This window comes from Lithobates pipiens, unplaced genomic scaffold (genome assembly GCF_037356315.1).
Source record: "Lithobates pipiens isolate NorthernLeopardFrog02 unplaced genomic scaffold, aLitPip1_a1.2 Scaffold_13, whole genome shotgun sequence".
NCBI lineage: Eukaryota > Metazoa > Chordata > Amphibia > Anura > Ranidae > Lithobates > Lithobates pipiens.
Genome location: NW_027507718.1, coordinates 94,061,452 through 94,205,630, shown reverse-complemented (window position 1 = coordinate 94,205,630; position 144,179 = coordinate 94,061,452). Strand labels below are relative to the sequence as shown.

The 144,179-nt window shown below is 42.9% G+C and overlaps 2 protein-coding genes across 3 annotated transcripts; one reads left to right on the top strand and one right to left on the bottom strand.

Annotated features, from left to right (window-relative positions):
• The first annotated feature begins 44,232 nt into the window (after positions 1–44,232).
• Positions 44,233–55,944, top strand: ALDH1B1 (aldehyde dehydrogenase 1 family member B1). Its single transcript, XM_077475277.1, has 2 exons — positions 44,233–44,332; positions 51,170–55,944. The coding sequence occupies exon 2, from the start codon at positions 51,177–51,179 to the stop codon at positions 52,722–52,724; it is 1,548 nt and encodes a 515-aa protein (XP_077331403.1). The 5' UTR covers positions 44,233–44,332; positions 51,170–51,176; the 3' UTR covers positions 52,725–55,944.
• A 182-nt stretch (positions 55,945–56,126) lies between these two features.
• IGFBPL1 (insulin like growth factor binding protein like 1) lies at positions 56,127–132,840 on the bottom strand. Of its 2 annotated transcripts, none has more exons than XM_077475278.1 (5): positions 132,132–132,840; positions 64,224–64,333; positions 61,269–61,385; positions 59,101–59,258; positions 56,127–56,283 (listed from the first exon to the last, which is right to left on the bottom strand). In XM_077475278.1, the coding sequence occupies exons 1-4, from the start codon at positions 132,574–132,576 to the stop codon at positions 59,118–59,120; spliced, it is 813 nt and encodes a 270-aa protein (XP_077331404.1). In that variant the 5' UTR covers positions 132,577–132,840; the 3' UTR covers positions 56,127–56,283; positions 59,101–59,117. The 2 variants fall into 2 exon arrangements, with proteins under 2 accessions (XP_077331404.1, XP_077331405.1); XM_077475279.1 differs by having other exon boundaries at positions 56,127–56,280; positions 132,132–132,839.
• Positions 132,841–144,179: the final 11,339 nt, after the last annotated feature.

Here is a 144,179-nt window from a genome sequence, read left to right as displayed (position 1 = left end):
AGAAAGCTGGATGCTCACGAAACAAACTAATCCCACATAAGCATGCAGGAGGAGCGGGTTTAGTTGATGTATATAACTATATGTGGGCGACCAGACTAGATCAACTCAAAAATCAGTTTGCTAAATCGCATATATCGCACTGGGTAGAAATTGAACAACATCTAGCCCCGACACCCAACCTCATGGCACTCCTTATAGGAGACGCTTGGGTTCCATGAGACGTAAGCAACTTTCCTCCCAATATACATGTCTCACTAAAAGCTTGGAGATTCCTTCTCAACACCACGAGGATAGTTGAGCAATAAATTACCCCTTCCCTCTGAACATACTAGAAGCTAAAAACCCACTACTATCCCTGAAACACCTTCTAAGTCACAGGATCAAAACTGCCCAGGATCTAACAATACAAAACTCGCCCAAGTCAGTGGAGAGTATAATTACAGAATATGATCTACCAAGCCATACGCTTTTCACCTGTATTAGAATTACTCAATCCCAACATTCACATGCCGCTTAAGGTATGGATTCACCTCACCTATCAAAATAACCGCTGTAAAGGTGTTTCACTATACTATAACATTCTGCAAGACAAACTAAGGTTTAGAAAAATGGAGGCACATCTTGATACCACATTTACAGATGATCAATGGAAATGAGCAATCCAGACTATCCACAAATCGACACATTGTGTAGGGCATTGGGAAATGATGATCAAAATATTCAATAGATGCTAATACACCCAATGCAGACTAGCAAAAATGTTCCCGAACACTTCTCCTCTCTGTTGGCGAAATTGTGGACACAAAGGCCACCTCATGCATATCTTTTGTGAATGCCCAAGCATAACTAGCTTCTGGAACCAAGTATTCAGATTAATATCCTCAATTACAGGCATACATACCCATTCTAACCCGACGTTGGCGTTACTGCATGTGGGAATAGACAATTTCCCTCACACAATGAGACTGGTTATAACCCCCATTCTCCTTATAGCCAGATCATTGGTATTCCGATCCTGGAAAAATGCACCTACTGAAAATATCTCTGATGTAATTAGTATAGTTCAACGACACTACACGTTTGAACGTATGCTAGCAATAAACTCTCTCAAATGCGCAACCTTTGACAACAATTGGATAATTTGGACACCTAAATATAAACGCTTATGATATCTGATAACAATATTTATTACTGTGTAGCTTCTATCATATAAACAACTTTCGCCGTGCTAAGAGTATACTCATCATCTGACAACATGTGTGCATGTTCATATTCATATGATTTTGTATTTTGCTTTTGTTTGTTTGTTTTTTTCTTCTCTACTTTCCTACTACTTGTCAATTTTCTATATTTCATCGCTATGTACTATTATTTGTCTTGATGAAAACGCAATAAACATTTAATGGAAAGAAAAAAAAAGAAAAACAATAACCCTGAGACTGATTTTTAAGATGACTTCTGAGCACATTGTTGTATTAACTTGCTGTATCGATTACTTTAACTAACTCCATAGTAAGTTATAGGATGATTAGGATTGAAATGGCAGGAAATGCTAATTAGCCAAATAAAGTAACATTTTGTACCAGGCACACTTTGTGTTTCCTCAGCCAATAGAAGCATTATAGCTATATTATTGTAGATATTAGGAGGGGGATGTACATCTCTTTGTATGATTCTTACTGTATATTTTGACTTATAAGCATCATGCTTTTGTGTGACACATCTGAAACAAATTGTCTGCTTTGCAATACATTTGGAGTTTGACTGATCACAGGAGAAGAATACATTTTTGGTCCTTTGGACAAGAACCAACTAGTGCATTTCGGGTCGGATGGTCCAAACAAAAACTTTGGTGAGTATTGGACTTCACAGAGTCCCCCACTCATCGTTAGTGGTGAAATAGAGGTGGGGTCCTGAGACCCAGATCAACCATCTGGTTTTGAACCTACATGATCTAGTCCTCCTGGTGTTTGAGAGGTAAGATCATTTAAATGATTCTTAATTCTTTCTAAGAGTCTCTTCTTCTCTTTCTGTTTGATTCTGGTTTAATGTGTTGTAATTGCCGACATTAGAAATGAAAATCCCCTAAAGATGGGACTTTAATGGCACTACCACAACATGTATATAACAAAAATAACTTGAATTTATTATACAAAGTAGTAAATACATATATAATACAAATTTACGGATGCACGATATGCAGACAGAGAGAAGTGAACAAGACAAGATACAGCTGCCTGAACCCAATGACGTTTCGGAGATAAGTTGTATTCTTCTTCATCAGTGGTTGTTCACAGGAAGTGGACTATCTATAAAATTCAAATGCACAGTAACCAACCAATAATTCTTACATATATTGTTGCATAGTCATTTAGATAGAACATACACAGCTGTACTTACATCACAGTCACTTAACCACTTCCCACCTGGCCAATGCACATATACGGCCGGGTGGGAGCCGTCTACTTCTGATAGGACGTTCAGGAACGTCCATCAGAAGGAGCGGGATCACGCGCACGCGTGCCCGCGCAGCGGTGCGATCCCGTTGCGCCCGTGTCACCCGGACACGGCGCATCTCAGATCGGCAGGAGGGCTCTCTGATTGGCCCTCCTGATCACATGACGGCCGTGTCCAATCACGGCCGTCATGTGATGTAAACAAACAGCCGGTTGCTAGGCAATCGGCTCCTCCTCTCCTCACACAGAAGTCATCGCTGAGGAGAGGAGAGCAGATCGCTGCAGCCGGCTGATGATCAGTGAGTATGAGCTGTTTTTTTACAGCTTTTTACTCACTGATCACCAGTCTAGTGTAATACAAAACACACCACACAGTGTAAACACAGTCCCCACATATGTCCCCATAACACACATGTCCCCAAAACATACATGTCCCCAAATAATAAAAACACATGTCCCTAATAATAAAAACATGTCCCCCACATATGTCCCACTAAAATCACATGTTCCAATGATTATCTGCACACATATGTACGTGATCACCTGCACACATATGTACATGATCATTTGCGTACATATGTCCGTGATCACACAAACCAATTATTATACACTTAACGGAATTTTTTTTACCAAAAACATGTAGCAGAATACATTTTGGCTTAAATTTATGACAAAATTTGATTTTATTGGATTTCTTTTAAAATAGAAAAAAGAAAATATTATTTTTTTTCCAAATTTCCGCTTTTTTGCGCTTATATCGCAAAAAAATTAAAAACGGAGTCATGAATAAATACCACCAAAATAAAGCTCTATGTGCGAACAAAATTATAAAAATTTCATTTGGGCACAGTGTAGCATGACCGCGCAATTGTCACTGAAAGCGCTAGAGCGATGAAAGCTGAAAATTGGGCTGGGAAGGAAGGGGGCGAAAGTGCCCTGTATTGAAGTGGTTAACAGAGTGCATCTAAGCATCCAGAAAATATTAAAAACATGAAAATGGGATCCACGCAGCATAGAGTCGTCCACAGGTCACATCAACCAAATACAAGTACATCAACTGGTTTGGGAAAAATTCAAAAACCAGCAAAAATAGACGAAAGAGAGGAGCAAAAAAGTCTCCTCAAAACATATCCCCTAAGGAGACTTTTTTGCTCATCTCTTTTGTGGCTTGATGAATGTGAGAAAAGAAAAGGCTGAGAATGTTTTGATTACGTTAAATGTGTCCAGTCCAGAGACAGTATGTGACTGAGTGCTAACTTTACTGCCATAAGGAAATGAGGATTTGAATGGGCTTTGCTAAGAGAAGTGTGCAGTAGTATTGAAGCCCAGAGAGGAGAGAAAAGAGAATACAACAGACTTGATGCTTTTATAGCCCATAAATGATGGTCAAGAAGCTGTTTCTCATTTGCCGCGTACACACAGTCGAACTGTATGACGTACTTAGTCCGTCATACAATCCGGCGTACTTTCCACTGAACGGACTTGACCACACACGGATACACAAACAGTCCGACGAAAGCTTGCGCGATGACATACAGCACGTACGACGGGACTAGAAATAGGAAGTCCAAGACACAGCAAAGCCCTGTAAATCCTTTCTGGGCATGCGCCATTCTTAGTCCGTCGGACTAGCATACTGACGACCGTATTGTCCGCTGAACCCAAAGTACGACGGAAAGATTTTTGGAAAAAACAAAATTCTTAGTACTCCGGACTGCACGCTGAAAAAGTCCGCTGAAGCCCACACACGAGCGGATTGTCCGCTGAAATGTGTTTTGAACGGACTAAGTACGTCATACAGTTCGACCGTGTGTACGCAGCCTTAGAATTCCCAGACTTTCAACTGTAAAGTGTCAATGACTCAATGCTGTTTATATTTGGGTACATTTATCAAGTTAAAAGGCTAAGTTCTGAATCAGAATATGTGTTTGGGTAAAAAAAAATTAAAATAAAATTCTGTTTTGGGACCCTGTGAATTTCACTTGGGACCAAAGAATAAAGGGAACAATGCAAAAGGGGTTCAAATTTTCTTAAATTCTGCTAAAATATTGGAGAAAAAAGTACCAGTTACTTACCGGTAACTGTCTTTCTGGGAAATCTTCCAGGACGGCACACCTGAGAGATGAGAGGCTCCTCCCTACAGGAAACACAATCAATCGACAGCTGTTTTAAGTCCCCACCCTTCCCCTTGATCCTCAGTTTGTAGAGAAGTAACTCCTGAACCAGGTTCACAAGGGAAATCATTCCTCATAGGTACTCACCTTCTAGTGTTCTAGAATTTTCCCTCCTCCAACGGGCGGGAAGTAGGCCTGCCGTCCTGGAAGATTTCCCAGAAAGACAGTTACCGGTAAGTAACTGGTACTTTTCTCAAGTCATCTTCCAGGACGGCACACCTGAGAGGATAAACAAGTACCTCAGGCCTACCTTAGGGTGGGGCCACTGCAAAACCTTCTTGGCGAACCTTGGCTCTGCAGTGAGCTTTACCTCCACTCCATACGCTCATATGCTTGATGAAGGCATGTTAGCTGGATCATGCGGCTGATCTGCAGGTCTGCTCCACAGATGTTCCTGCCTTTTCCGCTTCAGATGCAGTATCTAGGTGAAATGGGCTCTTAAAAATGGAATCAGAAAACATGTTAAACTTGTAGGTTAGCAATGTTGCCTATCTCACACATCTAACAACCATGGCCTATTATGCCTGTAGGTGCTACTTAGAACCACTAAAAAGATAAATAAGAGACCTGTGTAAGACAAGGACACTACATTAATCAATAAGAGGGCCTGTCTTAACACTATCCTGTTGAGGGAAATAAAACTGCTTCCTTTTTATCTTTATGTTAGCAAAAGACTAAAGGGAAGCCTACTTAAGGGAAATAGATTAACAGAAGCTTGAACCCTGGGTTTAAGGCACGCCCAATCTATGTCCTTACTTACGCCTGAGAGCCTTCTTCAGGAGATTAAAGTCCCTAGCAGGAGTAGACTACCCATATTGCTATGTCTAGTTTTGCTAAAAGGGCAAAATGAAGGCCATGCACCGAGCCGAAACCTATTCGATCGGGTATACATCTTTATACTTCATCCTCAGGCCCTAATACTCCTCTGAACAGAACTCTCCAAGTTCTTACTAAACAGGGCGATTCATTATCCCCTTCCTCCAGTGTCCCATAACCCTACAGGGCTTCAACCCTAGGAAATGGTTCTGGCATCCCTGAATGCAAGTGGTCAAGGTTTTCTGACATGTGGCAGCTGCAGCCCGAACTCCTGGCCCCTCCATGGAAAAGAAGGCTGAAATACAAAAAGGTGATACATGCATTAATAATATCACAAATAAAATGATCATAGATTGTGGGCACGGCACAATAGATTTAGACAGAAAGGACACAAGCATAGACAACAATGTTGTGTGCCTGAGTGTGACTAGCTAAACCAATATATCAAATATGGGAAGAGACCCAAATCTGAACCTCAACGTAGACAAACAGTCCTCATAGTCTGGTTTTCTGATGTGCTGCCAAGACGTAAAAACATTAAGACTCAAGCAAACCCTAAATGCTGCGCATTTCTTTAGTGCAGCTAGCTAGGTCATAACTGATATATAAATACGGAAAGGACAGGAACCCCCTTTACTGTTGTGCTTTACCTATGTACAGCAAAATAAGGCTATAAAGACAGAAAGACCCAAACTTCTATGTTGTGTATTTCTGACAAACCACCACAGTTATAAGATTAATATGAACACCAACTCCCGTGTTGTGCATTTCTGCTATGCCACAGGGAAAAATATGGAACACAAGACAATCCTTTCTGTCATGCACTTCTGTAGTGTAGTTCAGATAGAACCAACACTGAGAAAGGACACAAGCAACCTGCAGCATTGTGTTTTTCTGAAACAGAAAGCACCAACAAGCTTCAATCTTGAGTATTTCTGCTGTGCAACAACATAAAAGCAGACACTGAGGAAAAAGACAGACAGCCTTTACAGCTGCAATCTTTCTGGTCTGCTGCAAAATAAAACAATAACGCCATGATGAGTATTCCTGCTGTGTAGCAAAACCTCAATCAGAAGGGACAGATAAGTTTAGGGTTCCCACACCCGTGCGACCCAACCTGCGACTTGGGACTGCAAGACGCATGAGAAGTCATATACTATGGCTTCCAATGGGTACCATTTGTGTCTGTGCAACACCAGCAGTCCCTGATTCCTGGATCCACAGACCTCAAGATTACACAGGTCGCAGGGAAAAAAACAAATAGCAATTTTCAGGTCGAACAAGTAAGGGGTCCCCAATGCTGTGACTCCCTGGAGGATTGCAGCCAACAAACCCCTGCTGTGTATCCCTAAGATGCAGAAAGGTAGATCCATGAGAAACACTGCTTAGCCTGATAAACAAACGATAAGGCAGTAAATATAGGACATACAGGACACAAACATTCAATCTTTGTGTATGTCTGATGTGTAGCAATATACCAATACTGAGCAGAGAGACCAGCATCCTCAATGTGTCTCTCAGCTGAGCAGCAAAAACAAAATCAGAAAAAGACAAGCAACCTTCACTGCTGTGTCCTTTCTGATATGCAGCCAATAAGGCAGTATATGCAAGACAAAGGACAGACAACCTTCAATCTTGTATATGTCTGATGTGCAACAATATAACAATTCTGAATAGAGATAGCACATCCATATTGAAGCGATTTGGCCTTGCGACTCAACATGTCAAATCGCATGGCTAAAATCAGCACAACACCACTTTGTGGTGCTACATGGATTACCAAAGGCAGTATATGTACTACACCTGGCAGGGGTTCAATTTGTATTTCTACTATGTAGCCCAACAAATTCGAACCATCAATTTTCACTGCTGCCTTTCTGATAAGGCAGTAATACAGGACACAAAACCTCACAGACCTTAATGCTGTATAAATCTGATGTGCAACAATAAAACACTATGAATAGAGATAGCACACCAATATTGAAATGATTTGTCATGCAACTCAACATGTCAAATCGCATGTTTAAACTCGGCAGCCATTGCTGTTAATAGCACTGTCTGAATCAGCACAGCGCCACGCAAATCAGGATCATCAGACTTCACTGCTGCCTTTCTGATAAGTAACCAACAAGGCAGTAAAACAGGACACAAAGCCCCACAGACAGACCTCAATCTTGTGTATGTCTGATGTGCAGCAATATAACCATTATGAGCAGAGATGTCACCTGACTCAACGATGTGCATTTCTGCTGTGCAACACAAAACCAGAAAGTACAGACCACCTTCACTGTTGTATTTTTCTGATCTGTAGCCAAACAAAGCAGTACCTTTAGTATATAAAGGACAGCAAACAAGCTTCAGTGCAGTGCATTTCTGATGTACAGCAATATAGCCCTTATAAGCAGAGATGTCACAAATCTCAATGTGTATTTCTGCTGTGCCACAAAAACATCCCAGCAAGGACAAACTTTCACTACTGAGGTCTACTGGTGTGCAGCCAATGAGTCGTCATGGTCTATCCCTTTATGAAATAACCAACAGGCAATTTATTTCATAGGCATAGCCTGGGCTGTAGATACTAAACCTTCACCACCAGAGAAGGAACAGATCCTAAAATGGTTGGACACCCTACTATTAGTAGTAGTTGTTGTCCTACCTTACCTCCATAGACTGAGCAAACGCTAGCCAGCACATATCCAGGTGGTGCTGATTAGCAACTAAAGTCTCAATGAGCCCAGCCCTAGAGACCAATTTAAGACCTCTCTAGAAGAGGTGGTTACCAGTTTAGCCTGGGAGGTAAATAGCTATTTGCAGGCTTCAAACAATTAATTATGTAGCTCTTGCATAGGTTTGCACAGAAAATCCTCAATTAAAAGGATGTAGGGAGCGATCTATGGTGAATCGCCTTTAGATCTGCCACTGAGTGGATTGTAGCCCAAACCAATAAAAAAAGTTTCTTCTTACCTCCTACACTATAATATAAACACAGTGTAAAGGTGGAGTGGGAGGTTGGAGCTTATGAAAGTTAACTATAGCAGGCAACCCCCAAAAGGAGGATCTGTGACAAGGGAACCCCTACTGTGCCACACAATAGCTTGGTCTCTGCCCATCCTTGAATGTTAGGTCAGCTTTTAAACATTGTGAAGCAACTTCAGATTCCTAGCAGCTGGGCTAATAGGGCCGGTAACCTAGTGCACCTGCTGACCAGGGGAGCTTCTGAATCCACCAACCACTGCCCAATTAATAACCTGTTCAGTGGTATACCTGGCCTGTAAGTAACTTTGTATCTACCAGGTCCCCTCTGTACGCTATATTCATCCCTACTAATGTACCACAACTGGGCATGTAGGGAGAGGCTGGCAACCTACTGCTGCGATAACCACAGTGTCTCTGCTGTAAGAGGGAGCTGTGGCTGGTGGTTTTAGCAGTGGCGTCTGCGCTATTTGTATCCCGACCCCAGGTTCTGCACTGCACCAGTCAGTATATACACGGGGAAGGGGGAGCAATGGCCTACCTACCTCTTTCTCATCTGAGGTGGTTTAGGCACACTCGTTCCTCTGCACCACCTGTCCACCATACAGCTTCTCTGATGTAAGAGGGAGCTGCGGCTGGTGTTTTTAGCAGAAGCTTAAGGGCTATTTGAATCCAGACCCCAGGTGAGATCTCAAATGCCCAGGAACCCTCTGGCTGGAATTGGGGATTTTGCAGCTAAATTCCCAAGGCAAAAGGAAAGTAAAGTACTCACCGTTGTCGTCTTCCTCTTTTTGCCACAGCCAGCGGGCTTGCTTTTCCATCCTTATGGTCCACACGCAAGGAGGATAGCCGCCAAAGTGCTCCCCCCCCCCCCAACTGCTGTCCCCATAGGGAGGTGCCAGGTTAGGCTGTGTCCTGCACTGTACCAGTCAGTCTATATACATGGGGGGGGGGCAATGCCTTCCATTCCTCATTCCTATCTTCATATCTGAGGTGGTTAAGGCAGACATCCACCGTAGTAAACTGGTGCCTCCTCGCTCTAGAGAAAGGAGGATGTGGGCGCCTGCTCCTACTGACTCTCAGCCTTCCCTCCTGGGTAAGAACGCCGCTGCCATTTTCCCGAAGTTTGAAAATGACGCGGGTGCTTGTTGCCACGCCCTCTCCGGCAGCCCACGCGAGCTACCGGGGACCCAGGAGTCGGGGACAAGCCCCCTGGAAAGAACCGATGGCCAGCACCCCCGTCTGAACAGCCACCTGTACAGGTAAGGAGGGGGAGACAGGATAATGGCCCCTGAAGTTCTGGGTACACCACTGTACCCAGGGTCCTTCAGCTCTCAGGGGGGCTCTTCCAATTTCTGCTGCCCGCCCTGAGGAAAAGATAGGGGAACCCCCCAGGAAGGACAAGAATATCCTACCAGACCCAGAGGCTTCCCAGGCTTGTGGTCCGGCTCCCAGGGGGAGACCACCAGCCCCAGGCTTCGGGTCATTTGGAAAAAAACAAACAGTTTCGCTGTGTAGGGAGAAACACAATCAAAAACTGAGGATCAAGGGGAAGGGTGGGGACTTAAAACAGCTGTCGATTGATTGTGTTTCCTGTAGGGAGGAGCCTCTCATCTCTCAGGTGTGCCGTCCTGGAAGATGACTTGAGAAAAATAAATGTTTCCTAGCATCATTTTCATTATTTGACATAGAGTATAGATTCAATATATATATATATATATATATATATATATATATATATATATTTATGGTTGGAGTCCTCCGCTCTAAGAGATATGAAAGAACACATAAACACGTCACAAGACTAACAACATAAAATAGACCTGAATTGTGCCCTTGGTCTGCTGTAAGGTAAGCCCTGGTGAGCTGGGCGGTGAGCCCTGCTCTGCTGGGCGATATGCCAAGAGAAGGCCGCATACCTTAAGAAAGTAAATGGATGTTTCTGTAGAGAAACGTGTTTTAAGTGAAGTACTCTGAGAAGGGAAATGGGTGGGTGGGTACCTTGCACTGGAACCGACACAGGCCATTGTGGGTGGTCTGATTATATACCCTCCGGCCTCCTCCCATAATTACGGGCCACCATACTGGCCCTCTTATTTATGGTTGGAGCCCTCCGCTCTAAGAGATATGAAAGAACACATAAACACGTCACAAGACTAACAACATAAAATAGACCTGAATTGTGCCCTTGGTCTGCTATAAGGTAAGCCCTGGTGAGCTGGGCAGTGAGCCCTGCTCTACTGGGCGATATGCCAAGAGAAGGCCGCAAAAGATTTGGTGTAGGGAGGTAATTAATTTATGTACAACAAGACACTACGGGGCAAAGTTGCTGAAGGCTCAGGACATTTCCACTTGTGGATTGGAGATGTATCGAGTAAAGCAGGTGGATTCCCGCCTGCCCATCTTTGATCGCGTGGACTGGGACCCCGTTTCGTGAGGCTGCTGATGCTGCTCCAATGCGAAAGAATGTCCAAGAAAATGACCAGGGTCCTGGCCTAATTTGCTCAAAAGGAACCTGACGTGACTAATGAACTGGTTGCTGCCTGGGGTACTAATCGAGAACGGTAGTAATGGGCTGTCCTGCGAGGGATCAAACATATGGGCCAAAAATTGATCTAGGATGGACACGGGGCACCAGGCTTTGAGAGTTTGGAAAGGTTTTATGTCAACCCTTGGACCGGACTATTGTGTTTTGGACACGCTGAGGAGCAAGATGAAGTAAGTCTGATGGCGTGTGAGGTGGCGTCTACGTAACACTTTACAACTGGGATGGTGACAGTATTCACTGGGGCGTAAGAAGCTGTAGAAAGCCAGGTAGATGGCTGCTTGAAGGACCAGGCTGAATTTAGCCAAAAGGGGAATGTGACAGGATGAAAGACACGTCTCCGAATATGGCGCTGGTGACGGGTAGCCGTTTGATACTGATTTGGGGTCATTGCCTGTGAATACCACACAACATGGTCTTGACCGTATGGGCGGCGAACAAGACGGTTTGTTAGGATCTCATAAGGGGATGAAATACTGGATGTCAGCTGAGTGGGGTCTAAGGTATTGTGTGACAATGCCAACTGTGTGCGGTGGCATAATATGAAGACCAGGATGTGATGGAGAACTCTTGGTTTTGCTCTGGGGTTTGAGGCTAGTAACCTGACATAGAACCTCTAGGCTGCACGGTAGGCCTTCAGGGTGTTGTGAGATAGTGAAAGATTAATAAGGCAGGTAGCGTCGTGAAAGTGTTGTTTGAATCCGAGGTTAGCTACGACCAGTGTGGGATAAGAGACATGGTCGGGTCGGTTCCAGGTTCCTGCAAAAAATAACGAAGCAAAGTTAACGGGTAGTGTGACGGCCAGATTATTGCGTTTGTCTGGGATGTGGACGCATAGGACGTTAGATTGGTGCTGTGGGGATAGTGGCACCAGCCTGCGCAGGAAGGCCACGATGGCCGGCTACTAGGACCTCCTTTATTTATAATACTGGCTGTAGCTTGGTTGTCTGTGGCGAACGTCACTGTTTGTCCTGCCCAGTTGTTGCACCAGACTTGAGCTGCTGCGACAATGGGGTAGAGGTCGAACAAAAAGGAGGACTAACTGAACCCAGGAATCAAGAGGATTTCTGACGGCCATGGCCCTATAAACCCAATTTGGCCAAAATTGAGGCGAGGACCTGTGGAGGCTGCGGTGACCATGACTACCTGAGATGAAGAGAGAGATGCTGAGGGAATACACATTGGCATGCCATTCCAATTTGTGAGAAATTCGACTCTCATGGGCAGATCTGCTATAGCTGGCACATCTTAGTTTAAGGATTTAGTCAGGGTCTTTGCCTGGAAGAGAAACACTAAAAGATGGGAGGTAAAAGATCCCCTTGAGTCTGGCTGCTGCCTTGGCTGAAAATGAGCAGTGACAGTCAAAGGATGGGCACCCTGTGTACTTGTGACCTGCTGCGTGCAGATACGGGTCCAATTCTACCCTCCTGTTGGGGTTGCTCTGCCTAGCATGTCTCTGACTGTCCCCAAGGCCCGCACAAACTCTGTGACAGTGAGCTTGCGATTAAGTAAAGGGTCTCTGGCCTTCAGGATGACGGAGACATCTCCCCGCGAATATGATTTGTTCTAGGCCAAGTTGTGTACTGCTATGAGGAGGGATGCTAAGTTAACGTCGTTGTCATCCAAGATGTCCTCCTAGATGCCCTGCTAGGACAAGATGTGCAGGGAAGACGATGGTGCAGAAGTTGGGTGTATCTGTAAGTGAAGGTACAGAAATGACGGTGGTGACTGGAGCTGGTAGGGGCACGGCTGGGCATACCTCCAGGGCTGTCACTCTGCTTGGACTTCGGTGACTGCTGTTTACAGTGTGGTTACCCAGGAGTGCCGCTGAGTAGTCGCAAAGAAGATAGACTGAAGTGGTGCCTGGAAGGGCTGCCACTGGCGGTGGAAACAGTAGCCTAAAGGCTTGGTTTCCTGGCTGCAGCAGGGTAGGATTTACTCCTGCGACACCGTTCTGCTATGAGTTTATTTTATTTTATTTATTTATTTTTTTTATTATTCTTTATTTATTTTTTTTGTTTTTTGTTTTTTTTGTTTTTTTATTGGTCCAAGCTCTTGTGAGACTGTAAACCGCTTGCTGAGCCCGTAAAGGGTGATGGCAGGGCTGAGGCAAAGTCCTCACTGTCTGCCTGTGACATGGCGTCAACTAAAAGCAAGGGGGGGTGCGTATGTTTGAGGTAAGTTGCAAAGGTAGGAGGGGATAGTTGCGTTGGGTAGATAAGATGAAAGGCGGAAGGAAACAAGAATAGGACAAGGAACGACAGCCATAGTGACAGTTGGTTTGCGCTCGAGCGCTGTTGAGTGCGACTTTAGAAAACTCAAAAGAATGCGTAACAACCGAGGTGAGCCAGGAGGTGACTGGCTAGGTAACCGATAGCTCGGGTGTCAGTCTGTGCTCGGCACAGACTAATGAACCAGAGCGCCCCAGGGCGGACTGGGGTGGGTAGCTGAAGTCTGGTATACTAAGTAGGAATGTTGCGATCTGTAGTTAATTGACGTGGGTTCGGTCTACTAATGCTTGCACTGCCAGCAAGTATGGAGATTAGGCGACCTTGTCTGCGTATTGAAGGCTTGTGCTTCGAAAACAGAGTGAAGTGCACAGAAGTATGTGACAGTTGCTAACGCCTCAGGAGCAGCTCAAATTCTGTATGTGAAGTAAAAATATGTAGTGAAAGAGTGTTTAAGAGAAAGGGGGGATCCCATTGAACTACACACCTGACTTTATGCCCTAGTTGTGAAGTCGACTGGTTGGTGATCGAGAACTGAGTTGACCGGGAGCCTGTAGTAAGGTGACATGAGAATTTCGTTTTGACAATGGGGATTGCAAAGAGCTGTTTGGAGCAAAGCTGGCCCCCTGGTGAAGATGCAAGCCCTCGACAATGGGGTTTTTTTTTTTTTTTTTTTTTTTTTTTGGGAGATACTGTCCAAACCTGGTGCAGGGTGGACTAACTGGTGTTCTAACTGGCCTAAAAGGGGAAAGCGACAGAGAAAACGATGAGCAGCCGTGTTGCTACTGGAGACGATGAGTGGCAGTTTGAGCCATTTGCTGAAATGCTTGCAGCGATTGCAAGGAAGCGGCCTTATTTGAATTATAAATTGAATTATGAGGTGAGAATGAATGAATGAATGAATGAGGTGAACAGCTGTGTTGCTACTGGAGACGATGAGTGGCCGTATTAAGCCATTGCAGAGATGCTTGCAGCGATTGCAAGAAAGCAGCTTTATTTGAATCTATAAATTTAATTATAAGTGTGTAGGAATGAGGAAAGCAGCCGTTTTGCTACTGGAGATGAGTGGCCGTATTGAGCCATTGCATCGATGCTCGCAGCGATTGCAAGGAAGCAGCTTTATTTGAAAGGTGAAAGCAATGTTTTGCGGATTTATAAGTGTGTAGGTATGAGGTGAACAGCAGTGTTGCTACTGGAGACGATTGACAGTTTTGAGCCAAATGCAGAAAGACTTGCAGCGATTGCAAGAACGCAGCTTTGTTGAAAGGCGAAAGAAAGGTTATAGAGGAAATGTGATTATGTAGGAATGACCGTGCGCAATACTGAGCAAATTGGTGGAGAGAATTGTGTACAATCATGTATGGATAGACTGAGAAGGTCAAATGTAAGTACTGCTGAATTCGTACAGTCGATGTGACTAGCTTGAACTGGGCTATAGCTATGGAATAGTCTGCGAAAGATTTGACTCATTTGAGTCGGTGATGCAACAGGATTCGGCTTGGTTGTTAGAGTTGCGTTTGGCAAGGACTGGAATCGTTGCGCCGACGCTGCGACTAGACTCGAATCCTCCGTAGATGCGACTGAGAGGCTCGTATATGGGATGCGACCGTATCGCTGAGGATATGGCTGGGTTCGGATTAATTGAATTGTGATGGTGGTTGAAGGGGCTGGTGATTGTCAATGATCCGAAACATAGAAGCGAAGTTGCGACTAGATTCGAAATGGCCGTAGATGCGAGGTGACTACAGGGCTCATATGACAGATCTGACCGTATTGCCGATGATATGGCTGGGTTCGAATCAACTAAATGGTGATGACGGTTGAAGGGGCTTGTGATTGCCGAGGATCTGAAACATAGAAGCGAAGTTGCGACTAGATTTCGAATCGGCCGTAGATGCTAGGTGAGTAAGGGGCTTGAATGTCGGATTTGACCGCATCGACCGTGAAGTGATCGGCTCGAGTAAACCCGCGTTGGGTAGAAAGGATGAAATACATGAAAGATGACATAGACTTACGGTGGCGTAAGTGCGACTTTGCAAAACGAACATGATAAACGAACATGATAAGGTAACTATTGGAGTTTAGAAGAGCGGTAACAACAAAGTCCTACCTGCGACAGCGAGTGTGTAGCGGTCCGAGCGTGGGACAATCGATGAAGATATACGACCGATCTCAAAGGTACAACTACGTGGACATGCAGTGAGTTGGCAGAGTCAGCCTCTGCAATGCATTTGACACGAATCAGCTCAAAAATGTATGAGATGAATCTGATATAAATTGGCAGTAAGGAGTATCTGATACGAATTGGTTGTAGAGTGTATGCCATTCCTTACTGTGAAACCAAACACCTATCAACCACCCATCCCCCCAGGCTAGTCAAGTGCAGGAAAGACATCAGGTGGGTTTAATTACACCTCAATCAGCCACAGAAACCCATACAAACAATACCTGTTTATCTCAAAAAAGGATGAGAACAGTGAATTTTATAACCAGTGAAGCCTATGGCGAGTGATATTGGAGAACAACCGACAGCGACTCGGAGGCTTGGATCTCTGAATGAATCGTATGTTTGGTAGAAAGAATTTACGAATGTACTATGCCTGTGCCGAACAATGTCGGGACATGAGTGTCAACAACTCAGAGGTAGGTTTTGCGAAAGGGGTGCAGGATAGTAAGCATGATAAGCCGCAAGTTTTGCACATGATATGAAAAGATTCGGATACTACTTATCTGCGACCATGAGCGGGAACCGCCAACGAAGACCATGAATGAAGAAGCCGAAGTGCACCTACGATTGGACACACAGATAGACGACCGTGAGGGAGCTGAGAAGAGTCAGCCCCTTGATGTGCAGTACCTTGCACTGGAACCGACACAGGCCGTTGTGGGTGGTCTGATTATATACCCTCCGGGCTCCTCCCATAATTACGGGCCACCATACTGGCCCTCTTATATATATATGTATATATATATATATATATATATATATATATATATATATATATATATATATATATATATATATATATATATATATATATATATATATTGAATCTATACTCTATGTCAAATAATGAAAATGATGCTAGGAAACATTTTATGTCTGCATACTTGGTGGACTTATGGACTTATATTTGAATAAATTAAAGAATAATGATTTTAACAACTCCAAGGTAAGGAAGGCTTTCTTTGGTAGTTTGACCTGTGATCCTGTGCTCATTCATGTTAGATAAAAAGTATCAATTTTCCCCAGCCCCAATTCAAGTGCAGATATGACACCCCACCCCCTTCTACACAACTGAAGAATGAGGCGAGTTCCCTTTTATGGGGTGGGTGTCTACTGATTACAGTACAAAATGTAACCTTTAGAGGTATTTTAGAGTTTAGAACATTAAATTAAGGCATGAAATAATGTAGACTACACAGTCCTTAGGGACAAAGAAACAAATGATGTCCTTCCTGGGTATGACAAATTTTTGTAGAGCCTGAATTCCTGGGTATTCCATGCTGGCACACCTGTTGGTTCAGGCAATACATGGGAGCCCTATGGCCCCCCAGGATGCTATAAAATGGAGTGAGGAAACAGACAGCCTTTACTGACCTAAAACAAGTCCTTTCTAGTTCATCAGTGCTAGCCTTACCAAACTATGAAAAACCTTTCGAACAAACCGTACACTCAAAGGGAAGGTCACATGACATCAGCACTTACATAGTCACATGGCAGGCGCCAGAGGCTGATTGCTTACTATTCTACAAAATTAGACAGTGTAACAGGAGCACTTCCACTATGTGCTCATACAGTGGCAGCTGAAGCTGAAGCAGTTAAGGCCTCATTAGTGCTATATCACTCACTGACACTCAAAGTACCACATGCAGTATCTGTTATCCTTTTACAACAAAAGATATCACATTTGAGCTCAGCACAACACCATTCCTGTATGACAATACTCTTGACACAACCACACGTAACAATACAGAGGTGTACTACATTACACCCATCCGCACTAATACAACAGTACATGTTTTTGCACAACAATGGAAAAACAGGGGGGTGGTAACCTCCAGTGGTAAACCAATTTCACACGCAGACTTCATTCTAGAACTCCTAGATGCAATACAGTTGCCAAAAGAGCTTGCAATCTGCAAATGTCAAGCACACACAAAATATACAGACCCCATCTCAAAGAGAAATAAAAGGGCAGATGAAGTGGCCAAAATAGCAGCACAAGAAATACATCAAATAATGACAGAACAGGAAATCCATATAGATAGATCATACACACCTTACCTTTATACAGCAGAATGCACCCCCCAGGAGAAAGAAATTATGGAAAACAAAAGGTCGCACAATAATAGATAACATCTACATGTCACCTGACTGAAAATTGGTATTGCCAAAATCCCTATTTAGGTATGCAGCAGTATTGACGCACGGAGTAACTCGTGTCAAACAGGGGGATGACTGAAATGTTAAATAAGATATGTACGGCCTATGGCTTCAGTAACTACTAAAAAAAACGTTTTTTCTCTCAATGTATTATATGTGCAATATACAGTGCTCAGGGAGGCATAAGACCACGGAAAGGGAAGTTCCCCACACCGCAATATCCATTACAACACATTTGCATGGATTTTATTGAATTAGACAAATTTGAAAGGAAGAAATATTGTTTGGTAATCATAGACGCCCTATGTAATTGATACCTCACGCCACAAAAATTGATTCTAATAAATTAATTCATATATATGCAAACAGCTGCTAATCCCCTACCTAGGTATAATATATCTAGTGCAATATGAAAATAAATGTGATGGGGAGCGCTAAATTACTGTCAATAGTTATCAGTGAATAACCATATGAACAAGTTACTAATAAATCTATCTATAAATATAGTATATATATTTATTGATTGCGTCTATTAGTGAAAAATCTCTATTAATAAAGCCAGTGATAAATCAATATACTGTGTACATATGGTAAACATGCTAAATATTGGTATATATATCATCCAACAATGTATTCACAACATATGCTGAAAAATTGTTAAACCAACAGTGAATTCACACCATAGCTAGAAAAAACAAAAATTACAAAAAATGCAAAAAATAAATAAAATGAAACAAAACAAAAAACTGCCCAATGTAGAAAACTACAAAAGATTTTTTCTTCCACTTTTAAGATGACCACCTTCACCGACTAGATTGTTCACCCAAAGTGCTCTGTGAATGGATGTCTGCTTACCAGATGTTGTTGACCTCTTTAATTAAAAGAAGGTCAAATATAGCCTTAGCAGGATTTTGCTTGCTGCAATATGGACAAAAATATGATGGGATATCTGTACAGGAAAACCATGTCTCTCCCCTAGATGGTATGCCAGGAAATATATGAGAGGATACAAAAAGCTAAACATTAAAATGTGCCTAGTCCCAGCACTGAGGTTGTTCAGCGTGTCTGTGGTTATGTAGGAAGTTCCTTCTCAGAATTTAGTCTGACGTGCGTTCCACCGCCGGCTACAAACAACCAGAGGGACCGGATGTGTGGAGGAAAGGATAGCGTAACCAGGCATGCCTCGACATACGTTTCGTAATTTACTAGTCTTTCTATTATCTACCAAAAAATTTTATCCCTGCTTTGTTAAAATACTTATACCAGCCTTCAAGGTCAACCTCCCCCTTTTGGGGACACATTTTTTTTTTTGTGTTGTGCAGTGCTGTCAGTATGGTGTGACGCCTCTGATGGTCGGTGATCTCTCCAGTTTGCAAGCTAATAAATCAAATAATTCAGTTATTTATTATTTTAGACGTCATTTGGGTTATCAAGTTAGCCTGTTAGAAATGACCTCTCCATCATACGTTTTTCATACAAGTTTGGTGGTCTAGTTTTATGTTTCTTTTTCGCAATGGGTTGGCAGTTTTTGTGCTTCCTGTTGTGGTTTTCCCCTAACCAAGATGATGCTTATTGGCTCAATTTCCGGAAATCAGTCCGAGGCTTGGTTAGCTAACTGATGTATAAGCGGTGCGTCAGGACGCAGCCCGTGCCCCGTGACGACATCCTGTTTGGGACGAAACGCATAGGGTATAGGAGCAATGCACTGACGTCACCACTGTATGCTGTAGTCCCGGAAGTAAGAGGCTGTTTCTAGGCCGGCCGGCTCGACTTTTTATACTGTTTTTTTTCATCTTTAATGTAACTGCGCATTTTGTTTTTTGTTAAAGTAATTAAATACTAGGTTTTTTACACGATTGCGAGTTCTCATTGTTTTATGGTGATGCTGTTGCCACTGCTGCGCTTGGCTTAACTTACGAGGGGACCTTCTCTGTGAAGTTTGGGGGAGTCCAGTACGTTCCAGTGCATCCCTTTGAGACCCCCGGCTGGGGTGATAGCCACCTGCATATTCCCTGTTATAAGGGACCACTACCATTTGGTAAGCGGCAGTGTTTGCTGTGGTGGAGGCCCTTTCACGTTTGATACACACCTATGGGATATTTCCATTCTTCATCACTTTGGAAGGTAAACACCCTCTTTTTTAGACTTTTCTGCAATTGATACCTCACACCACAAAAAATTATTCTAATAAATTAATTAATATATATGCAAAGAGCTGCTAATCCCCTACCTAGGTATAATATATCTAGTGCAATATGAAAATAAATGTGATGGGGCGCACTAAATTACTGTCAATAGTTATCAGTGAATAACCATATGAACAAATTACTAATAAATCTATCTATAAATATAGTATATATATTTATTTATTGATTGCGTCTATTAGTGAAAAACCTCTATTAATAAAGCCAGTGATAAATCAATATACTGTGTACATATGGTAACATGCTAAATAATGGTATATATATCATCCAACAATGTATTCACAACATATGCTGAAAAATTGTTATCCAACAGTGAATTCACACCATAGCTGGAAAAAACAAAAATTACAAAAAATGAAAAAAAAAATAAAAAAAAAAAAACAAAACAAAAAACTGTCCAATGTAGAAAACTACAAAAGATTTTTTCTTCCACTTTTAAGATGACCACCTTCACCGACTAGATTGTTCATGTCGTTGACCTTTTTAATTAAAAGAAGGTCAAATATAGCCTTGGCAGGATTTTGCTTGCTGCAATATGGACGAAAATAGGTTGGGATATCTGTACAGGAAAACCATGTCTGTCCCCCAGATGGTATGCCAGGAAATATATGAGAGGATACAAAAAGCTAAAATAATGTAATTCTGTTTATTTAAAATACATAAAAAAACAAAAGCCAAGTGGCTCCTTACATTAAAATGTGCCTAGTCCCAGCACTGAGGCTGTTCAATGTGTCTGCGGATATGTAGGAAGCTCCGTCTCAGCATTGAGTCTGACGTGCGTTCCACCGCCGGCTACAACCAGATGGACTGGATTTGTGGAGCAAAGGATAGCATAACCAGGCATGCCTCGACACACGCATCGTATCACGCCTTCAGGAGGCGTCTTACAGACCACTTTTACCTACAGGTAAGCCTAGATTAAGGCTTACGTTTAGGTGCAAGAAATATCTCCTAAACCTACCTACCATCAGGGTTTACTTCCTCTTTAAGGCCTCTTTCACACAAACTGTCCGTTCAGGTCAGACCTCTATGGATCGACGGATGTCAGTGGTGACATGTCTGCAGACATCCGACCCGCTCCAATCTGAAAAAGTGTGATGGAGGAAAAAACAACTTTTCCATATGTCTGCAGATTGGATCGGGTGACGACGGACTCTACAGCCCGTCCTCATACGATCCCCCATAGGGGAGAGCAGCGATCTGACAGGTGAAACTAACAACCTGCAAACAACACAGATTGACAACATCAAAAATATTTCAGTGAAAATTCCCCTCCCCTAAAATAAAATAACAATAAAAAATTAATAAAATACTTGCTCTAAAACACAACAAACAAAATACAAAGAGAAAATACAAACTCTATAAGGAAACCTGGATGTACTCTTTTGACACACACACACACACACACACTCTCTCTGAGCATGCCCAGAAAAATACAAGTACTGTTCACACATAAAAAGCAACAAAAAAAAAAATAAAGTCTCTGAGCATGCCCAGACCAAAATAAATGAATTTCAAACACCAAAATCGACAGCAAAGAACCAAAGCCCCTGAGCATGCCCAGAACAACTCAAATGCAGCTAGCACAAAATAAGCCACCTCCCTGTCCAACATTAAGCACATCATCCAGCATGCTACAAAATTACAGATGGGACGAGTACCCCCCCCCCCCCCCGGTCCAGGGAGGCAAACAAAGAGCCTAACATCGGCAAAAGTTATACAACAAATACCACTGCAATCTATGGGAACTTACTTGTTAATTGTGTGAGTCCCTACTTGGCTGTCTAATATTCTAGTTATTGGCCTTAAAATGGGTATGGGGGCCCAGGTCCCACCCTGAGGGACATATATCAAAGTCACCAATTTGGACAACCCCAAATACAAAACAAAGAGAAGTGCCATTAAAAATGCTACATTTCTTAAAAGCTAGTAGCTTTGGGGGCTTACTCTGCCTGTAAAGTGGTGCATCTGTAGCATGTATCCAAAATGCTGTTTAAAAGATGTACAACTTTTTTTTGCAAATCTGTTTATTGAGTATTAAAACACTTAACAGAAAAACAACATACATTGGTCATGACGAGTGTTAACTTTGGTACATACAGAATTATGATATAAGGCAAACAGTTACATGAAACGCAGCAGTGAATTTAAGGCATCACGGTGGTCACAGCAGGCTTACTCTATGGGTAGGAGGATAGCATGGAGCTAAAGCGTGCATCTCAGAAATATAAGTTACATTCACAATTGCAGATTCCTATTCAATGGCAGAAGATAGTGGGTTAATTAGGGTGAGAGTCTGAGGCTGTGGAGGTATCCGCTAGCCACTTGGACAAGACCTTGTCATATTTTTGCAGGCAACCCCTATTAGCATAATCATCTTTGTAAAGAGGCAGGCTGTTGTTGACCAATTGTTTCCACAGGTAGAGAGGAGGAGGAGTAGGCTTACGCCAGCTGAGGGCTATGGCTTTGCGAGCGTAAAAGAGTAGTAGCCCGACCAGGGTGTGGTGTGCCACAGTGGGAATTATTTGCTCTATCAGGCCCACTATACAAATTGCTGTGGAAGGTTGGAGCGATATGGTGGTTACCTGTGTTATGACCTTAAATATCTCCTTCCAATAGTCGACAATGGCTAGGCAGGTCCAAAAAATATGAGTAAAGTCTCCAGGTATTGTTCCACAGCGCCAGAAGCCTGGGGGGGAGGCAGGATTTATTTTGTGTAGTCTGTGTGGGGTAAAATAGTCAAATATGCACGATGGACCATCTTGAACTGCATTAGTCGGTCTCTCAGCTAGACCAGGGATCTAAAAGGGAAGTCCCATATGTCATACCAATCGTCACTGTCAAAGTTGGGAATGTCGTGTAGCCATTTGTTTCTGAGTTTTTCCAAAGTAGGGAGGGAGGTCATTATCAAATGAGAGTAAAGTCTCGAGGTGGCCTTATTTGCACATCCGGACTTGAGGAGGTCCTCTAATGGGGACTGGACGATCTGGGGGGGAGAATTGGAGAATTGGCGACCAAAGGCATGGGAGAGTTGTAGATATCTGAAAAAATAGCTTTGCGGGATGTTGAAATCAGAGATCAATTTGGGGAGTGGAACCAGAGATTGATTGGAGATTCCCTGGTCCACTGTTTTAATGTTGAATTTAGTCCAAGCGTGGGGTTCGGGTAGTTTGTAAATATGCTCCAGGGTGGGGTTCAACCACAAGGGGGCAGCTGGAGAATATGCATTTTTAGGGTATCTTTCAATTTTAAGTCCCGCCCCCCATGCACGCAGCGTGGTGCACATGGTGGGGGTCAGCGGGTATGGGGCCTCTGGGTCACGGAAAAGTAAAAATTTCAGTGCTTCCAACGATTTTACCACCTCAACCAAGGTGGCGGGGTTTGTCCTATCTGGAGTGAGCCACCAAGCTGCTGTAAACAGCTGGGTGGGCAGGAAATATTTATATAGGTCAGGGCACGCTAGTACTCCTTGGGAGGATGAGTGGATAAGTGTTGACCATCCGTACTTGGGGGACTGGTTTCCCCAGATAAAGGAGGCGAAGTGGCTATGTAATCGGAAGAAAAAGGATTTGGGAATCCATTATTATGAAGATTGCCAGAGTAGATAGGTAAATTTGGGTAGGATTTTCATTTTTATCACATTTATCTGACCTATCAATGATAAGGGTAATGACTCCCATGCCTTCAGTCTCTGTCATGTCTCCTGAACCACTGGGGATAGATTCAAGAGCAAGAAACCAGAAGCTCACCTCGAGATGACCACCCCAAGGTACTTGAAGCTCTCGACCCATTGTAAGAGTATATTGGAGGGGCGTGGTAAGAGCTGCAGGGTCTATAGGGAACAAAAGAGACTTTGACCAATTAACCTTGAGGCCTGTGACTGTGGAGAATGAGTTCAGAATCTGCAGTGTGCCCCTTTGAGCGAGGGGTCTGCATCGTTGAGGAAGAGAAGGAGGTCATCCACATACAGGGCGACCCTCTCCTCCAACCAGCCAACGCGCAGGCCCTTGATGTGCAGGGAGGTGTGCAGGGCGCAGGATTCCATTGCGATGGCAAAAAGGGCCAGAGAGAGAGGGCAGCCCTGTCACGTACCTCTGGACAGAGGGAAGGGCTGTGACAGACCCCCCCCCCAACTTGATGGCTGACGTGGGGTGCTTGTAAAGTGTCTGTAACCACGTGATAAATAACAAGGGGAACCCCATTCTATGGAGGACCTCCCACAGGAAAGGCCATTCCACAGTGTCAAAGGCCTTCTCTATGTCTAAGGAGGCCACCACCCGGGAACCCTCATTGAGATGTTGTGCATGTATGTTGGTAAATAAGCGTCGTAGGTTGACATCAGTGGCTCTGGCCATAAAACCAGTTTGGTCAGTCTCTATCATAGGCGGCAGTAGGGGCTGTAGTCTCATAGTGAGCAATTTGGTAAGAATTTTAAAATCGTGCTAAGTAGGGCGATAAGCCTATATGAGGCGCAGGATGTGGGATCCTTAGGGGCTTTGTGGATTAGCATTATATGTGCATGACTCATGGAAGTGGGGAGGGTGCCCTCCTTCAGACATTGAGAATAAAGCTGGGCCAGTTTGGGGGCAAGCAGGTCCTCGTGGGTTTTGTAGAACTCTATAGGGAGACCATCTAGGCCTGATGATTTTACGTCAGCAAAGGAGCCGATGGCCTTCAAAACCTCCTCAGGGGTAATTTTTGTCTCTCGACGTCCGAGAGCCAGCCGAGTGCCAGGGATCAAGCCAAGGCGCCAGGTTCTGTAGCCTGAGATCCAAGGGCAACACGGAGGTGTAAATGGAGCTATAATATAGTATTGCCGAAATACGTCTAATATGTCTGGGAGAGAGGAGACTGATTCCCCCGAAGGAGAGACTATGCTGCGTTAAGGACATCAAAGCCAGAGTCGTGGGGTCGGCCGCGTAGGTCTCGGTCTGGGTATCTACCTTGTTCTGTAGATCAGTTGTGGTAGCGGCTTGTTCTTTATGGATCCCAGCTATTGAGGAGATGTATTGACCCCTAATGAAGGCCTTGAAGGCTTCCCAAGCCCCCTTCTGGGGAGGAGGACCCTGTATTAAGTTCCCAGTATTCGGTAAGGTGAGGTGGGATAGTGTTGGTCAAGTCATTGGTGGGAGAGCCAATGGGTTCTCAGGCGCCAAAGGGTGGAGGTTTGGGAAGCGGGGGAGCGGATGTTAAGAAGGAGGGGGCAGTGGTCCGATAGCCCGCTAGGTCGGTATGTGGCCTCTAGCAGGTCTGACATCATGGCAGGATTGGCAAAAGCTACGTCAATGCGTGAGGATGTTTTATAGGTGGCAGAAAAGCAGGAGTAGGCCCTAGTTGAGGGGTGTTTCCAGCTCCAGACCTCGGCCACCCCCATTGCTTGGGCCCAATTGGGTAGGTCTGTGGAGCATTGTTTGGGGGGGACTGGTCTGTCTAAGTCCGGAGCTAGGATGGCGTTAAAATCATCCATAAGTAACAGCCTAGCGGGGCAGTATGGGGTAACCCTTTCCAGGATTAGTGATGGACGAACTTCCGACGGGACGTTTCGCGAACGCGAAACGCGAACGGGCACAAACGTTCGCGAAAACGACCGTTCGCCGCGGGCTCCATTGACTTCAATGGGAGGCGAATTTCGCAAACCTTTAGGTCGAATTTGCGGCCACGGGGTAATTATTAGGGGGTAGCACGTAGTCCCACCACCTGGACAATAGCATAATACATGTATGAGGTGAATTTGGGATCGATAACTACAAGCATTTTTTTTTTATTTGGGAAATTGTTCTGACAATTCAGGACTATGGAGCTAATGAAGGCAATGGAGGAGAGGGAAGGTCAGGGACCAGGGTAGGCAAACAAGAGGGTGCAGGAGATACAGAGCACTGACAGCAGCACCGTAATACAGAGCACTGACATCAGCACCGTGACATACAGCGCTGACAGCAGCTCCGTGACATACAGCGCTGACAGCAGCTCCGTGACATACAGCGCTGACAGCAGCTCCGTGACATACAGCGCTGACAGCAGCTCCGTGACATACAGCGCTGACAGCAGCTCCGTGACATACAGCGCTGACAGCAGCACCGTGACATACAGCGCTGACAGCAGCTCCGTGACATACAGCGCTGACAGCAGCTCCGTGACATACAGCGCTGACAGCAGCTCCGTGACATACAGCACTGACAGCAGCTCCGTGACATACAGCGCTGACAGCAGCTCCGTGACATACAGCGCTGACAGCAGCACCGTGACATACAGCGCTGACAGCAGCTCCGTGACATACAGCGCTGACAGCAGCTCCGTGACATACAGCGCTGACAGCAGCTCCGTGACATACAGCGCTGACAGCAGCTCCGTGACATACAGCGCTGACAGCAGCTCCGTGACATACAGCGCTGACAGCAGCTCCGTGACATACAGCGCTGACAGCAGCTCCGTGACATACAGCGCTGACAGCAGCTCCGTGACATACAGCGCTGACAGCAGCACCGTAAGCAGCCCCAGGAGGAAGTCAGCACAGCACAGGGATGGTGTGATCCCCTCATAATAAGAACCCCCAGGAGGAAGTCAGCACAGCACAGGGATGGTGGGAGCCCCTCATAATAAGAACCCCCAGGAGGAAGTCAGCACAGCACAGGGATGGTGGGAGCCCCTCATAATAAGAACACCCAGGAGGAAGTCAGCACAGCACAGGGATGGTGGGAACCCCTCATAATAAGCAGCCCCAGTAGAAATATGACACCGCTCAACCTCTTCAAAGAGGAGGGTAGGGGCATATAGTACGGTGTGCTTTTTTGGGTCAGGGAAGTGAGCCAAATGAATTAAGAAGGTCTGTGTGCTTGATTCCAAAAATTGTTTATAGACATATACATGGTCTACTGATCACATGTGTTGAATTCCTCCGAGATCCATGCCTCATTCATTTTTAGAAATGTGAGGTAGTTAACACTGTGGTGAGCTAGGCGAGTACGCTTATCGGTCACAATCCCCCCTGCTGCGCTGAACGTCCTTTCGGACAGGACACTGGATGAGGGGCAAGCCAACAGTTCGATTGCAAATTGGGCAAGCTCTGGCCAGAGGTCAAGCCTGCCCACCCAGTAGTCTAGGGGTTCATCACTCCTCAGAGCGTCCACATCGGCCGTTAACCCAATGTAGTCGGACACCTGACGGTCTAGGCGTTCCCTGATGCTGGATCCGGATGACACCTGTCGATGGGTCGGCTGAAAGAATGACCTCATATCCGAAGTCACCAACACATCTTCAAACCGGCCTCTTCTTGCAGGCGCTGTTGGATTGGTACCCGCAAATCCTTCTCTGGGAGTGGGAATTGCTCCTCTGCCAGCGCACGCAAAAGCAGAATGCAGCATTTCTCGAAGCAAGGCCTGGAAGTGCTGCATTCTGACAGCCCTCTGCGACGGCGGTAACATTTCCGCCATTTTGTGTTTGTACCGGGGGTCTAAGTACGTTGCCACCCAGTACTGGTCCTTGACCCTCATGCTTTTTATACGGGGGTCCCTATTAAAACACTGGAGCATGAAGGCCCCCATTTGCACTAAAGTGGAAGCGGTGTGGTGGCCTGGCTCCTGCTCATCATCCAGGATAATGTCGTCCTCTTCATTCTCCTCTCCCCATCCTCGCACAACAGGGATCCCAGAAAGGTTTAAAGCATGCTCTTCTTGCTCCTGCTCATCCGCCCCGGCACCATCCTCCTCTGACTCCTCATCAGACTCCTGTTGTTGACTTGTCTCAGATAGAGTAGCCCCCCCTGGGAATTCATCCAGCATTGCGACTTCCTCATCTTCCCGCTCCTGCTCCTCCACAGCCTGATCAATGACACGACGCAATGCACGCTCCAGAAAGAAGGCATAAGGTACCATGTCACTGATGGCGCCATGGCTGCGACTGACCAGTTTGGTGATCTCCTCAAATGGCCGCAGAAGTCTGCATGTGTCGCGCATGAGCAGCCACTGGCGCGGTGAAAAAAAACCCAGCTCCCCAGAACCGTTTCTTTCGCAGAGTTCATACAGGTAGACGTTAACTGCACGTTTCTGCTGGAGCAGCCTATCAAGCATATAGAAGGTTGAGTTCCATCGCGTCGGGCAATCGCAAATAAGACGTCTGACCGGCAGATGGTGTCGCCGCTGAATGTCAGCAAGGCGAGCCATGGCCGTGTAAGATCTTCTGAAATGGGCCGAGATTTTCCTTGCCTGCCGCAAGATGTCCTGGACCCCAGGGTATTTGACAAGGAATCGCTGCACGACCAAGTTTAAGACGTGTGCCATGCACGGCACGTGCGTGATTTTGCCCTGTTTCAATGCGCTAAGCAGATTGGCACCGTTGTCACACACCACTTTACCAACTGTCAAATTGAGCGGTGTTAGCCACTCATCTGCCTGTGAACGCAAAGCTGAAAGGAGTGCCGGGCCAGTGTGGCTCTTTGCTTCCAGGCACAACAGACGCAGCACGGCATGGCAACGTCTCACCTGGCATGTGGAATAGGTTCTGGGGAGCTTGGGCGGTGCAGTGGAAGAGACGCTAGCAGCGGAAAAGGAGGAGGCAGCTGAGGAGGAGAGGGAGGAGGATGGAGTAGGAGGAGGAGAAGAAGAGTCAGGCCTGCATGCAATCCGTGGCGGTAAAACCAAATCTACACGGGTGCCACGGGTTACATGCTTGACGGCCGTCAGAAGGTTCACCCAGTGGGCAGTAAAACTGATATACCTTCCCTGCCCGTGTTTGCTAGACCACGTGTCTGTGGTCAGATGTATCTTGGCACCGACACTGTGTGCCAGAGATACATTCACTTGCCGCTGAACATGGCCATATAGCTCTGGGATGCCCTTCTCTGAGAAATACTTCCTTCCTGGGACCTTCCATTGTGGTGTTCCAATGGCCACAAATTTGCGAAAGGCCTCCGAGTCCACCAGTTTATATGGCAGTAGTTGGCGGGCTATGAGTTCTGACAAGCCAGCCGCCAACCGTTGGGCAAGAGGGTTATCCGGCGTCATCATTTTTTTACGCTCAAACATTAGGCCCACGGAAGCCTGCCTTTTTGCAGAAAAATGTGAGCTTGGCGTGATGGAAGGTGGAGTGGAGGACAATTGTGAGGAGAGAGGAGAAGGAGAAGTAGAAGACGAGGCTGGACGGTGAGAGCCTGCAGTGTGGCTTTGTGTGTTCCGTTGCTCCCACTGGGCTCGGTGATGGCTGCTCATGTGCCTTCTTAAGGCGGTCGTCCCTAGGTGAGTATTGGGCTTACCGCGACTAACGCGTTGACTGCAAAGATTGCAGATGGCAACGCTATTGTCAGCAGCGGACACGTTAAAAAAAGCCCACACTGCGGAGCCATGTGCCGGTGTCCTGGGAGCGCCAGATGTGACCGTACATGGTCGATGACTCGCTCCTGATACATTTGCAGTCTGCTTTGTCCCTGCTGTGCAATGTAAGTCATTGCTGCTTCTCCTCCCTATCTGCTGGTCCATATCTCCCTCTGAACTCCCCTCCTCTTCCTCTCTTGTGGGCACCCACGTGACATCACTAGACACGTCATCATCAACGTCACCTTCCCCACCGCTATAAGTAGAGATCTCGGAGTAGGCAGCAACACCGGGGACCAACCTCCTCCTTGGGCTGATCTGGGTACTGGCGTCAGACTGCTGAGTAGCGCTTGTTGCTACCTCCTCTTCCTGATCCAATACCAAGAGTGGCTGCGCATCAGAAATGTCCTCTTGATATGGATCGGAAAATAATTCCAGTGACTCAAGCGGAAGGTATGTGGTGGTGGTGGTGGTGGTCGTGTTGTTGGTGGTAGTGTCTTTGGGGGTGCACATAGCAGAGAGTGAAGAAGAGGGTGCAGATCGAGAGGATGAGGAGGGTGCAGAAGAGTAAGGCTGAGCGAGCCACTCAACCAAGTCTGGTGCATCCTTTAAAGTAATTGAACGCACCTTCTGCAACTTCCCACTTTGGCTCAAGCCTGTTGCTCCTGCCCTACCCCTACCACCCCTGCGGAAGGGCCTGCCTCTTCCTCTGCATGTCATTTTTTAAATGACCCTGTGACAAAACTCTTAGTCCCTATACCGCTGAAGGACTGCTGCAGTATAGGTGAGCGGTCAGCAGTGGTGCACGTCAACCCTATCTATTGTGGACCTATAGCGGTCCTTACAGAACAGCAGACTGTACCGCACTCAAGCCTATGTACCGTAGCACCCTATACCAAGTTACCAGTCCTTATAAGAACTTTTGTGGACCAAGCAGGTTGTGTATTAGTGTTTAGCAGACTGTACGTCAGTCCCTATACCGCTGAAGGACTGCTGCAGTATAGGGCAGCGGTCAGCAGTGGTGCACGTCAACCCTATCTATTGTGGACCGATAGCGGTCCTTACAGAACAGCAGACTGTACCGCACTCAAGCCTATGTACCGTAGCACCCTATACCAAGTTACCAGTCCTTATAAGAACTTTTGTGGAACAAGCAGGTTGTGTGTTAGTGATTAGCAGACTGTACGTCAGTCCCTATACCAATGAAGGACTGCTGCAGTATAGGGCAGCGGTCAGCAGTAGTGCACGGCAACCCTATGTATTGTGGACCGATAGCGGTCCTTACAGAACAGCAGACTGTAACGCACTCAGGCCTATGTACCGTAGCACCCTATACCAAGTTACCAGTCCTTATAAGAACTTTTGTGGACCAAGCAGGTTGTGTGTTAGTGATTAGCAGACTGTACGTCAGTCCCTATACCAATGAAGGACTGCTGCAGTATAGGGCAGCGGTCAGCAGTAGTGCACGGCAACCCTATGTATTGTGGACCGATAGCGGTCCTTACAGAACAGCAGACTGTACTGCACTCAGGCCTATGTACCGTAGCACCCTATACCAAGTTACCAGTCCTTATAAAAACTTTTGTGGACCAAGCAGGTTGTGTGTTAGTGATTAGCAGACTGTACGTCAGTCCCTATACCAATGAAGGACTGCTGCAGTATAGGGCAGCGGTCAGCAGTAGTGCACGGCAACCCTATGTATTGTGGACCGATAGCGGTCCTTACAGAACAGCAGACTGTAACGCACTCAGGCCTATGTACCGTAGCACCCTATACCAAGTTACCAGTCCTTATAAGAACTTTTGTGGACCAAGCAGGTTGTGTGTTAGTGATTAGCAGACTGTACGTCAGTCCCTATACCAATGAAGGACTGCTGCAGTATAGGGCAGCGGTCAGCAGTAGTGCACGGCAACCCTATGTATTGTGGACCGATAGCGGTCCTTACAGAACAGCAGACTGTAACGCACTCAGGCCTATGTACCGTAGCACCCTATACCAAGTTACCAGTCCTTATAAGAACTTTTGTGGACCAAGCAGGTTGTGTGTTAGTGTTTAGCAGACTGTGCGTCAGTCCCTATACCGCTGAAGGACTGCTGCAGTATAGGGCAGCGGTCAGCAGTAGTGCACGGCAACCCTATGTATTGTGGACCGATAGCGGTCCTTACAGAACAGCAGACTGTAACGCACTCAGGCCTATGTACCGTAGCACCCTATACCAAGTTACCAGTCCTTATAAGAACTTTTGTGGACCAAGCAGGTTGTGTGTTAGTGATTAGCAGACTGTACGTCAGTCCCTATACCAATGAAGGACTGCTGCAGTATAGGGCAGCGGTCAGCAGTAGTGCACGGCAACCCTATGTATTGTGGACCGATAGCGGTCCTTACAGAACAGCAGACTGTAACGCACTCAGGCCTATGTACCGTAGCACCCTATACCAAGTTACCAGTCCTTATAAGAACTTTTGTGGACCAAGCAGGTTGTGTGTTAGTGATTAGCAGACTGTACGTCAGTCCCTATACCAATGAAGGACTGCTGCAGTATAGGGCAGCGGTCAGCAGTAGTGCACGGCAACCCTATGTATTGTGGACCGATAGCGGTCCTTACAGAACAGCAGACTGTAACGCACTCAGGCCTATGTACCGTAGCACCCTATACCAAGTTACCAGTCCTTATAAGAACTTTTGTGGACCAAGCAGGTTGTGTGTTAGTGATTAGCAGACTGTACGTCAGTCCCTATACCAATGAAGGACTGCTGCAGTATAGGGCAGCGGTCAGCAGTAGTGCACGGCAACCCTATGTATTGTGGACCGATAGCGGTCCTTACAGAACAGCAGACTGTAACGCACTCAGGCCTATGTACCGTAGCACCCTATACCAAGTTACCAGTCCTTATAAGAACTTTTGTGGACCAAGCAGGTTGTGTGTTAGTGTTTAGCAGACTGTGCGTCAGTCCCTATACCGCTGAAGGACTGCTGCAGTATAGGGCAGCGGTCAGCAGTAGTGCACGGCAACCCTATGTATTGTGGACCGATAGCGGTCCTTACAGAACAGCAGACTGTAACGCACTCAGGCCTATGTACCGTAGCACCCTATACCAAGTTACCAGTCCTTATAAGAACTTTTGTGGACCAAGCAGGTTGTGTGTTAGTGATTAGCAGACTGTACGTCAGTCCCTATACCAATGAAGGACTGCTGCAGTATAGGGCAGCGGTCAGCAGTAGTGCACGGCAACCCTATGTATTGTGGACCGATAGCGGTCCTTACAGAACAGCAGACTGTAACGCACTCAGGCCTATGTACCGTAGCACCCTATACCAAGTTACCAGTCCTTATAAGAACTTTTGTGGACCAAGCAGGTTGTGTGTTAGTGATTAGCAGACTGTACGTCAGTCCCTATACCAATGAAGGACTGCTGCAGTATAGGGCAGCGGTCAGCAGTAGTGCACGGCAACCCTATGTATTGTGGACCGATAGCGGTCCTTACAGAACAGCAGACTGTAACGCACTCAGGCCTATGTACCGTAGCACCCTATACCAAGTTACCAGTCCTTATAAGAACTTTTGTGGACCAAGCAGGTTGTGTATTAGTGTTTAGCAGACTGTGCGTCAGTCCCTATACCGCTGAAGGACTGCTGCAGTATAGGGCAGCGGTCAGCAGTAGTGCACGGCAACCCTATCTATTGTGGACCGATAGCGGTCCTTACAGAACAGCAGACTGTACCGCACCCAAGCCTATGTACCGTAGCACCCTAGACAGACCAAGTTACCAGTCCTTATAAGAACTTTTGTGGAACAAGTGAGTTGTGAATGATTAGCAGACTGCAGCAGAAGGGCAGCAGTCAAGTATAATATTCTTTCTATATTTGGAAGAAAGAATATTATACGTGTACAAGCCTATTACCGTACCACTGATACCAGTCCTGAAAAGAACCTTTGTGGAACTAATAGTAACAGCAAGTCTTTAAAATTATCCTCACTGCCTGACACACTGCTTCCTGCCTGTCCCTATACAAATTGGCAAAAAAGAGTAGGCTGGAACGATTAGCTGGAACAGCTCTTTTGTGGACCTGATAGTAACAGCTAATGATGATGATGATGATGATGATGAAGAAAGACTAATCTGGCTGAGCTGTCCCTAAAATAGCAGCATACAGCGCTCTGTCCCTTTATCTAAACTGACAAAAGAAACTCAGGCTGCTGACCTAACACCTATACCAGTCCTGAAAAGAACTTTTGTGTACCAAATAGCTAGCGTTTTCTCTGTCCCTACTCCACACAGGATCCTTTCCCTACAGTGACAGAAGAAAGAATGTAAAATGGCCACCGGATCGGGTGTATTTATAGGTTAGGGGGAATGTCCAAGTGTCCATGAGCTGTCATGTCTCAATTGGTTGTCCTGTAACACATGATAAACGTGTCACGAAAGGTTAAAGTTCTTGTATACATTAAACACGTAAGTCCGCCGGGGCGAACGACGGAAAAAGGCGTTCGAACCCGCGGACGGCGAAAGTCGGAAATTCGCCGCGAAACGACCGCCGGGCGAACCGTTCGGCCATCACTATCCAGGATAGTGTATAAGCTGGATGTTGAGAAGGGAGGAGGGATGTATATATTTACCACAATGTATCTCGTGCCCCACACTGTCAAAACTAGTATCACATATTTGCCCTGAGGGTCGGTGTGAATCTGTTCCACTACAAATGGAAAGGATTTGCTGATCAGCACCAAGACCCCCCTGGCATAGGTGGAATAGGAGGCATGGAAGGCTCTCTGGATCCACGGGTTCTTTAGTGCCAATAGTTTGTCGCCCATAAGGTGCTTCTCCTGAAGTAGTATCATGTGGGGGGGAGTGTAATTTAAGATACTTAAATAGTAAAGATGTACGACTTTAGAGAAAACTTACAAATCTACATTGTAGCTACAAGATTTTAACCCAAAACAAAAAAATTGCCTGCCCCCCAAATACATACAAGGCCATTTGGGTCTGTTAAGGCTTAAAATGAGAACCCCCACGTGAGAAATACCACCCCAAACTCAAAAATATTGTTCCTCTCCCACACACTAACAAAAGCCCTAACAAAACACACAGAAAGCCATTCCATGAAAGGGGAGCAAGAGGGGCTTAAGCATCCCAAAAGTCAACCACCTTGTTCCCATATTCAGGGGGGCAAGGGCCTCTTCCACACAACCCTAGGCTAGGGGCTCCAGACAGGGGGCTTTACGGAATATGGAAAAACCCTTTAAACTAGTGAGTACAAGGTGCTTTGTGGTTGGTATTGGGCTGAGCCAAACATGCCCCAAAGGCAGCCAGCTATGTTGAGTGCATGTGGCCTTGTATGGTTCAGGAGGGGTTTGGGCGCAATCGCTCTTCTCGCCCCTTTCCTAGCTGGCACTGTTGTATGCTCTGAAAAAGAATGTGGTTTGAATTGGTGAAGGCAGCTCACAGCCTTTGGAGAATAGAGTGGAGTGTGGAGTTGGCATCCCAACTATACTTCTTGACAAAATCATGGCTCACTATGACTGCCTAAGCCCTTGTACACACGGTCGGAGATTCCGATGGAATGTTTTCTATCGGACCGTTTTGTCGGATACTCCGACTGTGTGTGGTCTGCATCGGACTGTTTCCGTCGGAATATCCGACTGACCAAGTTTTCCAACTTGCCGGTAAAATTTTCCGACAAAATGCTCCTATCGGACATACTCCGATCATGTGTAGCCTACTCCGACGGACAAAGTGCCACGCATGCTCAGATCAAATTCCTAGACCAAAGCTATTTTCTACTAGCCTGAACGTAGTCCCGTCATAACGAAATAACGTCATCACATTATGTACAATCGGATTTTCCAACAACTTAGTCCGACCGTGTGTATGCAACATCCCTTCCGGACCTCTTCTGGAATTAATCCGTTGGAATTACACGGATTTGGTTGTCGGAATCTCCGACCGTGTGTACAAGGGCTAACAGTTAGAAAACCCGCTGATGGCTCCTTATTGGAACCTGTTTTTATTAACAATGGCACATGCCAAAGCTGCCCCCTTTACTCATACTTGTACCCTGAGGCCACATTCTCTCACTGATTTCAGGCCCTATCTCCAAAGCTAAGAAAGGTATTCTTGATTTTTCTTACTGGCAGAATGAGCAGTAATCTACCAAAGGTGTCTAATGCTCAAACTGTTTTGGAATGGGTCAGGGAGATTACACACCCATAATGCGTGTACTGCATCATGAAAGCTAATCCATATGCATTGAAAAATTAATATTTTCCACATTTTGTCATGTTACAACCAAAAACATAAATGTATTTTATTGGGATTTTATGTGATAGACTAACACAAAGTGGCACATAATTGTGAAGTAGATGGAAAATTATAAATGGTTTTCGAAATTTTTTACATATAAATATCTGAAAAGTGTGGTTTGCATTTGTATTCAGCCCCCCAAATCAAAACTTTGTAGAATCACCTTTCACTGCAATTACAGCTGTCTTTTTGGGTATGTCTCTACCAGCTTAGCACATCTAGAGAGTGAATATTTTGCCCATTCTTCTTTACAAAACAGCTCAAGCTCTGTTAGATTGGATGAAGAGCATCTGTGAACAGCAATTTTCAAGTCTTGCCACAAATTATCAATTGGATTTAGGTCTGGACTGGGCCATTCTAATGCCGCATACACATGACAGGACTTTCCGTCAGAAAAGGTCAGACGGAATAATTTCATCTGATATTTCGATCATGTGTGGGCTTCCAACTTTTTCTTTCAAAAATTCTGATGGACCTAGAAATAGAACATGTTTTAAATCTTTTCGACAGAATCAATTCCTATCGGGAAAACCTCTCGTCTGTATGCTATTCTGACGGATCAAAAACTACGCAAGGGCAGCTATTGGCTACTGGCTATTTAACGTCCTTTTTCTAGTCCCGTCATACATGTACGTCACCATGTTCCAAATGATCAGACTTTGGTGTGATCATGTGTATGCAAGCGGAACTCCGTCAGAAAAAACATTGGCCTATTGGCTGCTTCTCTGTTTAATGCTTCACTTGCCCGGCCTGTCAGTTTAGGTGGACGGCCATGTCTTGGTAGGTTTGCAGTTTGAATGACAATCAATAAAAAAATTGATATTGAACTAATTGTTGTGATTCAAAAAATTGTGTCCACAAATTATGAATCAAATAGAAAGTACACATAAATGTTCATGAAAATGGGAAAAAAAACACATATAATCTATAAAGTGTACAAAATAAAAAAATAAACTAATTCCAAATCAAAAAATTATGAACAATGGCAATAAACACCAGTGCACTGTAAAATAAACATCCATATAATTGTAAAAAAGACGTCTTCAAAACTCTATGAACAGGAACCGTGTTGAATCAACCACTAAACCAGCAGGAAATAAACTCTTACCAAATCACTGTGACCCCCCATAACGGAGGATCGAGGAATACAAAAAGTGAATTACAGCTTGGCTCCAAAAGACAGCAGGCACAATCACGGATTCTTGGCAACCACCTCACAGCCAGTCAGACCATCATACAGATATATGTGGTACATAAAATTAGAAAAGCTCCATATGGTGAAAAACTTTATAAATATTTATTGTTTAAAAGAAAGTAACACACTTACAATGTTGCAGTTAAAACAGAGCCTGAAATTTGATGTGTTGGCCGGTACACAGACAACCCGTCCTTTTGGGTAAGCGAATGGAGCACGAGGTGACATCAGCGTGTCGCTCCGCCCTACACGTTTTGTAATAACTTACATCGTACAGGGGCCCCAGAGATATTTATTTGTATTTATTTTTTTGGTTATAACATAACAAAATGTGGAAAATGTTAATACTTTTTCACTGTATATGGCTGCATGGAACATCTGGGTCAACTTCTTGGGTACTGCACAGTTCCATGATCTAAGTCAATAATCTTTATTGGGGATTACAGGTAGCCCATTCAAACTCTGAAGTTACCTGCCTTACTCCATTTATTCCATCTTTTTTCCTTCTCTTTCCAGATTTATTTTTCCCTTAGGATCACTTTGAGACACACCACTAAATCTTCCTTACAATACCCCTATCGCCCTTTAATATTATTTCAGAATATTGAAAACATTGATCCATGATTTTTATAGTACTCATGGCATATAAAAATACACAATAACTATCTGTATACTTCATTGCCACAAACGTTGTGTACATGCAATGTTGTGATTCATACTCAATGTGCCTTATCTTTATCTACTGTCAAGTAAAAACCTTAATAAACCTTTCTGTTTAAAAAAGAGTGATTGGTATGCCATTAGTGATATAGTTTGCACTGACCCATGTGACTTCTGCTGAACAGCTTGATCTTCATATTTCAATTGAGAGACATATGAAATAAAAAAATGATGCAGCACCATTACGGGGATCAGCTTGCATAGTGTAGTCAGAAATCAGAATATAAATTTTTTCATAATATTGGTGTTTTAAGCCAGGGGACTCCAAATAACTGCCCGAGGGCCGGATACTGCCTTTTGCTAGCGTTTACGTGGCCCTTGGTGTGCTATTCTTTCATATGATAAGAGGTACTATTCCTCCCACTGACACCAACAATGGGACACTATTTCTTTCACTGATACCAGTGATTGGGCACTACTCCTCCTTCTATTGATCACTAACATTGAGGCCATGTTTACCCTCACCGATGCAGGGCCCAGGACATTTTCTACCCCCAATGGCCACAATCCAGTCCCCTTTAAGTCTGAAGGACAGAAAACTGGCCCTTTGAAAGGTTTGGAGATCCCTGTTTTAGGCCATCTTCAAGAATCATGTTGGACTCATGCGTTGTATATGTATTTTGAAGGTCCTCCCATTCATTTCTAATGCAGCTAGACAATAAACAACATCATTATCAGCATCTGACACTTTGTGCACCACTACATCTAAAAACATTTGAATGTTACGGTGTATTAGGAAACAAGTGTCAGGTATATTTTCTGGTGTGTTGACACTTATTGAAGACTCAAAAGAAATTATTGGGTATAACAAAATGTGGATCAAGCAATGCATGTCAATGTGCATGATAAGGTGAGCACTGTGGTATAAAATGGCCTTAGATGGAGCCTGCAAAATACTTTCCAGGTAATGTCCCCACTTTCTGCATTGACTGATCTAGTCCAGAGGGCCATACACTGTAAAAAAGATATCTGCATCCAGTACTCACAGGTGTTGCACACACCTGTCTGAACAAATCAATGGGAAGCTGGGGCTGTATGTCACTAGGGATGGGCTTTATGTTTGGGTCGAACATGAGTTCGACTTGAACATTGACTGTTCGCCTGTTTGCCAAATAGCAAACAATTTGGGGTGTACATGGCAAATTCAAAAGCCGCGGAACACCCCTTAAAAGTCTGTGGGAGAAATCAAAAGTGCTAATTTTAAAGGTTAAGATGCAAGTTATTGTCATAAAAAGTGTTTGGGGACCTAGGTTCTGCCCCAGGGGACATGTATCAATGCAAAAAAAAGTTTAAAAAATGGCTGTTGTTTCGGGAGCAGTGATTTTAATAATGCTTAAAGTGAAACAATAAAAGTGTAATATTCCTTTAAATTTCGTACCTGGGGGATGACTATAGTATGCCTGTAAAGTGGTGCATTTTTCCCATGTTTAGAACAGTCTGAGAGCAAAATTACATTTCTGAAGGAAAAAAAGTAATTTAAAACTACTCGCAGCTATAATGAATTGTCAGTCCAGGCAATACACATAAAAGTCATTGAAAAAAACGCCATGGGATTCCCCCACAGAGGAACCCTGAACTAATTTTTTTTTTTTAATTCATAGGGGTCCCGCCAAATTCCATACCAGGCCCTTCAGGTCTGGTTTGGATATTAAGGGGAACCCTGCACCATTTTTTTTTTAAATGGCGTGGGGGTCCCCCTCAAAATCCCTACCAGACCCTTCAGGTCTGGTATGGATTTTAAGGGGAACCCTGCACCATTTAAAAAAAAATGTGTGTGGGGCCCCCCAAAAATCCATACCAGACCTTCATCCAAGCATGCAACCTGGCAGGCTGCAGGAAAAGATGTGGGATGAGAGAACGCCTCCCCCCCTTCCTGAACTATACCAGGCCACATGCCCTCAACATGGGGAGGGTGCTTTGGGGTAGCTCCCCCAAAGCACCTTGTAATAAAGACAATAGCCGGTATTTGACAATTCCTTTATTAATGTCTTCTTCTTTCCCCGCTTCTTCTTCCATCTTCTTCTGTTTTTCCTTTGGTTTTATTCTTCTTCCTCCATCTTGTTCTTGCCCTGCTTCTTCCTCTATCTTCCTCTGCTTCTTCCTCCAGTCTTCTCGCCCGAGATCTTTCTCTGGCTTCTTATTCCCCGCTTCGTCCTCCAGATGATGCGCTTCATTGGGAGTCTCCCACTGTGTGACGCTTCTGTTCAGGTGACAGCTTTTATATATGACGAATGGGGACTCCCCTATGGCTTTCCCCTTGTGTCCAAGGGGGACGGGGTCACCCGTTTACGTAAACGAGTGACCCCGCCCCCTCTGACACCATGGAAGGTGTCGGATGAGAAGACCAGAGGAAGAAGCAGAGGAAGATAGAGGAAGAAGCAGGGGAAGAACAAGATGGAAGCAGAAGAAGAAAACTGAAGGAAGAACAGAAGAAGGTAGAAGAAGTGGGGAAAGAAGAAGACATTAATAAAGGAATTGACAAATACCAGCTATTGTCTTTATTAACATTTTTGACACTTTTTTTGTGAAATTGTAGGGGTACATTTGTACCCCGTTACCAATTCACACGGGGGGAGAGATCTGGGGGTCCCCTTGTTAAAGGGGGCTTCCAGATTCCGATAAGCCCCCTGTAGACCCCCACAACCACCAGGCAAGGGTTGTGGGGATGAGGAGATGAGGTCCTTCTCCCCATCAACATGGGGACAAGGTGCTTTGGGGGGTCTACCCCAAAGCACCCTCCCCATGTTTAAGGCATGTGGCCTGGTATGGTTCAGTGGGGGGGTTTTCTCGTCCCCTCTTTTCCTGTGGCCTGCCAGGTTGCGTGCTTGGATAAAAGTCTGGTATGGATTTTTGGGTGGCCCACACCTTTTTTTTTTTAAATTGTGGCACGGGGTTCCCCTTAAAATCCATACTAGACCTGAAGGGTCTAGTATGGATTTTGAGGGGGACCCCCACGCCGTTTTTTTTTTAAATGTTGGTGCAGGGTTCCCCTTAATATCCAAATCAGACCTGAAGGGCCTGGTATGGAATTTGGGGGGACCCCTATGCATTTTTTAAAAAAAATTTGGTTCGAGGTTCCTCTGTGGGGGAATCCTATGGCTTTTTTTTTTCAATGACTTTTATGTGTACTGCCGGGACCGACTTTGAATTCATTATAGCTTTAAATGACTTTTTTTCCTTCAGAAATTTCATTTTGCTCTTAGATTGTCTAAACATGGGGAAAATGCGCCACTTTACAGGGATACTATAGACACACCCCCCCCCCCAGTACGAAATGTAAAGGAATGTTACACTTTTATTGTTTCACTTTAACCACTTGACCACTGGGCACTTAAACACCCTTAATAACCAGGCCAATTTTCAGTTTTCGGTGCTGTCACATTTTGAATGACAATTACTCAGTCATGCAACACTGTACCCATATGACATTTTTGTCCTTTTTTTCACACAAATAGAGCTTTCTTTTGGTGGTATTTAATCACCTCTTGGTTTTTTATTTTTTGTGCTATAAAAGAAAAAAGACCGAAAATTCTGTAAAAAAAATGAATTTTTCTTCGTTTCTGTTATAAAATTTAGCAGATTAGTAATTTTTCTTCATAAATTTTGGCCAAAATTTATACCACTACATATCTTTGGTAAAAATAAGTACAAATTGGTGGATATTATTTGGTCTTTGTGAAAGTTATAGAGTCCACAAGCTATGGTGCCATTATCTGAAAATTGATCACACCTGAAGCACTGACGGCCTATCTCATTTCTTGAGACCCTAACATGCCAGAAAAGTACAAATACCCCAAAGAAGACATTCCAAGGCATTTAATAAGAGGCATGATGATTTTTTTGAAGTTGTAATTTTTTCCCACAATTCTTTGCAAAATCAAGATTTTTTTTCCTTTTTTTTTTTTTCTTCACAATATTATCAGGTTATTTCTCACACACAGCATATGCATACCACAAATTACACCCCAAAACACATTCTGCTATTACTCCTGAGTATGGCGATACCACATGTGTGAGACTTTTACACAGCGTGGCCACATACAGAGGCCAACATGCAGGGCGCACCCATGCCAATTCTGTCATTTCTCTCCTACATGTAAAAATCATCATTTATTTGCTAGAAAATTACATAGAACCCCAAAACATTATATATTTTTTTTTTTTTGCAAAGACCCTAGAGAATACAATGGTGGTCGTTGCAACTTTTTATTTTACACAGTATTTGCGCAGCAATTCTTCTAACGCTTTTTTTTTGGGGGGAAAAAACAGTTTTGTGCTTAAAAACAAAAAAAAAAACAGTAAAGATAGCCCAATGATTTGCATAATGTGAAAAATGAAGTTACGCTGAGTAAATAGATACCTAACATGTCACCCTTCAAAACTGCACACGCTCGTGGAATGGCGCCAAACATCGCTACTTAAAAATCTCCATAGGCAACGCTTGACATTTTTTTACTGGTTACATGTTACTCAAGTTACAGAGGAGGTCTAGGGCCAAAATGATTGCTCTCACTCTAACGTTCACAGCGATACCTCACGTGTGGTTTGAACACCATTTTCATATGTGGCCGGGACTTACATATGCGTTCGCTTCTGCATGGGGACAGGGGTGCTTTAAAAAAAAAATATTTTTATTGTTCATTTTACTTTATTTATTTTAGTTTGACATTTTTTTCCCCAAAAATCATTATTTTATCACTTTTATTCCTATTACAAGGAATGTAAACATCCCTTGTAATAGGAATATGGCATGACAGGTCCTCTTTACAGTGAGATATGGGATCAATAAGACCCCACATTTCACCTCTAGGCTGGGAAGCCTGAAACAAAAACAAAAAAATTATTCTGGCTTTGATCGCATTGGCGAGTCGGTAGAAGCACCGGAGGGCGGCAGGAGGGGGCAGCCGGGGGAGCCGTTTACCTCTCGAACACAAGGTAAACGGCTGCGATGGTAAACGGAGGTAAACGGATGCTCTCGAGTGTGCGACCCAGGGGGCGCGCGAGAGCGGAATTCTGGAAGGACATCATATGACGGCCTCCCAGAGTTAAGCAACCGCCCTGTAGCCATCATTCGGCTATGGGCCGGTTGTTAAGTGGTTAAGCATTATTAAAATCACTGCTCCTGAAAAAAAATGGACGTTTTAAAACTTTTTTTTGCATTGATACATGTCCCCTGGGGCAGGGCCCGGGTCCCCAAACACTTTTTATGACAATAACTTGCATAAAAGCCTTTAAAATTAGCACTTTTGATTATTCGTGCTCGTGTCCCATAGACTTTAACGATGTTCACGTGTTCTAACAGATTTTTTGACTGTTCGCATGTTCAAACCGAACCGGGCGGTGTTCGGCTCATCCCTACTGGTCACCAGGCAACTAAGCGTTTACATGCGTACAGGGACAGATATTCTCTTTTGGAAGCAAATATCTCAGTGCTCTGACAAATCAACTACAGTGCCTTCAAAAAGTATTCGTACCCCTTGAAATTTTCAATATTTTTTCATGTTACAAGAAAAAGTGTAAATATTATTTATTAAAATTGTATGTGTTAGACCATCACAAAGCGGCATATAACAAAGTGGAAAGAAAATGATAAATGTTTTTCAAATTTTGTACAAATAAATATCTGAAAAGTGTGGCCTACATTTGTATACAGTCCCCCTGAGTCAATACCACCTTTCACTGCAATATGGTCGTTACCCTGCTGGAAGGTGAACCTCTGCCCCAGTCTCAAGTCCTTTGCAGACTCTAACAGGTTTCCTAACTAAAATTGCCCTCTATTTGGCTCCATCCATCTTCCCATTAACTCTGACCAACTCCCCTGTCCCTGAAGAAAAGCATCCCCCAACATGATGCTGCCACCACCATGTTTCACAGTAGGAGTGGAGTATTCAGGGTGCTTTCAGGCCAAAAAGTTAAATTTTGGTCTCATCTGACCACACAGAGCACCTTCTGCCACCTGTTTGCTGTGTCTCCCACATGGCTTCTTGCAAGCTGCAACATTGGCTTTCTTCTTGCCACTCTTCCACAAAGGCCAGATTTGTGGAGGGCAAGACTAATAGTTGTCCTGTGGACAGATTCTCCCACCTGAGCTGTGGATCTCTACAGCTCCTACAGAGTTAACATGGGCCTCTTGGCTCATCTTGGCTCTCTGATTAATGCCTGGTCTCTCAGTTTAGGTGGACGGCCATGTCTTGGTAGGTTTGCAGTTGTGCCATACTCTTTTCATTTTCAGATGATGGATTGAACAGTGCTCTGTGAGATGTTCAAAGCTTTTGATGTTTTGTTATAACCTAACCCTGCTTTAAACTTCGCCACAACTTTATCCCTGACCTGTCTGGTGTGTTCCTTGGCCTTCACCATGCTGTTTGTTCACTAAAGTTCTCTAACAAACCTCTGAAGGCTTCACAGAACAACTGTATTTATACTGAGATTAAATTACACACAGGTGGACTCTATTTACTAATTAGGTGACTTCTAAAGGCAATTGGTTCCACTATATTTTAGTTAGGGGTATCGGAGTGAAGGGGGCTGAATACAAATGCACGCCACTCTTTTCAGATATTTATTTGTAAAAAAAAATTAAAACCATTCAGCGTTTTTCTTCCACTTCACGATTATGTGCCACTTTATGTTGGTCCATCACATAAAATTACAATAAAATACATTTACGTTTTTAGTTGTAATGTAGAAAATTTCAAGGGGTATGAATTTTCTTAAGGTACTGTACATGCTGTCCCAACCACTGGTACAGAGATCTCTATCCTGTCCTCAAGACCCACTAACTAATAAGACATCCTTGTAACAAATTACTGTCCAAACAATTGTTTCATTGTAAACAGAGACAAGTGGCAGAGCTGATTGGCGTTACTGTTCTTTTGTGCTGGATTATGCACGTAACATGGGGGAGGAGGAGGAAACCTGAAATTCTCCTCCCTTTTTACACTGATTACTGAAAAAAACGACTGAGCTGTGCGACATAAATGAGCCCTGAATGAAACATTTATTCTGCAGCTGGACTTTTATTTTGGTAAGTGTTTCCGTACAGCATACTTATTTCCTTTTCAATCTGTATATTTCATAAAAAAAAAAAAAAATGACGTTCGCTATCTCAACAAAGCAGTGGACAGCTGCAGGAAACTGCTCAGTTTGCTTTGTGGTGATGTGTTTTCCTGGGATACGCATAGGGAACGTTAATGCTTCTACATTTTTCTTGTTCAGTGCCTAATTGAACATGTTATTACACGGCCAGCTTCTTTTAGCATCACAAAGAAAGTATAAAAGTAACCGTTTGTATTGAAGACATCTTTTGACTGTCAGGTCAAAGATCACATCAGTAAGTGTCCATGCAGCCATGGCAACACTTATCTACGGGGCTGTTAAGATTATCTTTGAGTTAGAATGAAGTTTAGGTTTATGGTTAGAATTTAAACAGGCTATTGCTTGCACCAGAGGCTAACGCTGTGTAACGTGCTCATACAATGGATTCATAAGCTTAGATACACTACTTAGAAAGGTAATGTTTAGGTTTAGGTAATGTTTATGTGTCAGGCAATCCCATATACCAGGGATCTGCAATTAGCGGACCTCCAGCTGTTGCAAAACTACAAGTCCTATCATGCCTCGGCCTTTGGGTGTCATGCTTGTGGCTGTCAGAGTCTTGCTATGCCTCATGGGATTTGTAGTTCTGCAACAGCCAGAGGTCCACTCATTGCAGATCCCTGTCATATACTAACCTATAGAAATTGAGAAATGTCGTAACCTTTATTTTAATGGCGTAGGTCAGTGGTCATCAACTCCTGTCCTCAGGGCCCACTAACAGGCCAGGTTTGCAAGATAACTAAAATAGATCACAGGTGATATAATTTTCAGTATTCCAGTCTGCATCTCCTTAAGGTAATACATAAAACCTGGCCTGTTAGTGGGCCCTGAGGACAGGAGTTAATTGCATAGGTCACCAAAAAGTATGTTATCAGATTATATAACATAAAATATGTTATATGTATCTTAGAATGTTATGGTATCAAGGTCATTTGTGTCATCAAATATTAGTGTGTATCATTTCTAATCAAGTGATCAAAAAAAAAACTTTTTATATTAAAATGATGTTAAAAATATGTTGCTTTTTAAATATATTGTCATGTATATTTCACCAAAATTTTCATGTGAATTGCGGTCAGTAGGAGGCAGTGCTGATCACAAATTCAGCAAGGCGTAGTTCACGGTTCCAACAAGGTAAGGTGCTCTGTGCAAGAAGAATGGCTGCTGCTATTCTTCATATACCCTCAGGATATTGGAGGAGACTTACAAAAACTGGAGCACTCAGAACCTGGTGCATCTGTGCATGGTAGCCAAGGAGCTTTTAACTGCAGCTTGTTCAATTAAGCTTTGACAATAAAACCTGGAAGCTGATTGGTTTCTATGTAGTGCTGCACCAGATTTTGCACGCTTACATTTTAGTAAATCTCCCCCAATATCCTGAGGGTATTTGCAGAATGGCAGCAGCCATTCTTCTTGCACAGAGCACCTTGTTGGAACCGTGAACTACGCCTTCCTGATTTTGTGATCAGCAGGAGTTTAAGCCCTTGTACACACGATTGGACATTCTGACAACCAAATCCGTTGGATTTTGTCCGACGGATTTTGTCTGACGGATTTTGTCCGAAACTGTTGCATACACACGGTCGGACAAAGTTGTCGGAAAATCCAATTGTACATAACGTGATGATGTTATTTTGTTAGGACGGGACTACGTTCAGGCTAGTAGCCAATAGTTTGGGTCTAGGAATTTGATCTGAGCATGCGTGGCACTTTGTCCGTCGGAGTAGTCTACACATGATCGGAGTATGTCCGATCGGAGCATTTTGTCTGAAAATTTTACGGACAAGTTGGAAAACTTGGTCCATTGGATACTCCGATGGAAACAGTCCGATGGAGACCACACACAGTCGGATTATCCGACAAAACGGTCCGATAGGACACATTCTGTCGGAATCTCCGACCGTGTGTACAAGTGTTCTGTAGGAGGCAGTATTCTAGTCTGCATCTGCCCAAGGTAATACATAAAACCTGGCCTGTTAGTGGGCCCTGAGGACAGGAGTTGATTGCGTAGGTCAGCAAAAAGTATGTTATTAGATTATATAACATAAAATATGTTAGTATGTGAATTGAGGAGAATATTTATAACATATTTGTTGGCTGAGCATTTGCTGACAATTTCATTAAATGGGCTCATCACATTTGCTGTTTTTGCAAAGCACTATGAAGGGTTCAGATAAAGTTTAATTTAAAAAAAAATAATATAGAGATTTAAAAAAAAAGTGACCATTTTCTCCCAACCCCCATCACTTCAAGATTTCAAGCATGCAGTCCCTGCCATGCTGATACTGGACCATAAGCTGTGATACTTTGAGAAGAGATGCCTACAAAGTGGTTCCCTTCACATAGCATTAGGCATAGCTTCCGACTGTCCCTGATTTCGAGGGACTGTACCTGATTTGGAGTAATGTCCCTCATTCCTCCTCATTCATCCCTCATTTTGGTCTGATTTATATAGTTTTGTATATAAAATGCACTTTTTATCTATCAAAAAGTGTTTCCCAGTACTAAACCTTTCATCTGATTTCTAAATTGCTGCATTTGTAAATTTTAAAAGCCAATATAAAGGAATATTAGTGGTTAAAAAAGCAGTTGTGGGTTTAACCAGTCTTGTTTTTTTGTACAATTCTCCTTTAAGTGGGCGTGGCAAGGGGTGTGTCCTATGCCTGCATACTTTTGCTTATTCGTGTCCCTCATTCCCATCTCAAAAATTTGGAAGGTATTCATTAGGTCCAATGCTGATAGACCCAACCTCTAGTGCCCAGGAAAGGATGTCACCAGGTTATTGGTGGGGAAGTTATGTGGCACGTATCTGCCCTGCAAGAGGGCAAGTTCATAGCTGCACCTTAATAATAAAGTTGTTTTAGGTTTATAGTTACGTAATTCTCCATATATGGAGTAATGTAGTGTTAGTGAAATGATGTCAAGGGAACTACTGGGAGACACTTCTCCAGAGTCAGCTACATCCCATAAATCTTAACTCCTATATAAGTTCCCATGTTAGCTTTAACTCAATAGAGATGGCAGAGCACATGGCAATAACTTTTGAAACTGAATTAAATTCTCCCCATATACACAGTCTTTTCAAACACCAGCCTCATGGTGTATTGAAACGTTCACTTATCTTTTCCTTTGCCATGTTTCATGACCTACCATATTATCCAACTGCATATTTAAAAGTAAGCTTGCAAGTCCTCAGCGCCGTGCAGGAGTAACACAACAGACATGGCTTCTCTTGTGTAGCATTTATCCAATATAAGGAAACATTTTTAATAATTTTGAACATATAATAAAAATGTACATAGCTCAATGTAATTTATCCTTTGCTGACTTTTTGAAGAGCTATACATGTGTAACTGGGGGGGGGGGGGGTGTATCGTGTATCGCTGCAAGTTACCATAAGGCTGGTGTTTGAAAAGCTTAACTTTCAGTGTGCCCTCCTTCAACAATGACAAGTCTGGCAGTGGCCACTCCATCAATGACTATGCCTTCCCAGCCTGGGCTCATTATATGGAGATAAAAACAGACCATACCCTACACCATCTTCCTAATTTGTCAACATATAAATACATTTACTGATTCCAACTTTACAATATGACATTACAGGCATTTATTTTTTTCTTCCTGATCACCCTGGAAGCCCCGGAATTCAGGTAGTTCAATATGAAAACCCACCACGGAAGTTAAAGATCTGCCAATGTCTTACCACCCTTGCACAATTTAAAAAAACACTGCTTATCCACTCTTTTACTTACTTGAGTCTCTTGACCTCTCCATAATGCCTCTTATCCAGTTCTCGCCCATCAAGTCAATGTCTGATTACAATTTGGGGTATATATATATATATATATATATATATATATATATATATATATATTCCATTGAACTATAGGCTAGTGATTAGGGAAGGGGGTTGGAGGGGTTAAGTGAGGTTTGTTGTGTAAAGGAGAGGGAAAGTAGTAATACAGAAATAGAGTAGAAATACAGACTGCATTTTTTGTAAACAGATATTTGATGTTGCTATTTTAGGCTACTTTCACACTGAGGCACTTTACAGCCGCTACAGCACTAAAAATAGTGACTGTGTAACGCCTGTAAAGAGCCTCTCCTGTGTCTCCAGTGTGAAAGCCCTCAGGCTTTCACACTGGAGCGGTGTGCTTACAGGATGGTCAAAAAAGTCCTGCAAGCTGCATCTTTGTAGCTCTGTAGGAGCAGTGTATTCACCGCTCCTAAAGCAGCCCCTACCCATTGAAAACAATGGGGCAGCGCCACCAAACTGCTGGCAAACCGCCGGCAAACCGCCGCTGCAGCAGCGATTTGTAGGTGGTTTTAACCCTTTTTTTGCTGCTAGTGGGGGGGTTAAAACCACCCCACCAGCGCCCAAATAGTGCAGCTAAAACAACGGTAAAGTGGCGCTAAAAGTATCGCTGCTTTACCGCTGGCGCCCGCCTGCCCCAGTGTGAAAGTAGCCTAATACCGCTTACACATGATAGGAATTCTCGTCGGAAAAAGCTCTGATGGTTTTCCCGACGGAATTCGGCTCAAGCTGTCTTGGCTACACACAGTCACACCAAATTCTGATCATTTATAACGCGGTGACGTACGACGTAACTAGAAAAAGGACGTTCAATAGCCAGTAGCCAATAGCTTCTGTCTCGTAGTTGAATCTGAGCATGCGTGATTTTTGGCATGTCGGAATTGCATACGCACGATCGGAATTACCAATAGAAAGTTTTTCCTTCAGGAAAATTGAGAACATGCTATAAATTTTTGGCTGGCGGGAATTCGGACAGCTAAATTCCAATGGAGCATACACACGATCGCATTTTCTGATGAAAAGCTCTCATCTGCCTTTTTCTGTCTGGAATTCCGATCGCATGTACACGCCATTACACTTGATGCAGACTTTCAGTCATTTTTTCAACTTTCCATCAATAACTCTTCTGCCCTTGTTGTTTTAACTTTGGATAGTAAAACATTTTTTTGTTCTGCCAGTAAATACCTTATACAGCCCACTTCCTATTTCTTATCTGGTAAAAAGCCTAAGCTTATGACATCACGCACAGCTCTTTCTCTCACTCTCGTGAGAGTTTGCCTGTAAGGGAGGGGGGTGAGTCATAAGAAGGGCAATGAGAGCTACAGTGCTGCAGAGCTGGAGGTGTGCCTCTGTGTGTCTGTGTAAATACAGGAAGTGAACAGGCAGCAGCTTCAGCTGACCACAGTTAAAATGGATGCAGCCAGACTCACCAGAGGGACAGTTCTGCAGAATATTTGATACAGAATCACAGTATATATAAAATAATAAAATAATATGCAAAGTGGTTGGATGGAAGCTACAGAATGGCAACAATGTTTTTATTACAAATTATGTGAGCAGACTGCAGTTCCTCTTTAAAGATGAATTCCAGGTATGGATATTTTATACATAGTTACGTTGGTTCACCTTGTCTATTCAGTAGTGGTGTTTACTTCAATTATTTCCAGCTTCCAGGGGCATCAGCCAGGTATGACATATGCATAGTTAAAGGCTGTCTTTTGAGAAACATTTAGGTTAAGATATATATTTTCCAATTTTTAGATACAATGTGTGAATAGGAATACATAACAAACCTATAGTTGGTTCTTCTCATTTAAATGCAAATGTTGAAATACAGTTTAACATGCGTTTCACACCCAACGTTTTTTTTTTATTGCTTTGGATAGAGTGGGCAAGTTTTAGAACTCATGTTTGGTTTTTATGCTATGTGGAGATCCATTAGAGAGCTTTCCCCTCCCATTCTGTCCTGCATACCAGTGGCGGCCCGTGTATTATGGGCACACATACGCCACCATCCCTATCCATATGCCTGGCCCCTTTCAGGACGCCAGACACATGAATTACTATGGCAGGGATTGGCGGGGGTGTGTATTTTGAAGCACATGATTAGAGCCAGAGGCTCTAATAGGCTTCAAAATAGGGTGGGCTCGGGGGCGCAGAGCACTGCGTCCTGATCCCATCCTGTTGTGTGACGATAGCGAATGAATTTTTGCTATGGTCATACTACAGTTCCTCCCCGCCAATCAGGAGGCAGGTCTGCGAGACCTTTTTCCCGATTGGCCAAAGTGCCAGGCAACCCTATTGGATGCCTCCCACTTTGGCGGAAGAGGAGACACAGGGGAGGAAGTCTGAGGAGTGGAGACTGGAGCCACCGCTGCCCGCAATGACAGAGAGGAGGAGGACAGCCGCACCACTGCAGGAGAGGAGGAGAACCCCGCCACACAGCGTGTAAGTGCCGCGGGTGGTCCAACAGGTGGTTAGTGCCACGGGTGGTCCATCAGGTGGTCAATGCCGTGGGAGGTCTGGTGGGTGCCACTGTGGTCAGTGCCGCGGGTGGTCTGACGGGTCCCGAAGGAGGGTCAGGGCCACGCTGCCAGGTGGGGGGGGGGGGGGGGTTGGTGCATGTTTGCTACCCCACAAAAGGAGAACCCTCCAGCCATCACTGCTGCAGACAACAGTTTTACCAGACCAAAAGTTGGGAAAATCTAAAATGGTAACACAGACAAAGATAAATAAGCATTTTTCTTGCAAGGGAAGGCTAGGTTTTAATTAAGTGAGGGGAAATCTTTCTAAGAAGGCTCTGGATAGTCATAAAATTTCAACTGAGGAGACCATCCTTCACCCTATCCAAAACTATTTAAAAAATATAAATATTTTGGCTGACCATTAGCGGAGCTATTAAAATACTGTGTGTGTGTACATATTTATTAATAAAACTGTTTTATTTTGTAGTGAAACCATGTTCCGCATTCAAGCCTACCAACATATCTCTACATTTCGTCACATGGTAGCTTCATATTCAGTAACAAAAGTGCAGAAGCCTTTAAAAGATGTGAGATATACCAAGTTATTCATAAACAATGAATGGCATAATGCAGTTAGTGGGAGAACATTTCCAACTGTGGACCCATCTACTGGAGAAATAATTGCTCACGTGGCTGAAGCAGAAAAGGATGATGTTGACTTAGCAGTTCAAGCTGCAAAACAAGCCTTTAGATTGGGATCTCCATGGCGTGCTATGGACGCCTCACACAGAGGTCAACTTCTAAATCGCCTTGCAGACCTAATAGAAAGGGATAGGGTCTACTTGGCCTCTCTTGAATCACTGGACAATGGTAAACCTTTTTCGGTGTCTTATAATTTAGATGTTGGTGAAACGATTAAGATTTATCGATATTTTGGAGGATTTGCTGACAAATGTCATGGAAAGACCATCCCCATGGATGGAAGTTATTTTTGCTACACCAGACTTGAACCTGTTGGTGTTTGTGGTCAAATTATTCCATGGAATTTCCCATTAATAATGCAGTGCTGGAAACTAGCACCAGCACTAGCCACCGGAAACACAGTTGTTATGAAAGTTGCTGAGCAGACACCACTCTCTGCTTTATATATTGCATCTTTGGTTAAGGAAGCTGGATTTCCACCCGGAGTGGTGAACATATTAACAGGTTATGGGGCTACTGCAGGTGCAGCAATAGCAAGACACATGGATGTTGATAAAGTAGCATTTACTGGTTCTACAAATGTTGGCCGACTAATTCAGAAAGCAGCCGGTGAATCAAACCTTAAAAGAGTTACACTGGAGCTCGGTGGAAAAAGTCCTTGCATTGTCCTGGCAGATGCAAACTTAGAACATGCAGTAGAACAATGCCATGAAGCTGTGTTTTTCAACATGGGTCAGTGCTGTGCTGCTGGTTCTAGAACATATGTTGAAGAATCAATTTATGATGAATTCTTAGAAAAAGCTGTCGAGAAAGCAAAAGCAAGAAAGATTGGAAATCCTTTTGAATCAGATACAGAGCACGGACCACAAATAAATAATGTTCAGTTCAATAAAATTCTTGACTATATTAAAATTGGAAAAAAAGAAGGTGCTAAACTTGTGAGTGGTGGAGACCGATATGGAGATCAAGGATTTTTCATCAAGCCAACTGTTTTTGCTGATGTACATGACAACATGAGGATTGCAAGAGAAGAAATATTTGGCCCTGTGCAGTCAATAATTAAATTTAAGAAAATCGATGAAGTAATTGAGAGAGCCAATGGCACAAGGTATGGACTAGCTGCAGGTATATTCACGAAAGACTTAGACAGAGCAATGCATTTAACACAGTCTTTACAAGCTGGTACTGTCTGGGTCAACACTTATAATATTGTTGCTTCTCAGACACCATTTGGGGGCTATAAAGAATCTGGAAATGGAAGAGAGTTAGGAGAGGATGGCCTGAAGGCTTACACAGAAGTAAAAAGTGTAATAGTAAAAATGTCCCAAAAGAACTCATAAACTATAGGTCCATCTTTAAATAAACAACCTATACTCTCCCTACACCTCTCTGAAGCTACCATATTACTCAGAACTAAAGCTCAAGTCTCTGCAGTACATGTCTGTACCTTAATTAACAGTTCTAGCAGCTGTCCTGGTTATTCATGGCTATGGACTCTAGCAACATAGAGGGTCTTCTGAACTCTACACAGTGCTAAGATAAGGAGAGGGGGACAGAAAGGGCAGCTGGCACAGTTGCAGTTTTTCATGTGGGACGAGGGGCACTGCATAGCAAGCTACCGGGAACAGTGCACCTTAAATCCAATCTGACGTTGCTGAACCTGTTCCTTGAAAAGCCACTGCCCTACCCTGAAGTTTCAATTTGCTTGCAGTGTGCAGTGAAATTACTGTCTTCATTGTGCTGCTGAAGTGCCAGACAGGAGTTGAATATGACTGAAGATTAACTACTGGAGCCCATTTCTAGCAAGCTTTGTGATGGATGATTACTAACCGCTTTATATTTGTGTCAGTACAATGTCCTGGGCTCCAGGAACTGCTGCAAATACATAGAACTCCTCTCCTATCCCACACTTCAGCAGCCACTGTGTAGGAAGTGACATCATTGCAGGCAGCAGAATGTGGCACAGAGGTCACAGAGACCTTACCTCAGAGGTCACAGTGCCTCTGAGCTCAAACCCTTCTCTTTCACATACCACCTCCATTCTACCTACCATTCTCCACTCCAGATGTGCCAAAATGAGTTTGGGGAGTGCAGTTTGGCATTTTTGCCTTGGGAGACTTTTATTGTTGGAGATGAGATCCAGGTCTGGTCTTTTGGGGAGGTAACAAACAAATGAGATATACCAATGCACCATATAGCAATAAAAAGGAGATAGTATGTGTCCATTAGAAAAGATCAGCTGCAGGGAGACCACAGGAAATACCGGTGACTTGTCCTTCACTCTCTGCTTGCCATCCTACACAGTTAAAGTGTTACTAAACCCATAACAGTAAAATTTGTCTGTATATGCAGTAAAGCATGCTTGTTATACTCACTGTGTAACCTAAGTGGTGAATCCTCTGCATTGTGTAAAAAGGCTGTTTGATCATGTCTCCTCTGATTCTTCCCTTCTTCCAGATTTCCCAATCCATCTCCTGATAATACAGTGGCTAGGGGACAAGCTGCACACTCTCAGTTTGGTGCGCATTGCCATAGTGTTTTTTTTTTTCTTGGGAAAGTGCATGTGATCAGCACAGGGTCAATCAGCACTGTCCAAACAGAAGGTCACAGGATTTTCATCCTCATAGGACAATCATGGGAGAATTAAAACTCCTCCTTCAAGATTTAACCAGACACTGATAGAAGTCACAAGACTGCTCTAACTGCTGATGAGAAAAGGTATTTAGCAGTTTATAGTTACTAAAACTGTGGGAGACTACATATAGTGAATGCAGGTTCCTGGGTTTAGTAACACTTTAAAGTCCTATTTAACACCTCCTAACACTTTATTGTAACCCTACCTTAACCCTGAAATGTAAGCCTTAGCATTTAAGATAAACTTGGATCCTAAGTTTTAACTTAATCCCAGATAGCAATCAATTGAGCTACAAGTTTGAAAATGACTTTCTAAGCTATTACTAGACTTACCAGGATTCAGTTTGTTGTACAATTGCAGCAAGTCCGCATTGCATGACCCCAGATCAACTTTCTTTGCAAACATTCTGCAAGTCTGCTGCATGTTCTGGTTCTGTTATGTTGTACAATAGTCATCCCACCACAGGGGTCACTGTGACTTGCAGCGCTCTTGATGTAGGCTCACCATGCAACTTTGCTCTTGCTAGAGACTTGCCACGCAAATTTACTACAAATTGGAAAAGTGTCAACTAGAACTTGTGCTTCAAGTGTATAACCTGCCAGTGAAAATGTGCAGCAAGTTAACAGACTTACAATTCAACACTGCCACAAATTTGTGGCACGTTATCCTTACTATCTGGGACCAATAAAATTGACCTTATCTCAACATTTAATCCCTAGCTCCCAACTGTCCCTCATTTGGAGTTATGTCCCTCATTTTGGTCTGATCTATAACATTGTATATAAAATGCATTTTTTTATCAAAAAAGTGTTTTCCAGCCCTAAACCTAAATGATTTCTAAATTGCTGCATTTGTAAATTCCAAGAACCAATATAAAGAAATAGTAGTGGTAAAAAAAAATCACTTGTGGGTTTAACCAATCTTTTTTTTTTGTACAATTCTCCTTTAAGGGGGCGTTGAAAGGGGTGTGTCCTATGCCTGCATACTTTTGCTGATAGGTGTCCCTCATTCCTATCTCAAAAAGTTGGGAGGCATGTTTAATCCACTAGAACTTAAACCTAAACCTTAAAGTAAACCTATGCTTTGTCTATGTAGGGCAAAGAAACAAGTTCTCCTAACTGCTGCCCCCCTCCCCACAATTGCACACAGTCGTCCCTTCCTCTCCCCCACCTCTCAATTCAGCCCCTGGGAGTAAAGAAGTGTTTTCTATACTTTTGGGTACAGGATGTGACTTACTGTACTTCCTCCCTTGTGGTGGCACTGGTGCTTGGTGATTGGCTGCTCAGACATCTATCGCACAATTTGGAGCTTACACTATTATCTCCTGGCAGCAAAAGCAGAGTGAAAGGTTGGTGAATATGTGTACCTGGGGAGAGTGGCAGTAAAGTGAACCTGTAGCTGTAGCCATGCAGGACATTTTATCCCCTAATTCTCAACCTATTAACACAACTTCTATTCAGAACACCCAAACAGGCAGACGTACAATACTGGTAACCGAAATATCAGCGGCAACGTCATACAGTCCTACACTGAGCACTGCCAGCTTTGGGCTTGGGTTGGCAAAAGCATCTCTTCTGCTAAAACATTAATTGAGATGAAATGATTTACACATTCCACAAAAATTCTATTCATGTGAATGCAGCTAATAAGGATATTTAAATGAAATGACATATTCTTTTTTTACTCGTGACAGATTACTCGTAACAGCTACTTTATTGATCTTTTTTTTCCATCTAAATTTTACCATTTTTTGGAATTGTATTGTTTAATGAAAATGAAAGTGGTAGATGTTAGAAGTAATTTTATATTACTGTAAACTGCATATGGCCTTAATATTTCTTTCCTCTCATGTATGCTTTCTTGTCATTATCTTGCATAATTCACATATTTATTTGTTAATAAATTAGCATACATTTTCTATTTTAATAAATGGTGAAAAAAAGTGTTTGTATATAGCATCTTTTGTAAAATACAGTGAGAAAATATTCACTAAATATTGTTCAGTGTTTGTGGATGAGGTGAGTAAGGTTGATGAGTTAAGTTGTTGCTCAACAACTGCTGCCAAGTTGTGTCAAATTAGAAATACTTAGAGTAGAAACTATCAGGGTTGCATCTATGAAACTTTATTCAGTTTGTTCTAGTAATTGTTTAATATTGTACAGTACAAAAATCGTCATAACAACAATATAAAACTAATTTCTACATGTTTTGTGCATAATTATGAAACCAAAGGTGTTGCAAGTTGGAAGTCGTTTTCAGTCCTGCTAAAAGATAAGGAAACAAGTTAAAATTAGAGTATTCTCCCACATATTAATAAATATAATGCATTTGTATTATAATATATTATTACACCTTATGAACCTTTCTGCATGCACTCCAAACAGGAGCTTTTATATTACAAATAATACAGTCAGGTTTATATCTATAAGACAGCCCTAGGGAATTTATTTGAACGTTAACTTGTATGCACAGTATATCCAAAACCTTTTAAAACATTTTGGATAGAATGGTAAAAGCAGCAAAACTTGACAGAGGTTCTGACCTAAGTTAAACACAAAAAAAATCCTGTTCCCTTATAGCAAGTTAACTCCTTGGCGCTGGCCGCATTCAAATATGCAGCCTCTCAGGGCCTAGTCCTTGGCACAGAGAGGCCGCATATTTGCATAAATTGCTGTCCATACAGCTGTGCCGGGAGCTCTACCGACACAGTTACTGATGCCCAACAGAGTTTTCAGATCACTTTGACTGCCATAACAGCCAATCACGGCGGTTATGAGCTCTTAAGCCCCTCCCTGCCTCCCGGCATCATAAACCTCCTAAAGGGCCGGAAGGTGCCATACATTTGCTGCTGTCTAATCTGTCACATTCTATGCTGTAAAAAACTTGGTTGATCCTGCCGATCTGTGCATGGACACATGGGCTAACATGCAGGGGAGTTTAAATGCAGGAAAAAGAAACACCAGACACCCCCTAGAAGCAGCTATAAAAATATCCAATGTGTATGATGCCTTATCCAGACTGTCACAACCCGTGTATCATAATAACTTCAAAAAGTATCTTTTTCACAGCTACAGTGGAGTTCTCTCACGTCTAATGATCCACAAAAAATTACAAAGTTAGCAATCAGTCCTTTATCTTCATCAGGACTGCCAAAAATAGGATGTCTATGAAGGTTTTAGGGCTCATTCACACAAGCATACTGGTAGTTTCTGCATGAAAGAAAGGTTCTTTCAGGCAGAGATAGACGATCCTGCCAAAAATATGTGCCTTAAGTACTTGCCTTTATGCGTTTATGTGCGTACGTGTATAGATCTGCAGAATCTGCTAAAACTGTAGCTATGGCCTACATGTTTTGTGCATGGCTAAATACAACGCACATTTTTGTATGTAGGAGTGTGTACTGACTCATTTAATTACTATAGTGCTCAATTTAGATGTGTACAAAACTGTACGCATCTATATGCAGCTTTTTGTTTTCTACTTGCGTGCATGAGCTCTTATAGTCAGCTTGTAATTTTATCTCTGTGGCCAGAGATATGACTAGAGACCTACAAAGCCCAGTAGGTATTCTGGTCTGTAAATGGAGGGGGGGGGGGTCAAATATACTCTCCCACAAATACTCAGTCTGCAGTCCTGCAAGTATTAGCCAAAATGTAGTAAGTACAAGAAATATACGGCCCCTCACGGATGTCAGCACTCTCCCCTGCTCTTCCGCCTCCCACACCTCGATCCAGGAGTACTCCCTGTCAGACACTCCTTGCAATGGGTGGCTCTCCACTACTCACACCAGCCCTCCCTCCACCTCAATGCTGTCTCCAAGTCATGATCCCCACACCTCCAGACTCATATCTGGAGATATAATAAAATCTTTCCTCGAATATCACCAAGCATAAATATTTATATAAAAATAAATAATAAACCATGTGTATATTGGAACTACTGTCCCTGGAAAATCTCCAGAGGCTAGTACTCTGTCAATAGTAACTGATTGTCAACCATCACGCTCAGCACTACATCACAGTCAACTTGTTTCAGCAGTTAACCATCTTTATGAGGGGTGGAAGGCTGAGCTTCCTCACTTCTTTTAATTTCTTGAGTGGTTAACCCTGTCCTGCTACGTAACCCTTAAAGTGCCTCATATTACAATTCTAACAGCCCTCCGCCACTGATGAAGACTAACTGTTGAAACACGTTGGTTGTAATAAAGTGCTGAGCCAGTTGAGAACTGGTTACCCCTGACAGCTGCTAATAGAGAGAGGGCCTCATTGGCAACTTATATTTGGCAGTCCTGATTGTGGTGAAGAACAGATCATTAACTTTTGTATTTTATTTGTGGAATATCAAACATTAGAGAACTCAACAAAACACTGACTGTGACAGTCTGGATAAGCTTCTGTCTGAAGTCAGGTTTTAGGTTGTTTTGTTAAAAGTGAGGATCAGTATATTATGTTTATGAGTCTGGATCTATAAAGTGGGAGGTAGAAGCGCTTTCTAACATTTTTAGATTTTTTTTTGTGCTATACAGGGCTCTGTTACAGAGACTTCGCCTCACTTCCTGTTTTGAGAGCATCATTTTACCAGGCAAGAAGTAAGGGAAAATCTGCAACAGAAGTTTAAGCATTCTCCTATTCTTAAAAAAAAATAAAAATGTTTTCCTTCTGTCTGTGTTGCTATTACTAAAAGGCGCATCTGGCACACCTCCTGCTCATGCCTTCAGTAGAGACAGAATCTTTGCTTCCTCATTAGAGCTTCCATTGAAGAGAATAGTGAGCAGAACAAGAGCGACTGCCAAATTTCACAGGCTAGCAATTAGAGGCTGCAGTGCCTTAAATATTACTCTGCAGATATACAGGATATATTAAGGTGTAGACACAGGAGTGGTTAGGCACTGTCATACACCTGGAAGACCTTCTATTCCTCAGGAGGAATTCAAGACAAAAAGAACATTTTTTAGGGCACTATTTGATATTTTTGTGTAATCATAATGCAAGGTCCATCTATAATATCTGTTAATATGAAAGTAAAAACAAACATTTTTAGCCATACTGCTTTCAGGAACTTTCAAACTCTTGACCCATTACCTGATTACATAGTAACTTCAGATACGGTGATGGTTCTTCTTCATTCTGCGGGAATTGTGTTCTACAACCCTGATGGATCCTTCTGCAAATGCATCTCCTACCATATTGGTTGCATGGCATTGGTAAGTACCTTCATCTTCCTTTGTCAAAGGCTTTATCTGAAGGAAAGCACTCATTTGTCAAAATTTGCATATAGTATTGCCAAAGAGCCAGTTCGTAAAAAAATATGGCTACATTTTTTTTGCTTCAATTTTATTTGAAAGGTTATTAAATGTTTACAAGTTTAGAAATTGGTCCTTAATCTCACTATTTTATTACTTAGAGCTGAATTCTAGGTATAGTTTGTATTGCATAGTTACATTGGTCCAGCTTGGACCAATGTAAGTTTGTGACCCCGCATGCTTGGCCAATCACAGCGCCGGCGTGGAGTAGAGCCATAATTGGCCACACCTGTGGCCAATTATAGCTCAGGGGGTTTAGTACACGCCCCACACTATATAAAGCTGCCAGCGCAGCTGCCTTGTGTAGTGTGTTCCGACGTGCAGGGAAAGAGCAAGATAGGCAGGGACAGTGTTCTTTTCTCAGGCATCTGCGGGAGTTAAAGTGGATGTTGTGTGCCTCCAGCACAGTATACACCTGAAGATACCCCTTATTGCTGGTGTTGTCTGTTGCATATCTTGCATTAGCCTTTAAAATTAGCACTTTTGATTTCGAACATTCAAGCCCCATAGACTTTAATAGGGTTCTAAAGTACGAATTTTTGGTCCGTTCGAAGGTTCTGGTGTGAACCGAACTGGGGGGGTGTTCGGCTGATCCCTACCCACAGCTATTACCTTTTGTATCCCCTGACCCTCCCTTCTATATTGTAACTTGAATGAGCAGGGTCCTCTGATTCCTCCTGTATTGAATTGTTTTGTAACTCTACTGTCTCTCCTCACATTGTAAAGGGCTGCGCAAACTGTTGGCACTTTAAAAATCCAGTATTACTATAATAATAAATATTACAGGGTCCTTCTACTACACTATTCACAGAGTTTTGTGGGATCTATAATAAGATGGTCCAGAATTAACTTACTTTTGTGCCGTCTCTCTTAAACTGAGACTCCAAGTATAGCCAAAATGAACTCAAGACATTTAGCACAGAAGTAAAAAACAACATGAAAATATACTCTTTGTATTCTTTAGGGTCCAGCATACTACATAAATAAAATATGTATAATAAGCACTATATAGTATATTAACCATCTGAAGATTTTCCCCTTTAATGACCAGGCCATTTTTTTGCGATACGGCACTGCATAGTTTTAACTGACAATTGTGCGGTCGTGTGATGCTGATTGGCTCCCCCGCTGGCATGCGCGCCCACAAATCACTGTGTATGAGCCGACGTACAATGGCGGCGATTCACAGGAAGCAGCCCTGGTTCCCACGGCCCTTAAGTAGTTAAATACAGATCCTATAAGTACCCTAAATTATCTTTAAACCCTAAAAAGCTCTCTGCAATACAGAAAGCATCAACATACACATTCCAAAATAGTGTATCTGGACCCACTAGAGCAGGGATATGCAATTAGCGGACCTCCAGCTGTTGCAGAACTACAAGTCCCATGAGGCATAGCAAGACTCTGATAGCCACAAGAATGAGACCCAGAGGCAGAGGGATGATGGGACTTGTAGTTTTGCAACAGCTGGAGGTCCGCTAATTGCATATCCCTGCACTAGAGGGAGAATAAATGTCCTCAATTCAATCTGATGTCACTGGAAATGCTACCTCCCAAAAAGGTGGCTATTATTACAGTCTCAGGTTCCTTCCATCCAGCACCTTTTTGCATTGCTTTCCCTGCTCACTAACATATTCCTTTTCAATTCTCTTTTATCTCTTCTCCAAATGTAGAGCCCATTTCAATGAGGTCCTGTTCCCTATAAAAGTGCCAGCTATTAAGTTTAGCCTAGTGAGCATTTTGCCTACCTGTCAGTATCGCATCGTAAACACTGGGTTCCATAAACACATGTAGCTTGTTAACAAGTACAAATTAGTTTTTCAAATGACTATTTTTACTTCTATGCATTTTTTTTATCCCACTATATTTTCTTGAAATTTTTAATAAAAATGTATTGAAAAGTAGTAAGTCATCCAGTACTTCCAAAAGTTTATGTTTTGAACTCACCATTACCCAGCTGGAACTTTCATGACGTGAAGGCCCACCACGTACTTGGACAGCAACATTCACTCTGTCTCCAGGTAGGTCCTCAAATATTCGTACTCCTTTAGGAGACTCGGATACCTTCAAAAACACATGAAACAGGTAAGCCTGATATTTCAGTAATACCCACCAGTCATATGTATTAACCCTATAAAAAATAGTGTTCCCAATGCGCCCTACTGAACATTACTCCGCGCCTCTGAATAAATTCCCACGGTTAAACGTGTTTACCCCAAATAGTATCGCATCAGTTATAGTCAGATTATCTGCTGCACTATCACAGTCCCACTATAAGTCCCACTATAAGTAGTATAAAAAAAATAAAACTTTTAGTATCTATAACACAGTTTGTAGGTGCTATAACTTTCACGCAAACCAATCAATAATGCATCTGTGCATTGCAATGTCCTGTAACAGAGTTTTCAACTTTGGACTGAAGTAAAGGTTTTCAAACCCCTGAACCACTGTAATGGCCGCATGGACACTGCCAGCTCATAATCCATGGAGGTAGGTACAGTGGGGACCAGGAAGTAAGCGTTAGTTGACCTTTTTATTTTTTCTGAAAAGGTAAACTAACCCTTTAACCACTTCAGCCCCGGAAGATTTGCCTGCCTCATGACCAGGTCATTTTTTTCAATACGCCACTGCATCGCTTTAACTGATGCTATACCCAAACAAAATGTCCTTTTGTTCCCACAAATAGAGCTTTCTTTTGGAGGTATTTGATCACCTCTGCAGCTTATTTTTTGCTTTTAGCTATAATAAATATCCCCAACTTTGTTGCTGCTGGCCGTGTTATTGAGCCGCAACATGCAGAAGAGTTGGTGGAGTGGATAACAAAGCCATCCTCATCCTCTGTCACCCAGGCTCAGGGTAGTTTGCCTTCCAACGCAGCTGCCTAAGTGGCCTATTCCATCGGCTTCTTGTCCACAGTCTCCGGAATTATTAGACCACAGTGTCGGTTATATGCTGCTGGAGGATGTGCAGCGATTTGAAGGCTCCGATGTTGGTCCCAGGTTGAGGAAGGGAGTAACATGAGCCCAGAGAGAGGGGGTGCCACAGAAGGACAAGAAACTGCCAGTTATGTTTCACAGCAGGGCTCATTCCTGCACCCAACAAGAGTATCTGTGAGGGGTTACACTGTTGTGGCACCACCACCACCCAAGGCCTAAATTTTCTGCCCCTGTTTAACAGGGACATGCAATCACAGTTCTTGATCAGGGGACCCCCATGCCATTTCTTTAAAAATGTGGGTGCGGGGTTCCCCTTAGTATCCACACCAGAACTGAATGGCCTGGTATGGATTTGGGGAGGGGGGACATTCACTCCATTTTTTTTGTATTTTTATATATATTGCCGAGATCCAACAATACAATACAGCCGTTTTAAATTATATTTTTTCCTTTAGAAATATCATTTTGATATGGCACTGTTATAAACATGGGAAAGATGTGCTACTTTACAGGCATACTAAGAACACCCCCCAGGCACAAAATTTAAATGAAAATTTGTATTGCTTCACTTTAAGCATTATTAAAATTAGTGCTCCCGAAAAAACGTCTGTTTTTAAAACTTTTTTTTGCATTGATACATGTCCCCTGGGACAGGACCCGGGTCCCCAAACACTTTTTTTATAGCGATAATTTGCATATTAACCTTTAAAATTAGCACTTTTGATTTTTCGCGTTCATGTCCCATAGACTTTAAACTGTGTTCGAACACATTTTATGCCTGTTCGCATGTTCTGCTGCGAACCAAACTGTTCGGTGTTCGGCTCATACCCCACAGCAAGCAGCTTGCTATGAGGGCTCCCGAGCTGAGCTGCAGCTTCATGTGTCCATTCAGACACGGAGCTGCCGTTCAGCCATAACCCTCCCTTTCCTGATTGGCTAACTGACTTTGAATGACAGCAGCGAGAGCCAATGGCACCACTGCTGTCTCTCAGCCAATCAAGAGGGAGAATCCTGGACGGCTGAGGGATTCGTGGATATCGATGGATCGAGATGAGGTTTAGGTAAGTATTAGGGGGTGCTGCTGCACACAGAAGGTTTTTCATCTTAATGTATAGAATACCATAAGATGAAAAAATTTCTGCCTTTACAACCCCTTTAAGCAAATGTAAAGTACTTGTGTATGCTAAGGTGATACTAAAATCAATTTTTTGTTAAAAATAACAAACATGTTATACTTACCTGCTCTGTACAGTGGATTTGCATGGGGCAGCCCGGATTCTCCTCTTCTCAGGTCCCTTTTTGGCTCTCCTGGCCCCTCCCTCCTGTTGAGTGCCCCCATAGCAATCAGCTTATTATGGGGGCACCCGAGCCGAGGCCCTGCCCCCTCTCCCTCTTCATTGGCTGACTGACATTGATTGACAGGAGCAAGAGCCAATGGTGCCATGCTGCTGTCTTAGTCAATGAGGAGGGGGAGTCCCCGGGCAGCCGAGACACTCCTAGAACATCGCTGGGTCTAGATGGGGCTCAGATAAGTATTAGGGGGCTGCTGCACACTAAAGGTTGTGTATCTTAATGCATAAGATACATTAAGATACAAAAACTTCTGACTTTATAACCCCTTTAAGATCCACTCAGCCTCCCTTGCCCCCTCAATACAATCAGCTGGGCCATAACTGAACTGCTGGAACAAAATCCCATTAAAGCCAATGGATCCTTAGTGTGCAGGTGCAGTAAGCTGAGCACTCAGTGGAACTACACACAGCGCAGGAGAACAATGATTTGGAGGAGGTAAGTAAAGAACCATGGTGTTAAGGGGCACAGCTGATTGTATTGAGGGGGCTGGGGGAATTTTGTACATAAACTTGAACTTGTACTTTAATATCTTTGGCTTTATACTTTTCCCAGAATATAATACAGTAGGTGTGTATCAGATATGTATTTTGAAGCCTTAATATCTTTCTCTTACCTTTCTCCAGGATATGATAGGTGTTGGAATTGCCTTTACTTCACAGGATAAATACACTTGAGCACCGGTGACATTGTGAATTTTTTTTGGTGCTATCGTAATCACAGGAGCTGTGGTTGGAAATAAAGTAGGGTAAAACATGATCAGCCAACATATTTATTATTATTACATGTATTTATTTAGCGCACCCAATTTACCCAGTGCTTTACAAATATATTGTACATTCACATCAGTCCCTGTTCTCAAGGAGCTTACAGTCTAAGATCCCTAGCTCACATTCATACATACATATACTAGGGTCAATTTAGACATTATCCATTTAACCTACCAGCATGTTTTTGGAGTGTGCGAGGAAACCAGAGTATCTAGAGGAATCCCACACAGGAACAGCGAAAACATAGAAGTGGTAGAAGTGCTAACTACTTGGCCACTGTGCTGCCATGTTCCTCCCTTAATCTTTATGTATTTACATTTGTACAACATTGAATCAATGTTAGGGGCTGCTGAAAGTTGTGGCCCACCTGTCACCCTGCCCAGCCCAGCATTCACTTCCCAGTCACTTTTGAGATAATGAACAGTCCATGTGATTGTTTTGTATTTTTATTTAGGGATTTGAACTTGGCTAGGCATAGGAATCCATGGGATGCCCAGGAAAACAAGCAATTGGTTGATTGCATATCAATCAGCTGGGACAACTACACACTTGGCCACTCCAGTCTCCTCCAGCACATCTCTTGCTTGCAGTCTCTCTCTCTCTCTCTCCTGTACAACACTTTACTCCAGGCACTGATAGCACATGGTTAGGTCCAATTCTGACTCAGTTAGGCCTCAGCAACTGCTTTTTGCAGGCAGGGACCGCAGGTCCATTTTAGTGTAGCAAAAATAGAATAGGAAGTCTTTAGTGCTATCCTTTGGTGGACTACTGCTCCCAGTAAGCCGGCTTCCTATGGTGTATCACCAAGAACAGGAGGACCCAGGAGAGCCAGCAGGGACTTGAGAAGAGAAGGTTTGGGTCCACTCTGTGCAAAACCATTGCACAGAGCAGGTAGGTATGACTTTATTAAAAAAACAAAAAAACAAACAAACAAACAACGACCTTACCATTACTTTAAAGCCTTAAGGTTTTTCCCCCTAATGCATTCTATGCATTAAGGTGAAAAACCTTCTGTGCCGCAGCTGCCCCCCAGACTCGCCCCCCTTTTCTTTACCTGAGCCCATCCGATCCAGCGATGTGCATGAGCGCAGAGGCTCCCGCCACTGTCTCTCTCTTTATTGGACAGACTGATAGCAGCAAGAGTGATTGGCTACCACTGCTATCAATCAAATACAGTGACACAGGAGTGAGGAGCGGTGTCAAGTTCCACCGTCTGTCAATGTACGCAGCAACGAGACTCAGGAGCGAGCACACATGGGTGCCCCGTGGAAATGGGGCACCCGATGAAGAGGAGGGGCCTGGAGCCATGGCGGGGACAACAGAAGAAGAGGATTGTTGTTGCTCTGTGCAAAACCATTGCATAGATCAGGTAAGTATAGGCAAAAGTGTTATTGCTAAAAAAAATAAAGGGCTTTACAACCACTTTAATACAAACTAAAATCATAATTGTAAGAATAATATATAATACATAACTAGTGTTTCAAAATACAAGGTTACATAACCAGCTTTGCAAGACATTTTAAACGACATCAATGTACCAGAAAAAGGGCCATTTCTAAATATTTAAAGTAAGAAAGAATAAATAGGGAAGAGAAAGACATTACTGGTAAGTGGTAACACCGCCTGGTGTTGGCCTATTATACTAGAGAATGACAGTGGCACAGTATGGCATATTCTGTCAGTATACTGAATGCACACGGAATAATGAACAGTCCACATAGGAGCCAGAACTCCCACAGACACTTTGGCAGCTGCTGGAGGTCACATCATCTCTTCAAAATAGATGAGAAGGAAGGAGAACCATCTGTTAAAAGACAAGCCTTTTGCAAATTTACTGTTGAAACAAGTATATCTGCATCTCTAAGTGCCTAATTGACAGTGCTGGAAGCTAATGCAGCTTGCAGAAAATCCCCAAATTATTCCCCTTGAGCCTCAGCATTAATACCTGCCAAGTGCCTCCTGCCCCCCCCCCCCTCCCCCCTTGTTCTTTGTGTGATGGTTTGTTACCCAGTATGCAATTGGAACTCTGAGAGGCTTTGTAAAGGAGATTTAATAATAAAAGCCACAGTGAAATAACAGTAGCAAACCCCCAAACAGGTAGATAAATGAACAGAAAGAAAGACAGAGAGACTCTGTGGGTTCAGTTCAGGTCTTTGGAATCAGACTTCTGCATACCTCTGATACATTAAAATTAGACTGCTGTGTTCACAACCTGAATATATGATAGGCAGAGCCATATTTATACCCCTGGTGCCACAGAATCTCAAGATTCACTAATTATATGGTAGATGCTATTCTTCTAATCAGAAATGTATTTCACTATAAAGTATGTTTAACCATAGCATTACTGCTTATAGTCACAATTCACAGAACCACATATCTATAAGTTGGTAAATATTTTTAAGGAATTGGCACTTGGGTGTACATGGCATTTGGGCCTAAAACGGCATCTCACCGAAATGGTAATCTATACTCATGAGGTTCAGGGTAGGAAGCAAAGCTATGATGTGGAGGTACAAAGGAAGCAAAGCCTTGGTGTGCCAAGCTTGAAGAGAGCATGTACTGTATGAAGTAAGCCAATGTGGTCTATGAGCAGCTGCTTGAGTATCCTGCCTTGGAGAAATCTCAGAGTCAGAACTGCTGTCAAGTCATGTGAAAGTGGAAGAACTTATGTTTACCTGGAACATTTAACCTTTCACGGTAAAGGCTAGAGATAAGTCAATGGCTTTTTAAAGTGATTGGAAGTTTTTTCTTTAGCTAAAATAAAAAAAGGTTTACACGTACCTGCTCTGTGCAATGATATTGTCATGGTCTGGATTTGGGCTTGGAGGCCAGACGCTACAGCAGCGGCGCAAATATTCACACATCACCCTGGCTGAGGTGTGGGGTCTAAACACTAACCAGCGCTCCTGATGGTGGAGATGGGATTTGCTGCGTGTTAGTACCGGGTCGCAGTCCTCGGGATAGCCCCACCAAGAAATAAGCAAGCCAGGGTCCAGTAGGAGATATAGCAGGTAGGGGTCAAGCAGAAGCATAGTCGAGAAACAAGCCAAGTGTCGGTAATGAAAGGTGAGCTTGTGTCCCCCCTCCCTCCTGAACCATACCAGGCAACATGGGAGGGTGGGTGCTTTGGGGCGGGGGGGGGCAAAGCACCTTGTCCCCATGTTGTTGTTGGGGCAAGTGCCTCATCCCCACAACCATGACTGGTGGTTGTGGGGGTCTGCAGGCGGCTTATTGAAATCTGGAAGCCCCCTTTAACAAGGGGGCCCTCAGATACTGGCCTCCCCTATGTGAATGAGTACATAGTATCCCTGCCCATTCACCAAAAAATTGTACAAAAAGCAATAAAATCAAGGGACACGATTTAAAAAAATTTTTTTTTTCTTTTTTTATTAAAAAAAAGTGTCCCTCGATGTAAATCCATTGTCAATCACGCCGCCTACCGACCCCAAAAAAAAAAAAAAAAAGATCCCACTTCCTGGGAGGCCTCCTGCCGAATGCCTCCTCTGCACTTCAACATTTCTTATATAGGTAAGGGGTGAGGCCACCTGGCTATGACATCCGCTGCCACTTTCCCCTTCGGACATCAGGGACTGGTGCATGCTCGGTCTGTGATGTCAGAAGGGGTTTATTGGGTGAAGTACCCAGGTGGCCCCACTCCTTACCTATATAAAAAAATGTCAAAGCGGAGAGGGGGCATTTGGCAGGAGGCCTCCCAGAAGGGGGGGAGCCTTTTTGGATTTTTTAATTTTCAGGTCAGCGGGCAGCGTGATTGACAATGGATTTACATCGAGGGACACTATTTTTTTATTTTTTAAGAAAAAGAATTGTCAAAAACTTGTCTCTTGTGTTTATTACTTTTTGACACTTTTTTGGTTAATGGGTAGGGGTACTATGGGGGGGGCGGGATCTGAGGGAAGAGCCCCCCCTGCCCCAAAGCACCCACCCTCCCATGTTGAGGGCATGTGGCCGGGTTTGGTTCAAGAGGGGGGATCGCTCACTCATCCCCCCCCCTTTCCTCACTTGCCTGGCTGCATGCCTGGATAAGGGTTTGGTATGGATTATGTGGGGGCCTCATGCCGTTTCTTTAATAAATTTAAATCCATATCAGACATAAAGGGCCTAGTATGGATTGGGAGGGGACCGGGGACCCCATGCCATTTTAAAAAAAAACTATTTTCTATTGCTGGGCAATGCCAGCATTCTTTTTTTTACATTCGTTTGTCAGTGGGGGAGCATGCTGACAGATGATGACTCATGATTGTTAAGGACGCATGCGGCCAGCTTTATCGGCCCACTGCTTAACAACCAACTACTCTTCACAAACAATTCGACTGGTCTGAATTATAATTTCTAAGTTCTGAAAAGTTGGAATTAGTTAGAAAACGAATAAATGAAAATTTATTACTATTCATTACCATTTCATAACTCAAAATGTGTCCAAATCTGTATTCAAAAACAAATTGCACATGTCTAAATGAAATATCAGAGGATTCCTAATATATCTGCAGTATTAGATCATTTAGGCAATGTTGCCTTTGACTGCTTGTTTCGCGGCACTTAGGTTGGCCATACACGGTGCAAATTTGCGTGATTCCCCCATCAACACAGACAGTGTTGACAGGGGAATCACTCCCGCAGAGCAATTGTCTTCTGGTGGAAAAGACAGCAATTATTGATAGCGGCTATAGTAGTCCACTGTCGCCTAATAATTTCCTGATAACCAGTGGCGGCTGGTGAAGTTTTAGGATGGGGGGGTGCCAGACATTGCCCTTTATTTTTGACCACTCCCATTTATCATAAGCCCCACCCCTTATAGAATCCACCCACTCTGTCCCCTGTATTCAACTTGCTTCCACCCATAGTTTCAGGAATATACAGCTCAGCATCACAGGACAGAGTATATAGCCCAGCCTCACAGATCAGGGTATATAGATCAGGATATACAGCTCAGCCTCACAGATCAGGATATATATCTCATCATGACATAGATCAGGGTATATAGCATCAAAGGTCAAGGTATATAGCCTCACAGATCAGGGTATATAGATCAGGATATACAGCTCAGCCTCACAGATCAGGGTATATATCTCATCATGACAGATCAGGGTATATAGCATCACAGGTCAGGGTATATAGCCTCACAGATCAGGGTATATAGCATTACAGATCAGGGAATACAGCTCAGCCTCACAGATGGGCACTGACAGCACCCCCCCTCCGCCCCGTCAGAAAACTCCTCCTACCAGCTTTAACCAGTGCTTGGCTGGACACTGACAGAAGTCATAAGACTGTTTATATTTACTAAAAATAATAGCATTTCCATGTTTGGGGGATACATAGTTAATGCAGGGTCTTGGGTTTAGTAACACTCTAATATAACTTTAATCTCATCACTGTAATTATCCCATAGTTGTAAATGCTGCAGGAAATCCAAACATGTACTTTACATTCTGAAACAAGAAGAGGATAACAGTATGTTTATTGGTACCTGATGATTGTTGTTTCGGGTCTATTCTATTTATTTGTTTAAATGTATATATTTTGAAAATGTTTTATATACCTTAACCATGTATAAAATGTTTATTTTACAAATAAACATTTAATATATTGTGCACTCATGACACAGGGTTCCAAGAGCAACTTGGGTTTTTCAAATACAGAACCCAGCAGGAGCTGTTGGACTTAAAGCGGGAGTTTCGCCGTTTTTTTTTTTTTTTTAAAGTCAGCAGCTACAAATACTGCAGCTGCTGACTTTTAAAATAAGGACACTTACCCGCCCAGCGCGCCCGCGATGTCGGCACCCGAAGCCGATCTCTCATTAGATGCGATGGCTACATTTGTTTTCTTTTTTAGGCTTTCTTACTGGCAGGATCACCAGGTGAAAATAAAGGTAAGTCACAGCTGATAGCTGAATGGAAACAAAACAATTGATGGCAATAAAAAAATTGTGGAGTCTCCCCAATCCATACCAGATCCGAAAGGGAACCCCACCCACCCAAAAAAAAGAAAAAAAATGGCATGCCCCCCGCCCTAAAATCCATACCAGACCCTCCTCCGAGCATGCAGCCTGGCAGGCCAGCAAAGGGCGGGGACGAGCGAGCGCCCCCTCCCCCCTTAACCATAACAGGCCACATGCTTTTAACATGAGGGGGTGTGATTTGGGGGTAGGGGTTCCCCCCTTAGCATCTTGTCCCCATGTTGATGAGGACAAAAGCCTCTTTCCCACAACCATGGCTCAGTGGTTGTGGGAGTGTGACTTGTCAGAATCAGATCCTGCCCCCCCCCATGCGAATGAGTATGGGCTTCATTGCACCCTTACCCATTCACCAGAAAGGTGTCAACAAGTAAGTAAAAATGCGCACACACAGTTTTTGACAGGTCCTTTATTTTTTTTTTTAAGAAAACAAAAACAATCTGTGTAGATCCATGGTCAGTCACCATAAATGACAGCCTCCGACCCCCCCAAAAAAAGTATTCCCCGGTCGATAACGTTACAAGGGCATGCCATCACCTAGTTACAGCATTGGGTGGCCCTGTGTCTTAGGGCGGTAGAGCTGTCGAGTAGTGGGAGCCATTGTCTTTGGTGTTTTAATAAATGATTTGAGTACCCATACTCATATACTCATTCACATGGGGAGTCTGGGATCTGGGGGTTTCCTTGTAAAAAGCTTTCAGATTCCGATAAGTTACCCCCCGCACCCTCACAATCATTGGGCCAGGGTTGTGGAGAAGAGGCCCTTGTCCAAAGCAAAGCTCCCCCCATGTTGAGTGCATGTGGCCTAGAATGGTGCGGTGGGGGGCATTCACTCATTCCCCTCTTTCCCGGCCTGCCAGGTTGCATGCTCGGATAAGGGTCTGGTATGGATTTTGGGGGGGAACCCAACATTTTTGAAAAAAAAAAAATCGGTGTAAGGTTCCCCTAAAAATCCATACCAGACCGAAGGGCCTAGTATGAATTGGAGGGACCTCCATGCTGTTTTTGTTCTCCATTTTTTTAATTGCCAGCAATTGTTTACATTCAACTGTCAGTGGGGAATCCTGCTGACAGACGAAAAATCATCCGTTTTCAAGGACATGGCGACCGGCTGTTCCATAACAACCTGCTATTCACTGGTTGTAAAGGATGCCGGTGTCTGCTCGCTCCTTAACAAAAATTCTACGGCTCCTAAACACTTTTAAAAATGCTCCTAAACACTGCAAAACACTGGCAAAAAAAACTCTACATTTTAGCGTTTTTTTTATCCAGAGGTTTTTGAGCGTCTAGTGTGCATGGAGCGTAAAAGTGGGTTTGGGAGGGAGATGAGTCACTAATATGTCTAATGCCCCGTACACACGAGAGGGATTAAGTCTGACAGACCTCCAAAGGAGTTCCGCCGGAGTTCCGCCGGAGTTCCGACAGAGTTCTGGCGGACTTTTCGACCGAACGGACTTGACACACACCATCACACCAAACTCCAACGGAGTCGAACGTGATGACGTACGACTGGATTCGACGTAGGAAGTTCATAGACAGTAGCCAATAGCTGCCCTAGCGTCGGTTTTAGTCCGTCGGAGTAGCACACACACGAGCGAATTTTTCGAAGGGGACCGGGTCCGGCGGAGTTCCGTCGGGAAAATTTGAAGCATGCTTCATTTCTAAAGTCCGTCAGACTTTGGCGAAGCTAAAGTCCGTTGCAGCCCACACACGATCGGATAGTCTGACAGACTCGGTCCGTCGGAGTTTGGATGTCGAAAAGTCCGCTCGTGTGTACGGGGCTTATAGGTTATTATAAATTGCTACTAAATTGCAAATATTTCTTAGTAGCAAGCTCTAAAAACTGAGAATTTTTTTGATATTTCTTGGCTGGCATATCACTTATTCCTATATCATCTATCCAATAAGGCTCTATTCACACACAACAAACACAATTTCACAGTAGTCCCCCCCAGCAGCTGTCTGTTCCGGCTGCGATAGGGGGCAGTGTGGTGTGCGATTAAGTGCATCACACAGCTCCCTTTTTTTTGCCCTCACTCAACCTTATTTGAAGTGTACAAAAGTACAGTGATGTGCGATCCTGTACAGTGCATTGCGATAAAATGCGGCATGCCTGTATTTTATCACAGCTTGCTGCAGCGTCATTTCTGGCTGCATTACAGTGTTAATGGGAGACACCTGCAGTGACCAGCGTTTTACAACGCAGTAAAACGCTGGTCAATGCACATAGTGTGAATACAGCCTATAACTTTAAGCTTATAGTACATAACAAGGCCACCAACTGGGTGCTACTCTAGCTACAAAGGGCACCTATGGTGATGCATCTGCAGACATATCTTACTAGAAGTGCCCACTTACCAATAATACTTGGACACCTGCAGAAGAAAGGGATTGAAAGAGGTCTCTGCATCTGTCAATACTGTAGATGGTATGTTATGCTTCTATGTAGATCAATTACTTTCAGTGTTTTTATGCAAATATAAAGAATTTTTCAATTCACTGACTGATTTTAATGATCCCCAATTACTTGTGTCTATTCTTAAGACTTTGGGAATTGGAATTCAACTAGCATTTTATAAAGTTAATTTCTTTTTCATCTAATCCTCAGTATTGCTGTGGCTTAATTACATGTAAACAGTCAGGGGTCACTTATTTTCTTGGCAGGAAACCCTCTCCCATTGTTCTGCCATTAGTCAAGTGAAACTAAGCTCCACTTATTACCAGTGAATTGCTATTGATGTATACTTGATAATGGCATTCAGAAAATGTAATTCTTTAAAAAATTAAATAGCAGTCTTGCTGTAAGTTACTGAAGGACAAATACTAAGAGATCCTTTATTGTTACATTTACCCCGTAATCAATGATAAAATGCATTAAACTGTGTTATTGGATGGTGTTCTGTGTGCCCTGGTTACCCATGCAGTATATATACAGTATATATAGAGTATCTCACAAAAGTGAGTACACCCCTCACATTTTTGTAAATATTTTATTATCTTTTCATGTGACAACACTGAAGAAATTACACTGCTACAATGTAAAGTAGTGAGTATACAGCTTGTATAACAGTGTAAATCTGCTGTCCCTTGAATATAACTCAACACACAGCCAATAATGTCTAAACCACTGGCAACAAAAGTGAGTACACCCCTAAGTAAAAATGTCCAAATTGGGCCCAATTAGCCATTTTCCCTCCCTGGTGTCATGTGACTCGTTACTGTTACAAGGTCTCAGGTGTGAATGGGGAGCAGGTGTGTTAAATTTGGTTTTCGCTCTCACTCTCTTAAACTGATCACTGGAAGTTTAACATGGCACCTCATGGCAAAGAACTCTGAGGATATGAAAAAAAGAATTGTTGCTCTACATAAAGAAAGCCTGGGTTATAGAAAGATTCCCAAGACCCTGAAAATGAGCTGCAGCATGGTGGCCAAGACCATACAGCAGTTTAACAAGACAGGTTCCACTCAGAACAGGTCTCGCCATGGTTGACCAAAGAAGTTGAGTGCACATGCTCAGTGTCATATCCAGAGGTTGTCTTTGGGAAATAGATATATGAGTGCTGCCAGCATTGCTGCAGAGGTTAATGGGGTGGGGGGGTCAGCCTGTCAGTGCTCAGACCATACACCACACACTGCATAAAATTGGTCTGCCATCCCAAAAGGAAGCCTCTGAGATGATGCACAAAAAAGCCTCCAAACAGTTTGCTGAAGAAAAGCAGACTAAGGACATAGATTACTGGAACCATGTCCTGTGGTCTGATGAGTACAAAGACAAGTGTGTCTTTCCTACAGTCAAGCATGGTGGTGGGAGTCTTATGGTCTGAGGCTCCATGAGTGCTGCTGGCACTGGGGAGCTACAGTTCATTGAGGGAACCATGAATGCCAACATGTACTGTGACATACTGAAGCAGAGCCTGAACGCCGCCCTTCAGAGACTGGGCCACAGGGCAGTATTCCAACATGATAAGGACCCCAAACATGCATCCAAGACAACCACTGCCTTGCTAAAAAAGCTGAGGGTAAAGGTGATGGACTGGCCAAGCATGTCTCCACACCTAAACCCTATTGGGCATCTGCGGGGTATCCTCAAACAGAAGGTGGAGGAGTGCAAGGTCTCTAAAAAACCGCCAGCTCTGTGATGTCGCCATGGAGGAGTGGAAGAGGACTCCAGGGGCAACCTGTGAAGCTCTGGTGAACTCCATGCCCAAGAGGGTTAAGGCAGTGCTGGAAAATAATGGTGGCCACACAAAATATTCACACTTTGGGCCCAATTTGGACATTTTCACTTAGGGGTGTAGTCACTTTTGTTGCCAGAGGTTTAGACATTAATGGCTGTGTGTTGAGTTATTTTGATTGGACAGCAAATTTATACTGTTATACAAGCTGTACACTCACTACTTCTCATGTTTATTTCTTTTGTTTGTATTGGTATGACAAAAAAAGCGGAGACCCAAAAAGCCAAATATGACACATTCCATGCAAAACTCCAAAAATGGACTGGACAAAATTATTGGCACCTTTTCAAAATTGTAAGCAATAATTGCATTCCAAGTTTGTGATGCTCCTGTAATTTGTAATTAAACTCACCTGTATCAATTAACAGGTGCTGGCAATATATAAATCACAGCAGCAACCAGTTAAATGGTGAAAACAGACTCAATCTTTCTGTTTTGTGTCTCTTATCCACTTAAGTCCCAGACCATTTTGCTGGCCAAAGACCAGATCCCTTTTTGCGATTTGACATTGCGTCGCTTTAACTGACAATTGCGCGGTCATGCAACGTGGCTCCCAAACAAAATTGACATCCTTTTTTGCCCACAAATAGAGCTTTCTTTTGGTGATATTTGATCACCCCTGCGCTTTTTTTTTGCGCTATAAACAAAAAAAGATTGTCAATTTTGAAAAAAACGCATTATTTTTTACATTTTGCTATAGTAAATATCCCCCAAAAATATATAAAAAAACTTTTTTTTCCTCAGTTTAGGCTGATACGTATTCTTCTACATATTTTTGGTTAAAAAAAACGCAATAAGCATCTATTGATTGGCTTGCGTAAAAGTTATAGTGTTTACAAAAAAGGGGATCGTTTTATGACATTTTTATTAATACTTTTTTTTTTTACTAGTAATTTTACTAGAGATCAGCAATTTTTATCGTGACTGCGACATCAGACATTTTTGACACATTTTTGTTACCATTGTCATTTATACAGCAATCAGTGCTATACAAATGCACTGATCCCTGTGTAAATGACACTGGCAGTGAAGGGGTTAACCACCAGTTGGCAGTGTAGGGGTTAAGTGTGTCCTGGGGCGTGTTGACAGGGAGCAGAGATCAGTGACACTGTCACTAGGCAGAACGGGGAGATGCTTGTTTACATTAGCATCTCCCCGTTCTTCCTCTCTGTGAGACGATCGCAGGTATCCCCATGATCCGACTCATGGAGGCCCCGACAGGCGCACGCACACGATGGCATGGTGGCAAATTTAAAGGGACGTACAGGTATGCCCATTTGCTTGTCCGTGCCATTCTGCCAACGTACATCAGCGTGGGCAGGTTGCGAAGTGGTTAAATCAAGGGGATCAATAATTTTGTCCAATCCATTTTAGAATTTTGCATGGAATGTGTTATGCTGCATACACACGACCAGACTTTTTGATGGATTAGGTCCGATGGAACGAATCTGCTGGACAATTCCATGGTGTGTGGGCTTCATCGGACTTTTGCTGTCTAAAAATCAGAGGGACTTTAGATTTAAAACATGTTTCAATGCTATTGGCTACTGGCTATGAACTTCCTTATTCTAGTCTGGTTGTATTTTATCACATTCGAATCCGTTGGACTTTGGTGTGCTTGTGTGTGGCCAAGTCCGTTTGTTCAGGAAGTCTGTTTTTGGCCATAACTGTATACACAGTATATACTTGGATAGGGCATAGGGAGCTGCGAGATACTACATTGACTCTGAACAGCAATGAGAGGACACTCCTCACTTTGGCACTACGCCTTAGGACAGTCCTCTTTAGTAATGGCCCAGAAAGTGGACTGGACTGAGACACTGTCAGAAAAACACACTCACCAGATATAGTTGCTGTCTAATGAATAGAACAGCAAAAATTGCATATGATAAGATCTAGGTCAGTGATGGCGAACCTTTGCACCCCAGATGTTTTGGAACTACATTTCCCATGATGCTCATCTACACTGCAACATACATGAGCATCATGGGAAATGTAGTTCCAAAACATCTGGGGTGCCAAGGTTCGCCATCACTGATCTAGGTGATCAGAGGTATGTAGTCATCATTATACCCTATATCTGAATCACAGGACCCTCTTCAGAGTGTATCCAAGTACATGGATCATGATTGGTAATAAGTCACCAATGACAAAGAAGAAAAAATCTCATGGTGCAGTGTTTACTGGTGAACCAGCATAAAAACAAACATATAAAACAATTGTGCCTATAGCATAAAGTACATAAAAAAAATGCCAATCCAGCCAGGAATAATGGCAGCAGGACCTCAAATGCAAAACATCATGTGTGAAATAGTAAGCTTGCACTTACAGTACATGAAGCGGCATCAATCTGAAACCAAGTGACGGCCAGGACTTCAGGCGTTGTATAGTAATAAACCTTCAGGTTTATTACTATACAACACCTGAGGTCCTGGCCGCCACTTGGTTTCAGATTGGCAGAGCTTCATGTACTGTAAGTGCAAGCTTACTATTTCACACATAATAATGAGGACTACATACCTCTGATTACCTCAATCCTATCATATGCATTTTTTGCTGTTCTATTTATTAGACAGCAATTATATATCTGTTCAGCGTGGTTTTCTGACATCGGTGGAGGTCGCACTGGGTGATTGAAGCACTAGAGGAGGGAGATCACCTGTATCACTTGATACTTCTTCATAAGAACTATTCTATGTTTGTTTCCTTTGAATAGTTTCAATGTTGGACTCACTATCATAACACTTCAGGTGTTTTGTGTTTATTGATATTGTGCTGAGCACTGGAATTTTTCTTGGTCATTGTTATCACAGTGTTTTGTGTATCTACACTAATTGCTTGCAGTTATATACCATTAAGCGCCGACACCATTTTTTTTTTTTATAACCCAGGTCAAGAAAGCACTAGAACTGACACACTAGGGATAGCACCAACAACAGTGACCAGGATCCTGCACTATGTACTTACAATGTCCCTAGATACTTGGATACTTGGATCCAATATCAAGCAGATATTTCTCCAAACTGGATCTTCAGTGAAATTCTTTGTTTAGCTACAGGAATTCTCAGCAAACAGGCTCCCCCTAGCTCTAGCCTAGACCCCAGTGAGCACATGTAGAATTTCAGCGTGGCTGCCTAAAAGGACAGCAGCCCTTCAGGCTGAGAACCTCCTCTGGACAAGAGCAGGGCAGCTCCAAACCCCAAACTATCTATGCATTACCCAGCCACCTTCTGGGCACCCCTCCAGGAATTGGCTGAGAGACAACATAAATCTTCAGGTTGATGATTTTCCTTTCTAGTCCACTACATTCTGGAACCTTCCAGAATGCAGGAGGAAACAATCAAACCTGCATCCAGTGGAGCCCAGAACAGACCAAAGCAATCACAAACTGTTGGATGAATTAACCTTGCTTACCTAACAACCTATCTAGGAGGGTGCTACCTATATGTGTGTGTGTGTGTGTGTGTGTAATAGCAGAAATATGGTACCACAAGCTTGGCAAATTATAATGGTTACATAGAAGATAATAATTTTACTTTAATATTTCATAATATGTGCTCATCCAAAGTACAATTTAGTTTCCCTTTAATTGTTTTCCGACCACCTCACGCAAATATACTGCGGTAGAATGGCACGGCTGGGCAAAACCCCATACGGGTACATCTTCCCCTTTAAGAGCCACCAGAGGGCGCGTGCGTGTGTCGGCTGCACGGCGGGAGACCGGGGGCCCGGGCACGAAAGTCAGCATGGGGATTTGTGTGTGTAAACACATAAATCCCTGTTCTGTCAGGGGAGACTAAGTAGGAACAATTATATGTCTCCTCCCCCAGTTAGTCCTATCCCCATACAGTTAGAACACACTGAGGGAACACACATTTAACCCCTTGATCGCCACCTAGTGTTAACCCATTGTCAAGTCACCTGAGACCAGGTGACAGATGCACTCTGTAGGAGTCAGAAGTGCACCGCTAAGATAGTGGACCCTAGGACTGACTGCTGCGGATAGTACCAAGGGAGGTTCAGGAAGCAGGTCTACTGGATCACTAAAACAGATCCCAGTGGGAGCTAGAGCATAGATTCCCCAGGGGGTGGAGTCTAAGCCCTTGTACACACGGTCGGAGATTCCGACAACCATATCCGTTGGATTTTGTCTGTCGGATCTTGTCCGAAACTGTTGCATACACACGGTCGGACAAAAAATCCTATCTTTCAGAATGTGATGACGTAATTTCGTTACGATGGGACTACGTTCAGGCTAGTAGCCAATAGCTTTGATGTAGGAATTTGATCTGAGCATGCGTGGCACTTTGTCCGATCGGAATTCTCTACACATGATCGGAGTATGTCCTATCGGACCAGTTTGTCAGAGAATATTTCCAGCAAGTTTTAAAATTTGGTCCGACGGATATTCCGACGGAAACAGTCCGATGCATACCACACACAGTCGGATTATCCGACAACATGGTCCGATAGGACACATTCCGATGGATTCTCCGACCTTGTGTACAAGGGCTTAGAGCCAGCAGGTTTTCACCAGAGCCTCTAGTGGTGAGGGTGGACTGCGCTGCAGTCTGGCTCCAGGTCGCGGCCCCAAGGGTCTCACAGCTCACACTCACGGTAGACTACAGGAGAAGGAAGCAGCAGGCTTGAACAACAAGGATAGTAAAGGGATAAGGCAGAGGTCAGGACAACTAGCAGACAGGAACAACAGAGTACACGCCAAAGGTTCAGGGCCACAGGCAAACAGGGATAGTCGGGACACGCCAAAAGGTCAGGGTCACAAGCAGACAGGTCGGTAACAGAGACAAATACACGAGTACATGGAAAACAGGAACCAAATACACAATGGTTGATCAGCCCCGCTGGCTTGCAGTGCACAGGTTAATATAGGGTTCTCTGATAGGGCCTGGGGTGGAGCCATGCTTAGAGAAGAGGTTATAAAAACAGCCAAGTGAGAGTGGCCGGCCTCTAAAGTCTGAACACATGAGGAGAGGTAAGAAGACAGAGAAAGATTACTGAATAACCATGACATTCCTTCCCTTCCAGTGACGTTTACACAGTAATCAGTGCATATTTATAGCACTCATTGCTGTATAAATGTCAATGGTCCCAAAAATGTGTCAAAAATGTTGAATCTGTCCATCGCAATGTCACAGTACTGCTAAAAATCGCAGATCACCACCATTACTAGTAAAAAAACAAAAGCCTAATAAAAATGCTATAAAAATGCCATAAATCTTTCCCTATTTTGTAGACCCTATTACTTTTGCGCAAACCAATCAATATAAGCTTATTGCGTTTCTTTTTACCAAAAATTATGTAGGAGAATATATATTGGCCTAAACTGATGAAGAAATTAGTTGTTGTTTTTTTTAGATATTTATTATAGCAAAAAGTAAAAAATATTGTTTTTTTTTCATAATTGTCGATCTTTTTTTGTTTATAGAGCAAAAAAAAACACAGAGGTGATCAAATACCACCAAAGGAAAGCTCTATTTGTGGGAAAAAAGGACACAAATTTAGTTTGGGTACAGCATTGCATGACCGCGCAATTGTAATTTAAAGCGATGAAGTGCCAAATTGTAAAAAGTGCTCTGGTCAGGAAGGGGGTAAAATCCTCAGAGGTTAAAGTGGATTACTTTACTTTTAGATGTGAAACTTTTAGTGGATTTTACTAAAAAGATGCTAACTAGTACATAATACATTCGACCTGTCTTGCAGTTATATTGCCTTTTTCTCCAGTTAGTCTATCCACTCTGACAAGTAGTGGGCACCTGTGACAAGAAGAAGAAAGAAGGAAGAAGAAGAATGTCATGTCTTGTGACATGCTAGTTAGCCATTTGTCACTGTAAATAGCTTTGAGGCTTCTGCAGAGACACACACACACACACCTGTATATCGTTACATATATAACACTATTCATGTCAGCTCAACTCTACAGCTCCTCTCTGACAGCCCATGACTGCACACTACAGTGCAAATTAAAAGTAGGGCAGCATTTCAGTTATGTGCCGGATGTATCCTCTCCACCAGGAGTGGCCCGTCCATAGGGGGCGCCTGGGCGCCGCCGCCCCTCCAGGCAGTCAAAAAAAAATGTAAAAAAAATATATATATATTTTGTAAAGCTGGCCCTTTAAAAAAAAAAAGGTCCTTAAGTGCACTGTGTTCGAAGCCGGACACAGTGCACCTATGGGAAGCGCCACATCTATGCAATCACGAGATTTCAGACGTGGAGCTTCATTTGCGGGTGTCTAGCCCGCCTTACGGCGCTTTCTGAAGCGCCAAGTAGCTTCTGTCCATTCGTAATATATATTACTACGGCCGGGCGGTTTGATTGACATCTCAGTTTGATGTCACTTCCTGTTTTCTCTCTCCAATTGCGCCCAGGAGAGAGGAACCAGGAAGTATGAGAGGACAGACCTCTCCACAGGAGACACCGCTGGACAACACACTGCAAGGTAAGTAAGGGGGAGGGGGGGTTTGATGTGAGGTTGCTGCAACTTGGTGGGACATATGCTTCTGCAACTTGGTGGTGACACATGCTGCTGAAACTTGGTGGGACTTATGCTGATGCAACTTGGTGGGACACATGATGCTGCAACTTGGTGGGACACATGCTGCTGCAAATTGGTGGGATGCATGCTGCTGCAACTTGGTGGGACACATGCTGCTGCAAATTGGTGGGATGCATGCTGCTGCAACTCGATGTTACACATGCTGCTGCAACTTGGTGTGACACATGCTGCTGCAATTTGGTGGTACACATGCTGCTGCAATTTGGTGGGAAACATGCTGCTGCAATTTGGGGGTGCCACATGCTGCTGCAACTAGGTGGGACACATGCTGCTGCAATTTGGTGGTGACACATGCTGCTGCAATTTGGTGGTGACACATGCTGCTGCAATTGGTGGTGACATATGCTGCTGCAATTGATGGTGACACATGCTGCTGCAATTTGGTGGGACACATGCTACTGCAATTGATGTTGACACATGCTGCTGCAATTAATGGTGACATATGCTGCTGCAATTTGGTGGTGACACATGCTGCTGCAATTGGTGGGACACAGGCTGCATTTTGTGGGACACAGGCTGCATGTAAGGAGGGACTCTACTGGGGGCACCTGATGTAAGGAAGGACTCTGCTGGGGACACCGGATGGCACCTGCCTAGTGACACGCTCAGGGCTCCCACTGATTCCGCATTATGGTGAGATGAATGATTTCATTTTATATTAAAATGCTATAATAGAAATAATGCGCTTCAATCATCCTGATACCATAACAACCATGGTGCCGGGATGATTGAAGTGCTAACACCAGGTGTTTGGAATATCTTTATCTGCTGATTGTTAAACTTTCTAGAATACACATATTTCTATTGTTGTGTAGGATCTGGGCCTGCTGTCCCTCCATCCCTCTTTTCCTCTCCCTCGTTCATCTCAGACACTAACCACACCACCATAGAGCCACGCCCATTTTCACCAAGTGGGAGGGGTCAAAAGGGAAGGACGGGGTCTGGCCCCCCATCCTAAAACGTCACCAGCCGCCACTGCTCTCCACTAGCACCATTATTTTACCTTTAGGCCCTTTTCCCACTGGGGCGCTTTGCAGGGGCGCTTTACATCGCTAAAAATAGCGCCTGCAAAGCGCCCTGAAACAGCCGCTGCTGTCTCTCCAGTGTGAAAGCCCAAGGGCTTTCACACTGGATCGATGCGCTTGCAGGTCAAAAAAGTCCTGCACGCCGCATCTTGGGAGCGCTGTAGGAGCAGTGTATTTACCGCTCCCAAAGTGGCCCTTCCCATAGAAACCAATGGGGCAGCTCTGTAAACCCGCCTGCAAAGCGGCGCTGCATCGGCGCTTTGTGGGCGGTTTTAACTCTTTTTCGCCCGCTAGAAGGGGTTAAAACTGCCCGAATAGCGTCCGCAACGCCCCAGTGTGAAAGTAGCCTTAGTGCTACCCCCGTAGGGGCTGCTGGTAAGTGTGCTCGTCTTCCACCCTGAACATCCAGGCACACAAAATTTCCAGTCACTCAGAGACAAGAAGCAGTCCTTGCAGCTTTGTTTGTTTTGTTTTTTTATTTAGGGGAATTGAACTTGGAAGGGGAAGGGTGCATATGGGATGCCCATTTGATCAATGAAACTCTGTAGGGACTTGAACTATATAAACTCCAGTATATACATTCTCTCCTCTTCTACCTCCAGCACACACTTGCTTGCAGACTATCACTCCCAGGACCAGCTAGCATAGGTTTCAGACTCAGCACAATCTCAACTGGGACTGGGTGCAGACAGGGACCGTGGGCCCCTATGGTGTAGCAAAAATGAAAGTCTTTGGTGCTATCTATCCAATCTGTGGTTTCTGCTCCCAGTATCCCCTCTTCAGGCACTGCCAGGCCTCCTGGCTGCAGCTGCCCCTTTCCACTGTCCATGCCACCGCAGTCCTCCTGACTGGTTTTGCACCCATCCCAGACTGCTCCATCCCAGTCCTCTCAGGCATGCCTCCCAGTCCTCCTGACTGTGTGTCACTTACCAGCCCTCTTGGCTGTTCCTGTTCCTCTAGGAGACTTGTCTGGCAGTGTTCTCCCACTGTCCTCTCCTTGCTCCCAGTGCCTCCTGGTCAGGACATCTCCATGGGTTTTGAGAAGGTCCAGTCTGCACCCAAGCCCAATCCCAAGGTCTCCCCACCCTGGACTGGGGAGCCACCTCAAAGGCCAAACAGCCTGACACTCCATCTCCAGCTTCCACCTGAACTCTCCAGCATGGCTGACTCAGAGTATTTGAGGGGGCCTGCCCCTATCACCCTCACAATAATACAGGCAGCTCCACCTTACTCCCCCCCCTGCATTTTTATAGAAGGTTCCAGTACATTCTAATAATATGGAGAGGTCCCAGTGATGCTGCCTGTGAGTCATCCAGCTCTCCCTGGATTTCTGCTCAACCCAGGAAAAAAACACAGGCTTAGCTGCCAGCCAAACCTGCACAAATGTACCTACACAAAAACACACAAAAAATAAAATAAAATAAAAATCTACACTTTTAGTACTAGAGGGTGCTACATAGCTTACTGTGATGGCTTGTGTAAAAAATTTGCTTCTCGAGCACATACATGATGAGAAAATGTATGAACTCTTATTCATACCTACTGGAAGGAGGCATTACATCTTGTGCATGTCCAAGAATTGGCTTCGACAGCTGAAGCTACGTCTTGCTGGAAAATGCCTAGCATCAGGACTCATTTTGTTATGGGGCCCCCCTGGCAGGTGATGAAGGCTCAGCCAAGGCACAGAATCAATGTGCCAGATGGTCTTCACCAGAGCAACTAATGGTGAAGGACTGAAAACCCTATTAGTCAATTTTCTTTGCTGCAAACTGGCACCAAGTCACAGCCTTCAAGGTCGTCTAACCAAGGGGTTGCTGAGACAGAGACCTATAGTGTAGTGACTTTTCACAATCCAATAGACAAGAAAGTAGTCAATTTCAGGCAAATGTTGTGGCAGGTGCAAATAAGAGAGTAGTCAGGTCCAGGCACGGGTCATGGCAGGCAGCATTCTAGAGAGTAGTCAGATACTTCTGGGTCAATAACAGACAGCAAGTGGCAGGTAAATTCATTAGCTATCCGGTAGCTGGTGGATAAGACACAGTATAACCCATTTTTAAGACAGGAGCTTAAACACTCTTTTGTTAAGAGGACACGCTCAGTGACATTACTGGAACAATAGAAGTGCTGGGGATAGTGGCGGTCCTAGGAATCATAGAAATGCCAGCAAGGATCCTTTGAGGTATCCTAGAGGAAAGAGATCTGCAAGGAAGAATGAAGAAGTAATGCTGAACATAAAGGGCATGATAAGAGGATGAGCTACACATCTTCAGGGACTTGAGGTCTATATGAACCAGAAGGGACCTGTCTGAATTGGCACTATTGATGAGTAGGGGGGGCAAGCCAGGCATGCTCTGTCTTTCTGCCAGTTTATCCCCAGGTATTATAAGAGATTCTTACGATATAATAGAAACTCTACTTGTATCAGCAATTGCCTAACAACAGAAAGGCCTATTTTTCAACTTGCTTGCCTGCAGTATTGTCTAGATGACATTTGAAAATTAATTTAGAAATATACTTGTACAGTGTATTTCATAGTGTGTCTTGTATCTAAAGTATCTTGTTCTAAATGAAGAAGTTTTCATATATGTCCTAAACATTTGCATGGCTTATCATTTTAAAGTATTGACTGGCTACCTCAGGCCTAAATATGGAGCATATGTAAAGCCACACAGCTTTCAAATTTTTTGTTCCACTGAATAGTTAAGATGTTTTTTTTTTTTTTCAAGGAGATCTTTGACATATAAATCAATGTTTAATAGAAAAAAAGATTACTAGTTTATTTGCATGAGCCCTTGTACACACGGTCGGAGATTCCGACGGAATGTGTCCTATCGGACCGTTTTGTCAGATTTTACGATTGTGTGTGGTCTGCATTGGACTGTTTCCTTCGGAATATCCGACGGACCAAGTTTTCCAACTTGCCGGTAAAATTTTCAGACAAAATGCTCCTATCGGACATGCTCCGATCATGTGTAGCCTACTCCGACGGACAAAGTACCACGCATGCTCAGATCAAAATCCTAGACCAAAGCTATTGGCTACTAGCCTGAACGTAGTCCCGTCGTAACGAAATAACGGCATCACGTTATATACAATCGGATTTTCTGACAACTTAGTCCGACCGTGTGTATGCAACATCACTTTCGGACCTCTTCCGGAATTAATCCGTCTGAATTACTCCGACGGATTCGGTTGTCGGAATCTCCGACCGTGTGTACAAGGGCTTAGAAAGATAACTAAAAGTTACTATTTACTTCAAATAAAAATATTTCCATAGTTTCCAAAAGCAGAGCTGTTTAGATCCTATAATTATCTGATTTCCAGCTGACATTTTCATCAGCAATGAAAATCCAAAGATATACTGCAAGCTACCCCACAAAGAAGGGTTACTGTCAAATCAGAATAGTGTGAATGGAAAACTACATTTTAAAAACATTTAAATGAGAACAAAATGGATAAAATATTTCACAAACTGAAATTGTTCATTATTCAATGCTTTTTTTTAAAAAGAAAAATGCACCTACAGTTCATGTATAGGTATTTGAGGGGACAGGCTTGTAAAATTCATATATCTCTGTTTTCATGGTTTATTACAGCAACCCCATGGGATAGCTCCCAAAGCATTACAGGTACTAGGCTTTTTTTCCTGGTTAGATTTGTTCAGTTTTTTGTTTCCTCCCACTGATACTGATGCAGTAGCATTTTTTCCTTCCAGTGACACCATGCTGCCACTAACACTGATGCTGTGCCATATTTTTCCTTCCATTGACACTACCATCCCTGATGCTGGGCCATTTCTTCCTTTGCCACTTTTATCCCATAGTTTGTACTTTTGTTAAATTTTTAATTTGCTGTAGTGTGGTACAACCATTAAAACTATTTTGGCCCATGCACCAACCATAATGCATGGTGTACTGCATGTGTGGCTATTACCTTGTCCCATACCTTGCCCTCTGTCCCACCCCAATTCTCAAACCCACTAATTTTCAAAAGTCATCAGGTATGCGTATCAAACATAGGCTTGGTGCTACACATCAATGATGTTTTCAGTAACAGAAATACAGTACATATTCTGTTTAAAATACTGCTTTATGCACTCACAGACTCTACATCCATAGACCCAGCCTGTCTGGACAGTATGGTCATCTGCTGACTTAGCATCATTCACAGGAAGCTTAACTGCAGTACAAATAGGGTTGCCACCTCATCCCTTTAAACCAGAACACATATTGATTACACAGGTTCTGAGGCTAATTTATTGGATATAAGGCACCAATTGAGTTTGATTACCACCTTAAGCAGCCACAGAACCTGTGTAATTAACATATGTTCGGGTTAAAATGGATGAGGTGGTAACCCTAAGTAGAGAGCATGCTTTTTCAATCTTTTGAAGTGTAAGAAGACAAAGACTTTTCTAAGTCCTGTCTCTGTGAAGCACTAACACTGATGGAGGGAACATGGAAGACACAAAGAGGGACTAGCTAGGTCCGAACTAACTAGCTTAAAACAGGAAGGAAGGACAGAGGAAAATACCAAATGTTGTAGTGGCCCTAAACTGCTACTAGATGTCAGCATGCCACAGAACAATAGAAATCATATACTGTTCAAAGTGGGACAGAATGGTCAACATGGGTTTTATAGTAAGTCACAGTTGATGTCCTGTAAGCGAGAATGCGCTGCCAAAACATTAGTGGAGTAACCTGTCTGAAATACACTTGAGAAAGGAGCACTACTCGATCTCAAAGTGGTCCATGCAGATCTTCAAAACAACTGAGAAAAGTCATTGGAATCTGCAGTGCTTTCTTGAAGTACTGTACTTCCATTTGAGAACATTCATTTTCAGTTCCTTATGTTTGAATACTGGAATGTTAAAAACATTTATTCTGCCATATTCCGATTTAGGTTATCCATGCTGTGTGCATTTGACCTGCTGCACAATTTATTCTTAAATAAGCAAAGGTTTAACTTAACAAATCATACATAAAAATATGCAGGAATTTCTGGAAACCATGCCATGAAATACCAAGATGCAGACAAGTTTTTAACACCTGCCTTTTCTTTTATAATAAAGAGATCAAAATATTTGTCTTCAAATACCACAAACTCAAATGGATGGTCAGTCACTGGATGAACACGCCAACCCACCCAATTAATTTGCCTATAGTCAAGGGTGTAACCATATCTTTAGCTATAGCAGACCATGCATCCATCATGAGGTCCAGGGCTCTCTGGCTATACAGAGATTTCTGCGAGTAGCAAAACAATCTGACAAAAGCATATGGATAACATGACTGTACAGTATACAGTGCTTTGCAAAAGTATTCATCCCCCTTGGCTTTTTACCTATTTTGTTACATTACAACCATTGGTTCAATGTTTTTTTTTATCTGAATTATATGTGATGGATCAGAACACAATAGTCTAAGTTTCGGTGAAGTAAAATTAGAAAAATATATACATAAAACTATTTTTCATAAATAAAAAAATGATAATTGGCATGTGCCAATGTGCATGTCACTCCCTTTCTTATGAAGCCCATAAAAAGCTCTGGTGCAACCAATTACCTTTAGAAGTCACATAATTAATGAAATGATGTCCACCTGTGTACAATATAATTGTCACATGATTTGTCATTACATATACACACCTTTTTGAAAGGCCCCAGAGGCTGCAACACCTAAGCAAGAGGCACCACTAATCAAATACTGCCAAGAAACTCTCCAAACAAGTAAGGGACAATGTTGTTGAGAAGTACAAGTCATGGTTAGGTTATAAAAAAATATCCAAATCCTTGATGATCAATAGGAGCACCATCAAATCTATCATAATCAAATGGAAATAACATGGCACGACAGCAAACCTGCCAAGAGACGGCTGCACACCAAAACTCACGGACCTGATTAATGCCCAAGGAGGGCATTAACCACTTCCCGACCAGCGCACGATGATGTACGTCGACAGAATGGCACGGGCAGGCATATTGGCGTACAGGTACATCCAATATTCAATGCCGCCCTGCCATCGGGAGCGCGCCGCCGGCGGCGCACTCCCGCGCTGGTCGGGACCCCCGTGAGTCTGGTCGCGGGACCCGCGGACTCGATCGCCGCGGGCATCCCCGCGATCGTCTCACGGAGCAGCCGAATGGAGGAAATGCTGTGTAAACAACATTTTTCCATTCTGCCTAGCAACTAGTGACGCTGATCTCTGCTCCATTTGATTGGAGATGAGATCAGTGTTCACTAAATGAAAGCCCAACCCCCCCACAGTTAGTAACCCCTAGGAACACTTAACCCCTACACTGCCACCCACTGGTTAACCCTTTCACTGCCAGTGTAATTTACACAGGAATCACTGCATTTATATAGTAGTGATTACTGCTTACTGTATTACTGTATAGTGATTACTGTATAAATGACAATGGTCCCAAAAATGTGTCAAAAATGTCCGATGGGTCCCCCACAATGTCGCAGTCACAATAAAAATCGCTGATCGCCGCCATTACTAGTAAAAAAAAAAAATAATAAAAAATTATTAATAAAAATGCTATAAAACTATCCCTATTTTGTAAACGCTATAACTTTTGCGCAAACCAATCAATAATCGCTTATTGCGATTTTTTTACCAAAAATATGTAGAAGAATACGTATCGGCCTAAACTGAGGGAAAAAAATGTTTTTTTATATATTTTTGGGGGATATTTATTATAACAAAAAGTAAAAAATAATGCGTTTTTTTCAAAATTGTCGCTCTATTTTTGGTTATAGCGCAAAAAATAAAAACCGCAGGGGTGATCAAATACCACCAAAAGAAAGCTCTATTTGTGGGGAAAAAAAGGACGTCAATTTTGTTTGTGAGCCACGTCGCACGGCCGCGCAATTGTCAGTTAAAGCGACGCAGTGCCGAATCGCAAAAAAGGGGTCTGGTCTTTGACCAGCAAATTGGTCCGGTCTGCAAGTGGTTAATCAGAGAAGCAACACAGAAACCTAAGGTAACCCTGGAGGAGCTGCAGAGTTCCACAGGAAAGACTGGAGTATCTGTACAGAGGACCACAATAAGCCGCATGCTACCATAGAGTTGGGCTTTATGGCAGAGTGGCCAGAAGAAAGCCATTACTTTCAGAAAAAAACAAAATGGCACGTTTTGAGTTTGCAAAAAAGTCATGTGAGAAAAAATGTATGGAGGAAGGTGCTCTGGTCTGATGAAACTAAAATTTTACTTTTTGGCCATGAAAGAAAATGCTCTGTCTGGCGCAAACCCAACACATCACATCACCCAAAGAACACCATCCCCACATTGAAATATGGTGGTGGCAGCATCATGCTGTGTAGACGTTTTTCAGAAGCCGGGACTGGGAAACTGGTCAGAGTTGAGGGAAAGATGGATGGTGCTAAATATAAGGATATTCCTGAGCAAAATCTGTACCACTCTGTGTGTGATTGGAAGCTATGATGGAGGTTTACCTTCCAGAAGGGCAATGACCCCAAACATACTGCTAAAGCAACACTTAAGTGTTTTAAGGGGGAACATGTAAATGTGTAAATGTGTTGTAATGGCCTAATCAAAGCCCAGACCTCAATCCAATAGAAAATCTGTGGTCAGACTTAATTTTTTTTTTTTTTTTAAACGGCCCTCCTCTTTAAAAGTCAGCAGCTGCAAACACTGCAGCTGCTGACTTAATAAGCACACTTACCTGTCCAGAGCGCCCGCGATGTCGGCTGCCCCGTCCCTCGGCTCTCGGGTCCCGGCGCCGCCATTCCTTCTAAGGGAAACAGGCAGTGGAGCCTTACGGCTTCACTGCCCATTTCCTACTGCGCATGCGCGAGTCGCGCAGCGCTTTGTGAATGGGACGCGCTGTGTTCTGGGACACACAGTTCCCAGAACACAGCGCGACCCATTACCCAGAAGACAACGCAGCGAGGAGAGAAGAAAGAAGATCTCCGCAGAGGAGGAAGAGGAAGATTAGGATTATGTGCCTAGCAACAGGCATTTCTGGTAAGTAAAAAAAAAAAAAAAAATTCATTTTTTTTTTTTAGATTTTTTTGTAATTTTTAATATATATTTTTTTCAGGGTGGCCCTCCACTTTAAAGATTGCTGTTCACAAGCGCAAACCATCCAACTTGAAGGAGCTGGAGTAATTTTGCAAGGAGGAATGGGCAAAAATCCCAGTGGTAAGATGTGGCAAGCTCATAGAGATTTATCCAAAGCGACTTGGAGCTGTGATAACCGCAAAAGGTGGCTCTACAAAGTATTGACTTTAGGGGAATGAATAGTTATGCACATTGACTTTTTCTGTTATTTTGTATTATTTTTTGTTTGCTTCACAATAAAAAAAAGCATCTTCAAAGTTGTGGGAATGTCCTGTAAATTAAATAATCCATGTTAATTCCAGGTTGCGAGGCAACAAAACACGAAAAGTGCAGAGGGGAGTGAATACTTTTGCAAGGCACTGTATAACATTTGGGAATCTCCATACAATTACTATGAAATCAATTAGTATTGTGCGCTAGTAAAGATAACTTTTTAAGATGAAGATTGGAGAAAAATGGGGGTCCCTTATCAGTACTGGCCCATCACACTCGTGGGACCCTGGTTGGAATATAGTATTGTACAAATGGAAAGGTTGTTGGAGGAAAAATGGAGGGATGTTGACAACTCATGGCTCTGGAGGTTCTTATTGGACTGAAGGTGGCCTGGGTCCTTGCTACATATATTACAGATGCAGCAGTCTGCTACTCAAAATATGGAGGCTGACCAGGAATTCCATCCTAGTTGCTTGTATAGCCCCCTGGCACTTTGGAGGCTAGAGAGGCCATATGCTTGAGACCCTGGGCTGCGTATTGCTTCCTAGAAACAAAAGTGGGGAAGAATGAAGGGGGTTCTGAGAAAAATGCCTGTATAAACAGGATGTCGAAACTGTATGCTCTGGACAAGCTAATGGTCAACCTGCTTCTACATACTGTAGCATCTGCAGATGCCGGCAGACAAGCAATAACCAGCCCATGTACTGGGTGAGTCTAATGGGAATGGTTTAATAATTATCAACCAGCTGCTGCACCTGCAGGACTCTGAGGAGAGTGGAAGGGTCTGCATCCCTTTAGACATGATTTTCTTTTGGAAGTATCTTGCCAAAGACTTGGATGAAGGTATCAGACACTCATGGTCACTTCCGGAGATTCCTCACTGCTCCTCTTTTCCTCAAAGCTGCCAAGTCCACCACAACAGCGGGTGGGCTGCTACATTGCTTACAGACACCTCAGACTCAAGAGGGTTTGCAAGTTTTCAACCCAATCCTGTTTGGAGTTCCCAGGAGATGTTGGTCAGTGTCCAGTTGCAGATCGGAAGAGGTTGAAACCTGTGGGGCCCTCTTTGAGCTCTTTAAGATGGAGTCCATTAAACAGTATAACCACATGGCTGGAGGCTGTTGCTGGATTGTCAGGATGCCTATCCTATCCTCACACCTTAAAGGGAAAGCAAAGCTAACTTTCTGCATGGGCACCAGCGCAGATTTCATTTAGAATTCTTAGCGCAAGGGAGGAAACACGATAGAACACAGTTAATAGGTGTTACTCGGTATGAGTAGCGGTCCACGGTGATGGAAAGACCTTGAGGAAGTCTCAGTCCATTAGAATATTTTAGAATGGAGAATTTCTATGAATCGTGTCTGCAAGGCAGCCGGGAAGATGCACTGCAAGGGACTTTCGGTCAAGGCAAACAGCTTCCCAGCCAAGGAGGATAATCTTAAATACGCTGGGGGTTCAAACAGCCCTTTTAGCACTTTGGCCTTACTACACAGAGTCAAAGAGGACCAATCTCCTTGCAGTTTAGCAACAGGGCAGGGACTATATTCAGCTCCAGGATGAAACTTGCAGCAATATGCTATTGGGAGAGGTGAAACCCATAACGCCTGGGGTGGAAGATCACCAGCAAAATTTCCGAAGCAGTTTACCTCCCAGCGGATTTTTCTTTTGAACAAGTACAAGCTTCCCAAAGCACAGTGAGTGTGTCTATGTGCCAGGTCTTCTCTGAGCTGGTCCACAGGTGGGGGCTCACCACAGACAGACCTCTTCGTTTCCCACAGTAATCAAAAATTTTGGTCTGATTTTGTTTCCTTACCCCGAGGCGCAAGGGGCAGATGCTCGGGTCTCTCCCTGGGACTGCAATATTTTTTTTTATAATTTAAATTTTATTTGGAATTTTCATTTAAAACAGAAACACAAAAATAACAACGTGGGAGGACAGTAACAAAGGGAAAAAGGAAGACATATTTCAAAAGCATGACAAACCTCCGACACACTATGTCAACACCAAATGCAATATATGCTTCCTTTATATTCCTATCTATCACCCCTTGTACCACCCACCCACTCTCCTTAAGCTTCTTATCTACCCTTCCCCCAGCTTACCCTAAATTATTTTCTAACCTCGTTCCCACCCCCCCCCCCCCCTCCTATTTGTTGGCCCTTCCCCCTCATTTTATTCCATTTGTACCCGAATGTAGGTTTCCGTCGTTTTGAAAATTCTCCATTTTCCCAGACTGCCCAATATTTGTTAATTTGACACCTCAGACTCAAGAGGGTTTGCAAGTTTTCAACCCAATCCTGTTTGGAGTTCCCAGGAGATGTTGGTCAGTGTCCAGTTGCAGATCGGAAGAGGTTGAAACCTGTGGGGCCCTCTTTGAGCTCTTTAAGATGGAGTCCATTAAACAGTATAACCACATGGCTGGAGGCTGTTGCTGGATTGTCAGGATGCCTATCCTATCCTCACACCTTAAAAGGAAAGCAAAGCCAACTTTCTGCATGGGCACCAGCGCAGATTTCATTTAGAATTCTTAGTGCAAGGGAGGAAACACGATAGAACACAGTTAATAGGTGTTACTCAGTATGAGTAGCGGTCCACGGTGATGGAAAGACCTTGAGGAAGTCTCAGTCCATTAGAATATTTTAGAATGGAGAATTGCTATGAATCATGTCTGCAAGGCAGCCGGGAAGATGCACTGCAAGGGACTTTCGGTCAACGCAAACAGCTTCCCAGCCAAGGAGGATAATCTTAAATACGCTGGGGGTTCAAACAGCCCTTTTAGCACTTTGGCCTTACTACACAGAGTCAAAGAGGACCAATCTCCTTGCAGTTTAGCAACAGGGCAGGGACTATATTCAGCTCCAGGATGAAACTTGCAGCAATATGCTATTGGGAGAGGTGAAACCCATAACGCCTGGGGTGGAAGATCACCAGCAAAATTTCGGAAGCCGTTTACCTCCCAGCGGATTTTTCTTTTGAACAAGTACAAGCTTCCCAGAGCACAATGAGTGTGTCTATGTGCCAGGTCTTCTCTGAGCTGGTCCACAGGTGGGGGCTCACCACAGACAGACCTCTTCGTTTCCCACAGTAATCAAAAATTTTGGTCTGATTTTGTTTCCTTTGATTATTTTCCATTTTAATCAAGTATTTAATGTTATTAATATATTCTATTCTCTGCACCCACTCTTTAATGGTGGGTTTTCTAACTTGTGTCCAATTTACCGGGATCAAAGCTTTTGCTGCATTTAGCAGAAAAAGTACCAGGTTATTAATTGTTTTTTTTTCCTTTATTCTTTTCCAATTGTAATTTACCTCTTATATCTTCTACTCCGTAGAACAAACATTGCAGCGGGCTATATGGAATTTTTTCTCTGGTAATTCTTTCTATATAAGCTAAAATCTCCTGCCAATAAAGCTTTATTTCTGGGCATTCCCACCAGATATGAAGTGCTGTTCCTAGTAATTTACACTCCCTCCAACAGTACTTGGATCTCGATGGGTCCATTTTGTGTAATCTAACGGGAGTTATCTGCCATCTCATCATGCACTTATAGTTAACCTCTCTCGACATTATGTCATCTACCTGGCTATATGTTGGCATCATCATCTGCCTCTCGTCCACTTTGATACCCAAATCCGCTTCCCATTTTCCTATTGCTGGTATACTATTTTGAGTCTCAATTTCCGATAGGCAATCATATACTTTAGACATACAGTGTTTTACATTTTCATTGGAATTACATAATTTTTCTATAGATGTTAAAGAATTCTCGTCACTTATGGGTTTTGGGATTGAGCCGACAAAATGTTGAATCTGTATATACTCCCATTCCTTTAAATTTTTCCATCTATACTTTTCAAATATTTAATGTTTTCACATCAAACTACCCCGTGAAATTATATCTTTTAATTGTATATTTTCCATTTGTTTACCTAATTGGGTGCCGTTTCCTGGAATAAAAAAGTCTGTGCCCGCTAGTGGAATTAGTGGGGAATTGTAAACCCATTTCTTTCTCCGATAAAGTGCATCCCATATTTTTAGTGTTATTATCGTAATTTCGTGTGTCTTATTTGTGCCCTTTCTAAATCTAAATTTTGGCGGAATCCAGATAATTTTTTTTAATTGTGTACCCGCTAGTGACTTTTCCATTTTTACCCATTTTTTTTCAGTGTGAATATTTGCCCATTCCACTATTCTAGCCAACGTGATTGCAGTGTAATATCTATAAATATCAGGCAAAGCCATCCCCCCATTTTTTTTTTCCTAGTTAATATATTATTATTTATCCTCGCTTTTTTATTTTTCCAAATAAATAAAAAAAAAAGTGTTTTTATTATTTAAAAAAAACTATGTGGAATGTGGATTGGGAGCATTTGGAGTTTATAGGTAATTTTCGGTAACACCACCATTTTTAACAAATTGATTCTGCCTGTCCCCTCCTATTGTGGGGGGGGGGGGAGGCGGGCGGTGTAGAGGGGAGCAAGGTCCTCTGGGCATGTCTTAGTTTTCATCTCGCAAGGTACAGGCGGAATGGACGGTGACGCGCCCGAACAGAACTCCACCCTGGGACATAGGGATATAAGGAACAAAGAGGTTCCGGAGAAATTATCCCTGACCAAGGGGTCAAAAGTACATCATAGGATGGGATGGGTACGGGTAGGGGGTTGGCCCGAATTCAATAAAAGAGTTAAGAAGGATTACAGAAATACCCGATGGCAGGTTTTAAAGTAATATCATATAATGTAAGAGGAATGAATTCTCAAAGGAAAAGGTTTTATATTTTTGAAGAATTAGAGGGCTATCAGGCGGATATTGTTTTTTTACAGGAGACACATCTATCCCTTGATTCCAATAGGCAGATTGACACGGGAAAATATCCTACCTGGTACTATGCTGATTCCCCGATTAAGGGTGCAAGAGGGGTAGCCATTGGCTTTGCAAGGGCTGTCGGCTGGAGGCTGGAGGAGTTGAAGGTGGACCCGGAAGGGAGGTTTATATTCTTAAAGGGTTATTTATCAAGACAAAAATATACACTAATTAACATTTACTACCCCAATAAGGCCCCAAAAAAATATTTGAAGGGTATATTGAAATCAATAGAGAAATATAAACAGGGCCATGTGATCATAGCAGGAGATCTGAACTTCACCATGAGGCCGGAAATTGATGGGACATCATTTATTTCCCCTCTGGAAATTAAACAACATAGAATATTAAAAAAAAGAATTCACACACAACAGCTTGTAGATGCATGGAGAGCATGCAACCCTAAAGTAACCGACTATACATATTATTCCCGGGTTCATGATACTTACGCTAGACTGGATTATATAATTCTAGATCACGACTCAATGGAAAGGTTGGTAAATGCACAGATAGGTAATATAACGGTATCGGATCATGCCCCAGTGATAGCTAAAATTAGGATGAGTGAAGAGGAGCCCGTAAGGGGGACCTGGAGACTAAATGAGGCGTTGATTGAGATGGAAGATGTCGAGAGTATTATAAAATCAGAAATAGAACAATATTTTTAAATAAACGACACCACAGAGGTCTCCAGGGCCACCTTATGGGAAGCTCATAAAGCTCTAATTAGAGGGAAATTAATTAGCATAGATTCAGGGAAAAAAAAAGAAAGCGAAGAAAGATACGAAAAAATAAAAAAAGCACTTTATGAATTAGAACAAAAACATAAGAGATATTTAGATAAAAAGATATATAAGGAGATCATCCAGAAACGTGCACAATTAGATGAATTGATAGAGCAAACACAGAGAAGAGTCTATAAGAATGTAGCTAAAGAAAGATATCTGTGGGCAAATAAGTCGGGGAAATATTTAGCAAGAATAGCCGGGAAAAAAAAGCTTTAAATTATATTGAGAAAATTAAAGATGAACATGGGGAAGTTAAATATAGATCGTCGGAGATCGCAGAGGCCTTCAAAACATATTATAATACCCTTTATTCAATAAGAAGTAAAGAATCCGTGGCACAAAAGGAGCAAAGGAAAAATAAAATTCAGCAATATCTTAGTGAAGCAGATCTACTGAGAATACCAGAAGATAGTGTTATAAGTTTAGAGGAGCCAATTAGACCAGAAGAAATATATAAAGCAATCAAAGAAACTCCAAACGGAAAAAGTCCAGGCCCCGATGGCTTCACAATTAGATATTATAAGAAATGTAAACATCAATTAGTTCCTGAATTATGTAAGTATTGGAATAGTCTGGGCGAATACGGGAATATGAGGAAGGAGGCCTTATTGGCAAACATAACAGTTATACCAAAACAGGGTAAGGATGACTCCGCCTGCCCCAGCTACCGCCCGATAGCATTGCTGAATGTAGATACTAAGCTATACGCAAAGCTTTTAGCAACAAGAATAAAAAATTTGATGCCGAAATTATTAAATGGGGACCAGGTAGGATTTATCCCAGGCAGGGAGGGACATGATAATAGCCTGAGGACCCTCCTTCTTATGCAGAAAGATAGGGAAAAGAAAACCCCAATGATATTGATTTCTATCGATGCCGAAAAGGCATTCAATAGAATTGATTGGTGTTTGATAATGGAAACCCTCCAGTACATGGGTCTAGGCCCAAAGATGTTGAAGTGGATTAATAATCTATACACTCAACCGATGGCCAGAGTGGGTGTAAACGGGAGTATGTCGTCCGCGTTCGAAATGCTAAACGGGACAAGGCAGGGCTGTCCACTTTCGCCCCTGCTTTACGTAATCGCCTTGGAACCATTCTTGTCTAAGATTCGAAATAATGTAAATATAAGTGGGGTCAAATGGGGTGAAGAAGAGCACAAAGTGGCGGCGTACGCGGACGACATACTCCTTTACATAACGAAACCAAGACTATCTATCCCTAGTTTAATAAAAGAAATAAAAGTGTACGGGATGCTTTCTAACTTCAAAATAAACCCTATTAAAATGGTTATATTAAATATAGGATTGGATAATAAGGAAGAGAAGGCACTACAGCAAGAATATCCTTTTACATGGGAAAAAAAAGAAATTATGTACTTAGGTATAAAAATCACAAGGACGGTCCAGGACTTATACCACGCAAATGTTATCCCATTAATAAATGACATTAAAACAGTTTTAGGAAAAATGAAAACACGACAAATCCCTGGGACTGCAATATAACCTATATATTTTTCCCCAACATTTCCCGTAAATGAGATTCCTCTTGAGGCTGTCAAGGGAGAACATAGTTGTCATAGCCGGTCCCCCATATTGACCAGGAGGCTCTCAGTTTTCCCTGGCCATTCATTTCAGGATAAAGAAGACATTTTCCCTCCATAGCATACACGGACTGGGGCTGCAAGCAGGGGCATTAAAGGGGGAGGATGGACAACTCCAGTTGCTCCAGTTTTACTCCAGAGTGATCTCTACCTTGTTGTGTACAAGAAGACATTCTACTTACAACATCTAGACTGAATTCTGGAACAAGTTTGCTTTTTCTTGGTAGAGCGAGACATTTATCCTACTGTCCTTCCAGTCTCAGCTGTTCTATACATCCTCCAGGCCTTAGCCCACACTTGTGCGCTATGTAAGGATAGGCTATCTCAGCAACACATTTAAATGGACAACTAATCCTTAAGTTTGCACAAATTTTGAGGGCAGTTGTGAGGAGTCGGTCACCAAGAAAGAAAGATCTATTGGAATTGCTGGATCTCATATCAGTTTAACCGTTTGTTCCAACAGAGCAATGTTCAGTTCAGGCCATCACTTACAAGGCAGTATCAATTGCAAGATCTTTACGCAGAAGGTTATCAGAGATTCAAGCTCTCGGAGCTTCAATGTAACAAAAAAATATATATATATTCCTTTCTTTCCAGAAAGTGTAGAGTTGGGTCTTGTAGATCATCCTGCATCAAAAGTAACAGCAGCCTGCTATTTAAAAGACAGCTGGACATTGCCTAACTTTCCACAATATCACACAGGAAAGTCACACGTACTGTTCATTTTCAGAGCTTTAAAGTAGTATCTGTCCACAATTGTCCTTTTCAGGTCATCTAAATAAACCTTTTGTCATTCCAGCTGGGAATCATCAAGGGAAAGAGGTTACCGCCTGGATCTTAGCAGGCTTGGTTGTGCATATAGGACTAGGGGTCTTAAGCCTCAGTCAGCGACGGTGGAGCACTCTACTAGAGCGGTTGAAGCCTCATAGGCAGCGCATTAAAGAGAATCTATGGTGCCCATCCATACAGGGGTATCGTGGTCGTTCCAACATTCCTACTCAAACTTGGCAGAATAGACCCGGGGGACTTTGTAGGAAGGACTATTCAGTCCTCTGTCTCCTCCTAATTAGAAGATTGGTTTGAAAAGTAGATCCCACCCTGTCAGCTAGTTATTTATCACTAGTATGCTGCCATGTTGGCGTCAGGAAAACGGAAAGTAAGTATTTGATACAATTTTCCATTTTTTGTTCCATTACATTTTTTTCCCTCCAGTTTGGCTCTGGCCTACGTTTTTGGAATGTGCATTCAAAATGTATTTATGTAACTTTCATATGGAGCCTATTATTTAAAATTCAATGCCATTTTAGACTAGACAAAGTTTATAGTGACAATTTTTAGTATTCTTCAATGTCATTTGTTTATCAATTATATTTGGGTCCCCTCTACATGCATATTATGAAAATTTTGTAAAAAAAATGTTTGGAATTCTTTATAGATGTATTGTTAGTATTATAGACCTTAAGCTAATAAAACATGCCTCCTGTATGACTGTCTTTTTATAACCTTTAGCTGACAGAGTGATATTCAATATTGTGTCCCCTCTGCATATTTCACAGTTTAAGGTCAGAGTTTATCCAGCATGGCAGTGATCCCAAAAGAAACTTTGCCTTCAGTTCATCTATAGTTATTGTGAGAACTAGTAATCCTAAGCCCCCATAATAGCCCCGAAAATCTTTACTTTAAAAAAACAAAACTGCAGAATAAAGTGACCCAAACATTTCCATTAACTTGTCCATAGGCTTCCTGGTGTGATCATCTGGAGGTGTGAAAATGTGTATAAAATCCACTATTTATGTTTGGTGACCTGAACAAAATCATGGCAAAAACGTGGTAAAAATCATGATAAATACGTGGTAAAAACGTGCGACTTTGAAACGCTCAGGTGTGAATGCAGCCTAACCACTTCGACCCCGAAAGATTTGCCTGCTTAATGACCATGCCATTTTTTGCGATACAGCACTGCGTTGCTTTAACTGACAATTGCCAGGTCGTGCAACGCTGTACCCTAACAAAATTGACATCCTTTTTTTCCATAAAATAGAGCTTTTCTTTGGTAGTAATTGATCACCTTTTTATTTTTTGCACTATAAACAAAAAAAGGCAATTTAAAAAAAAAACACAAGATTTTATACTTTTAGCTATAATAAATATCCCCTTCTTTTTTTTTAAAGCTAAAAAAATAATTTATTATAATTTTTTTTACTAGTAATGGCGATGATCTGCTATTTTAATTGGGACTGCAACATTATGGCGGACAGATCAGACACATTTTTGGGCTATAAAAATGCACTTATTACTGTATAAATGTCACTGACAGGGAAGGGGTTAACACTAGAAGTGATCATGGAGTTAAATGTGTTCCCTCGCGTGTGTTCTAACTATAAGTGGGATGAAACTGACTAGAGGAGATGACAGATCATTGTTCCTAGCTAGTTGGAACACACGATCTGTCTCTCCTCTCCTCCCAGAAAAGGGATTTGTTACTCACACACATCCCTGTTTTGGCTCTCGTGCCCGCAATTGCATGTGGCCGGCAATCATTGGCACCGCTGGCCACGCGCACCGGTTCTCCCGCAGGGCAGCATGTGCGCACCTGCTATCCCCGCTTAAAGGGCCGACGTACCGCTACGATGGCTCACGGGAACATGCCAACCTGACGCCTTATAAGGACAGTGGCTGGTCGGCAAGCGGTTGATTGGTGAAGAAATAACTAAGGAGTAGCCCCCACCTGGCCATGAAACAGCTTTTGATTCAATTGTCCAATTACATTTGGTCCCTTGAGTGCTCTAATTCCTAAACCCTTCCTCTGATTTGTATGTACATACCCTCACATTAATCCTGAAAGTGTGCACTTTAAGCCCATATCCATTATATAACTTTTTTGGTAAATACCTGAAAAAAAAATTGTGCCTGTGTCCAAATATATATAGACCTAACTATGTGTGTGTATGTATACAGTATCTCACAAACGTGAGTGCACCCCTCACATTTTTGTAAATATTTTATTATATCTCTTCATGTGACAACACTGAAGAAATTACACTTTGCTACAATGTAAAGTAGTGAGTGTACAGCTTTACAGCTTGTATAACGGTGTAAATTTGCTGTCCCCTCAAAATAACTCAACACACAGCCATTAATGTCTAAACTGCTGGCAACAAAAGTGAGTACACCCCTAAATGAAAATGTTCAAATTGGGCCCAATTAGCCATTTTGCTCCCCGGTGTCATGTGACTCGTTAGTGTTACAAGGTCTCAGTTGTGAATGGGGAGCAGGTGTGTTAAATTGTTATAGCTGTCACTCTCTCATACTGGTCACTGGAAGTTCAACATGGCACCTCATCGCAAATAACTCTCTGAGGATCTGAAAAAAAAAAGAATTGTTTCTCTACATAAAGATGACCTGGGCTATAAGAAGATTGTCAAGACCCAGCAACTGAGCTGCAGCATGCTGGTCAATACCATCAGAGCATCAGAGCATACTATCAGAGCAGTCGACCAAAGAAGTTGAGTGCACTTGCTCAGTGTCATATCCAGAGACTGTCTTTGGGAAATAGGCGTATGAGTGCTGCCACCATTCCTGCAGAAGTTGAAGGGGTGGAGGGTGGGGTCAGCCTGTCAGTGCTCAGACCATACACCGCACACTGCATCAAATTGGTCTGCATGGCTGTCATCCCAGAAGGAAGCCTCTTCTAAAGATGATGCACAAGAAACCCCACCAACAGTTTGCTGAAGACAAGCAGAGTAAGAATATGGATTACTGGAACCATGTCCTGTGGTTTGATGAGACCAAGATAAACTTATTTAGTTCAGATGGTGTCAAGTGAGTGTGGCATCAACCTGATGAGGAGTACAAAGACAAATGTGTCTTGCCTACAGTCAAGCATGGTGGTGGGAGTGTTATGGTCTGGGGCTGCATGAGTGCTCCCGGCCCTGGGGAGCTAGAGTTCATTGAGGGAACCATGAATGCCAACATGTACTGTGACATTCTGAAGCAGAGCCTGATCCCCTCCTTTTGGAGACTCGGCCGTAGGGCAGTATTCCAACATGATAACGACCCCAAACACACCTCCAAGACGACCACTGCCTTGCTAAAGAAGCTGAGGGTAAAGGTGATGGACTGGCCAAGCATGTCTCCAGACCTAAACCTTATTGAGCATTTGTGTGGCATCCTCAAATGGAAGGTGGAGGAGTTCAAGGTCTCTAACATCCACCAGCTCTGTGATGTCATCATGGAGGAGTGGAAGAGGACTCCAGTGGCAACCTGTGAAGCTCTGGTGAACTCCTTGCCCAAAAGGGTTAAGGCAGTGCTGGAAAATAATGGTGGCCACACAAAATTTTTACACTTTGGGCCCCAATTTGGACATTTTCACTTAGAGGTGTACTCACATTTGTTGCCAGCAGTTTAGACAATAATGGCTGTGTGTTGAGTTATTTTGAGGGGACAGCAAATTTACACTGTTATACAAGCTCTACACTCACTACATTACATTGTGCAGTAAGTGTAATTTCTTCAGTGTTGCCACATGAAAAGATATAATAAAATATTTACAAAAATGTGAGGGGTGTACTCACTTTTGTGAGATATTGTGTGTGTGTGTATATATATATATATATATATATATATATATATATATATATATATATATATATATATACACACATATACATATACATACACATACACACATACACACACACACACACACACACACACACACACACTCAATGCTGGCCCAAAAAATTTGCAAGGGTAGACTATAAGGTCAAGAAGTTGATCAACACATTTTCAAAACAAAAAAAAAATTTGATTTCTACAGGTAAAAATGACTCTAAAATTGAAATGATTAAAAAAAAAACCTCATCGTCATAATAATACACTGATTGTGCATCGTATAGCTATAGTGGTAATCATATAATGACAAAAAAGAGACGCATTTTAAATCATTCACTATATTGCAAATAAATTCAGGTTTTTACTATAGGTCTGTACATTTCACTCTCATTAACAAGTGAGGAAATATAATAAAAACAAAGATAAAAGGTTAAGCATTAGGGACCCAGGTGCAAAGTGTAACTAGAACATTTGCAGCCCGACAGCGTCAGGTTGAATTGCATATCAAAGACACAGACACTTGCTATTCAAAAGTGGATCAGTCTCTGAATAATAGACTTCAGTGCAGCACAGACCACAAATCAGACCAAAGCTTTCCTTAATCCCCCCTCATCTGAGTCAGCTTTAGAAAGAAAATGGGTATGAAAACCTTTGGTGCGGATGGCAGAAAATAAATATTCAGGAGGGGTAATGTAATATGATGGCACTAGCTTTGTCTATTAAGACAGAGGATCAGTAGAATTCTCCCTCCCTAAGGATAATTTAACACAAGGTCCCATTCCATGTGTGAAGAGGTTAATCAAATCATACATGCTGTCAAAGCTACAGAACTAAATTAAAAAGCCAAAATATGAAAACTATGCACAAATGATTTGCTTTAAGAAAATGCCTGTCTGTCTAATAAAAAAGCTCATTTTTTTTCCATCACTGAGTTATGATCCTCCATCATATTTGTGCTGCTGATTGACATACTATGCCCTGTTCATAAAACAAAGGAAAGCACAAAGGCACCATGCAATTTATTAAAAAAAAAAAAAAGAAAAAAGCTTGCACTGTGCAGGATGCTGTTATATATTTTTTATTATTTATTATGTATCCCAATTCTAAAATCATCATGGCTGAGGGGGCTTTACTGGCCTAAAACGTTTATAGGCTCAAATGGTTTTATTCAAATTGTGATCATTTATAATATCCATAACTGATTGTGATCTATGACCATGTTTTATATTTATTTGAATGTTATGTAAAAATATTAACTATATAATTGTTGTCTGTATCTCAGTTCTTGTATTATATTCCCTGTCCACTAATTGGTATTTTGGTAGTCTTTCTTCTGAATACAAATACATTAATTATGGGGATAGACTCTTTCTCCATTCTTTGTAATGTAAATGAATTTACTGAGGCACCTCTGTAATTGCCCCAGCATGTGCTGGGAGATCATATGTAGGGACCTCCTGTTAGGAGAACAGTATAATAAGGCTCCCTGATTGTTTGAAGTAAATCTGTCGCTATAATAGAAAGCAAAAAATATTTGGAAACATTAAAGGGGTTGTAAAGGTTAGTTTTTTATTTTCTAAATGGGTTCCTTTAAGCTAGTATATTGTTGGTTCACTTACCTTTTCCTTCGATTTCCCTTCTAAATGTTTTTTTTCTTTGTTTTCTTTGCCTGAATTTCTCACTTTCTGTTCCTCCTCAGTAAGCTGTTCAGTAAGCTGTTCTGGCTGACTAAACACCACTGGGATGATGGTGTGAAGTTTACTGAGGAGAAACAGGAAGTGAGAAATTCAGACAAAGAAAAAAAACATTTAGAAGGGAAATCAAAGGAAAAGGTAAGTGAACCAACAATGCACTAGCTTAAAGGAACCTATTTAGACAATAAAAAAACGAAGCTTTACAACCCCTTTAAGGCCTGTTCACACTATTTGGCTGTGGAAACGAAATGGGACCCAAATGTACCTTACCTTTTGTGCCTGTTGTAGCACACCACAACTTACATTAACCACTTGCTCACTGGGCACTTAAACCCCCCTCCTATCCAGACCAATTTTCAGCTTTCAGCGCTGCCGCATTTTGAGTCACAATTGTGTGGTCATACAACACTGTACACAAATTACATTTTTATCATTTTTTCCCACAAATAGAGCTTTCTTTTGGTGGAATTTGATTTTTATTTTTTGTTAAAAAAATGTAAAAAGATTGAATTAAAAAAAATATATATATATTTTAAAATTTTGTTATAAAATTTTAAAACGGGTAATTTTTGTCCGTCATTGATGTACGCTGATGACGTGGCACTGATGGGCACCGATAGGTGGCAGTGATGGACACTGATGGGTGGCAGTGATGGGCACTGATGGGTGGCTGTGCTGGGCACTGATCAGTTACACTGATGGGGAGCACTTCTATGTGGCACTGATTGGCACCACTGGTGGGCATTGATAGGTGGCACTTGTGGGCATAGATAGGTGGCACTTGTGGGCATTGATAGGTGGCACTTGTGGTCACTTTCAGGGTGCAATCATGAGGCATAATTGCCTCTTCTGTTTTGGGACCGATGTCCCTTTAAGGTGAGCTGGTGATCGGCTTTTTTTTCTCCTCCACTGTCAGCGGGAGGAGAAAAAAAAAGCGATCACCGAGCTTTTGTTTTGATCATGTGATCAGCTGTCATTGGCTGACAGCTGATAACATGGTAAAGGGCCCAGTGGTCTCAGTAACTCCGTGATCACAGCACGCTCTGCTTGCGCCCTGCAGGGCGCATGCAGGGAGCGTGCACAGGGGAGGCTGTCATATGACGGCCTCCCAGGAATTCACATTGAGGGCCACAGCGCGGATATCAGGTGGTTAATGCACTACCATGTCTTGTAGTGTGCTGTGTCACATAAAAGAGTGCTTGCACCTTTTTTGGTGTGTTGGGCCTGCTTCATGTACATGGAACATTGTTCAACCTCTCCTGAATGATTTCACTTGACAGCTAGGAACCCGGCATCCAAAACTGGCCATTTAGCCGCGTCTACATGCCGCATTTAACCATGTTTGCGTCTTTTTTTTCGGTTAAAATGAAAAACGTCTGTAAAAGAAATGCTGATAAACGCAAATTACATTTAGCAGCGTTTAGCAGCGTTTACAAGCTGTTACAGGCATTTGGCGTTTCAAATGCAGCTGAACATCTGTCTGAACCCATTTTTTTGCATTCCAAAAAAAGCTTCTAAACTCAACTGCCTAGAAACTACTATAAACGACCCTGTGTACATGTACTGATAACATAGAGGAGAGTTCAGGGGCAGCTGAAAAAAATGTCCAACCTTTTGTGAAAAAAATTTAAATAAAAGAAAAAAATGTCCAACTGCTCCTAAACACCCGTTTACCAGCAGCAATATACATGAGACCTAAAATGAATGGGCTGCCTTTGTGCACCACGCGCCACTGTGTAGCATAATGTGCATTAACACGTGTGTAGTGATGGAGTGAACAAAGCCTAACATCACACATACACTGAAATTCATAAACTGTCATAGACACTCCTTAGAATTCTGACATGTTTGTGCATGACAAATGTTGGTACCTGCAACAAATGTACCAGGTGGAAACACATACCTTACAAAAAATGTAACTATGAATACAATTTTTTATACTATTTAATATCATTTACACAAAGTATTGGGAGGCCTGCCTTTAAACGCACATGAACTTTAATGACATCCCAGTCTTAGTCCGTAGGGTTCAATATTGAATTAGCACACCTTTTGCAGCTATAAGCCCTTGTACACACGGTCTGACATTCCGACGGAAAATGTCCGATCGGACCGTGTTGTCGGATAATCCAACTGTGTGTGGGCTCCATCAGACTGTTTCCGTCTGAATATCCGACCGACAAAGTTTTAGAGCTGGGCTATAAAATTTTCCAACAACATGATCCGATCAGACTTTGTCCAATCGTTTGTAGAGAATTCCCATCGGACAAAGTGCCACCCATGCTCAGATCTAATTCCTAGACCAAAGCTATTGGCTACTAGCCTGAACATAGTCCCCTCATAACTATATTACGTCATCACGTTATGAACGATCGGATTTTCTGACAACTTTGTCCGACCGTGTGTATGCAACACCAGTTTCTGACAAAATCCGACAGATTTTGTTGTCGGAATGTCCGACCGTGTGTACAAGGGCTAAGAGCTTCAACTCTTCTGGGAAGGTTGTCCACAAGGTTTAGGAGTGTGTCTATGGGAATATTTGACCATTCTTCCAGAAGCAAATTTGTAAGGTGTTCTATCAGGTCTAGCAGGCCAGTCAAGTTCCTCCACCCCAAACTCGCTCATCTGTGTCTTTATGGACCTTGCTTTGTGCACTGGTCCAAATAATTTGGTAGGAAGAGAGGAAAGATGCCTTGTGGCTCCAGAGTGCCTTACAAAAGTGTAATAGGTAGTCAAATTAGATTTGAAATTTATGCCTCTAGAACACCTGATGGTGCTCCCTGTATGTTGGTATTCTGTAATAAGTCTCACACTTGTTGGTGCTACTCGGAAGGAGTATCAGAAAATATTTTGGGGTGTAATTTTGGCAATGTACATTCTATGTGTTAGAAATATTGTATAAATTGACAAGTTTGTGTAAAAAAAAAAAGTGTTTTAATTTTCTTTCCAAATTTTCCAAAAACTTGTGGAAAAAAATGAAATGTTCAATAGACTCATTATGCCTCATAGAATATACATTGGGGTGTTTTCTTTCCATTGTCCTGGTGCTCCAGGGCCTTCAAAGGTGCAAGAAGTAGTGAAGAAATTATATGTGTAATTTATGTCCCTGCCGGAGCTCCTGCGTGTTGGACCTCTGTATGTGGCCAGGCTGTGTAAAAAAGTCTCACACATTTAGTATCACCATACTTGGGAGGAATAGTAGAATGTGTTTTGGGGTGTCATTTGTGGTATACATATGCTGTGTGTGAGAAATAACCTGCCAATATGACAATTTTGTGAAAAAAAATCTTAATTTTGCAAAGAATTGTGGGAAAAAAATTACAACTTCAAAAAACTCATCATGGCTCTTACTAAATACTTTAGAATGTCTAGTTTCCAAAAAGGGGTCATTAGGGGGTGTATTTGTACTTTCCTGGCTTGTTAGAGTCTAAAGAAATGAGAGGCCATCAGGTGTGATCAATTTTCAATGATTGGCACCATAGATTCTAGACTCTATAACTTTCACAAAGACCAAATAATATACACCAATTTAACGGCTTGAGGTCCGGGCCATAGCCGAATGACGGCTACATCGTGGACCTCAATTTCCTGGAGGCCGTCATAGGACGTCCTCCCCTTTACGCACTCCCAGAGCGTGACCTGTGGGGTATGTGCTGCGTGCGCTGTGATCACCCAGTCACTGAGACTCGGGTGATCACCGATCCGAGTAAGGGGTCGGTCCCTTACCATGTGATCAGCTGTCAGCCAACAGCTGACAGCTGATCACATGATGTAAACAAAAGCTCGGTAATCGTTTTTTTTTCTCCTCATGCTGACAGAGTGAGGAGAAAAAAAAGCCGATCACCGGCTTATGTTGCAGGGACATCGGCCTCCTCTGAGCCAACAGTACCCCCTGTCAGTGCCACCTGCCATTGCCACCTGCCAGTGCCCACAGTGCTCATTAGTGCCACCTATCAATGTCCATGAGTGTCACCTATCAATGCCCACCAGTGGTGCCAATCAGTGCCACCTAGCAGTGCTGCCTATCAGTGTAACCGATCAGTGCCCATTATTGCGACCCATCAGTGCCACCTATCAGTGCCGTGTCATCAGCATACATCAATGAAGGAGAAAAATGTCCTGTTTGCAAAATTTGATAACAAAATATAATAAAATTTAAAGTTTTTATTTTTAATTCTGTCTTTTTAAATTTTTTTAACAACAAATAAAAACTGCAGAGTTGATCAAATACCACCAAAAGAAAGCTTGTGGGGAAAAAATAATAAAAATGTAATTTGTGCAGTCTTGTATGACCACGCAATTGTCATTCAAAGTGCATCAGAGCTGAAAGCTGAAAATTGGTCTGGACAGGAGGGGGGTTTAAGTGCCCTGTATTGAAGTGGTTAAGTTATTTTTACCAAAGCTATGTAGCAGTATACATTTTGGCCAAAATTTATAAATAAAAATTACTAATTTGCAAACTTTTACAAACACAAACGAAGAAAATAATTTTTTTTTACAGAAGTTTGGGGTCCTTTTTCATTTATAGCAGAAAAAAAAAAAAAAAAAACAGCAGTGATTAAATGCCACCAAAAGAAAGCTCTATTTGTGTGAAAAAAAAGACAGAAATGTCATATAAGTACAGTGTTGCATGACTAAGTAATTGTCATTTAAAATGTGAGAGCACCGAAAGCTGAAAATTGGTCTGGTTAGGAAGGGGGTTTAAGTGCCCAGTGGGTAAGTGGTAGGATGCTGAATCCTGAAAGAGAGCACTGAAAGGCAAATCAGACAGAGAACATGTGGTTATGGAGGAAAGTCATCCAAATATTTGTTAGCTAATTGTTTTTCTCATGAAGCAGACAAACCATAATGTTTGTGTTTTAATGATGCTTTAAAAAAAAGGTGAAGTATGCTTATTCGTACTCTAATGCCCTGTACACACGGTCGGAAATTCCATCAGAAAAGGTCCGATCGGATTATGTTGTCGGAAAATCCGATCATGTGTGGGCTCTATCTGACTTTTTCCGTTGGAAATTCCAACAGAAAAAATTTGAGAGCTGGATCTAAAATTTTCCAACAAAAAAATACGATCGGATTTTTTCCGATCGTTTGTAGAGAATTCCGACGGACAAAGTGCCACGCATGCGCAGATCAAATTACGAGATCAAAGCTATTGGGTACTATCCTCTACGTAGTCCTGTCATACGCAACAAACGTCACCTCGTTCCGAACGATCGGATTTTCCGACAACTTTGTCCGACCGCGTGTATGCAACATCAGTTTAGGACAAAATCCGTCTGAAAAAATCTGATGGATTTTGTGGTCGGAATGTCCGACCGTGTGTACAGGGCATAAATAGCTTTTGGTCTCACTTTGTAAGGTTGACCTGGCATCAGATACATATTTTTTTCATGTAAGGTTATCATTTTTGATGTAACACTTCCAGGCATTTTTTATCACTCACAGAGATCACAGTATTCTTCCTGACAATGCCCCCATTTGCTTCAAACTTCAGGAAGACAGAGACCATTTTATTAAGATATTATCCAATGTTGGCATCTAATTCCTGGAATGGGATGCTGGCTCAGAGATGACACAATTATGTAAATCCTCATGCCTGTGCAGTTCTTGGTTGTATTCACAAATGTCTGACACTGATCAGCCTCATGCTGCAGCCTCTCATCTTGTGGCTTGCTACAAAGTTACAACATGATCACTGCAGGAGAAGAGACTGGGGAAATGCTTCCTACTGCCTGCAGCAGACTTATGTCCTCACTCCAACCTAGGCAATGTCACTTGAGCTCAAGGACAGCTTTTACATGCTAAAAGGTGCAGCTTTTTTGTTTTTGTCTTTTTTACAGAGTATTGGTTTAGATGAGCACAGAAGGGCTGTAGATAACTCTGATACTTAAAAGAAAGAAACATAGCCTAAAGTGAATCTCATTTTTCTTCAATGATTTATCCACTGGATGGGTATTTTTAATCCACAAGGTGTGTAAAAATAGTAAAAAGGCTAATTGGACTAGAGGGCACATCAGCATCCCCTTAGGCCGCGTACACACGCGCGGACTGTTCGCCCAACTTTGTCCGCTGAACAGTGTTTGGGCGGACAGTCCGCTCGTGTGTGGGCTTTCAGCGGACAGTTTCAGCGGACAGTTTGACGAACAAGGTTTTTCGGAAATTCCGTAAAACTGTCCGCTGAAACCTTGTTTCAGCGAACAGTCCGCCCGTGTGTAGGCTTGTTCGTCAAACTAAGTTCCGCGCATGCTCAGAAAGGATTTACACGCCGAAAGTTATAATGCAGTGTATAGGACGTCGTATTTTTCGTCCCGTCGTACGTGCCGTTCACGTCATCGCGCACGGTTTCAGCAAACTGTTCGTTCGTCGTGTGTGGCCATGTCCGTCCATGCTAATTTTGAGCGGACTGTTTGCCGAAACTGTTGGACGGACAAAGTTGGGCGAACAGTCCCCGCGTGTGTACGCGGCCTTAGAGGTAGTGATTCACTTATTCCCAACCATTAGTATTCCTATAGTATTCTTAAGGTCTCATTGACATTGACAATGCCATACCTGTGATTATATGTGTTTATAGAACATTTCAAAATGTATGTAAATGCAGCTAATGATTTAAAGGCTAAGTTCACCGTAAACATTTTTTTATAAATGCACTTTTTTTGCAGATAAAAATATGTGCATTTACTATTTTTTCCTTAGGAGCATGTAAAACATTGCACCCACGATCCGCTTCCTGTAAATATAACAGTTGTCATATTAAATATACAAGTCGGGTCCGCTGTGCAGAGAATGGCCAAGAAACCTATAAATAAAGGCCAAAGCGAATTTGGTCTAGTTCATCAGGAACCAGCTGTAGTTAAACAGTGTATGGCCAGGTTTAGTTTCTGAAGTTTGAAAACTAGATACAGGCTGTCCCCTACTTGCAAACATCCGACTTACAAACGACTCCTACTTACACGGAGAGAGATAACAGGAAGTGAGAGGAAATCTACCCCAAAGGGAAATTCTCTCCTGTAAGAGGTAATATGGGAAAAAGGTGTCTCCACGGATGCTTTATCACCAATCCTTGTTTACCTAATAACCCCAAATTTTCTAAATTGAATTGTCATTGGAACAGAAAGTGAGGTGAAATGTTCTGAAGAGGTGCACAGACAGCAAAACAAATTATACAGGGGTGATAACCCTTCCCTATGTTATCCAAAAAGCTTAGAAATTGATTTTTTGGCTGGAGCTACACTTTAAAAAATGTACCTGTTCCAACTTACATACAGATTCAACTTAAAAACAAACCTACAGTCCCTGTCTTGTTTGTAACCCGGGGACCGCCTGTAGATAGGTTAAGCCACATGGGCCAAATGTCGGGCGGCATCGGCTGGTTCAATAGAAACCGTCCGACATTTGACCCATGTGTACTGCAGTCGGTTCTATAGAAGCTGGCTGTTCAGCTGGCTTCCGTCAGTGGGGCATGACTGAAAAGGGTCTGCTGATTGGCTGCTGATTAGCGCTCTCAGCCAATGGCTGAGAACTCTGATTTTAGTTTTCTGGCAGGAGCCTTCCCCGCGTCAGAACACATTAGCACAGCAAGGGAGATCACTGTACTAACATCATATAGTTTGTACAGAGGCTCCTCCTAAGCTGTCATGTTTTTTGTTTTTCATTCAGCCCTGCTGGGTTGAAGGAAAAAAACCTACTAGTGTGTAGGCTTTAGTCATACAACTATAACTTTTTATTGCCAAACCAGCATGTTTTTGTTCCTGCTTTAACTTTTTTCAAGCAGCTTCTGAATTGAATTCACATATTCTTGTATGGGGAAGAAAAATAGGTATAACTGGAACTGGACCCTAACAGCTTACCAAATGTAATGTATTCATTGAACCTCTAAATCTAATGCCACAACTTCCCCTTACACATACATATGAACATCAGACCTCCTGCCCCTACCCAAGGGCTGTGTTTGGGAAGCCCCCCCATCAAAGCTGCTCAAATTATTCTCAGTACATACTCCGTTTGCTACATCCATAGTAGGTATAACCCACTGTATTGTGGAGACCGGGGAGGAGGCTTCATTTCCCTCCCTACTTACCCACCCTGTTTACTCCTACCATCCCTACCTTTTCCCTTACCTTGACCTTTACCATTTATCCTTTTATCCACTACCTTTTCCAGGGGGTTTACCCCTATACATATTACATATACCTAGAAACACACCGACCCCTCTTTGCCTTTAGTAACATCTCATAAAACCTGATAGTTTCACATCGAAGCTTGGCCAGATGAAGGGAAGACACTTATAAGATGGAATACTCCCCCGATCATACAATTAGCCAGTATCAATATTTCTCTCCCTTTCATCTTTATAACAGAAATCAGGCTCAAGCTTTATGGTCATTTCAATATCTGTTAACTTACTAATCCATGCTAGAACCCTTTCTATCTTATCCTGATGGCTACACATAAAAATGCAGACCGCTAATTGTTTGAGATGTTTCCACATACAAAAGCTGTATATGATGCACTAATATGTACCTTTCATTGTAGTCCAATGTACCTATCATTACCATATACTGTTCCTTTATTTCAATAAAACCTTTGTTGGAAAAAAAAAAGAAAGAACAGGTATATGCCAACCTGTACTGAGAGAAATGTATTGATTGCTATTGTCGCCCTTCTTCTAAGAAATGTAGTTGTCTGGCTTTCGTACAACCTGGATCACTGGCCTGGAGCAAGCATGCAGCAAATGCAGTCAGCAGTCCTCATCTATATACTTGTTTTAGATCAAAAGCCAATCTAATGAAACTGTTGACCCAGTTAAAAGAATAATCTTACTGAGGCCTCAGTTTTATCTGCTGATCTGCCATGGAACTATATTCCCAAACTAAACAACAAAGCACAGATTCATGCTCCAGAGACAGGGAACTAATCCTACTTCTGGCACTTTGATTTTAGCTATTATTGTAATTAGTTTTAACTAAAATAGTAAAATATTAAAATAACAAGTTTTAAGAAAACAATGTACCTATCCATGTATAGATCGGGTATATCATGGTAATACAGAGAGGTAATGTGAATGCAGTGGAAGTTGCCAATATCATTTAGCTATATTTATTCCAGTCCACATCTATTTTTAAGCATTTATATAAACCTGTATTTGACAATGTGTGAGCCTAGGTGTAGGCTTATTCTTGAATATCTTAAAGTGTTTGTTATCCCAACATTTCAAATTGCTGCCACACCGTGTACTTGTATGAAAAAGCCTCCTGTTCTCTTTGTATTGCTTCCTTTGTGTTAAATCCCTGGTGTTCCTGCCAGTCCCTCTGCTTTTCTATGAAAAACTGACCACACTAAGCAGGAGAAAACACCATAGTCGGGTCCAGCTATGCTGAGAACACCATGTGCTCTCTTCTAATGATGAGACTTGTCATTAAACCCCCCTGCACAGCATATCACTGGGAATATCAGTGTGCTGCTGCTATTCCTCCCCCAGCTCTTATGCAGCTGAGAACAGAGGGAATAGAGAGAATGTGATCACTTATAGAAAAAGGGAGGAAAAGGGTATTTATAATGTTTTTATTTTATATCTATTCACAAATGTTTTGCTTTTCATTTATATTTTAGCCTGAATATGTTGTTTTACAAGGTAATTGTTTACAATCACTTTAATTTGGAACTATATGCCTCTAGTCCTTCTAATAAGGCTGGGAAGCAAGCATTCAAGGACTGAAGAGGCAAAATCAATATTTTAGCAATTTGGCACAACATTGCTCTAAACTAGCGTGTCATGAATTACAAAACTGCTCTTCTGTTCTATTCTTTAAGTCCATTATTGCTGTTACCAAGTTTTCTTATGTAACATAACAGCTCTTGACAGAGAACTACCATATGTATCTCTTTATACGTGCATTAATGTATACACATACAAAATGTTTATCTTCTAAATGGAAAATGCAAACTGTCATTTCACTCTGTTTTAAAACCAGCTGTGCACAATGACTCAGGAAGTGTCTAAAAGTCATGTCAAACATGTTCAGCTAATAGTTTGTTAGTATCTTCACCGGAGGACCACACAAATGGAAATGCTATATGAAGCGGAACTTCAGTCTGCTCACATAATTTGTAATAAAAACATCTTTGCCATTCTAAAGCTTCCCTCCCACCACTTTGCATATCATTTTATATATACTGTGATTCTGTACTTGCCAAATATGCTGCAGAAATCTCCCTCCACTAAGTCTGGCTGCATTAATTTTTTTCCCGCAATATAGATTTTATTGAAAATATTTGAATGTATATAAACGTATACAAGTATACAGATAACACAAGAAAAGTAAAAGGGTACTCAGGGGTTTACAAAAGAGAACGTAAGTACATAAAGTAACTGGTAGTAATTGAAAATAATCTAATAGCTAAAACTATAGGAACGGGGTGCAGTCTTGATAAAAAAATCTTACATAAAATATTTAGTAATAGAGCATATGCTCCAAAAAAAAAAAAAAAGGTAATTAAAACATTTTAGTTTAAATGGAACATTTTAATGTATGGTCTAGCCTGTCTGCATTCCCAGAAATAAGAGATAGGTAGGTTAGGTATTCAGTAGAGTGCATAGAAGATTAATATCATCTCATGGTAAAGAAAATAGAGACGATGTACATAGTGATAGGTCAATTCAAGTGCCCATAACATGTTCAAAATTAGTGATGGCCGAACGGTTCGCCAGGCGGTCGTTTCGCGGTGAATTTCGGCTGTTCGCGATTCGCCCGATCGGCTGACTATTGCTGCCGTTCGCCCGGCGGACTTCCGTGTTTACTGTGTAAAAGAACTTTGACCTATGATGACACATCCACCATGGGGTACAGGACAGCCAATTGAGACATTACAGCACATGGACACTTGGACATTCCCCCTAACTTATAAATAGACCTGATCCGGCGGCCATTTTACATTCTTTCTTCTGTCACTATAGGGAGAGGTTGCTGTGTGGAGCAGGGAGAGATTGCAGTGACCCAAATCGCTAGCTATTTGGTACACAAAAGTTCTTTTCAGGACTGGTATAGGTGTTAGGTGTATATAGGTTTGCTGTGCTACTGATTGTTGCAGCAGCCTGAGTGTCTTTTGTCAGTTTAGAGAAAGGGACAGGACGGTGTGTCTATTGTAGGGACAGTCAGTTTAGTCATTAGCTGTTACTATCAGGTCCACAAAAGTGCTATTCCAGTTATTGTTCCAGTAGCCTCTGTTTTGTCAGTTTATATAGGGACAGGCAGGAAGCAGTGTGTGAGGCAGTGAGGGTCAGTTTAATCAGTAGCTGTTACTATATTAGGTCCACAAAGGTTCTTTTCAGGACTGGTATCAGTGGTATGGTAATAGGCTTGTACACGTATAATATTCTTTCTTCCAAATATAGAAAGAATATTATACTTGACTGCTGCCCTTCTGCTGCAGTCTGCTAATCATTCACAACCTACTTTTTCCACAAAGGTCCTTTATAAGGACTGGTAATAACCTGGTGTAGGGTGCTATAGTACATAGGGTTGAGTGAGGTACAGTCTGCCATTCTATAAGGACTGGTATAGGTCCACAATACATAGGGTTGAGGTGCACTACTGCTGACCACTGCCCTATACTGCAGCAGTCCTTCATCAGTATAGGGACTGATGTACAGTCTGCTAATCAGTCACAACCCACTTGTTAACTTGGTCTGTCTAGGGTTCTATACTGCAGCAGTCCTTCATCAGTATAGGGACTGACGTACAGTCTGCTAATCAGTCACAACCTACTTGTTTCACAAAGGTCCTTATAAGGACTGGTAACTTGGTCTGTCTAGGGTTCTACAGTACATAGGGTTGAGTGAGGTACAGTCTGCCATTCTATAAGGACTGGTATAGGTCCACAATACATAGGGTTGAGGTGCACTACTGCTGACCGCTGCCCTATACTGCAGCAGTCCTTCATCAGTATAGGGACTGACGTACAGTCTGCTAATCAGTCACAACCTACTTGTTAACTTGGTCTGTCTAGGGTTCTATACTGCAGCAGTCCTTCATCGGTATAGGGACTGACGTACAGTCTGCTAATCAGTCACAACCTACTTGTTCCACAAAGGTCCTTATAAGGACTGGTAAGGTATAGGGTACTACAGTTTATAGGGTTGAGTGAGGTACAGTCTGCTATTCTATAAGGACTGGTATAGGTCCACAATACATAGGGTTGAGGTGCACTACTGCAGCAGTCCTTCATCGGTATAGGGACTGAGAGTTTTGTCACAGGGTCATTTAAAAAATGACAGGCAGAGGAAGAGGCAGGCCCTTCCGCAGGGGTGGTAGGGGTAGGGCAGGAGCAACAGGCTTGAGCCAAAGTGGGAAGTTGCAGAAGGTGCGTTCAATTACTTTAAAGGACGCACCAGACTTGGTTGAGTGGCTCGCTCAGCCTTACTCTTCTGCACCCTCCTCACCCTCTCGATCTGCACCCTCTTCTTCACTCTCTGCTATGTGCACCCCCAAAGACACTACCACCAACAACACCACCACCACCACCACATACCTTCCGCTTGAGTCACAGGAATTATTTTCCGATCCATATCAAGAAGACATTTCTGATGCGCAGCCACTCTTGGCATTGGATCAGGAAGAGGAGGTAGCAACAACCACTACTCAGCAGTCTGACGACAGTACCCAGATCAGCCCAAGGAGGGGGTTGGTCCCCGGTGTTGCTGCCTACTCCGAGATCTCTACTTACAACGGTGGGGAATGTGACGTTGATGATGACGTGTCTAGTGATGTCACGTGGGTGCCCACAAGAGAAGAAGAGGAGGGGAGTTCAGAGGGAGATATGGACCAGCAGATAGGGAGGAGAAGCAGGAATAACTTACATTGCACAGGAGGGACAAAGCAGACTGCAAATGTATCAGGAGCGAGTCATCGACCATGTACGGTCACATCTGGCGCTCCCAGGACACCGGCACATGGCTCCGCAGTGTGGGCTTTTTTTAACGTGTCCGCTGCTGACAATAGCATTGCCATCTGCAATCTTTGCAGTCAACGCATTAGTCGCGGTAAGCCCAACACTCACCTAGGGACGACCGCCTTAAGAAGGCACATGAGCAGCCATCACCGAGCCGAGTGGGAGCAACGGAACACACAAAGCCACACTCCAGGCTCTCACCGTCCAGCCTCGTCTTCTACTTCTCCTTCTCCTCACAATTGTCCTCCACTCCACCTTCCATCACGCCAAGCTCGCGTTTTTCTGCAAAAAGGCAGGCTTCCGTGGGCCTAATGTTTGAGCGTAAAAAAATGATGACGCCGGATAACCCTCTTGCCCAACGGTTGACGGCTGGCTTGTCAGAACTCATAGCCCGCCAACTACTGCCATATAAACTGGTGGACTCGGAGGCCTTTCGCAAATTTGTGGCCATTGGAACACCACAATGGAAGGTCCCAGGAAAGAAGTATTTCTCAGAGAAGGGCATCCCAGAGCTATATGGCCATGTTCAGCGGCAAGTGAATGTATCTCTGGCACACAGTGTCGGTGCCAAGATACATCTGACCACAGACACGTGGTCTAGCAAACACGGGCAGGGAAGGTATATCACTTTTACTGCCCACTGGGTGAACCTTCTGACGGCCGTCAAGCATGTAACCCGTGGCACCCGTGTAGATTTGGTTTTACCGCCATGGATTGCATGCAGGCCTGACTCTTCTTATCCTCCTCCTCCTACTCCATCCTTCTCCCTCTCCTCCTCGGCTGACTCCTCCTTTTCCACTGCTAGCGTCTCTTCCGCTGCGCCGCCCAAGCTCCCCAGAACCTATTCGACATGCCAGGTGAGACGTTGCCATGCCGTGCTGCGTCTGTTGTGCCTGGAAGCAAAGAGCCACACTGGCCCGGCACTCCTTTCAGCTTTGCATTCACAGGCAGATCAGTGGCTAACACCGCTCAATTTGACAGTTGGTAAAGTGGTGTGTGACAACGGTGCCAATCTGCTTAGCGCATTGAAACAGGGCAAAATCACGCACGTGCCATGCATGGCACACATCTTAAACTTGGTCGTGCAGCGATTCGTTGTCAAATACCCTGGGGTCCAGGACATCTTGCGGCAGGCAAGGAAAATCTCAGCCCATTTCAGAAGATCTTACACGGCCATGGCTCGCCTTGCTGACATTCAGCGGCGACACAATCTGCCGGTCAGACGTTTTATTTGCGATTGCCCGACGCGATGGAACTCAACCTTCTATATGCTTGATAGGCTGCTCCAGCAGAAACGTGCAGTTAACGTCTACCTGTACGAACTCTGCGGCAGAACAGGTTCTGGGAGCTGGGTTTTTTTCACCATGCCAGTGGCTGCTCATGCGCGACGCATGCAGACTTCTGCGCCCATTTGAGGAGATCACCAAACTGGTCAGTCGCAGCCATGGCGCCATCAGTGACATGGTACCTTATGCCTTCTTTATGGAGCGTGCATTGCATTGTGTCATTGATCAAGATGTGGAGGAGCAGGAGCGGGAAGATGAGGAAGTCGCAATGCTGGATGAATTCCCAGGGGGGGCTACTCTATCTGAGACAAGTGAACAACAGGAGTCTGAAGAGGAGTCAGAGGAGGATGGTGCTGGGGCGGATGAGGAGGAGCAAGAAGAGCATGCTTTAAACCTTTCTGGGACCCCTGTTGTTGTGCGTGGATGGGGAGAGGAGAATGAAGAGCACAACATTATCCTGGATGATGAGCAGGAGCCAGGCCACCACACCGCTTCCAGTTTAGTGCAAATGGGAGCCTTCATGCTTCAGTGTTTTAATAGGGACCCCCGTATAAAAAGCATAAGGGTCAAGGACCAGTACTGGGTGGCAACGTACTTAGACCCCTGGTACAAACACAAAATGGCGGAAATGTTACCGCTGTCACAGAGGGCTGGCAGAGCACTTCCAGGCCTTGCTTCGAGAAATGCTGCATTCTGCCTTTGCGTGCGCTGGCAGAGGAGCAATTCCCACTCCCAGAGAAGGAGTTGCGGGTACCAATCCAACAGCGCCTGCAAGAAGAGGCCGGTTTGAAGATGTGTTGGTGACTTCGGATATGAGGTCATTCTTTCAGCCGACCCATCGACAGGTGTCATCCGGATCCAGCATCAGGGAACGCCTAGACCGTCAGGTGTCCGACTACATCAGTTTAACGGCCGATGTGGACGCTCTGAGGAGTGATGAACCCCTGGACTACTGGGTGGGCAGGCTTGACCTCTGGCCAGAGCTTGCCCAATTTGCAATGGAACTGTTGGCCTGCCCCTCATCCAGTGTCCTGTCCGAAAGGACGTTCAGCGCAGCAGGGGGGATCGTGACTGATAAGCGTACTCGCCTAGCTCACGACAGTGTTAACTACCTCACATTTCTAAAAATGAATGAGGCATGGATCTCGGAGGAATTCAACACATGTGACCAGTAGACCATGTATATGTCGATAAACAATTTTTTCAATCGAGCACACAGACCTTCTTTCTTCATTTGGCTCACTTCCTTGTCCAAAAAAAGCACACCGTACTATATGCCCGTACCCTCTTCTTTGAAGAGGTTGAGCGGTGTCATATTTCTACTGGCGCTGCTTATTATGAGGGGCTGCCACCATCCCTGTGCTGTGCTGACATCCTCCTGGGGCTGTACCTCTGCTGTGCATATTATGAGGGGCTCCCACCATCCCTGTGCCAAGCTCATTATGAGGGGCTCCCACCATCCCTGTGCTGTGCTGACTTCCTCCTGGGGCTGCTTATTATGAGGGGCTCCCACCATCCCTGTGCTGTGCTGACTTCCTCACGCTGCTGATGTCAGTGCTCTCTATCACGGTGCTGTTGTCAGATGACTCTATCACGGTGCAGGTGTCATTGCTGTATGTCACGCTGCTGATGTCAGTGCTCTCTATCACGGTGCTGGTGTCAGATGACTCTATCACGGTGCAGGTGTCATTGCTGTATGTCACGCTGCTGGTGATCATCTCCTGCACCCTCTTCTTTGCCTACCCTGGTCCCTGACCTTCCCTCTCCTCCATTGCCTTCATGCGCTCCACAGTCCTGAATTGTCACAACAATTTCCCATATAAAAAAAGAATGTTTGTAGTTGTCGATCCCAGATTCACCTCATACATGTGTTATGTCATTGGCCATGTGGTGGGACTATGTTTGCACAGCTATTAATTATTTTGTGGCTGCAAATTTGACCTGTAGGTTTGCGAAGTTCGCCTCCCATTGAAGTCAATATGGCCTGCCACGAACGTTCCGGTTTGCGAACTATCGGGCGCGTTCGCGAAACGTCCCGTCGGAAGTTCGTCCATCACTATTCAAAATCAGCAGAGTATTTGAAATAGATCCATGTATTCCAGGTTTTATGGTATAGTTCTAAGCGGTCATTTGACATGGCAAGGGCTTCTTCTATGGAATGGATAAAATCTATCTCTAGAAGCCAGTCTTTGAGCGAAGGGGTGTGTGTGGTTTTGCAGGCTCTGGGTATCATAATTTTTGCTGCGTTGAGAAAATGTTTAATTAGGGAATTTTTTTAACGTCAGATAGGTAGTGGAGATATGTGGAAAAGGCAGAGATCAGTATCTAGCTCTATGGTTGACTTTGTTAATTTCTTGGTCAGCTCACAAACCTTTCTCCAGAAATCAGAGATCATAGGGCAACACCACCAAATGTGTAGCATTGAACCCGTTTCAATCTTGCATCTCCAACACTTATCTGAAGCTTGAGGGTACCAAGAGTGTAGTTTATCAGGGGTAGTGTACCACTGCATAGGTATCTTTTATGGGGTTTCTTGGAGTCTGGTGCTAATTGAACATTTATGAGAAAGTATGCAGGCATTTTCCCATTGAGAATCACTAATGTCTTTACCTAAGTCTGTTATCCATTTGGATTTGAAATGAACATTTGGTTTGTTAGTAAAGGCGTGTAGCCATGAGTAGGTCAGGGTTTTATTCACTTCTTGTGCTTTTGTGCATAATGTTTCAAGTTGCGTAGGAGTTTTCGAGAAGGATTGTTTTTGTTTTTGGGTGGAGAGAAAACTACATAACTGTAGATATGTCCATTTGGGGGAGTTTTTGACCTTTACATAGAGTTTGTATGTCCTGTTTTGATTTTATCAGTCCTGATTGTATACAATGAGAGCCTAGTAATGGGGAACCACTGGAAGTAGGGGGAATAGCTTTTTTCTGCAAGCCTGGGTTGAACTTGGGGTTATCTACTATTCTAGTTGGCCTGGGATAGAAGCTAATTCAAAATTTAAAGAGGTTAAGTGGAAGATCTTTAAAGTGGTACAGATAAAGGGATGTAGTTTTAAAAGTTGGGTATAATTTTTTTGTAGAATCAAGGGTAAAAATTTGAGGGGAAGAGGGGAGGATGCGTTTTCAATGGCTACCGAGTCTTTGCTTGAATCATGATAGTGCCAATCTATAATCCTTGTGATATGAGCGGCGTTTGAAATCTGGTAGACCCATCCCACCTGCATTTTTAGAGTGTGTTTTTGTGCTGAAGCTTAATCTTTTTTTTTGTGTACCCATACAAATGTTGCAAGTGTCTGAAAAATGCCGATGGAATTGTAATAGGTAGAGCGTGCATACAGTAAAGTATCCTAGGGAGGATAACCATTTGCAAAATTGCAGCTCTCCCAAACCATGAAAAGCCTCCTGAGTACCATTTCCTTAAGTCTTCCATAATATTTTTCAAAAGTAGTGTAACATTTTGTTTAAATAAATCACCTGGGTTGGGAGTAAGCCAAATTCCTAAATATTTCAGGTCTTTATTTTCCCATTTAAAGGGGCAAGTTTGTTTAACACTTTTTAAGGTGTCTACAGGTACAGAGATGTTTAAGCCTCAGATTTTCTATTATTTATTTTTAAATTTGAAATGTAACCGTATGTCTTGACGTTTTCTAGAAGAACCATTTTTTATTTTTATCGTGTTAGATACCGTTCCATTAATCTTAATTTTTTCAGTGGGTAAAGAGTAGAGAGTGGATATCCAAGAGATAATTTTTTTTTGTAAACCCAAATGTTCACATGCTGCAAACATATAATCCAACGCTACGTCAGTGGACAGGATAAGGCCTTCGATTTTGTTCAAACGAGAGCTATGAATCAAGTTGAATGCTTTAGAGATGTTATCGCTGACTTTCCTCCACAGCATAAAGCCTACCAGCTCTGGGCCAATAATGTTCAAAAGAAGGGGTCTAAGACAGTTTGCTAATATTTTTTCTAGAAGCTTTAAGTCAATATTTAGGAGGAAGATTAGTCTGTAATTTGCGCATTCTTTGGGGTCTTTATTTGCCTTTGGTATGACTGATGTGGGCTTGTACAAATGATTCAGGGATTTTTTGTTGCGTGTCTAGATAGTTAAAGTTCACCAGTAAAGGCGACTTCAAAATTTCTAAAATTTTTATAATATTGAGAAGTCAGGCCATCTGGGCCTGGGCTTTTGCCTGGTTTAAGGTCTTTAATGGCTTGGATAAGTTCATGTTAGTGAGAGTTCTAGTTTTTGGATCTCATCTGGGTGTAAAGCTGGTAGAGAGCTTTATTTTAGAAATTCTGCTATAATATGTTTCCTATCTACCTGAAGAATATTTGGTTTATGACTCGCAGGTAGATCATAAAGTTTTGTATAGAATTTGTGAAATTGTGCTGCAATCTTATCTGTCGAGTGTTTGAAGATACCTTCCCTTAAGCGTATACAAAATATGTTTTCTAGGGTATTGGTGTCTTTTAGAGCTCTGGCCAGATACTTTCCGCTCTTATTACCATGTTCGTAATAAAGTTTCTTTTTGAAAAAAGTATACATCTCGTCTTGTTTTTTTGAAGTTCTCTCCTGGCTTCCAATAATTTATCAGCCAATTGTACAAAGAGTGATTGTTTGTGTTGAGATTCAAGGCATGGAATGGTGGTAGAAAGAGCAGAAATTGTCTGAAGCATTTTTAAGATGACCTCTTCATTTAATAAATTCTCCCCTTTTCACACGTTCGTGTGCGTCCCATGTCACAAGGGGGGGATGTTTCGTTATTACAGTTCAAGATGAAGTAAGTTTTAATTGCTTCCGTTACCTGAGTGAGAATATCAGGTTTCAGGAGCAAGGATGGATTTAATCTCCAATTACAAGATTTCCTCAGTTTTTTAGGTTGGGAAAGGGTGATAGCAATGGGTACATAATCCGAAACCAACTGAAATCCAATTTTAGCTTCTGTCAGTAAGGTAATATCTCTTTGTGTGATAAAAAGGTAATCTCTTCTCAAATATTTGTTGTGTGGTATTGAGTAAAATGTGAAATCTTTCTCAGTAGGATTTATTAGTCTCCAGGCATCCATTAACATTAGGGAATTTAGCATCTGTTTAATACATTTAAGTGTCTTATAGGCAATTGAAGTCTGACCATTGGAGGTGTCTTGTAATGGATTAAGTGGGATGTTTAAATCTCCACCTAGAATTATCATTCCTGCTGAGAACCATTTCAATTCATCTATAATCCTCTGGCAAAACGAGACTTATGCTTCATTAGGGAAGTAAACATTAGCGAGGGTCGTTTGCTGACCATTAGGACCCCTTAAGAAAGAGATATCTTCCCTCTGGATCAACCACTTGGTCAGTGACAGAGAAGTTAGAATCTTTACTTAATAATATTGCAACTCCTTTTGTCTTGGCCAGAGGATTAGAGGCATGGAAGACCTTTGTGAAATATTTAGTCTCGTAATAATGAGGTGCTTTTTTCAGGAATATTGAGACTCTTAGTGTTATGGGAGATCAACTTGGGGTATTTCCCTAGTTCAGAATGGGCCATTTTTGCAGAGAGAGAGAGAGAAAAACAAACAAAAAACAGAAAACAAACAACAAAAAAAAAAAAGGGGGGGGGGAAAGTAGAGAGTTAAACCTTCAAGGGTTTATATCAAGTAAGTCTGTAACAATGCCTTTATTAGTCTAGATAATAGTCTAAGACTAGTGGGAGATTTTTATGGACACTTCTTCAGGTTTTTGAGATAGAAACTGATTTAAATATCTGAATGTAGCCACAAGATATTTGTGGGTGGTGGGAGATTTGTGAGTTTAACCCAGCAGCAAGGAAGTGATCTTACACAATTAATAATAATATTTCCAATGCAAGTTGGATAAAATGAGGTTATCAGTACTCTGGTAGATATATCTGTGGCTCCACAGCATTTATAGCTATAGCATGACATTAAGCAGGTGATTGATTAATTAACAGTCTAATCATATAGTATATAGCTTGTCAGATTTTAGTTAACTGTAAATCTACAAAAACTCTCACACATCAGGCAACATGCAATGTAACAGTAAACTATATCCTGTGCAAAAGTATAGAAACTTTGTATATTTAGAATACTGGTAAAGAAGATTGGTTATTAATACTAGAGAAAACCATACATTAAACATGAGTATAACAGTAGGTCTTATTTCAGGTCAACCTCTTCCAGAGTGGGTTTAATGAAATTATAAGATGGAATGTCTCAGCCCATTACGGTCAACATCATTGCTATTGGCTTTAATAGGAGTTACCCTATACGAGTAAACAAAGGTAGTGTCCGAAAGGATATAACTGTTAAATATGCAGAACATTCTTATGTTTAAGCTGTGGTTCCTCAAGGAGATACCTCATGTGTAGGTTGCCATGAGAAAACATAGGAAGAAAAAGAGCGCGCCCGCGAGTACTTCTCACCATGCGAGGGAGCTTGAATGAACGTGAGAAGTACTTGCGGGGGGAAGCAGAGACAGCCACCGAGGGACCACAGAAGACCAGGTTCGGGGCCACTCTGTGCAAAACGAGCTGCACAGTGGAGGTAAGTATAACATGTTTGTTATTTTTTTTTAAAAACCCTTTAATAAGTATGTAGTTAAAAAACTATATTCAGTTGATGTATCTGATCATATTTTGGAGGTATAACATTGGTGAATCATGTTAAAGCGGGGCTCCACCCTATAGTGGAACTTCCGCTCATCGGAACCCTCCCCCCCTCCGGCTCCACAATTGGCACCTTTCAGGGGGGAGGGGGGTGGGGGGTGCAGATACCTGTACAGTACAGGTATTTTCACCCACTTCCGGCATAAATATCCGCAGAATCTGCAGATGTTTACACCAATTCCTGCAGGTCCCCCGCTGTCCGCTGGGAAACACACGGATCCCAGGGACAGCGGGGACCATCCTTATTGCGCAGCGCGATTCGTGCATGCGCAGTAGGGAACCGGGAAGTGAAGCCGCAAGGCTCCACTTCCTGATTCCCATACCCAAGATGGCGGCGGCAGCACCCGAGAGACGATCGAGAGATCGGCTTCGGGTGCCGACATCACGGGCGTGCTGGGCGGGTAAGTGTCCTTATTTTAAAAGTCAGCAGCTGCAGTATTTGTAGCCGCTGACTTTTAAAAAAAAAACGGCCAAACTCCCGCTTTAAGTGAGGTATAATAGTCTAAGGTTAAGTTGGTTCAAATGGTGCATGTAAAGAACTAATTTCTTGCAATATGTCAAAATAATCTTGAATTTTCAAGCTATTTCAGGGTGAAATGTATTTGACCCTCTGATTTTTAAAAATGGCAACTTTTTGTAATACAGCATAAATGCCATATACCACTCTTCACTCTGGTCTCTTGTCAAAAATCAGGATATAAATATATTTAAATATATCAGGATGATTCAGGCAGCACCTTCGTGAAGTAGCCACAATCTCTACAGCACTCGATTTGCAAAAATAAAATGATATGAATGGCAATATACACACCTCCTATACAATAACTATAATACAGTTAATAACTTACACATTAGAATCCAAAGTTTCCAATGTCAAATTACAGTTGGAAGTATGTAAACACTCTCACTATATCTGCTAAAAACACAAACTAGGTAACAGCAGAAAAAGTTAATCAGTATTGCCGCGTACACACGAGCGGAATGTCCGACAGAAAAAGTCAGACGGAATCTTTTCATCGTATATTCCAATCCTGTGTATGCCTCATCTGACTTTTTTTTTTTTCGAAAATTCTGACGGACCTAGAAATAGAACACGTTTTAAATATTTCAGACGGAACCAATTCCTATCACGAAAACCACTCGTCTGTGTGATGTTACGACGGACCAAAAACAACACATGTTCTGAAGCAAGTACGAGACAGAAGCTATTGGTTACTGGCTATTGAACTTCCTTTTTCTAGTCCCATCGTACGTGTTGTACATCACCGTGTTCTTGACGATCGGACTTTGGTGTGATTGCGTGTACGCAAGACAGTTTCAGCAGAACTTCTTTGCAATGCCATCAGAAAAACCTTCAGTTTATTCTGACGGGAAAACTGGTTGTGTGTATGCGGCATAAGATCTTTGCAAAAACAGACTAAAAATGATAAAATTTCAACCATATCTATGAAACTAGAGCTGATGCAGTCTAGCCAAAGCAATTTTCGGAATCAGCACCCCCAAATAACCCCAAGAATAAGTCTAAAAAGCAAGTTACCAAGAAAAAAGTTTTTTTGGGGAACTGTGTTATCTGTGCTATCTATAAAACTCATGATAGAAATAATAACACATGTATGTTAAGTTCGCCTTACATTTAAACACTTTTTTTTAATGCATACAGTATGTATATGTCAAGAAGAAGGCCTTGGTTTCAAAGAGCTTGCCACTCTTTTTTTTTTTTTGCAAAATCTTATCACTCTGCCCAGAGGCGTAACTAGAACCTTCAGGGCCCCGGTGCAAAACATTATGGAGGGCCCCCCCTGACCTCTGGGCCAGGGCCCTTCCCACTGATCCCAGGGGCAGCAGGACCTGGATAGAAGGGGGAACAAATCCCCTCCATTTTCCTCATGCAGCCACTGAATGCCTATCAGAGGGAGAGGAGGAGAAGCAGAATTTTAGTGGCTGCAGGAGGAAAATGGAGGGGGATTTGTTCCTCTAAATGCCCCCACTCCTCCCCCCATCCAGGTGGTCAGGGGCAACATGTGTGCTATTGCAATTGTAACCCCTGTAGTTCCGCCCCTGGGATGAGTGGCAGCGGTGTTGGTGGGGGATGGGATCAGTGGCGGTTGGGGAGGGATGGGATCAGTGTCATCGATGGTGGGGGATGGGATGCGTGGCAGCGGCGAGGGAGAGATGGGATGAGTGGCAGCGGTGGGGGGGGTGGGATCAGTGGCAGCAGTGGTGGTTGGGTAGGGATGGGATCAGTGACAGCGGTGGTGGTGGGGGATGGGATAAGTAGCAGCAGTGAGGGGGATGGGATCAGTGGCAAGGGTTGTGGTTGGGGGGGTGGGATCAGTGGTAGGGGGGATTGAATGGGATGAGTGGCAGAGGTGGTGGGGGAATGGGATCAGTGCCAAGGGTGATGGTTGGGGGAGGGTGGGATGGGTGGTAGTGGAAGGGGGGATTGGATGGGATGAGTGGCAGCAGTGGTGGGAGGATGGGATCCATGGCGAGGATGGTGGTTGGGGGCAGTGGGATGGGATTGAGTGGTGGGGAGGGGAATGGTATCAGTGGCAAGGATGGGGTCAGTGGCAGTAGTGGTCATGGTGGGTGGATCAGTGGCACCAGTGGCAGTAGTGGTGGTGTGGAGGGTATCAGGGTATCAGTGGCAGTAGTGGTGGTGGTGTGGGGGATCAGTGGCAGTAGTGGTGGTGGTATCAGGGTATCAGTGGCATTAGTGGTGGTGGGGATCAGTGGCAGTAGTGGTGTGGGGGGAGTAATCAGTGGCAGTAGTGGTGGTGGTATCAGGGTATCAGTGGCAGTAGTGGTGGTGGTATCAGTGGCAGTAGTGGTGGTGATGGTGTGGGGGGTATCAGTGGCAGTAGTGGTGGTGTGGGGGGTATCAGTGGCAGTAGTGGTGGTGTGCGGATCAGTGGCAGTAGTGGTGGTGTGGGGATCAGTACAGTAGTGGTGGTGTGGGGATCAGTGGCAGTAGTGGTGTGGGGGGATCAGTACAGTAGTGGTGGTGTGGGGATCAGTGGCAGTAGTGGTGTGGGGGGATCAGTACAGTAGTGGTGGTGTGGGGATCAGTGGCAGTAGTGGTGTGGGGGGATCAGTGGCAGTAATGGTGTGGGGGGGATCAGTGCAGTAGTGGTGGTGTGGGGGGGTATCAGCTACAGTAGTGGGGGTGGTGTGGGGGATCAGTGACAATAGTGGTGGTGTGGGAATCAGTGGCAGTGGTGATATTGAGGGATGGGTGCCACTCACTTGCAGATCACTCTGTTCCCCTTCCTTGCTGGGTCTTGCTTGGGTGAGCAGAGGGGATGGGCGGGGCCTGTGAGTGCAGACAGGACAAAAGAAGATTGGCGGAGCAGGCGGGGACTGTGCCCGTGAGTTCAGGCAGAGAGTATGGGTGGAGAGGATGGGCAGAGCCTTGCAGTGTGCCTGTGAATGCGCTCGGGGAGGATGGGCGGATCGGCCGGAGAGGATGGGCGGAGCGGACTCCCCGTGAATGACTGTACACCGTGAGTGTACTGTACTATCTCCCAGGCGGCAGCAGGCCCCCCTACAGTGGCGGAACCAGAGGGCCCAGTCGCCAATGCGACTGATGCGACCCTGGTAATTCCGCCACTGACTCTGCCAAACCTGCCTTATCATATTAAATTCATCAGAGAGGTGAGGATACAACAATAATTTTTGTCCAAGAGAAACAACAGACATTACAGACAATCCCCACAATAATCTAGTCACTGTTTTTTTTTTTTTTTTTTGTAGTAGTAACGTAAAACAACATTTGAGTAAAAAAAAAAGGCCAATTGGTAAGAACATTATATATAGACTACCATAGCAGGATCAATAAGTTACACCCATCCATTAATTTCTTTTTGTTTAAATGAATACTTAGGTTTATGCTTAGCCACAAAACATAACTGTATAAGATATACTGTTGAGAGACTTTGAAGATTACTTATAAAAGATAAATCAAACAGGAGTACCAGGTGAGATGGCCTATGTGTCTGTGGGCACTAATAAGATGGCAGATGGCAAGTTACATAACCCCTTGTTCACTGTGTTCTGACCACATGTCCCAGAGGATATTTGCAAAATTAGTACACTCGTCAAATTAGCATATATCAACGCTTTTCTAGCTTTTGATTGATGCTACTATTTCTCAGAACAATGACAAAGAGCTTGTATTGTATTTTGAAACATGGCTGAATATGTTTGACAAAGGACATTACTCATTGCTAGAAATATGGTGAATTTTAAGGTTGGTGAATATTTATGGATAAATCACCAAAAAAGAATGGTAGCAGGATTCTGCCTCTTTTATCCAGTGCCACCTAGGCTTGCTTGCTTATAAACACAGAACTATTAAGGATTAGACATCAGTTGCTATCGATGTGTACAAACAGTACAATTTACTACTGAGAACATCCTATATGCTGGAAAATGTTTGCTGCTCCAAAATGAGACTGTATGGTAAAAACAGAGCTGATCAGACAAAGAACAAAAATATTTCATTGTGTACAGAGAAATGGAGGATTATAACAGGGTTTGGAAAATACAGAATTGCAATTTTGTTTTTCCTCATTATCAGTAATATGTTTATATCTGGTATTAAATACCTTACTTTATAATACTGAGGATTTGATACAATAGCAAAAAATTAAGTCTATATGCTTAGCACACACTTACAGATTAACATCAGAACGTCATTGGATGCATTGTAAAAGATACCTTGCTATTGTAGTGAAGATTGATTGTGTTGTAATTGTTGCTGTAGGCAGTTCCTTTATACCAGTAGGCAATGTATTGTGTTCTTTATGAGCTGAATTTTATTGTATTACAAATTAGGGGACAGTGTCTCTTACACAAAAGAGCTGATAATGTGTGACAAAACTGTTCTGCTTCCTCCTCGGGTCAAACAAATATGAGAAAATCATTCTGCCATTGACGTCCAAAGAAACTAGCACTGACCACACACACTGCAAATGTGTGGGCAGTTTGATCACACTCACGAATATGCTTATTGTAGGAATTACTGTCTCACAGTGATCTAATAATCAGGCCTGCAATGGAAAGTTTCTTCATAGTCTGTCAAGCCAAAGCTAAAACACTCCAGAAGTCACCACAGTACTCTTTTTTTGATTCGTCTTGTTTCATTTTAGTTGTAAGATCATATCTACTAGAAGGAGTGTAATAGAGGGACAGCTATTTTCATGAGAACATTATGAAGGAAGATGCTTGTCCATCCATAAAAGTGCCAGGGCTCATGGCTTTTCTCAGCTGACAGACTGTGCCACAGACACAATACTTTGAGACTTTACTTCTACTCCATAGGACCGAATCAGATCCACTCATACTATGATTTTCCAGCGGGCTGGATAATGTCACTGTATGATAACGATCTCCAGCTTCCTGGAGTTATGTTCTCTAACCCTCTTGTAGTGTGAAAACAATTGATTATCATTATGCTCAAAATCAGGAGTGTCACCTGTAAATACTGGGCAATCTAAGGCCAGCCTTAAGATAGCCATACACTTGCTGACATTACAAGTGAATACAGGTAGCCTGTTCTCAAAATGAGTACTAAATACCATGTGACTCACCTTAAAAATGGATGCAATGTGACCTATGGCAAGCACACAGTATAAAAAGGAGAATGAATCAATTAAGTGATTTTTGGCAGCTGATTCTGAGCTCTCTGTCAGTCATACAGTATTCTCCATACCACAGGTTGTCAACCAGTGGTAATTGCACTCTAGTGGGTGCTTTTGGCACCTTCAGATATGGTGATTCTGACATGACTTGTGAAAGCAATTCATCCTAACAGAGTAGAGTTTTGGAAAATAATAATTTAGAAGTAAATTAGGTACTAGCGAATATTTTCTGTTATTTAAAAGCATTTAAATGCAGTTCTATGGAAATGGAAAATATATGTACACATACCAGGGAGTATTTGTGATAAAAGTGATCCTCATGGTAAACGCTGGCTTTTATGAAATGGCTACATACTGTAGTTAAATATACTAGAAAAACACTACCTAACACTATTTCTAGCGAATATAAAGTTGATTGCATAGCTAGCAAACAATGCATTATATTTGGCCAACCTAACCTGCATAATGCTTGCCATGCACTGCATTCAGTTTCTACAAAGAAGCACAACAGCATCCCTGTTTTTAGAATAGAATTTTCAGTTTCTGTAATTCTGTAATTTAAGTCAGACAATATGCAGTAAATGGTCACTACTCAATATATAAGGTGTGAATGATAACCTAAAAAATGCAATAGCGGGGTCATTAGGCAATCTGACATTCCATAAAGCTTAGGACTGGCTTTTAGAATAAACAGTAACTGGGCTGGAAGAGACAATATAATAGAGTGCAATTGAAATAATTGTGATAAAGGCTTATGATACCATGGTTTTGTCCTGCACAGGAGATCAAATAACACAGGATAAACATGAAGATGACACGATGCCATGTAATCAGGATAATAATTATTCTGTGCCAAGTTTATAAGTTCTTGTTTGCCACAGTGGCACTAAAGTGGCACTAAAATAACAATTCAATAAAAGAATTAGGGGCTATCATGACAACAGTACCATGAGTGCTCACGTGGGGAAATGTCAGGCATATAATCAGTCTACAACTTCTGTACAAAGGATGCCCCTTACATGTGAGGCTGAGTCAAGAAAGCAATGCCTTTATCACATATTTCTTTTTTTTAATAGACAACAGGGTTGATTTTATCAAACTGAGGAGTGCCAAACCTGGTGTAGCTCTGCATACAAACCAAGTTTTTTTTATTAATGTTTAATTGAACAAGCTGAAGTTAGAAGCTGACTGTCTACCATGCACAGCTCCACCAGATTTTGTACTCTCCAGTTTTAGTAAATAAACCTCATTTTAATTAATTTTATACACATGACACTAAAGTTCTTCTGTAGTTCTTTTGTATATTATAAAAGACAATACAAACTGCTATGTACACAGGATAACTTCAAACATTTTGTGCTCAAAACAACGTAACATGTAAATTCATATAAAAATGTTACATACTAGTATGTATTATATATATATATATATATATATATATATATATTATATATATATATATATTTGCTAATATTAAGTTTATGGAAACTTTTTATATTAGCTAGTTGTACAAATAAAACACTTACCAAATGTGCACTCTCCATTATGGACTTTGTTGATGGTACCCTTGCCTTGGCTTTGTGCCTTCCAGCTCTGCAGATGGAGGGCACAGACACTGGAATGGGTTCGTCCATCAGAGCCACATACAGCACCATCTTCTTCACATAGGCAGAATCCTGTCCCTTCAGAATAAGAGGATGACTCTCTTCCCAAACTGGAATGGCTTACACAGACCATCCCAGGAGCACAGCGAGCTCTCGTCTCATCTCGTCCACCACAATTCTCTCCTTCTATACTGAGGCAGAGGTCACAGCAATCACAGTCATCTTTGGTGAGCAGCTCAGGTGCTGCACAGGTGATAGACCTACAGTCATCTTTGTTGCATGGACCGCATAGAGAAGTGTTTGCCCCTACACCAGGTATCAGGTGGAAGAACCCAAACAAGGACAGCAGAAGCAGAATGGGATGCATCTCTGTCTATGCTTACTTTTGACTTTGTGCTCAGTTAATCACCACTGACTGACTGCCTCTCATCCCAAACAAACTGCTAGAGCTAATGCACTTTGACAGTAAAGCCATAGACAGCTGCAATCCACAAGCCACTCCTCCACATACATATGTGCCAGAGAAGTTTGGAAAAGGGACAGCTCTTTGCATCATTCATTCAGCTGGTGCTCTCATCAGCTATGGCTTTAAATACAAGGGCATTAGATAAAGTGATGTGCTTAAAAGGCTTGTCCCTGAATTCTGTTATCTTCTCTGCCCTGTAACTAAGGGTCTATAATACCACTTCCACAGAAGCGTCTCGTGAGAAAGAATCCTTCCAGGCTGACTGGTTTCATTCAGTAGCTGCAGAGACAAAACAATAGAGCTTACAAAGGATGCAGAGGCACAACACAACCCCGCTTTCCATTCATAGTTATACAACACTATTCAGTTAGATACAAAGTACACATAAACAATATAAATATATATATATCATCTATACACACACACACACACACACACACATATAGATAGATAGATAGATAGATAGATAGATAGATAGATAGATAGATAGATAGATAGATAGATAGATAGATAGATAGATAGATAGATAGATAGATAGATAGATTTTTTAAATAAATAAGATTTATAAAACAAAGATGGACAATAATGTTTACAAAACAAAAATGGACATTAATATTTACAAAATAAAACAAAGGTGGACATTACCGTGCCAATAAATATAATATTTTACACTGTAATTTTAATTTTGAAGCTTTACCATATACTATAAACTTCCAAGACCCCAATCAACAATGAATTGTTGTTTAAAGTGAATATCATAATCCTTATCAGCAGTGTTGCTCAACCAATCTGCTCTATAATTATTTCTCAAACATTATTCAGAGCATAAAGAGACTGCACAGTATAACTAAATACCTTGAATCTAGGGTTGTAAAAAAACAATAATTAAAAAGTGACCGTATTCTACACATTCATCTTTTAATAATATAAATATTTAATGGCTGACTTGTTCTTATATGCAAAAAGTAAATGAAATGAGTTATAAACCACAATGCTTGACAGCAAAATATTAAAATAAAAACGTTCTGAAAATAAAAAATAAATTTAAAAGTGGATTGATTTTTATAATTTTAGTTATAAGTTATTGCATTAAACAGGCATACTAAAGTGTTATAAAAACTAAAAGTATAGCACAAACAGAGTTATAAAAAGGAAATGGCAATGGATACAAAGTGGCAAAACCTTGAACAGCCAGTCATAATTCACTTTGCCTAAGTCACACCAGTTCAAGTTGGATTTCTATTGGTTGCTGCGGAAAATATGCCTTGAGTTATATTATGCAATATCCTTGGGGCAGTAAAGCCTCCTACCTACCACCACCATTTCACACACATTTATAGTGTTCTAATGGTATTGTGTGATATTCCCCCAAATTATGAAGCGCAAGATCATGTCATTAAAACATTGCTGTGAAGTGTGGGTACCTACAAGCAGTGGTGTAGCGTAGGTTGTCCGGGGCAAGGCCAGTAATTTGCGCCCCCTAACCTGCGGACTTTTATCACTCCCTGAGTCCCTCCCCTTCCTACAATAGTACTGACCAGCCTGATTCCTACACTGACCTACCTGACCATTACACTAACCTAACTGCTTCCTATACTGGCCACTACACTGACCTACCTGACCACTACACTGACCACTACACTGCACTGACCATTACACTACACTGCACTGACCACTATACTACACTGACCACTACACTATACTGTCCACTACACTGCACTGGCCACAACACTGACCAATACACTGTACACTGCACAGACCACCACACACCACAGACCACTACACTGACCATCACACTGCACAGACCACTACCCTACACTGACCACTGCACAGACCGCTACACTACACTGACCACTACCCTAACCACCACACTACACTGACCACCACACTACACTGACCACCACACTACACTGACCACTACACTGACCGCCACACTACATTGACCACCACACTGACCACTGCACTGCACAAACCACCACACTGCACTGACCACTAGACTACACTGACCATTATACTACACTACACTTTTACTGACACCAGACTTTTTTTTATTTATACTGACTTTAACTGCTTGTCTTATCTCTCTAACCTCTGTGGCTGGCTGCTCCCTCTCTCCCCAGACCGTATCCACCCCCTCACTTGCAGCTTGTAGCTTCCATCAGTCCGGAGGAGAGGAGGGAGCCTGGAGGAGGTGAAAGCAGCAGCAGCGGTGTTCACAATGAGGGGAAGGTGGAGGTGGGAGTCCAATCATGTGCAACTGCCATCACGAATTGGCCAGCCCGGCCGCCATCATGGATTGGCCAGCCCGCCCGCCATAACGGATAGGCCAGCCCTGCTACTATCACAGATTGGCCAGCCCCGCCGCACATGACCCCCATTCACCGAATCACATGGCACCAGCCGCAGTTGAGCTCAGGGACACAGGAAGTAAACATTAGGGGGACGGAGCCAGCAGTGAAACACACTGCCTGGTGTGGGATTTTGCCCCCCTAAATGTTGCGCCTGGGGCCACAGCCCCCTCTGCACCCTCCACACTATGCCACTGCCTACAAGTCCCTGCACATATGTGCAGTTGATTCCCTGACCCCTTGTTGGAGCTGAATGTCAGAAGAGTCAGTGCTTTGCTTTTTAGAACTGGAAAGGACTCTGCCCTGATAGGTGTGTTTGGGAGGCTAATGCAAATATGTGCAGGCATTTCCTAGGTACCTGAACTGTATATCTGCAGTAGTTTTAATTTCATTTTTTTTATATATAATGTGTATTTAAAGGTTTTCAGGAACATACAGATACAGTACATCATTCTCAAGAAAAGGATTCAGCAGGACACCAACAGTATTAGACAGATTATATATGAAAAAGTACACTGGCATTGCCATACTCGACGGTGCATAGATCAAATGCCATGTGAAAAAATAAAATAAAATAATGTTATCAAAATACAATGTGAAAAAAAAACATGAAGTCACTAAATCAGTTATAATAATTAACTATGTTGTTCCAGGACATTTTCGTTTGCTATTCAATAAAGAAAATGAAACTCAGGAGTACAAGAGAAAGGCAAAATACTAATGATATAATGATATATGAGAGAGGGGAATTCTGATTTCAGGAACATATCACCATAAGGCATTACCGACTCAAAGCTTTAACAACAGAGAAATACAGTATACTTAAACAAAACCAAAAATAACAAACTTACGGCACAGGGACCCTTTACAAGGGAACAGAATGCAGCATGATACAATTTCCCATCAGGTAGCAATTTTTGTAACCCATATAGAGTAAGAACAGGCTCCTACAAAGTGGGTTGACAGGTGACTTAAAACTGCATTGGGGGGTCACAGTCCCAGATTGGAGTGGCATAGTTGCAGAGGTTGCATTGTAATGAGCCCATGTGTCCCAAACCTTTGTTATTGAGTCTATGCTGTTTTCCAATAAAGTTGCATAAAGCATTTTGTGTCATTAAGTTGATGTTGTAAAACACAATGCTTGTAATGGCTTATTGGGTGAGTGAAGACATGGAGCAAAAAGTGCAGCAGAGAAAGAGGCAAATCAGCATCAAGAATGGCTTTGATTTGTACCCTAATATCAGCCCAAAAGGCTTATATTTCAGGACATTCCAACAAAATATAAAGGAACATGCTGCTTTTGCCACACCCCTCCCAACAAAGGCTGAGGACAGAGGGAAAAATCCATGTTAGTTTAGTAGGTACTTGATACCACCTAGTCAATATCTTATAATTATACTCTTGCATTTTAGATTGAATGGAGCTCAAGTGGGTAAAGATGGGTCAATTGTGAGTCTGAAAAATCATGGCTATTCGTAGGCTCATGTTATTCCAGAAAAAAATAATAAATAGGCTCTGGAGATGTGTAAACTGGGTTATTGGCATAATCTGTAGGAAGAACAGGATCCTAGGTGGTAGGTCATTACTTTTAGCTCATATCAAAGGATAGTTCTTCTTATGCCACGTACACACGTAGCCGACTATCCGACGGACTTAGTCTGGCGGACTTCCCCCCAAACTGTCCGTCGGACTTTCCGAACTGGCTACTTGCCCACACACGGCACTTTTTCAGCGGACTAATACGGCGTACTAAGTCCGCCATACTATCCGCCCTACTTTTGAAATGAACGGACTCGCCCACACATGCGGAGAAAAGTCTGCTCATTTCAAAAGTACGGCAGACTGGCATACACACGCCGGATTGTCCGCCAAAATGCGAGTCCGGCGGGAAGATTGGAGTGCAAAACTACTTTCTAAGTCCGCCGTACTTTCGGGTCAAAAAAGTATGCCGGAGGCTACACACGGGGGGATTGTCCGGCGGACTTGAGTTTGCTGGACTTTTCCACCCGATTGTTTGATCGTGTGTACGCGGCATTAGTGTACAGATGACCATAACGAACAGTAATGCCCCGTACACACGAACAGACTATCCGGCGGACAATCCGCTAATCTGTGTGCTAGTCCGCTGGACTTTTGAAATTAACAGACTTGCTCACACATGGAGAAAAGTCTGTTTATTTTGAACGCGGCTCCAGGTAGACAGGACTAGTGAAGGAAGTCAATGAGGCCGCTTCCATCGGTCAGGAAAGGGGGTGGGGATGAGCGAGCGCCCCCCCCCCTCCTGAGCCGTACCAGGCCGCGTGCCCTGCGGCCCCCCCCAACCCAAAGCACCTTGTCCCCATGTTGATGAGGACAAGGGCCTCTTCCTGACAACTGGCCGTTGGTTGTCAGGGTCTGTGGGCAGGGGGCTTATCGGAATCACAACAGCTTTGTGCTTTGTACAAAAACAGCATAATATATAGTGTAAAAATACCTTCTTCCTTCATTGATCATTATTGCTGAAACGCGGTAACTTCTGCGGATTGTCTTCTATCCATTTACTTTGTTAGCAGCTGAGTGACTGCGCATCCTGCACCCGACAGCTTAGGAGAATCGCTACATAATCAGGGGTAGTAGCACCTTTTTCTTCTATTGACTTTGTGCTCAACAGTACCTATGGTAACTCCATGGATGTTAGGGTTCACTCTAATCCTGCAAAGTAAGGATTCGAAGGTGAGTGCAGGTGTGTACCCAATGTACACGTTATACTGCTGTAATGGAATTATGCCCCGCAGCCCACTCTTGTTTTTTTTATTTAAATCTTCATAATTTCATTAATACACTTTTTTTCTTGCTCATATGCAAGTATCCTTTAAGTGCACTTCTTCCCCTGAACACCAGGAAATGTACAACAGAGGAAGGGCAAAATTACTTTGTAAGTTCTTCCTCTACACCCCCAGTCTGACTGGACAATGAAGGGGCACCAACACACTGATGATGTTATCCTTCTGACACCCCCACCCCCTTTGTAGGCATGTGCAGTGCTGCAGTGCTCATAGAAGTAAAGCCCTGATCGGGTCAAAGTGCTTCACCTTTCTCTCCCAGTTTATTCTGATGCAGGAAGTTACAGAAGGCTTTCCTTAGCATGTTCCAGCAGTTCTTGTTGCAAGCCCTAAAATATAAAATATAAAATAAAAAAATATAAAATAAAATAAAAACTGACAAGGAGAGATGAAACCCCTCATAACAGCCACACCAGGTGTACAGATCCAGGGGGAAAAAAAGCATGCCATGAAAATTTACAATTAAAAAATCCCTAAAATGCTGTACAGTATGTTTGCGTATGAGGAACTCAAAGCATGTAGTGGTAAAAGCAATTGATGAAATACTTCTCTATTTACAGTATGGGAAACACATAAATGTGTTATGCATGGTCTGCTTATTCAAAAGGCGACTGAATTGTGGAAAAATAGGCAAGCTGTCCTCCAAACCCAATTAAACCTGGTGGCAAACCTAGAGTCTAAGCATTAAAAAATCACTTTCCTATTCTGTAGCAATAGACCTTGGGCAGAGCGAGAAAAACTGGCATCCTTGCTTGTGTACGACACTAAAATTCAGATGCTTAAGGACAGAAATAGACAGTTTGAACATGTTAATAAATCGGGTAAACTGTTGGCCCATTCACTTAGGGAAATATCCCGGAGAAACTATGTTCCATATATCGTTTCTGATAGAGGGAAACATCACTTTATATCTAGGGAAGTTGCAGAGGTCTTTTGAGAGTATTATCTATCCCTTTATAACTTATCAACGAATCTATCTACTGACCAGTTGGTACAAAAGCGACAATTAATTTGGGAATATCTTTCCTCTTCGGGCCTACCGTCAATACCTACTTCCGAATCAATAAATGTTCTAATCTCATCTGATGAATATATGAGGGTGATTAAGATTCTTAAGTCTAATAAGGCCCTGGGCCAGACAGGTATAGGCTGGCCTACTATAAGGCCTTTGCTCCTATTTTAGCTCCCAGATTTATAAAGGCGTTTAATTCTCTTTTGGAAGATCGGCCTATACCGATAGACACCCTAAGGGCACATATTACAGTGATCCCTAAGGAAGGTAAGGACCATGCCCATTGTATGAACTTTCGAACCCATTTCCCTCCTAAACGTAGAGTTATACATTTTTACTTGTATATTAGCATCAAGACTACAACCTCACCTTCAAGATGTCATCCACCCTGACTAAGCTGTCTTTATGCCTTCTAAGGAGGCGAAGGATAATACTACTGGAACCCTAAATATTATTCATTTGGCTCATATTTACAAAATACCCTTATGTTTGTTATCCTCCGATGCAGGAAAGACTTTTGATAAGGTGGACTGGACATTCTTGAAGGAGACATTAACCCATAATGGTGTGGGAAAGTCGTTTAGTAAATGAATAGAGGCTATATACTCGGCTCCATCTGCAGCTGTTAGAATTAATGAGGAGACCCCCCCATATGTTTATTTGAGTAACGGTACAAGACAAGGATGTCCTCTATCCCCATTGATCTTTATACTAACCTTAGAACCATTCCTGCGGTTTGTCCGAGGAGGTACTGATATTAAGTCTTTCTTAATAAGTAAAACAGCGGCTTTTGCGGATGATATACTGTTTTTTATTACATCTCCAGAAACCATGTTTATTAAGTGAGTTTAATCAGTATAATGCATTTTCAAACTTTAAAATCAATATCCAAAAATCGAAATTGCTTAATATTATGCTACCCCCTGCTCGTGTCCAAGCTCTTCAGTCTTCATTCTCTTTTCCTTGGGCAGCCTCCCACCTGACATACTTAGGGGTCAAATTGACTCCTCAGTAGAAAAAAAAATTCTAGCTAATTTTCCTCCAATCATGCAGAAACTTTCTTCTGACTTGGAGAGATGGAATAGAGGTCCCTTCACATGGATGGGTAGGAATGATAGTCTTAAAATGAACATCTTGCCAAGGTTATTGTACCTTTTTCAGACTCTACCAATAGTCATTCCGGGGTCCTTTCTGAAATCACTACGTAGTGTTTATATTAGATTTATCTGGGGAAAAAAGCATCCGCATCTATCCTATCAGCTCCTTGCTATGCTTAAAACTCAGGGAGGGCTTTTCCAGGCCCGATTCGATATTATAAGGCAGTGCACCTTGCTAGGGTACTAGATTGGTGTAGCGATGGGGGACAGAGAGCCTGGGCAGCGATTGTACAATCTTGTACCCAGATTCCACTTCAATTTGTCCCATGGTTAAGGTTAAGATCACTTGGTACCCTACAACTTCACCCCCTTATAGGTGCAACTTTGAGAGTGGCGCAATAAAGCCACCTTTTCTCTAAGACAGATGGGGAAATTAACCGGCTTTAGCCAATATTGGGTAATCTGTCATTTTCCCAGGCCATACAGACAGCTGTTTTAAACAAACTTTGAGACAAGGTAAATTCCGGCTAAGCGACTACCTTAAAGAATCCAGGCTGAAGACCAGGGTGGAAATACAGTCGATGTTTAATCCACCACTAGATCCGTGGCGGATGCAGCAACTTACCTACTTTCTTAGCTACGTCTTTGGAAAATCTATGTTTGGTAGAAGCACCCTCTGCCCACGGGGTATCCGAGATATACAAACTGCTAATACACTCGCCTGAGGGCTTTGCTTTGTTGGTGTGAATTATTGATGGAGATCAATGTCTCTACTTTCATTAGAAATATATAAAATAAGAATGGTGACGTTAAAGATTTTGTATACCTACTTAAAATAGAACCAAACTGCTTTATTTTGTACTTTATGATGCACATGCAATAAAATAAAATACAGAATTTAAAAAAAGAAGTACTTCTCCTTCTACTTCTCTCATCAGATGAATCTTCAGAGCAGCTGTGCCTTTCATTTATGATAAAATTATACAGTTTATAATATCTCTGTAGTTTTTGATCTCAGAAAGTGAAAACATAATTTAAGAGCAAACTCTAAATAATAAATGGTGCAAAAAGCATAAAACAATGGATTAGTATTGATAGAAAAAGAAGTATTTTCTCTGGTTTATGTGTTGGGTTTTTTATAATAACAACTTTGTGCCTGAGGGGCGCTTATATAGAATCAAACAAAAGTCTGAGACATGCAGAATGAACCAGACAACATATGAAATCCAAGAAAACAGATGAAGCCTTCCCAGTTGCTACAACACAGATAAATAATTGATGCTGGTTATTTATTTCCTTCCACAGGGGCTTAAATTATGTTGAATATACGAATGAACAGTATATATATATATATATATATATATATATATATATACTGACAAGCTGGGCAAAGAGATCATTAATCAGAGAAGCAGCCAAGAGGCACATGGTAACTGTGGAGGAGCTGCAGAAATCCACATCTCAGGTGGGAGAATCTGTTCACAGGACAACTATTAGTCGTGCTCTCCACAAATCTGGCCTTTATGGAAGAGTGGCAAGAAGAAAGCCATTGTTGAAAGAAAGCCATAAGAAGTCAGTTTGTAGTTTGCAAGAAGCCATGTGGGGGACATAGCAAACATGTGGAAGTAGGTGCTTTGGTCAGACGAGACCACAATTGAACTGTTTAGCTTAAAACGGTATGTGTAGAGGAAAATAAACACTGCAAATCACCCTGAACACACCATCCCCATTGTGAAATATGGTGGGGCAGCATCATTTTGTGAGGATGCTTTTCACGGATATGGAAGTTGGTTAGAGTTGATGGGAAGGTGGATAGAGTCAAATACAGTGCAATCTTAGAAGAAAAGTATGCAAAAGACTTTCGACTGGAGCGGAGGGTCACCTTTTGAGCAGGACAACAACCCTAAACATACAGCCAGAGCTACAATAGAGTTTAAATCAAAGCATATTCATGTGTTAAAATGGCCCAGTTAAAGTTCAGACCTAAGTCCAATTGAGAATCTGTGGCAAGCAGTGGTATCATTAGGGGGTGGTTACTGGGGCTGTACCCCTGAATCTGGGGTCCATTGCCCCGAGTCTCTTCCCGCACGGTCCCGGTCCCTGCCTAACCAGCGTTCATGGCAGGCGGACTGCATAGAGGCGGATGAGAGGAGAAAGTCGAGCAGGCGGACAATCCACATCACCGCTCTTTCACCCTCAGAGCCAGCCCTGTTGTGGGAGCGATGTGGGTGGGGAGAAGAGAAATTACATCATCTCTCACTGCCTGCCCCTCATCTCCGCTCTCCTGCCCTCACCAATGCTGCCAGCCTGCCACCAATGCACATTTGGTGCCACTGGCTGGCATAGCAAGTGACAATCCACATCAGTTGGCAAGTGACGATCCACGTCTAGTGGCAGGTGACATGACGTGGGTGACGTGGGTGACATGGGTGACAATCTGCAAATGGTGGCAGGTGATGTGCCAGGTCACAATCCACATCAGGTGGCAGGTGACATGGCAAGTGCCAATCTGCAAATGGTGGCAAGTGACGTTTCAAGTAACAATCCCCATCAGGTGGCAAGTGACTTGGCAAGTGACAATCTGCAAATGCTGGCAAGTGACGTGGCAAGTGACAGTCCGCATCAGGTGGCAGGTGACGTGGAAAGTGACAATCTGCAAATGGTGGCAGTTGATGTGGTGAGTGACAATCCATATTTAGTGGCAGGTGACGTGGCAAGTGACAATCCACATCTGGTGGCAGGCGACATGACAAGTGACAATCCACATCTAGTGGCAGGCGACGGTGGCAAGTGACATGCTGCATCTGGTGACAGGCGATGGTGGCAGGAGATGTGGCAAGTGACACACACCCTGGGCTCCCACTGATTCTGCATTATGGTGAGTTGAACCATGTCTTTATATATTAGAATGTAAGAATAGAAACAATGCACTTCAATCACCCTGACACCATATCAACCATTGGACCATGATTATTGAAGAGCCAACACCAGCCATTGCCCGCAAAAATATTCTTACCACCAGTGCCCCCCCTCCCCCCCAGGACCTGCAAAAAGGTTAGTGACCGCTGGTTTGGGCTCTAGCCCCAGATCTTTTGCAGACCTGGTGGCAAGACGTTAAAATTGCTGTTCACAGACGCACTCCATCCAATCTGACAGAGCTTGAGGTATTTTTCAAAGAAGAATGGGCAAAAATATCACTCTCTAGAATGTTCAAAGTTGGTAAAGACATCCCCAAAAAGACTTGCAGCTGTAATTGCAGCGAAAGGTGGTTCTACAATGTATCAGGGGGGCTGAATACAAATGCACGCCACACTTTTCACATATTTATTTGTGAAAATTTTTGAAAACCATTTATCATTTTCCTTTCACTTCACAATTATGTGCCACTTTGTGTTGGTTTATCATATAAAATCCACATAAAGGTTTTTGGGTGTAACATGACAAAATGTAGAAAATCTCAATGGGGTATGAATACTTTTTCAAGGCACTGTATATATGGTGAAAAAGAAAAATAGGACTGCGCTACGGATTATGTGGACTAAAAATGCCTTTATATGTGCTGCGGGGTTAAAAGCTGCCTCTACCATTTATTTCTACCCATTGGGTAGAATAAAACGTAAAGAAAAAGAAGAGTAGAAGTGGCGCTGCCCCCTAGTACATCAAAATGAGGAATGTGCTGACCAGATTCCTCTGCCTAAGTGTATCTTCCTTAAATTACATTAAATTACAGAAAATTTGAATTGTAAGGACAATATTTTGTGTTGTACCCCACAATGTTGTGTTATACCCTCTGTCAGGTATTAATAAAACAGTGTGATGTGTGTTACTTTAAAATGTGAACGCCCTCGTGCCTTATCAATAACTATTTAGTTTTCCAAAAGCCATCATTTGTTTACTATTTCAGGTATGCTGTAAACACTAAACCCTCAGGCTGCATTCACACCTGAGCGTAGCGTGTTTGAACGTTTTTGCCAGCGTTTTGTCGCGCGACAACGAGCGTTTGTTACACTACAACGCGCGACAACGAACGTTTTGTCACACTACAACGCGCGACAACGAGCGTTTTTTAACTTCGGCGTTTTTTTTCAGCCAATAGGAAAAATATTTTTCATCTGCTTATTTTTTCTTGAGCAGATACAGCGTCAAAACGCCCGTAGAAACGCTCGTTGTTGCAATAAAAACGCTCGAATCGAGCGTTTCCATTAGTTTCTATGGGAATGAAAAC

Bases quoted from the DNA above. Each gene is read 5' to 3' on its own strand.
- ALDH1B1 (XM_077475277.1), top strand. From the start codon at position 51,177: ATGTTCCGCATTCAAGCCTACCAACATATCTCTACATTTCGTCACATG.
- IGFBPL1 (XM_077475278.1), bottom strand. From the start codon at position 132,576: ATGCATCCCATTCTGCTTCTGCTGTCCTTGTTTGGGTTCTTCCACCTG. The intron at 61,386-64,223 runs GTAAGAGAAAGA...GTGTTTTTGAAG, and splicing joins CTATCATATCCTGGAGAAAG to GTATCCGAGTCTCCTAAAGG. The intron at 59,259-61,268 runs GTGAGTTCAAAA...GCTTTCCTTCAG, and splicing joins AAAGTTCCAGCTGGGTAATG to ATAAAGCCTTTGACAAAGGA.